Below are 141,600 nucleotides of genomic sequence, written 5' to 3'. Positions count from 1 at the left end.
GTTTCAAGAAGCTTTTGGAGCAAAGCCTTCAGGGAGGAGCCGGAAGCCCTGGTGGCTCTAACAAAACGGTGGAGGAAGAGGAGGAAGGTTGGCAGACTCGGCTTCCCAAGCGCCAACTGCAGTCCACCGTTCCTGTTGCGCTTCAAACACAACACCGTAGGTTGTTATGCATTGGTGATGTTACCTAGTTGGGTCATGAAACATCTTCAAGGAAACCACCAAGCTCAGAGGGCCAGGAACCCCCCTATAAGTAGTATTGCTATAGGGGGAAATGATGCTACCAGGATTGATTCTTCTCCCATTATAGACACCCAGAGAAAAGCCACATTTACACACAATTCACAAAGGAAACAAAAAAACTAATACATCCCTCCAGTTACCAATTCTCAGAGAAGCAGGGATTAACCCCAGACAAATAATCAAGGAGAAAACAATCCTCTTCTAATCAAGGAACAACCAAGGGAAACCCCCCCCCCCAACACACAGACATTCCCAAGGACACTGTCTGGGCAAGAAATTGTACATAAATAGAGACTAATCCCCCTTTCTTCTATTACTGATGATGTTACCTAGCTGGGTCACAAAACCTCCAGAAGAAAATTATCAAGCTCAGAGAGCATGAAAGACCTCACACTCCTCCTAGTAGTAATGATGTTACATGGTTGGGTCACGAAATGTCTGAAAGCTCAGAGAGCACAAAGGACTTCACCATCCTCGTACTTATGACCGTTGCTTCATTCCCCAGTCACATGATCCAAATTCGCATGACGCACTACACAACTATAGCAACTCAATCACCACGAGAATGAAGGGTGCCAAACCAGGCGCAAATCCACCCAACCACTGCCTCACTTAGCCACCAATGTTGGTCACAAGGCGAGGACTACCTGTTATTTACAGGTTATGTCTCCAGCACTTAATAATCTTGGCTTCCTTGTCTTCTTGTCAGAATCTGTGCCACCCCAGAACGACTCTCTCTCTCTCTCTCTCCTTTTCAAAACGCGCACTTCGATGATCAACGCCGACGGACGTCACTAACCTGGTTGAGGAGGGTGAGGTGGGGGCATCTGGTGAAGCATCATGGGATAAGGGGGAGGCTGCTGGTGAGATGACAAGGCTGTCCCCAGAGGATTCATGCCTGGACCACTGGTGTGCTGGTGCGATTGTTGTGCGTTCTGGCTCTGTTGTTGCTGCTGTTGTTGCTGCTGCTGTTCTAATTGTTGTCGGGCTCGGAGTTCGGCGTATTTCAGCTGCTCCATGTGGAAGTTTTGACGCTCGGTGAGCAGCTGCTGTCTCTGCTGCTCCAGCTAAGGGAAAAAAAATTGAGATGTAGGGAAAGAAAATCATATACCGATCAAAAGTCAAACCAATCGGTGTCATAAACCAATCAGTGGTTCAAAGCCCACCATAAAAACAACCACAGCATGTTTCCCCCCCACCAGCTCATAAGTCTCTCCCGGCCATTGCTTCAAATTCACGGCCATGAAAAAAGGAGGCCACGTGACTACAGGATATTGCCATCGTCATAAATATGAACCAGTTGCCAAGAGTCTGAATTTTGATCATGTAACCCTGGGGAATGCTGCAACGGTCGTATGGGTGAAAAATGGCCACAAGTATGTTTCTCTGGCGCCGTCGTAACTCCAAACGGTCACTATATGGACCATCGTAAGTCAAGGACTACCTGTATTTTGGGGAATGCTATGGTGGTTGCGTAAATGGGCCATCGTAAGTTCAAATGGTCACTCAGGGAAATGTTGTAAATTGAGGACTACAGGTATGTAATCTCTGTATCCAGAGCTGAGAGATTCTGAAGGCTAGATGGAGGTCTGGAGGATGGGTTTCAAACGCGTGGAGGATGATGGGTGTTTGTGTGTGTGCGTGTGTGTATGTGAGCAACGCCAGGCACCATCTTCGTGGGCGGTGGGAACCGGGTCGGATTGAGAAGACAGCCGCCTTCTCCAAAAATAATACAATTCGATTTTCTTTAAAGGGAAAGCTCGAACGAAACACTAGGTCAAAGTTTGAATACTTCTTTATTTGATATTTTTAATATTTTTTTTTCATTATTTCGTAGTAATCCAAAGGGATGGACATAAATAATACTCCTCCTTCCCCAACAACAACTCTGCGAGGTGGACTGAAAGGGAAGGACTACTGGCCCAAGGTCAGCCAACTGGCTTTCATGCCTAAAGCGGGATTAGAACTCACCGTCTTCTGGATATTGGCCCAAAGTCACCAGGCAGCTTTGATGCCTAAGGCAGGACTAGAACTCGCAGGCTCCTGGTTTCTAAAGTAACACTAGACCAAATCGAGCCACAATTTTTTTTTAAAAAAAAAACCCGCACATAATTAATGTTTGTGCCTGGCAAAGGGACCCACCGAAGAGAAGTGCAGAGGCATCAATGATCCCTTGGGATCCTCCCAACTTTCTCTCTTAATCGTAAAGGAAACAGGGAGGGTTTGCAAAGGGTTCCTAAATTCCGGTCACGCCTCGGTTTAAAAACTCTCCAAAAACGACCGACGACCAATGGAATTTCTCCACCTGTCAGCTTCCAATTCAAGTGGATGGTCCTTGAGGGAATCCTGTTCACACCTCCTATCCTATAGCGGGGTGTGTTGTTTGCACGCACGCGTGAACGAGGGAGGCGCCTCGGGGGGGGGGGGGGGGAATGAAAAGCAACTCACCCATGGTGGCTGTCGGCTCTGCAGTAATGCAGCCTGACACCTCTTTTGTGAGATTTTACACACAAGGCTGACTTAGATCTCTCTGGGCTAAAAGTGTTACATTGAACCTATTATGTATAAAATTGGGAGGCCAATTTGAACCACCAAGAAGAACAAAAACGAACATTTTTTTTGCAACCGGAAAGGTTTATTTTGCCAGGAAAATTGAGGGTCCCCACCCCCCCTTCATCCCCGAGAATCCATGCATTCCTAGGCTGCGGGGCGAGAACAGCTGCTTGCTGCAAGAGAGTAATTTTCTTGAAGGGAGGGGGGGAGAGAAGAGAGAGAATCAATGGAGAAGCTGCCTTTGCCCCTAGCAACCGTCTTTCCTTATCTGCCAATCAGCAGAGAGCAGGGGAGGGGGGGGAAGACTGGGGGTGGGTGGGTGGGAAACACAGCCGCCACACAAAAGCTATTCTGGGGAAGGAAATCAGGAAAACCCAGTGGATAAAGAGCAAAAAACATGCTGGGCTTCATGTGCTCCAACACGGGGGCGGGGGGGGGGGGAGATGCCCCATTTTAAGTGTTTTGCCTTCAGGGAAAAAAGGAGGGGCTAGAATCCCCCCCCCCCCGGGGAATCAAGGACCAGGAAAAGAACAATGATTAAACTTTCCGAGGAGGGGTCTGGAAAGGGGAGAAGTAAATTTGGGGGTCAGATGCCGAGGCGAGAAGGCTGATTGAATGGGGTGTGGGGTATCCGGAGGGACTCCACGGGTTGATGGTGGGCTGCCCGGGGACACTTCATGGATCGGCCATTCAGTGCCAGGAAAGACTTCATGGACCGGCCATGAGATGCAGAGACTGACCGTGAGGTGCCAGGAGGGACTCCACGGATTTACTGAGGGCTGCCCAGAAGGATTCTGTTTCCCAACCGGGAGGTAACCTGACAGACTCGGGATGTTGATCGTGGGGTGCCCAGAGGGACCACATGAATGGACTCCGGGGTGCCCAGAGGAAAGGACTACATGGAGGGTCCAGGACGTGGCCTTGGGGCAGCTTCCTTTGCCGGCCCCAAATGGGAAAAGAAGAAGCACGTGAATGGCGGAAAACCGGCATCCGTAGCAGGTTTCGCAGACTCTGGAGGCGGCGTGAAAAGAGGCAGCAGCCTAGAATTTTTACGTGGTCACAAGCAATCTACCTACTTCCAGCCTCCCTTGAATTCTGTTGACTCATATCTTAACTTCTGCTACTGCATTTTCCCGAAAATACGACCTCCTCCAAAAGTCCCAGCTTCATCTTTACCCATGAGCCCAATGTAAGCCCTAGCCCCCCCCAAAATAAACCCTAATCAAGAGCTCGCGCACTCCAGGGGGTGGGGCAAGGCACACAGGTAAAAATGAAGCTGTGTGTGTGTGTATGTGTGTGTGTGTAGCTGCTCTACTTATCCCGCCCACCCCGACATCTGCCTTGCCTTGCCGGCCCACTTCTGCCGCCCACTTGAACGTCTTCTGTTGTCAAAAGCCTTCAGGAAAAGTCTCTGCAGCTAAGAAACGGGCTCTGGATTGATGTGCACCATGTCACCTGGCCGGGTTTCGCCCCCAGAGGCCTCCTGGAAAGGCCCCAGAGGCTCCGTTGTCAGCTGCAGAGGGCTTTCTAGAAGGTCTCCGACAGTGAAATGGAGGCTGGGGGCGACGCACAAGAAGCGGGGCGGCTGTGCTGGGTAGGGCTGTTGGTGCCGCAAGATGAGTCAGTGGAAGACCCCCCCCCTGAAAATAAGACCTGGTGCCTTTTTTGCTGGGGATATGTATGTATTAGAGCCGAGGTGGCGCAGTGGTTAAATGCAGCACTGCAGGCCACTTCAGCTGACTGTTATCTGCAGTTCGGCTGTTCAAATCTCACCGGCTCAGGGTTGACTCAGCCTTCCATCCTTCCGAGGTGGGTAAAATGAGGACCCAGATTGTTGGGGGCAATATGCTGACTCTCTGTAAACCGCTTAGAGAGGGCTGAAAGCCCTATGAAGCGGTATATAAGTCTAACTGCTATTGCTATGTATGAATAAATGACTGGGTCTTATTTTCGGGGAAACAAGAGCTGCAGCAGGTACCAACTGTTAGCTGAGAAGACACCCCCCCCCCCCGCCCCCGGGTAGGCTTTGTAGCCATCCATCCCTTTAGGTGAAAGATTCCTGTGTAAAGGCTTTTTTGGCAATCAATCACTTTAATTGGAGCTGCATGTGTGCACCTGTCTTTGGCATCTGGGTAGCGCCCTCCATCTGGAGGAGGGTCTTCCCAATTTCTCCAGCAGGGGACCAGCGTTCCCTCCCCCACCCATTTTAGGGGTGGAAAATAGGTCTCTATTTATTGCAAGTCACGCAATGAAGTACCACCTGCCTGCCTTGGCAGATTGGGCTCAACCCTGGGGGAGCCTCTCTTGGGGTACCCTATTTTGGGGGTGGCTAAGGAGGGGGTGGGTGGGTGGGGCCCTAACCTTGGACCACCAACAGTGCAGCTGTTGCGGAGAAGGGGAAGACGTGTGCAAAAGCTGATTGCTGAGGCGGCCAAAGGAGCAGTAAGGAACATTTTAGTGACAGACTCATTACAACGGAAGAGCCAAATCAGTGGGCTGGGAGAAAGTCAGTGGCCACCTTAGAAATGGGGGCAATTTGGGGCAAGAAGTCTAATCTTTTTTTTTTCCTATAGGGCTTATTATTTTGGGGGAATCAAAGGAATTCCCTGAGGAAACTCGCAACCATAAACGCGAGGGAAAATAAACCGACAAATGAACAAATGAACAAGATCACAGCAATCAATCATTGTGCGTTGAAGTCAATAAAATAAAGAAAGCTGGGAGAAAAATCGGCAGCCCTCGACTTACAACTGCTCGTTTAGCGACCATTTGAAGTTACAAGGGCGAGAGAAAAGTGGCCTAGGACCGTTTCTCACACTTAATAATCATCTTAGCTGCCCTGAGTCCCCTTCGGGGGAAAAGGGCGGCATATAAATATAATAAAATGAAAATGAAATCTCCTTTTAACGATCCCACAATCCCTTGTGGGGTGGAGTCTGGGCAACTGAATGAAGCTGAGTGTGGGTTGGCCGGATGCCCTTCCTGTTGCCAATGCGGATTTATATTCATCAGACATAATCTCAAGGTGCCTCTACCTAGGATCAAATTCACAGCCTCCTGATTCTGAGTTGAGAGGTCCACACCTCTGGGCCACGCCACCACTCAATTTCTCACACTTAACGTCCGTTGCAAAACCTCCACGATCTCATGATTAATATTCAGAGGACTGTCGATTGGCTCGTATTTATGACGGTGGCAGTGTCTCAGGGTCAAGTGATTTCCTTTTGCGACCTTTCGAAGGGAAGCAAAGATACACTACACAACTGTATTACTAACAACTGTAGCAAAAACAGTCTTGAAATGGGACAGACCCCACTAGGCCACTGTCTCGTTTCGCAACACAAATTTGGGGCTCAATTGTGGTTGTAAATCAAGGCGTCCCTGTGTATCGGGGACATTTATCCCCCGGGGGAGGGCCTTATCTGTTGCAGCTCCGGCCCTCTGGAATGACCTCCCCGTTGAGATCCGGACCCTTACTACCCTCCTGGCCTTCTGTAAAGCTACTAAGTCCTGGCTGTTCCGGCAGGCCTGGGGCTGTTGAAGTATCCAGCCCCACTTTAATTGTGAATGTTGTTGTATTTTAAATTTTGTATTGTCTTATTTATCCCCCTTCCCTTTTTTATTGTAAGCCGCCCGGAGTCCTTCGGGAGTGGGCGGCATACAAAACTAATAAACTAAACTATTTACCGCCCAGAGTTATTTATAAAATCGATAAGGCGAGACATAAATGAATCAACAGTAGAGGAAGTAAATCTGGAGAAACTTTGAGCTGGCAGACAGCAGGTGAACAGAACTGAGTTTTAATCTTACCGCTTCCTTCTCTCGGTCCATGATGGTTTCCAGCTCTTCAAAATGACGAAGTTTGATCTCCAGTTTCTTCATCTGGGTTTCCACCAGGAGGGCCACCAGAGATTTGATCTTCCGTTCCTCCACGGCAGCCAGATGCTAAGGAAGAACAGAACTCAGTTTACCCGGAGGCCAAACCAGCAATGTGGGGTTTTTTTGTAGCTCTGGATAGGTATTTTATCCCTCAGTTATTTAAAATAGTTATGTATTATTATTATTTTGCATTATCTGATAAGCATCTCTGTCAGGTTTCTGCAATTCTCGCGGAATTTGCTTTCAACGAGAGGTAGATGATCCTGTGAATATTGCCGTGCGGTGCCTGAATTTTGAGAGGACCAACAGCACAGCTGGGGGATCTGCCTGGCAACCATTTAAGGCTGAGAGATATTTTTCCTCTTCTTCTTCTTCTTCTTCTTCTGTGGGATAAACGAAGGCCCCGTTACATCCTTCCTTGTCACTAAGATGAAGTAATCATCTCAAAGCGGCTTAATAACTAAATCTCAAAACTCTTATTAGCGGCTTTGAGACGATGCTTGCGACCACAAAGGGACGTATGAGATTTCCAAAAGGGGGAAATTATTTCATTTATTCGAACGATTCCGAAAACGGGATTTTGAAAGGCGAGCGATGTCTGGGGAAGGCTGGGCGGGATGGTTTTCCCCACCCAGGGTGAGATTAGAAAGGACGCGGAGCTGGAGTGATGGGTTTATGGGGGTTTAATTGGATGAAACCTGGATTGGATCTCAGATACAGAAGCAAAGCGTGCAGGAGGAATTAGCACGGGAAGCCCTCCACTTACAACGGTTGGCTTACTGACCGTTCAAAGTTAGAAACGGCACAGAAAAAAGTGAATTATGGCCGTTATTCAAACTTACGACTGTTGCAGCACCCCTGGGGTCAGGTGATCAAAATCCAGACCCTTGGCAACTGTCTTGTATCTATGACCGTTGCATTGTCCCAGGGGATCACGAGATCCCCTTTGATGACCTTCTGACAAGCAAAAGTCAATTGAGGGAGGAGCCAGATTTATTTGACCGCTGTGTTGCTAACGTAGCAACTGCAGTGATTCACTTAACCACTGTAGAAAGAAAGGTCGTAAACAGGAACAAAAATTCATTTTAAAAAATGTCTCGCTTAGCAACAGAAATGTTGGGCCTAGTTATGGCTGTAAGTCGAGGATTAGCACGTTTTCAGAAAAAAGCAAATAGGAGATGGATTGTTAAGACTTCGCCTTAGGGCAGACGTGTCCAAATTTGGGAACTTTTAAGACTTGTGGACTTCAACTCCCAGAATTCCTCAGTCAGCTGGCTGGGGAATTCTGGGTGTTAAAGTCCACAAGTCTTAAAAGTTCCCAAGTTTGGACACGTCTGCCTTAGGGCATCTATTGCTCTCTCTTCAGCAGCATTTTGCCTCCAGAGCGCGCAGTGGACACGTTTTGTCCATTTTAACCTCTTATCTGCATTATCCTCGATTTATGACCATTCACTTTGTGACCCGTAGTTAGAATGGCCCCGAAAAAAGGGACTTCTGACGCTTTCCACACTTACAACCACTGCAGCATCCCTGGGATCAGGTGATCAAAATTCAAATGCTTGGTACCTCACTCATATTTATGATGCTTGCAGCGTCCTGGATGTCATGTGATTTCCCTTTGGCGGCCTTCTGACAAGCGGAAGGGGACAAAGGGGAACCGTTGTTAAGTGAATTGTGTCCCATTTCATCAACTGTCTTGCGCCGGTTGTTCAGTGAATCACTGTGCTTTCTAGGTTAGTTGCATGACTATTACATGATTCAAGAATTCAAGAATCATGTAACAACCGTGTGACTAAAATGCGCTTGTGATTCACTTAACAACCGGGGCAACAAAGTTGGTAAAATGGGACAAAATTCACTTAACAGCCGTCTTGCTTAGGAAGGGAAATGTGGGGCTCAACTGTGGTCGTAAGACGAGGATTACTGTATGGGAAAGCCTGTTCTTGGAAGCTGTTTTGCCAGCAATGCAAATAACCGAAGGAAATTTAGCTCGGACAGAGTCAGTGGCGCTTTGATAAAAGCGCTTCACATGAGTGTATTCTTCACTTCTGGCCTTGCTTATATTTGTGTGCCGAAGAAAGGAAAATGTGTTGTGGACTTCTGGTGTGAAATGATCCTCCGGGACATCAGCAACCATCAGCGCCATTGCTAGGAGCAGAGCCCGAGGAGAAAGGAGCATGGATATCCTTGGCGGAAGGGATCTTCTGCTCATGAGCTCAGAAATGGCAGGAAAAGGAAGAATCGTCGGCACGCATTCAAAAAAAAAGAAGTTTCTCCTTCCATTTCTCGCAGGGGCTACACAATGGGCTCTTTTCAGACCCACCACACCCCCCCTTCCCAGTTAATTGGAGCTGGAATGCGTTAGCCTCCCTACACACACACACACGCACACAGAAAACTGTCAGCGGAGCTGCGAGGTAAAGAAAAGCTGGGCTCCCGAAAGAAATGAGCCCATCAAGGCCTCACGGAGCAGCTGCCAAACTTTCCAGAGGGGGTTCCGTCAGCCAGCCGACAATAGCGCACACACATTTCCCCTCCGCGCAGCTGAAGTCGAAGCGCACAAACGGAGCATTGGGAAGCGTGAAGAAACAGGAAGAGGACCGAAAAAAAACAACAACAACAACAGCAACGACACAAGTACAATCCCGGCACGTCACGACACAAAGCAGCGGAAACGCAGAGGCTGCGGAGGCCTTCCGCGGGACAAACCTTGGCTTTGGTGGCGGCTGAAGCCAGGGCGGCAGCTGCAGCCGTGGCGACGTTCCCTTCGGAGAGTTCGTGCTCAGAGCGCCGCTTCCCGCCACTGACTTCCTTCTCTTTGCCGACGTCGAAGTTCTCCTTGTTGTCATCGGCGTTCTTGTCGTCTGGAAAAAGGAACCCCCGGTTAGCCTCAGGTCACCCCCCCCAATTCCCACGACTATCTTGGGGCTTCCCAGTCTGGGATTTTAAGATTAGGCCGAAGAAAACCAGTCTCGTCCCAGTATGACCAGCAAGAGAGCTCTGCTCTGCTGTGGATCGCTAGCGAACCTCTCTATACAGGTAGCCCTCGACTTACAACAGTTCATTCAGTGACCGTTTGAAGTTGCAACGGCATTGAAAAAAGGAACTTTAGGACCGTTGCAGGTTCCCATGGTCATGTGATCAAAATTTGGGCACTTGGCAACTGGCCTGTACTTACGACTGTTGCAGTGTCTCCTGGTCACGTGACCCTCCTTTGCGACCTCCTGATTAAAACAATCAATGTGGTGGGGGGGAGGATTCACTTAACAACTGTGTTACTAGCTGAACTGCAGTGATTCATTTGCTAATTGTAGCAGGAAAGGTCGTAAAATTTTGGGGCAAAATTCATTTAACTGTTTTTTGCTCAGCAATGGAAATTTTGGGTTCAGTTGTGGTCATGAGTCGAGGACGGCCTGTATCTCACTTCCTTTCTACGACCCCAATTGAGCCCCAAATTTTATTTCCCTAACGTCCCCGACTTATGACCACAACTGAACCCAAAGTGACATTCCCTCCCCATTTTACGACCTTTCTTGCCAGCATCGTCAAGCGAACTACTTAGTAGCAATGGTTGTTAAGCAGGTATGGCTTCCCCACCAACTTTGCTCGTCGGATGGTTGACACAGCAACCGTCGTAAATGTGAGTCAGTTGCCAACTGTCTGAATTTTGACCACGGGGCCACGAGGATGCTAAAGTGGCCATTGACCAGAAATCACCTTTTTAAAACGTGCTGCTGTAACTTTGGTCACTAAACGAATTGCTGTATGTGAAGGGCAGGTCATCAATCCAGAGCAGGGTAGGTTACCCCTGAAATCTTCTTGGCTTTGCCCAATTCGTTTTTTTCAGATCCGGGCCATACTGACGGCTTAGCCATAAACAAAATAATATCCTCCCCCCGCCCCCACCGGTCTCTTCAACGTTTCAGACGGGAGATGAAAAGCGTCTGTAAGTGAAGCATGCAAGGTTTCCAAATCAAGATTTACTGCCTGGCGCTGTGAGGCTTCGTGAAACAAACGGCAGGAAATTTACGGCTGTATTCTATGTTAAGGGGAGGGTGGGGGGTGGGGGAAGTACGTCTGCTCAGGCCAAATTTATGGGGCATCGCTGGAAAAAATAGAGAAGACCTGCATGGCCTCTTGTGCGTGCGTGCGTGCGTGCGTGTGTGTGAGAGAGAGAGACCGCAAACACCCCCCCCCTCTACCTTGTTTCGAATCTTGAGACGCGTCGCTATCTTGTTCCTTTTCAACGATTCTCTCCTCATCTCCTTCTGTTAGCTTGTTTGCGTCTATTTCGTTCTCCCCTTTGCTCTCGACCTAAGACAGTTTAGAAGAGAAAAAGAAGGGATGATTAAATTCAAATTTAAAAAAAAAAATAAAGAGGAAAAAAAGAGAATCAAAGGGCTACAAGTTGTCACACAGCAGCCGAGTTTTAAGCGGAAGGGGGGAAAAAAAAGAGAAAGAACTTAAAAGCTCTCAGATCCCGATAGGGCTCCTTTAAGACCTGGCTAGAGGGGGCTTTATAAGAACAGAGTTGGAAGGGACCTTGGAGGTCATCTAGTCCAACCCCTTGCTCAAGCAGGAGATCCCCCCCAGACCGTTTCAGACAAACGGTTGCCTAATCTCTTCTTGAAAAACTTTTGTGATGGGAGCACCCAGAACTTCGAAAGGCAAGACGTTCCCTCCCCTTTTAGGGAGGGAAATAATATTTATCCTTCCTTCTGTTTAACAGCCGGTGTGAAGACAACGGGGGGGCGTTACTTAAGCAGAAAACAATACGGTTCCCTGAGAATATTAGTACTAACTGTTTGGGTGTGTCTGGAATGTTTGTCCCTGGTGCTCTGTGACCTTGGTTGTTTTCTTGCAGACATTTCACAACAGTACTAGGTAACATCATCAGTGCTAGGAGGAGTCAATCCCCACTGCCTTATAGCACTGATGACATTACCTAGTTGGGTTGTGAAATGTTTGCAAGATTTCAGATTCAGATTTCAGATTTAATTTATTTGTATGCCGCCCTTCTCCGGGAGGGACTCAGGGCAGCGAACAACTCAAAAGGGGAAAGGGGATACAAACACAATACATATAATTAAAATACACAAGAGTCATCCGGCCATACAAGTCGAGAGGGGAGGGGAACTCATCAACCCCAGGCCTGCCGGCACAGCCAGGTTTTGACGGCTTTCCGGAAGGCCTGGAGAGAGGTGAGGGTCCGAATCTCCGGGGGGAGTTCATTCCAAAGGGCCGGAGCTGCAACAGAGAAGGCCCTCCCCCGGGTGGTAGCCAGATGTCATTGGCTGGTAGACGGAACCCGGAGGAGGCCGACCCTGTGCGATCTTGGGAGGTAATTGGCAGAAGGCAGTCTCTCAAGCCAAGATCAGAGAGCACCAAGGGCCCCACAGACTTTTTCTTCTTCTTTTTCCTCCTCTACCTCCGTCCCTCCATCCTTTCCTTCCTTTATTCCCTCCTCCTCCTCCTTTCTACAACCCCCCCTTCCCTTCTAGCCTGATGATGTTCCTTAGTTGGGTCATGAAACGTCTGCAAGAAAACCACCCAGCTCAGACAGCGCTTCAACCCCGAGGCTCAGGTATCAATGAATTCTGCTAATTCAAATACACTCAATCTGGAAGGAGAATCATTAACAACAACAACCACAACAACAACCACAACAACAACCACAACAGGGACTCGATTGTGCCAGACCTTGACTTTCTCTGTCTGTGGGGCGTCTGCGTCCGTCTCCATCTTGTCCTCTTGGGCTCCATCTGAAAGACAGAAGATCCACCCTGAACAGCAAGAAGATCTGGAAGATCTCAAGTAGATCACCTTGGATGGACACTGGTGCCAATAAATCAAGGATGCAGAAAGGATCGGTGGAGCTAGTCCTCAAGTTACAACCAGAGTTGAGCCCAAAACGTATGTCAGGGAGTGAAACGTTGGCTAAGGGAGTTTGTGCCACTTTACGACTGTTCTTTTCACGCTCGTTAGGCGTGGAAGTAAGTTGTAAGACGGTCCTTAAGGGAACCTGGATTCCCCGTTGATTTTGCTGGTCGGAAGGTCGCAAAAGTGGATCACGCGACCTCAGGAGGCTGCAACTGTCATAAATATGAACCAGGTGCCGAGCATCTGAATTCGGAGCATGTGACTGCAATGGTCGTTAAGTGTGAAAAAAGTCCCTTTTTTCAGTGCCGTTGTGACTTTGGTCACTAAGTGAACCATTGTAAGTCAAGGACTATCTGTAATTTCATGAAGGAAAACAAGACTTGGTGCTTTAGCAACACACAGCCACAATGACGGGGAAACAGAATCCTTTGTTAATGCAAGTAGCCCTCAACGTACAACAACTGAGCCCCAAATTTTTTGCCATTAAGTGAGATGTTGAGTTTTGTCCCCTTTTATGACTTTTTCTCCCCACTGTTCTTAAGCAAATCACCACCGTTGTTCAGTTACTAACTTGGTTGTTAAGTGAATCTGGCTCCCCTGTTGACTTGGCTTGTCACAAAAAGGGATCACATGACCTTGGAATACAGCAGTGGTCATAAGTATGAAACAGTGGGCGAGCATCTGAAATTTAATCCTGTGACCATGGGGATGCTGCAACGGTCGTTAAGTGTGAAAAACAGTCCTAAGTCTCTATTTTCATTGTCGCCGTCACTCAGAATGGTCACTAAATGAACTGTTGTAAGTTGAGGACTGCCTGTTCAGGCAGGCCTCGACTTACGACTGTCATCAAGCCTGCTGCTAAGCGAGACAGCCATCCCCAAATCCTTTGTTTTCATCGCTTCGAACGCTCGCAAAATGAACCGTTGTTAAGTTTGAGGATTCTCTGTAATGTTACGAAGGAAAACGTGATGGAAAAATATAGTTAATAATATCTGCATTTATATTTGTAATTATTTTCCAGACTTGTTGGTCCGAAAGGCAGAATCCCAAGGTTAAAAAAATAGGGAGGAAAATAAAAAAGAGATTTAAGCGAATTAAATGCATTTTGTTCATTTTTATTCAACTGCCGTAAAATTATAACCATCTCCGCATGAGATTGTGAAATAATAGCCATAGCAACAGCAGTTAGACTTATATACCGCTTCATAGGGCTTTCAGCCCTCTCTAAGCGGTTTACAGAGTCAGCATATCGCCCTCACAGTCTGGGTCCTCATTTTACCCACCTCAGAAGGATGGAAGGCTGAGTCAACCTTTGAGCCGGTGAGATGGCAATAGCAATAGCAGTTAGACTTATATACCGCTTCATAGGGCTTTCAGCCCCTCTCTAAGCAGTTTACAGACTCAGCATATTGCCCCCACAGTCTGGGTCCTCATTTCATCCACCTCGGAAGGATGGAAGGCTGAGTCAACCTTTGAGCCGGTGAGATGGCAATAGCAATAGCAGTTAGACTTATATACCGCTTCATAGGGCTTTCAGCCCTCTCTAAGCAGTTTACAGAGTCAGCATATCGCCCCCAACAACAATCCGAGTCCTCATTTCACCCACCTCGGAAGGATGGAAGGCTGAGTCAACCTTTGAGCCGGTGAGATGGCAATAGCAATAGCAGTTAGACTTATATACCGCTTCATAGGGCTTTCAGCCCTCTCTAAGCGGTTTACAGAGTCAGCATATCGCCCCCAACAACAATCCGGGTCCTCATTTCATCCACCTCGGAAGGATGGAAGGCTGAGTCAACCTTGAGGCGGTGAGATTTGAACTGCCGAACTGCAGATAACAGTCAGTTGAAGTGGCCTGCAGTATTGCACCCTAACCACTGCGCCACCTCGGCTCTCTAAATTAATTAGGTGTATATCAAAATAAATTAATTGGGTATATAAAACTCTCTCAGTGATCAATGCGAATGACAATGATTAGCCGGTTGAGCAGGAACGGAAACGACTATAAGGATGTAAAATTGGGATCCGCTCACAAAAGGTGCCAGGATCCCTTTTCTTCCTTCTAGTCCCTGACTTACGATGGTTTGTTTCGTGACCGTTCAGCCGTGAAACAACCGACTTTGGATCGACTGTCGCACTTAACGACCGTCAGGGAATTCCCATGGTCAAGGGATCCAAAGTCAGACCCTTGGCAACCGACTCGTTATTTAGGTTGCAGCATCCCGGGGTCACATGATCTGCTGACAAGAACTGTGTGGCTGACGTCCCAAGTGCAGCAATTCACTTAACGACAGAGGTAAGGAAGGTGGTAAAACATTCCCACTGAGTGACAGAAATTTGGGGCTCAAAGGTGATGATCGTAAGTCGAGGACTAAAGATGTATGTTCATTCTCCTTAGATGCTTAATTGGAATTAGCATACAATAGTCCTCTCGAACAGCTGGTCCATAAAGAAAAATAAATCATAACCCTTAAACAGAGAACAGAGAGCAAAGAAGGAATTACCAATTCCTCTCTACACAACTGACAAAATATAAAATAATGTCCTGCTGGTTGATACCGGAAGGCATGTTAATATCCTGGCAAGACAAGAAAATAAGGATTGACACCGTAGAGAAAGTCCAGGAATTCTATGAACACTACACAGAGGGAGAATCAGACAGCAGAGAGGAGTTGGAAACCCACAGCCGAGAGGAGCAGCTGACGGAGGAAAAAGAACTAGGCCAAGATGCAAGAAAGAAGACCGATACAGAAGTCCAGGAAAGAGAAGGAGTGAGGACAAGAAACCAAATTGAAACAAAACCAAGTAGAGGAACGAAGGCGGCAAGCAAGTAACAGGATGGAGGAAGAAGTGAAATCGATATCAGTCAATATAAATGGACCAAATTCACCTATAAAAAGAAGACAAACAATTTCTAAGCTCCAAAAACAAAACATGGACATCACATGTCTACAGGAAGTTCATATTAAAAAAGGAAATGGTAGCATTTTGGAATCTCGAAAGTTAGGGAAATTACATCTGGCCCTGGCCGATAGAAAGAAAAGAGGAATTGCAGTATATATATATAAAGGACTGGCAAAAACCTAAACAGGTATACGCAGAGGAAGAGGGAAGAACATTATTAATTGAAGTATCAATAAAACAAAAAAAATAGAGTACTAACTGCAAACATATATGCACCAAACATGAACCAGAAAGAACACTACAGTAAACTACATAAGCAGAACTGGAACTGGACAACTTATATCTATTAGGGGACTCCAATGCGGTGGTAGATCCAAAGAAAGACTATAAAGGGGATAATTAAAAAAAATTATGAAAGGAGAACACTACCAAATGCATTCTTTGAAATGGCCCGAGAATTAAATCTAAAAGATGTCTGGAGAGAAATCAACCCACAGAAGAGTCAGCACACATTTTTTTCAAACCCAAATAATTCATGGTCCAGGATTGACATGGTGTGGATGGATCCAGAAATGGAGAAGGATGTAGAGGAGAGGAGGTAGAATTAACACCGAATATGTGGGCCGACTGTAACCCATTAGCAATCAAATGGAAAGGAGAAGCAAAAAGGAAGATGGACCGTGTATCAGAGGGTTGTGAAAGAAAAGAACTATGTACAGTATGTGGAAAAACAATTAGCGTTTTTCCTAAAGGAAAACTGGAACAAACAGAAAACCATTCAAAACCTATGGGACACAACCAAAGCCTGTGTGCGAGGCATTACGATAGCATATACAAGAAGAAGAAACAAAGATAAAAAGAAACGATATAGAGAGCTCCAGGAGAAACGGGGGAAATTAGAATACAAAACCCAGAAAGGACCTCAAAAAACCAAGAAGAAAAAGAAATAATTAAACACAGATTAAATTTAATTACACAAGAAGAAGTGGCCCAGAAAATTAGATCAAGTAGGCAAAATTATTTCAAAAATGCCAATAAACCGGGGAGATGGCTAGCCTATAAATTAAAAAGAGAAAAAGAAAATAAATTAATACAGCAACTAGAGCAGTGTTTCTCAACCTTGGCAACTTGAAGATGTCCGGACTTCAACTCCCAGAATTCCCCAGCTGGGGAATTCTGGGAGTTGAAGTCCGGACATCTTCAAGTTGCCAAGGTTGAGAAACACTGAACTAGAGGATGAAGAAGGGATGATACACCACTAAAAGGAAGGGGAAAAAAGTATAGCAGTAAAATACTTTCAAGCACCTTGTAGCTGAGAGGAAATAGAAGAGGAGGACATTAAAAGATACCTACAAAAGAGGAATCTTCCAACCTTATCGGAAACAACAAAATAAACACTAAATGAGAGAACAATGAGGCTACAATTAAAAAGGGCAATCCAAAAAGAAAAAAAAAAACAAAACCCCGGGCCCGGATGGAATTCCAGCAGAATTTTATAAAGAATTGCAAAAATCGTTAGAGAACATATTATTAGAAATGTATAATGTACAATTAAGTACTAGAAACTAAAAAATCGTTAGAGAACATATTATTAGAAATGTATAATGAAGTACTAGAACGAGCTAAGACACCAAAATCCTGGATGGAGGCACTAATAACATTGTTATTAGTGTCCCAAAGACAACACTGAGAAACAAAGGATCCAAAATTATAGGCCAATCTCGCTGCTAAATGCTGATTATAAAATATTTGTGACAATGGCGGAAAGAATTAAAAGTATACTAAACGGAATCATACACCCAGACCAAAATGGATTTTTACCCTACAGAACACATTAAAAAAAGCAATATACGAACGATAATGGACACATTAGAATACTATGAGATACATTCAGGAAAACAAACAGCATTGATATTTATTGATGCACAAAAAGCATTTGATAACCTGAATTGGGATTTCCTTATAAATCAATTAGCAGTAACGAACTTCGGAGAGAAATTTATCGGGATGATCAGAGCAATATATTCCAGTCAGAGGGCAAAAATAATACTAAATGGAGACGCAGGTTTCCAACCAAAGGGGTAACACATGGATGTCCTCTATCCCCGTTATTTATCCTCTCAATAGAGACATTGATGTTACAAATTAGACAGAACCAGGAGATAAAGGGATTGAAAATTAGAACACAGGAATACAAAGTGTAGGCCTTTGCGGGCGATCTAGCATTTATCATAGAGGAACCCCTAGACACTGGACTAATATTATTACAAGACATAAGCCAATTCAGTAAAGTGGCAGGGCTTAAAATAAAGAAAGAGAAAACTAAAATATTAACTAAGAATTTAACCAAAAGACAAAATGAAGAACCGGAGAAGAAACTGGGAATTTCGAGGGCCAGGAAAATCAAATATTTGGGAATATGGCTATCAGCAAAATGTATTACAATAAAACAGTGGTTCCCAAACTTGGCAACTTTAAGACTTGTGGACTTCAACTCCCAGAGTTCTCCAGCCAGAAGAGCTAGCTGGAGAATTCTGGGAGTTGAAGTCCACAAGTCTTAAAGTTGCCAAGTTTGGGAACCACTGCAATAAAAGAAGATAACTACAATAAATTGCTACGACAGATGCAAAAAGATTTGGATATTTGGACTAAACTACAGATATCACTAATTGGCAGAATCTCAACAATTACAATGAATGTTCTACCCAAACTACTTTATCTTTTCCAAACAATACCAATTAAATTAGAGAATTTTTTCCCCCCGATCAACTAAATAAAATGGTATCCAAATTTATCTGGTATGGGGGAAAAAACAACATATTAAATACAAACTTCCACAAGATAGTAGAAACAAAGGGGGCTTTGGCCTCCCAGATTGGGAGCTTTACTATCAGGTGGCACCCTGACATGGCTAAAGGACCGGATCCAATTAAAAAATAAAAGAATCCTAAAAGAAGGGCACGATCTCCAACTAGGCTGGCACAGCTTCCTCTGGGAGGGAAAGAATAAATTTCACTCCTACTTCCAGAGACACATAGTAAGGGATGCCCTGTTTAAGGTCTGGGGCAGAAAAAGAAAAAAAACACCATTACGTGAAAATCCCAATCTGGTTATCAATGATGGAGGCAATGACATCTCCAAATACTGTAGATCTCAGTAAAATGGTAAGCTATGCAGAACTCTTAGATGAAAAAGGAGAACTAAAATCAGCACAAGTTCTGAAATCACAAGGAATAAATATGGAATGGTGGCTCCATTTGCAAATTAAAACAAGATTTAAAAAAGATCGGGAACAATACGGAATACACGAAAAACAAACGGAATTAGATAAAAAAAAATTAGGAACGGGAGGAAAATGATTACTAGATTTAAGATATAAAGGAGACAATGATTAGCTGGGAAAGAAATTTTGGCCATAATATAGACTTAGAAAAATGAGATAAACTATGGGAAAGAAATTATAAATTTATGACGGCAGTAGCTTACAAAGAAAACCTCTATGAAATGTTTTATAGATGTCATTTGCCTCCAGCAAGATTGCCCAAAATGTACCCAAATTTATCCTCCAAATGTTGGAAATGCAGCCACAGGCCTGGAACATTCTACCATATGTGGTGGATGTGCCCCATCACAAGGACGTTCTGGTGCAAAATTCGGAAATGGTTGGAAGAAATTACAGAGCGAAAAATAGAACCCAAACCGAAGCATTCTTATTAGGACTACTAGACCAAAAAATGGACAAACAATCTCAATACACATACTCACTGCAGGCGGGATTGCTTTCGCACAAAACTGGGGGAAAAAATCAATACACCCGCAGATGAAACTATAATCAGAAAAATACTCAAATGCGCAGAAATGGACAAAATGACAATAGAACTAAAAGAAAGAGAAGAATCGGACTTCTATAAAGTATGGAATAAAATCTATAAGTAGCTAGAAATCAGAAGCCAAAATATAAAATATATGGCGATACAAATAATTAATATTATTATAAGTGTCAGTACTACTGTTGTTATATTATAGGACAAGGTCAAAGCAATGCAGAAGGGGGAACTATAAAAGCTAAGCCGATACAGAAGGCTGTAAAATTACTGTATATTGCTATGTACGTTTTGTGTTTTGTTCTTTCTTATTGTGTTTTCTTTTACTGTTTTTAAAGATTAAAACATTAAGTAAAAATTATTTATTAAAAAAAAAGTATACAGTAGTCCTCAATTTACGGCCACAAAAATTAGGTTACTAATTGAGAAAGTTGTAATGGGACTTTTACCCCTCCCTCCCCCATTTCCCAATCTTTCTTAACCTGTTTGTTCCCTTGCAGACATTTCATGACCCTCCTTGGTGACGTCATCAGTGCTATAGAAGGGACTGTATATAAACAGAGAGGAAACCCCTCACACTTCTAGCACTGATCAGGTTACCTAGTTGGGTCATGAAACGTTTGCAAGAATACAGTCTAGCTCACAGGGCACCAAAGATCCCTCCTCCTTATCTCCTTCTCTTCATTTTCTTTCTTTCTTTCCCTTCTTTTTCTTTGTTCCTTCCCTCCCTCCCTGCTTCCTCCCTTCTTTCCCTCCTGTCGTTCTTTCAATCCCTTCCTTTTCTCTTTCTTCCTTTTCCTTCCTTCCTCCATGCTTCCCTCCCTGTCCTCTCTCTCTCTCTTTCCTCCTTCCCTCCCTCCCTTCATGCTTCCTTTTCTTTCTCTCTTCCTTCTCTCGTCTTTCTCTTTCCCTCCTTTTGCTTTCTTACCTTTCCTTCCTTTCTTTTTTCTTTCTGTCTTCCTCCCCTCCTTTCTTTATTTTCTTTCTTGTTCTTATTAAAAATGAATTCCTTCCTTCCTTTCTCCCTCACTTCCTTCCTCTTTTGTTCTTCCCTTCTTCCCATCCTTTTTCTGTTCCTTCCTCCTCCTCTCTTTGTTCCTTCCTCTCCTTTACTTCCTCTATCCCTATTCTTCCTTCCTCCTTGCTTCTCCCCTTTCTTTCTTTCTTTCTTTCTTTCTCTTTCTTTCTTTCTTTCTCTCTTTTTCTTGGTTCCTGCGTTCCTTCCTTCCCTCCCTCCACTCTCTCTCTTTTGTTTTTAAGTCTCGGTTCAGACACATCCAGCATCTGGCCATCAATCCTCTCCCCACCCTCTAATCTCAAAAGTCTTAAATCTGATTGTGGTCTCACGCAAAGCCCCCCAAGGAAATCTCAGGGCCAGAAGGGAGTTGGCTTTCAAGACCCCCTAAAGACTCCAAGAGGAGTTTTTCAAAATAAACAGCAGGAATAAAAAAAGAGACTTATCACCATTTTTCACACTTACAACCTTCGGTGCATCCCTGTGATCAAATTTCAGGCCCTTGGCAGCCGACTTGTACTTATGACCATTGCTGTCTCCAAATGCCACACAATCCCCTTCTGGGGACCTTGTGACGAGCAAAGGCAATGGGTGGGCAAGCCAGTTTCACTTTAACTTATCAACTGCAGCGATTCACTTAATGACTGTGGGGAAGAAAGGTCGTCAAATGGGGAAACACAAATATCTCCCATAACAATGTAAATTTGGGGCTCATTGTGGTCATAAATCGAGGATGACCCCCCGCAGCCCTCAACGTATATAGGCAGTCCTTGACCGAACAACAGTTTGTTTAATGACAGCCACTGATCCGGAACGGTGTTAAGCCAGTATTGATGCCTTTTAATTTGAGCCCAGGTTCAGCACCTGCAGCTATGTTTCCCGGTGCCATTTGAAAGTACAACCAGCAGGGGTGCTGTTGTGTTTTTTTTCACAGCTCTCTCTCTCACGCGCACGACCATCCGTCCGTGCCTTCCGCTGTGACAAGGAAGAGGCAATGTTCCACCACTCCGTTGGCCACCCGCTAAACCAGGTGCAAACCCAACAACACGCTGGGTGCTTCTCTCGAAGTGCAACCCCTGCTGACCATCTGTTCGAGCGGACCAAGGCGCCCTCAGATTTTGCCCTGATTTAACTACTGAGGATGGCTAAATAGGGAGTCATCAAAGTTAATTGTCCTTTAAAAAAAAAAAAAAATCGGTATCAGCTCAGAGTTGAAAAAAAGGGTGAGAGGATAATAAATCGATGGACAGCGTGTAAAGGTTTAGTAACCGCGGGTGGGTGGGGGGGTGGGTTGCAGTACAGATTGAAGCATGAGAGCAACCTGTGTGATTGTGGGACGATTGGTGAGTTCTAGTCTTCTCTTAGGTAGGAAAGCCGGCTAGGTGACTTTGGGCCAATAACCAAGAGAAAGGGAGTTCTAGTTCCACCCTAGGTGTACAAAAGCCAGCTGATGACTCTGGGCCAATCACCAGGCGAATGTGAGTTCTAGTCCTGCCTTATGCACGAAGGCTGTTTGGGTGACTTTTGGCCAATCACCAGGAGAAAGGGAGTTCTAGCCCTGTCTTAGGCACGGAAGTCAGTTGGGTGACCCCTGGGCCAGTCTCTCCCTCAGCCCCACCCACCTCGCAGGGTTGTTGTTATGGGGGGGGAAATAGGAGCAGTAATGCGTATAAGGCATGTTTGACAACTTATCAAATAATAAAGGAGATTCCAAGAAATAGACGATGAAAACGGATCTCCCTCGCTCAGAGAATGAAGGATTCCTGCCCCACAGGCGTTCCAGAATGTTCGCCCGACCTTGTTCAAGGTTACGGCTTAGTGGCTGAGCCCTGCATGCACCCCGAGTGACAGCTGCCGGGGCCCCATCTGAGCTTGCAGGCTAAGAGGGCCTCCTGGGGTGTCGTAAAGCCACTGTCTTATGAGGTGTTGATCGGATCAACCGGAGAATGCGATGGAGAACATGGGAGTCGTGAATTTCCGTCGTTCCGTTAGTGACTTTGAACCATTGCTAAATGAATGGTCGTAAGTTGAGAACTACTTGGATTGTGACCCACACGGGAGTCACAAGAAAGGGAGAAACTGTGTCACGAGGATTTTTTTGTGACTTCAAATAGCCCCCAAATGCACAGTCATAAATTGAGGACTAGCCAAATTGTAGAAGGGGATAATGGAGTTGCGAAGTTTCAACCTTTGGTTTAGTGACTTTGAACAGTCCATAAATGAACAGTCGTAAGTCAAGGACCACCATTCTTTGTGAACCCAAAGATTCAAAAAGGGGAGAAACGGCGTCGCGAGCTTTCCGCCTTTCGCTTAGCGACTTCGAACCATCACCAAACTATCGTTAAGTAAACAACTGCCTGGATTGGAAACCACAGATTGTAAAAGGGGAGAAATTGCATAGCGAGGTTTCCGCCTTTCCCTTAGTGACTTCGAACGGTTGCTAAACAAATGGTCATAAGTCCAGGACTACTCAGATTGCAACCCCCAGATTGCAGAAGGAGAGAAACTATGTTGCAAGGTTTTTTAGAACTGTCACTAAATGTACCGTTATAAATCAAGGACTACCAAAATTGTACAAGGGGAGAAATTGCATCATGAGCTTTTTGCCTTTCGTTTAGTGACTTCGAAACGTCAGTAAACAAATTGTCGTAAGTCAGGGACCACCCTTCCTTGTGAACCCGAGGCTTCCAGGGAAGGGAGAGACGGCGATGAGCTTTCCGCCTTTCGTTCAGTGACTCCGAACCGTTGCCAAACGAACGGACGTTAACTCGAGAGCTCAACCGTCCACATTTGGGAAACGTACCCATTTTCTCTGGCTCGTCAGGGGCCGTTCCAGCGATGCAGCTACTCTCGAGCCCGTAAGTGGGGTCCACTTTCCCCGAAACCCGGGCGGCTTCTTGGACCTTCCTGATGTGGGCCTCCACCAGTTCCAGAGGGACTTCTTCTCGGACGCGGGAAAATTCCTCTGCGGGACAAAAAAAAAAAGAAACCCCTTGAAATATAGAATTGTGGAATTTGGAAGGGACCTCGGTGGTCTTCTAGTCCAACCCCGAAGACCCCTCTGATCAGTTGGGAGAAAATGGGTTGTCCATCAAAGAGCAGAAGACAAGAAGGTTGGGATCGCGAGGCCCTTATGCGGAGTTCAGCCCCTTCTGGAGTGTCTGGACTACTGTGACCCGTTGTCTGTGTGGTTACCCCTGGGGAGTATTCGGAAACAGGCTATTGCATGTAGAAGGCAGTGGGGTGGGTTGAGTGTGTATGTGAGGGTCCTTGAGGGTCTTCTGAGCTGGATTGTTTGCTTGTAGCCATTTCGTGACCAAATTAGGGAACTTTCTTTCCCCTCCTCCCCTCCATTCCTTTCCAGCCCTGATGATATTACCTAGTTGGTTCCTGAAAGGTCTGCTAGGAAGCCATCTAGCTTAGAGAGTACCAAGGACGCCACAGTTCTCCTCTCCCTTCCTCCCATCCTTCTTCCTCCTCTTCTTCCATTCCTTTCTAGTCCTGATGAAGTTACCTAGCTGGGCTGTGAAATGTCTGCAAGGAAACCACCCAGCTCAGAGACCCCCCTCCACCTGTTCAACCCCAAGAGACCAATCTTCTTTTTCTCTCGAGTTTTCATAAGTAGGGAACCTGGTTTACCTGTAAGCCAAGATAAAACCAAGTCCGTGCAGCGGGGGAAGGGGGAAAACCATACCTAAAGCTGCTTTGGCGGCTGCTGAAGCCACCCGAGGATCCACCACTGAGGCCAGGAAAGCCACGGTGCTCATAACCGGATTCCCGGATTGGCTGAATGGGACGGGCTGGTAGGCCAAGGGTCCGAGGGAGGAGTCCGAATTCTCCAGGTAAGGGTCTTCGATGGGGAGCCTGAGAAAATGGAGGATGCACTCGTCCTGGGTTCGACTCCCGACGTGCTCGGAGACTTTATTCCAATCATCCTTGTACATCTCCAACGCCTGCCGGAGAACGGAGGGTTTTTTAGGAGTGACAAACACACACAAATGACACACACCACAATCCCATCTATGAGCGCGTTTTCCCTCCTATACGGTTGTTCCTCGTCTTACAATCTCCATAAAGCCTAAAATTTCCACCACTAAGTGAGACATTTGTTCAACGAGCTTGGCCCCTCTTGTTTTGAAGCGAATTAAGGGATTCACACGGTCGTTAAGCGAAGCGGGTTCCCCCCTTGAATTTGCTGGTCAGGAGGTCGGGATCATGTGACCCCGGGACAAGGTAACCGTTGTAAAAGTGAGTTGGTTTTGCCAATTGCCTGAATTTTGATCGCGTGACCACGGGATGCCGCAAAGGTCGTTAAGTGTGAAAAACAGGTCTAAGTTACTTTTCTTTCAGGGATGTTGTAACTTTGAATGGTCATTAAGTGAACTGTTGTAAGTCGAGGACTAGCTGTACACACACACCAGTATCACATCAACACTCACATCTTCCTATATGGCTAGTCTTACGACTTACAACCTCAATTGAAGTTCTGTTGCTAAGTGTGCTTTCCCCCCCTTTACGACATTTCTTGCCACTGTTGCTAAGGGAATCGTTGCCATTGTTACGTTATCAACACGGTCATTAAGCAAACCTGGCTTCCCCACTGAGTTTGCTAATCAGGTCACAAAAAGGGGGATTGCGTGATCTCAGAGACACAGCGGCCGTCATAGATAAGAGTCTGTTGCCAAGCGTTTTGAATACTGATTGAGTTGACCGCAGGGGTGCCGCAACCGTCGTTAAGTGCGTAAGTAACTTTTTCCAGTGCCACAGTAACTTGGAAAGGTCGTTAAATGAATCACTGTAATTCGAGGACCGCCTGAATAGATGCTTTAAGGTGGATCAAGTCATTCAGATTGTCTTGGACTTTGATTATCGGATGAGAAATTGGGAGTTGTTGAATTTTAGTTCTGCCTTAGGGATCAAGCCAGCTGGGCGACTTTGGGCCAGCCACTCGTGCTCAGCCCTAGGAAGAAGGCAATGGCAAGCCTTGAAAAAAACTTCGGGGCCTTCCCTATGCATGAGGAGGAGGAGAGAGGGAGGAAAAGAGAGGGAGGAGAAGATGGGAGATTGAGGAAGGTGGGAAAAAGAGAAGAAGAGAAAGAGAAGAGAGGAGGAGGAGAAGGAGGAGACGAAGGGGGAAAGAGAGGAAATGGAGGAGGAGAATCGGAAGAAGAATGGACATGGAGGAGGAAGAAAGGAAGAGGAGGAAGAGGAAGAAAAAGCAAGAAGAGGAAGAGAAGGTGGAGGAAAAGGAGAAGAGGAAGAAGAGGGGAGGAAAAAGAGAAAAAGAGGAGGATGAGGAAGAAGGGATTGAGGAAGGAGAAGAGGAAGAAGGTGGAAAAGGAGGAGAAGGGAGAGAGGGAGAATGAGGGAGGAGGGAGCAGCAACAGCAGCGTTTTTGGAAGGAGCCAATGGGAAAGGACTGCTCTGCTGTTCCCTTGGCAACAGGAAGATTGTCTCCATGTGGTCCACCAAAGTTAAGCCTTGATTTGAGGATGCTCCTTCCTTCCTTCTTTGAATTCTGAGCCTTCCTCTCCTTCCACCCTGTCTGTTCCTTCCCTCCCAGCCCTGTTTTCCTTCCTTCCTTTCTCCTTCCCTCTTTCTTCCATCGCTCCTTCCTTTCCCCATTTTTCTCCATCCTTCCTTCTTTCTTTCATCGCTCCCTTTGCCATCTTTCCTTAGCCCCTTCCTTCCCTCCTCCTCCCTTTCCTTCCTCCTCCCTTTCTTCCCTTTCACCTTCCTTCTCCCTTCCCTTTCTTCCATCCTTCCCTCCTTTTTCCTTCCCTGTCTCTTCCTTCCCTCCCAGCACTCTTTTCTTTCCTTTCTCCTCCCCCCTTTCTTCCATCGCTCTTTCCCTTCCCCATTTTTCTCCATCCTTCCTTCTCTTTCATTGCTCCCTTTGCTATCCTTCCTTAGCTCCTTCCCTCTTTCTCCTTCCTTCCTTCTTCCTTTCTTCCCTTTCACCTTCCTTCTCCCTTCCCTTTCTTCCATCCTTCCCTCCTTTTTCCTTCCAATCTCCCCCCCTCTTTTCCTTCCTGCCTCTCTCTTTTCTTCCTTGCCTTTTTCTTCTTCCTTCCTCCTTCCCTTCTTTCTTCCTATTTCTCCTCCCTTTCCTTCTTCCTCCCTCTTTTCTTTCCTCCTTCCAAGCATTCTCCCACCTATTCTTCTCCTTCCTCCTGAGATCCGGCTTCGGCCGGAATAGCAACGAATGTAATCACTCAGCTGGAGCTGCCTCTCATCCACAAGTCAATCCGCATCCTTCCTCCCCACCCCCTTCTCCGCCACCCGCTAAATCATGAGGTCCGCCACCATTCACCATTCAATTTAATGGGAGAACGACAAAATATTGAATTTATTGGATTTTTTAGACAATCATTCTAGGAAAAAACTACAACGATCATGGAAATAGCAAGGGGGGGAAAAGACACACCCCACCAATGCCAGCAGGGCAAGCCAATCTTTATTCAGAGAACAAATCCAACACACCCTTTGACTGATGACATTACCTAGTTGGGTCATGAAACATCCGCAGGAAAAAACCCAAAATCAGAGAGCACCAAGGACCCCCTCCCCAGTCCTCCCCCCTTCTAGTACTCATGAAACATCTGGAAAACTACCCAGCTCAGAAAGCACAAAGGACCCACAATCCTCTTCCTCCTCTCCACAACTCCCCGCTCCCTTCTAGCCCTGATGATGTTCCCTAGTTGGGTCATGAAATGTCTGCAAGGAAACCACCAAACTCAAGAGAGCCCTCAGGACCTCACAGAAAGAAAAACCCAGATAAGCAGGGATTAACACTAGACAAACACAGCCCATCAAGACCAGCGAATCCTTACAATTCTTAATTTAGTTACCTGGTCGTTAAGTGAATCGGGCTTCCCCAAGTGGCTTTGCTGGTCAGAAGGTCGCAAAAGGGGATGACGTGACCACGGGACACTATGACTGTCATAAATATGAGTGTTTGAATTGTGATCATGTGACTGTGGGGATGTGGTCCTCAGTTCGAAAAACAATGCTAAGTGACTTTTTTTCAATGCCGTTGTTAACTTTGAACGGTCATCAACCGAACAGTTGTAATTCGAGGACTGCCTGCAGTCACATCTCTTCTTGCCCAAATCCTAATGACTGAGGTTTATATGTTTTAATTTTACCTCAAGCAGAAGCAGAGTCTCTTGTTCTGTCCATTCTCGGCCAGCGTTGGCGCTTTTGCTCTGGAAAGCGAAAATGAATAACAATTGATATATAATATATCTAATTTCTCTAATTTGTCTCCCTTTATTTATTTATCAGCACAAATACAACACAAATGTAATAAAGGCAACAGTAAAAATATTGGGTTTCTGTCGTGATGGTCTCTTGTGATGAGCCGATAGACAGAGAATGGAAGCAGTTAGCTTCCTCCCATATTTGGGCATACCAGGGGTTGTGACTCTAAATACATATATCTAATTTGTATATATAATCTAATCTCTCTCTCTCCCTATCTACAAACCCCATCACTCTCTCTCTCCCTCTCTTTCATGTCTATCTATCCATCTGTCTGTCATGTATATATGTCTGTATGTATGTATCCACCCACCCACTATCTATCTCTCCCTCTATGTGTGTGTATTTTTGTTTGTGTGTGTGAATCATCCATCCAATTTAGAGATTGCTCATCTCCCTCTCCGAGCGATTCTGAGTTCCTAGCAGCATGGGGGTAAGTACTTCCTTATTTAACAGATGGCAATTGAACACATTAGCCAGTTCAGACTGCAGATTATCCCCTGAGATAATCTGTTCCTCCACTTCAGCAACTTCCAGTGGCAGAAAGTTCCGCCTGCTGGTTGGGGAATCCCAGCAATCGAAGACACAATCTAAAAATTTTGGTGAGATCTAGGAACTATCCCTGAAGGGGGAAGTAAAGGGGGCGGGGGGGTGGGGAGAAACATCATGCCTTGCCTTGGCTAAAGTTTTCTTGGAGTAGATGTCCGTCCGGAGGCCAAAATTCTGCAGATCGGTGGGTTTTTCTTTGTTTTTCTCCGGGAAGTTCAGCATTTGTTGGGAAGCTGGAATCTAAGATAAAAAATAAAAAAGGCAGAATAATGAGGAGGGGTGGGGGGGAAGAGAATTTGAACACCTTAAGGAGGAGGCCAAAGCAACTCTCAATAAGCAAAATCAAGTTTTATTTTCTGAAAAGATGCAGATAGAATGTGCCACACGTCACAAGTGTGTATCACTACTGCTGGGACTCGTCAGTGCTCCAAAAGAACTTTCTCACTTCCTCATACAACAATATTTTTTCCGCAACACAAATACCAATTATAAGTGAGGGATCATATCTACGTTAGGAAGAGGAGCTAAATGACTGTTGACTTACCTGAACGGACCTACTAGGTGCGCTGCGAGGGGAATCCAAGCATGGGTTAACTTTGTCCATTAGCCTAGAGACTGAGTTACGGAATTGTTGACCATGCCTCCTCTGACTGGATAGTTCATACAAAGGCTCAGCCGAACCAAGAGGTGATACAATTGTCACGGAAGGCGGTGGCCAATGAGGGAAGTAAATCGATCCAATGTCAATAGTCAAGAGGCAGGTAGCTATAGTAGTGAAACGAAGTTTTACGTCAATGCCCGGACCAGCGGAAACCGAGGGTGGGTTTGGATTCCCCTCGCAGCGCACATAGAAGGAACGTTCAGGTAAGTCAACGGCCGTTCTCCTGTGCGCTGCTTGGGGAATCCAAGCATGGGACACGCCAAAGCAATGAGCGTCAAGAGCGGAAGCTAGGCTGGTCAGGGGCCCCAGGTGGTGAGAGCACCCTCTGCAAGACTCGCCGCCCGAAGGAGGCTTCTGCCGAGGCATACATGTCCACTTTATAATGTCTGATAAAGGGCGACAGCGGTGACCAGATCGCCGCCCTTCAAATGTCCTCCATTGAGGCCTGCGTTGCCCAGGCCGCTGTGGTAGCAGTACTCCTGGTGGAATGGGGAGTGATGCGTCTGGGAACCGGCCGGGATTGTCGTAGGCCAGGGCGATGCCCACTTTTAACCAGCGGACAATGGTATGTGAAGATACCTTCTGTCCCATGGATGATGGCTGAAAAGACACAAACAGTGCCTCCAATCTTCTGAACGCCACAGTGCGTTGTACATAGAGGCGAAGCGTCCTGCGAACGTCAAGGTGATGCCATCAACGTTCCTGTGGATGTGAAAGATGTGGGCAGAAGTCCAGGAGAATGAGCTCCTGTGACCTGTGGAACAAAGTGTTAATTTTGGAAGGAAAGCCGGGTCCAACCGCATGACTGTTCGGATGAAAGATACAGAGGTCCGCGCGGACCGACAGTGCCGCCAGTTCTGACACCCTCCTGGCCGATGTAATGGCCACCAAGAAAACAGTTTTCAGGGTCAGCAATCTGAGACTGATCATGCAGATGGCCTCGAATGAAGCAGTCGTGAGGGCTTTAAGTACCAGGGACAAGTCCCAGGTAGGGTAGCGATGCACTACCGGCGGCCTGAGATTTGTAGCACCCTTCAGGAACGAGCGGATCCTTGGGTGCTATGTCAGGGAACAGCCTTGCCTGCCGCCAACCACCGTTGATAAGGCCGCGACTTGGCGGTGGAAAGTGTTGGCGTCAGACCCTTGTCAAAGCCCATCTGCAAAAATTCCAATATCTGTGGTACTGACGTCTTGATTGAGTCAGTGCTGACTGTCCGACACCAACTGCAGAAGGCCTGCCAGGTGGCCTTGTAGATACGAGTCGTGGACAGGCGTCACGCCGACTGAATCGTCTCAATGACCTTATCCGAAAAACATTGTTGAATGAAGATAGCCCGCTCACATGCCATGCAGCTAATTGCAGCAGTTGAGGGTTCGGGTGAACAAAAAACCCCTGGGAGTTGTGGATCCGATTGTCCGGGATTCTCCAAAGTCATGAGACGGACAGATGGATGAGGTCGGCATACCATGGGCAACGCAATCACATTGGCGCGATCAGAAGAACCTCTGCCTGTTCCACTACAACTTTCTGAATGACAAGCGGAATTATTGGTAGAGGTGGGAAGGCGTAAAGAAGGCCCTCTGGCCACGCACTGCGGAGCGCGTCAGTGCCCTTGGTGTCCGTTAGCTGGTGTAAAACCTCGGCAGCTGAGAGTTGTGAGACTGCGCAAAGAGGTCACTTCGGGCTGGCCAAATCTGTGAGAGAGTTCCTGGAATAGAGCAGGATGGAGGCGCCACTCCGCCTGGTCCACAGTAGTTCTGCTCAGCCAATCTGCTTGCGTGTTGGCTGTGCCCGATATGTGCTCTGCTTGGATTGACAGCAACCAGCCCTCTGCCCAGTGGTGGAGTCTCTCCACTTCTATCATCAGGGACTTGGACCGCGTGCCTCCCTGGCAGTTGACATGAGCCTTGGAGGCCACGTTGTCGGTGAGAATTAGTACATGGTTGTTCATCACCAAGTTCTGGAATTCGTGGAGGACTAGGCAGATGGCTCGCAGCTCTAGCCAGTTGATGCTGTTCCTTAATTCCCGGTCTGTCCAGCGACCCTGTGCGACTTGATCCAAGGTGTGGGCTCCCCATCCGAAGAGGCTCGCATCCGTCGTCACCACGATGCAGTCTGGCTCCTTGAAGAGGCATCCCCTGAGTAGCTTGGAAGATGTCCACCACCTGAGACAGTAACATCTTGGGTGGTAGATGGACTCTGATTTGTGAGTGACTGGTATGGGCTCTCTGGAAGAGGAGCAAAAACCATTGGAGTGGCCGAGCATGGAACCACGCCCAGGGAACAATGTCTATACAGGAAATCATTTTTCCGAGTAGTTGGGAAAGACCTGCCAGCGGCAAGGTTCTCTGTGACATCACGTGACTCACCAGGTTGTGCAGGCTTTGTCGGCTCTCCTGAGGCAAGGACACCTCACACCTTTCCGAGTTGATGACGGTCCCGAGGTGCAAGATGGACGAGGTTGGCTGCAGGTGGCTCTTTGGAAAGTTCAGGATGAGTGACGCTGAAGGGTGTCGATCGTGCACTGCATGTCTTGAATGGCCTGGTTCTGGGATGACGATAGGACCAGGATGTCGTCCAGGTAACAATTGACTCTTATGGATATTGACCAAAGAGAGGCGGCTATGATCGCCAGCAGCTTCGTGAAAGTTCGTGGGGCCGACGAGAGGCCGAGTGGTAGAGCTTGGTATTGCAGGTTGCGGCCTGCAAATTGGAACCTCAGAAACCTCCGATGTGCCGGATGTTATTGGCATGTGGAAGTACGCCTCCTTGATGTCGACAGAGGTCAGCAGGTTTCCTTGGCGTATGCAGGATAGGATGCTTTTGAGTGATTGCATCTTGAATCTGATATTTTAGGTAAAGGTTGAGCAGTTTCAAGTCTAGAATGGCTTGCCATCCTCCCGAGTTCTTGGGGACTGGGAATAGGATAGAGTAGAATCCTAGTTGCTCCTGCTCCTTTGGTACTTCTATGGCGTTGATAGAGAGAAGATGCTGGATTTTGGTGTCCATCAGATACCTCTTTACCTGACACCTGGGCATGGGGCACCTGATGAAACGCCTTGGGGGAATAGAAAGAAATTCTAGAGTGAGGCCCAGCCTCATGGTTTGGAGGACCCAGGCGTCTTGAGGTGGTCTCTGACCATTGGTGAGCGAAGACTGTTAAGCGCCCACCAATAGGCCCCACCTCGCACAAGTCACCGGTATCTACGAAAGGTTTGGCTGGTGGCGCCATGAAATGGCCGTTGGCCCTGAAGGTGATTTTGGGTCTGCTAGCAGCCCCTATCCCTGGCACTGGAGCGGTCCTGGTTCTGATCCTGTGGCTGCATGTAGGGCCTATTATACTGGGGAATGTAGGGAATGGTATTGTACCCGGAGTCCCCAGCACGAAAGGACTGCCGCCTATTGTAAGGTTGCTGCCTCCTGTCCCTGCGTCTGTTGGTGGACGGGAGCACTTTGCGCTTGTCCCTTGTCTCAATTAAGATAGGATCAAGCGCAGCACCAAACAAGGGCTCACCCTTGAAGGGGGTAAATGCAAGGCGCCGAAGGTCTGCCTGCCAATGGTGAAACCAAAGGAGATGGTGGGACACCATATTGGATGCTACCGCTCGAGACGCGAACTTGGCTGCGTTGAGGGTAGCATCAGAGGAGAATTCCAACGCCGCCACCAGTTTGTTGACATCCTGGTGGAGGGGCATATCATCAGGGGCAAGCCTGCCCTGTAACTGCCTAAGCTAGTCCAACAAGGCCCTGTTAAAGAAAGAGGCCGCTGTGGCTGCCCGCAAGGCTCAGCCTGCAGCCTGATGGGTCTTGCAGATGACCAATTCGGCCTTAGTCCTCTGCTTTAAGGCCCTCCAAAATTTCAGGCGGAATAAAGGCTGGGGAAGCCAAGGTCGCCACTGGTGGGTATACCGTGGGGAACTGGAGGATGCTGTCCAGCTCTGGCGTGGAAGGATAAAGCTTCCTGTCCCCGATGCTAGGAGGAGGAACAGCAGTTGGTTGCGTCCATTGTTTTTGGACGTCAAGGAACAGCTTCGGAAAGGGAATGACCTCCTGTTCCCGCACCTGTTCCGCAAACAGACGCTCCGTAGAATCAAGGCCTACCGCTGTACTAGCCTGAGTGGTAGCGCCCCCCCCCCCCCCATGTTGGTAGTGGCCTTTGCCTTATACAAGATGGACTTGAACAACACTGGGCGAAACAACCCGGAAGAGGTAGGTTTGTCTTGTGGCAGGCTCTCGTCATCGGAAAATTCTATGTCAGCCACTTCTCCCTCTTCACCGAGAACAGAATCCTCGCTATATACCAAGGGGAGGGGTGACGGAGAGTCTGCCTGGGGGGTGGGCAAGTCCTTGGTTAAGGCTGTCGGCCTGGAAAATCGGGCCCTGTGATGCAATTCTGCATCAACGCCCTGTGATATGGCAGCCGAGATCATTTGATGAAGCTCAGGGGGAAAGCCTAACTCAGGTCCTTCTACAGTTCTGAGTCCTGCAGCCGTAGGTGTAAAGGTAGCTGTGGGCCTAGCGTGGAACGGCTTCAGAAAGGCCGGGGGGAGATTGGGCCTCTAATTCCCCCTCCTCGGATGCCATCCCCTGAGTTCAGAAGACCAACTATGGGTCCCAGTCAGGCCTAAGGAAGAAACGGGGGAAGAACCTTGGGCGACTAGTGTGGGAGGCGACCTACTTGTGGCCAACGGTGGGTTTGGCCAAAGGCTTGGCCCTGTCCTTGCGCTTAGCGGCCCTATCCGGCACCACAGAAGAGGCGCGAACTCTCTGGCTAGGGGCCCTGGTGGTGGTCCTGACTGCCCTGGCACTGGCCTTCGTAGTGTTGTGGGGGAGCGGGGAAGAATTAGAAGCCCCAGCACTGTCCCCGAAGATGGAATGATCCGCCATTTGAAACCCGGGATGGACTGAAAAGATCAACCTCACGGTCAAATATAGAGAATGCGCTGCTATGAATAGCGAGGCTGTCTCTGGCTGCTGACTCGAGCTACTGCATATGCCGACAGAACACAACGAAAAAGCTGTTGCAATCAGGTGTGAAACGCAAGACACGCCCCTTCCGGCCGCTCTTCGGCACGCAGCTAAACAGCTCCCAAAATGGCGACTGCCATCAAGACTGGCGCGAAATTCAAATCGGCGGTCCCAACGGTCACTGTTCCGCCGAATTCTTCCCACAATCCGGGATCGCAGCACCTACCCAGCGGCAGTAAAGGCAGAAATAAATGCAGCGCAGCAGCGCAAGGCAGCAAAACCTCCGAGGGACAGACCGCGCTAGCATGAGTCGCGCCCTCCCTGACCGGTGCAAGAGTGGCGAACCGACTCCCAACAGTGGACAACAGCGAACAGAGAGTGGCAAACCTACTCTCAAGCGCACGTGAAGGTGAGTCAGGCGTTTATTGAACCTTCCACGGCGAAAATTTTCCCCGCCCCCTAGAGCCTTAGGGAAACTGCCAGACATGCCGAAAGGACGCGAGGCTGACAGCGAACTGTCGCCCTCCAGAGACAGTCAGGCATAGAATTGCACTTCGTTGCTTATAACCAGTAATCAATTAAGGCATGAGGAACCTGAAGAATGAGATAATTTGTCTCATAGTCGTAGAGCAAATTGTTTTACGTCTCTTTAGGCTGGACTTAGTTAAAAAACTGAACTATCCAGTCAGAGGAGGCATGGTCAACAATTACGTAACTCAGTCTCTAGGCTAATGGACAAAGTTAACCCATGCTTGGATTCCCCAAGCAGCGCACAGGAGAACATTGAAATTACCATAAGAAATTTGAAAAGAAGAAAGGATGCTAGCTAAGAAGTTAGCAAAACGGTTCTCAACAGTGGCGGCCTGAAGATATGTGGAGCTCAACTCCCAGAATTCCCCAGGCAGCATTTTGGGAAGTTCTGATCTATTTCTCTCTCTCCATCCATCCGTTGTTACTCCACTTTGATCACTTGAAGACAACTCCCTAGTTGACCATGGTCTCTGGTGGCCCAGTCCACCAGACCTCTTCAGTCAAATGGTTGCCGAGCTTGAGAATGGCTGAACCCAACAATGTCTCCGAGATATGTTCTCCAAAGGTCGTTTCCAAGGTTCCTATCGTCGCCTCCCCACAACCATCACCCAGACGTGAACTCAGGGTTGGGAAGACCCTCTCAGCTGGGTCTGAGGAACCTCCTTGTAGCACAAATCTTCCCCACGGATGCGAGATATGAAACCAGGTTGACAGGAACCCATCCCGCCATGAAGGACGCCATGGGAGGCCAGGGGACCCACCAGAAGAAGGTTACCTGAGCAGTCCGCAGGTGGAGCGGCATGAGTCCCGAAGGGGTGTCCGCCAGCACATTGAAGTGGGGGGTGGGCGGGGGTCCCATGGCCATGGGTCGACTTTCCGGATCCACTTGGTAATTGATCAGCCCCCACTGCTCCAGAAAGGCGTGGACCCTACAAGGACAGGGGGGTGGGGATGGGTGAAAAGGGGGTGAGAAGACTTGTGGATGACCAATGCAAGGAGAAAGCGAGCTCAAGTTACCCCGTGGGTGGAGTGGGGCTGTTCATGGACCCCTGAGCTGGTTGATGGGCAAGCTCTTCTCAACCTGGGCTCCTTCCTGATGGATGGGCTTCAACCATCCAGGGTCCCTCAGTAAATATGGCCACTGTTGAGAAAGAGCTGTCCATCTGTACAGAGGCTGCCTTGCACTAGCTGTGGTGGAAGGTGGTCTGAATTCCCAAAAGGGAGGGGCCGCATTCCGGAGGAAGTAGATCATGAGAAGGCTTGCGGGGGCTGGTCAAGCTATCAATTATATGCCCAAAGGCAGATCGTCCTGTGAGATACGACCATCCCATGTCTTCTGTTAAGCGGGGTGGGATGGAAGGGGGAGATTGCGGCGCTCCTCCGGTTGATTGGGAGGAGGAAGGGCTGGGGGGCTGTGACCCCAAATGGGGTTATAAGTAGCTCTGTGTGTGAGAGTGTGTGTTTGTAGGTCTATTGTATCTTCAAACAGCCGTTAAGTCTTATCTTGAAGGCTACCTAAACTTCGATGTCACTTGGTCCTCTGGAATGCGGCCCGCTCCCTTCTGGGAATCCAGACTACAATCCACTCCAGTAGCCCAGTTTAATTCCTGTGAATCCCAGAAATGTTCTCCAGACGACGAATGGGGACCCCAGCACAGAATACATTGTTGGCTTTCCAAGCATCACCCCAAGTTTTTTCGGGGTCCCGTTTCTCCCCTCCCCCTTTCCCAGGCAGGACTGGGGTGATAATTCAGATTTTTCTGTTTTGTAGGCCCTCCGTAAATGATTACCTCATGACTGCACAAACGTCGCCGGTCAAGTTTCTTCGGCAGGCCGTGCTGGTCAAATATTCTTGAGGGTTCAAGCGGTAGGTGTCGATCATGAAATTGCGGTACGCTAAGTATCTGGGAAATACAAGCGACAATTAGACCACAAATGAAGATAAGCTGGTGGGTTGAGAGTCTACCTGTATGTTAGAGGGTTGGCTAAGACGCTAAGCTTGTCAATCAGAAAGGTCGACAGTTTGCCAGTACGAATCCCTAGCGCCGCATAACGGAATGAGCTCGTACTTGTCCAGCTTCTGCCAACCTAGCAATTGGTGTTCTCTGAGTCTGGGGACTTTCTTACAGACATTTCATGACCCAACTAGGGAACATCATCAGTGATAGAAGGGAGAGAGGAGGAGGAGGAAAGGATGGTGGGGTACTCGGTGGTCTCTGAACTCGGTGGCTTTTTTGCAGACATTTCTTGATCTAACTAGGGAACATCATCAGGGCTAGAAGGGAGTGGAGTTCGTGGAGAGGAGGAAGAGCCAGAAGGAATGTGGGGTCCTTGAGGCTCTCTGAGCTTGGGGGTTTTCTTGCAGACGTTTCATGACCCAGTACGGAACGTCATCAGAAAGGAGGAAGGGAAGGAAGAGAAGAAAACTGGGGGGAGGGGCTTGGTGCTCTCTGAATTTGGCAGAATTCTTTTGCAGAAATTTCATGACGAAACAAGGTAACGTCATCAGTGCTGAAAGGGAGGGGGGTTGTGGAGGGGAGGAAAAGGAGGCCTGTGGGAGAGTGGGGGTCCTTGGTGCACTCTGAATTTAGCAGCATTTCTTTTACAGACGTCTCATGACCCAACTAGTTAACCTCATCAATGCTGAAGGAAGGGGGAATTGTAGGAAGGAGGAGGAAGGCGATTATGGAGTCCTTGGTGGTCTCCTGAGCGTGGTGCTTTTCTTGTGGATGTATCATGACCCAACTAGGGAATGTCATCAGTACTACAGGTGTACACCCCACTCCTAGCTGAGGACGTTTTGTACTTTGGTCAAGAAAGGTCCTCCAAGAAAGAAAACCACCAAGCCCACAGCCCAGAGAGAGGGAGAGAGAGAGAGGGAGAGAGAGAGAGAGAGGGAGAGAAAGAGAGAGAGGGAAGGAGAGGAAGAGAGAGAGAGAGGGAGGGAGGGGAAGGGAGGGAGAGAGAGAGAGAGAGGGAGGGAGGGAGGGAGGGAGAGAGAGAGACCTCCCTCCTCCCTCCTCTGTTTCTCTAACTTACATTTCCGGAGTCTTGGATTTGTTTTTCCCATTGAAGAATTCGGGAAGCGCCCGGCGTTCGATGACATGGATGCTAGGAGAAGAAAGGAAAAAGAGCTGCCGTTCGGTTTTGCCTTCGCATCTGAACGGCGAGGCACCAACCCAGCCTGGCCAACTCCTGGCTAGGTCTGTGAATAAGCCCCGGCTCAACTTTTGTTCAATGCTAGCGTGCTGCGTAAGCCATGATCACGGACATTGGGACAGCAGGAGAGAGTCCGAAGCCAACAACTGACTGATTAAGCCAACTAGCTGCTGGATTTCATCGCTCTCTATATAAAGGCTTCTTCATGCTGTTAATTAAAACAATTATAGATTTGACCCACAAATAAGAAATATAATCTGTTTTCTTGCAGACATTTCTTGACCTGGCTAGGTGACATCATCAGGGCTGGAAGGGACTTTATATAAAAAGTGAACGAAGCCCTCCGCCCTTCTAGCAATAATGACGTTCCCTAGTTGGTCATGAAACGTCTGCAAGAATGCCACCCAGCTCAGAGACCACTGAGGACACACAGAGTCCTCTCCTTCTCTCTCCCCTCACTCCTCCTCCTCCTCTTCCTCGCCACCTCTTCCTCCCTCCAACCCCACTAAGGCTTGGGGTAAATTCAGGGGTGGTTGGGGTGGTGTTGCTTCCCTTCTCCCCTATGGCGAAATTTACCAATTGTAGTCGAACCAGGAGGCATAGCTGGGAATGATGATGTGGTTGGTCTGTTCAGTGACGTTGTCTTCTCCGGTGTCGAGGGACCGTCCCTGGTCCCCTTTGTTGGGATCTTCGTCCTCCTGTCAGCAGGAAAGAGAATGTTACGCTGGCAAGGAAGGAACATCTAGAGTGACCGACGGAAAAAATGGAGCCCCGATATTGGCATAATTGGCAATCATCTTCCATCTCCCTCTTTTTCTTCTTCTTCCTCCCTCTTCTCTTCCTCCCTTGGTCCTCTTCCCTCTCTCCGCTAACTCCGCCTCCCTCCTCCCCCTCCCCCTTTTCTCCTTCTCCTTTCTCCCTTCTTCTCATTTTCTCCCATTTCTTCCTCCCTTCCCCTTCTTCACTTTTCTCCTTCTCCCCTTTTTCATTTTTTCTCCTCCTCCTCCTCCTGAGCTGTATGGTTTTGAACCCCTGTTCTTAAGGAAAGTAATGGACATCAGTAGAGTTGCCAAAGAAATAAATATCACGTGTAAAGGGGAGGCTGAATGTAGAGGAGATGATGGGATGGTTTGCTCTCAGTGTCTTCTCTGATTAGTTACTACCAAGATCTTTTTGGCTAAAAGAGAAGATTTGTGGCTCAGAATTGAATTGTGGGCTTCTTGGAGTTTATTTGCAACTCAAATGAAATCTACTTTGTTTGCAATCTTTTATCCAAGATTGAGTACAGGAGCCTGAGGTCCAGCTCCTGTGTTTGCAACAAACAAACAATTTTTTAAAAATATTATTCCCCCCCCTTCCAAGAAAATTGCCTACCTTTGCTCCGGCCGTCATTGTCTCTTCGTCTTGTTCATCTGCAAGACAAGAACACAACAGGAGGCGGTTTGTGTCACTTACACAACTTCGCCATTGTATTACGACACAGAAACTTGCGCCATATGGGAGCGCCGCCATCTCTGGGACCCTCCCTTCTGCAGGAAATCCTCGACTTACGACTACAACGCAGCCCAGTATTTCCATTGCTAAGCGAGATAGCGGTTAAGCGAAGTTTGTCCTGTTTGACGACTTCACTAGCCAATGTTGTTAAGTGAATCCCTGCTGCTAGTCATGCAGTCGTTAAATGAATCTGGTTTCCTGCTTGTGGGAAGGTCGCAAAAGGGGATCACGCAACCGTGATCAGGACCACCGTAAATACGAGTTACGGTTTAATTTTGATCGCGAGGCCAAGGAACGCTGCGATGGTCTTTAAGGGTGAAAAATTGCTGTTTAGGGCCGTTGTAGTATTGAATGGTAGCTAAACAATAGGAAGCTGAAAATAGGAAGCCAAAATAAAGTTGGTCTCACCAAGATCCGCGACGGTGCCTCCTTTGACCGGGGTGTTTTCGCTGTCCTTCTTCGGATTGACTGCAAAAATGATAATACCAAATTATTAATTTTCAAATGATATTTATTTTAATTTTATACATTCATAAATAGAAGTCGGTTGTCAAGGGTCTCAATTGTGATTATGTGACTGTGATGGTAGTAAGTGTGAAAAAGGGTCCGAATTACTTTTTTAATTTCGAAGGGTCACTACATGAACCTGGATTTGCAAATAGAGAGGGGGTGGTGGTGGTTCCTAGTAACTTGGCAAGTTGAACTTCAAGTCCCAGAATTCCCCAGCCAGGCATACTAGACCAACAACCAAGCAGTGAACAAATACTCAGCTCACAGAAGTACCAAGGAGAGAGAGAGAGAGAGAGAAACACATCCCACCCCTTCCCTTCTAGCACTGATGAGGTTCCCTAGTTGGGTCAAAAAAAGTCTGCAAGGAAGCCCTCCTGCTCAGAGAACACCCCCCCGGTCCTTCCTCCTCCTCCTCCTCCTCCTCCTTTTCCCTGTAAGCTCCTCTCCCTTCTAGCACTGATGAGGTTCTCTAGCTGGGTCGTCTGCAAGAAAGCCACCCAGCTCAGAGAGCACCCAGGGCCCCTCAGTCCTTTTCTTCTTCCTCTTTCCTGAAATCCCCCCCCTCCCTTATCGACTGAAGATTGTTCCCTAGTTGGGTCATAAAACAGAACAAAAAGGGCCCAGAGGGAGAAACCAATTTGCTTCTCCGGCCAAGCTTCTATTTCGCAATCCTCCCCCCCCCCAACCATTGTGCTATCCAACCTTTCCCATTTTCAAACAAAAAATAGCATTTCTGTGCCAAAAATACTCTATTTTATACACACGCACAGTACACATGGTTGTATAGCCTCCAGTAACCTTCAGATTTTGAAGAATTGGTTGCAGAATATGTACACAGTATGTGTCACTTAAAAACGGCAGCAAGAAAAGTCGCCAACTGTCTTAATCAATGTCTCGCTTAGCGAACTTCTGAGAAGCAGGAAGTCGGATTTACAATACAATACAATAGCAGAGTTGGAAGGGACCTTGGAGGTCTTCTAGTCCAACCCCCTGCCTAGGCAAGAAACCCTATACCGTTTCAGACAAATGGCTATCCAACATCTATCCAACGACTTCCAGTGTTGGGGCATTCACAACTTCTGGAGGCAACTTCTGTTCCACTGATTAATTGTTCTCTGTCAGGAAATTTCTCCTCAGTTCTAGGTTGCTTCCCTCCTTGATTAGTTTCCACCCATTGCTTCTTGTTCTACCCTCAGGTGCCTTGGAAAATAGCTTGACTCCCTCTTCTTTGGGGCAACCTCTGAAATATTGGGAGACTGCTATCATGTTTTCTCTGGTCCTTCTTTCTATTAAACTAGACATAACCAGTTCCTGCAACCGTTCTTCATGTTTTAGCCTCCAGTCCCCTAATCCTCTTTGTTGCTCTTCTCTGCACTTTCTAGAGTCTCCACATCTTTTCTACATCGTGGTGACCAAAACTGAATGCCGTATTCCAAGTGTGGCCTCACCAAGGCATTATAAAGTGGTGTTAACCCTTCACGTGATCTTGATTCTATCCCTGTTTATGTAGCCTAGAACTGTGTTGGCTTTTGTGGCAGCTGCTGCACACGGCTGGCTTCTATTTAAACGGTTGTCCACCTTTGTCCTTCCGAGGTGGGTAAAATGAGGACCCGGATTGTTGTTGGGGGCAATATGCTGACTCTGTAAACCGCTTAGAGAGGGCTGAAAGCCCTATGAAGCGGTATATAAGTCTAATTGCTATTGCTATTGCTAGGACTCCAAGATCCTGCTCACAGCTACTACTATTGAGGAAGGTACCATCTATGCTGTACCTGTGCATTTCGTTTTTCTTGCCTCAATGTAGAACCTTAATTTTCACCATTGAATTTCATTTTATTAGATAGCGCCCAATGTTCCAGTTTGTCAAGATCCTTCTGTATCTTGAGCCTGTCTTCTGGAGTGTTGGCTATTCCTGCCAGCTTGGTGTCATCTGAAAATTTGATGAGTTCCCCATTTATCCCCTCATCCAAATCATTGATGAAGATGTTGAAGAGTCCTGGGCCCAAAACAGAGCCTTGGGGTCCCCCACTGCATACCTCCCTCCATGAAGATGCAGTTCCATTGAGGACTACACGTTGAGTGCGGTTGGTCAGCCAGTTACGAATCCATCTGGTGGTGATGCTGTCCAACCCACGTTCTTCTACTTTATCTAGTAGTAGGTTATGGTCTACCTTATCAAATACCTTACCTAAGTCCAAGTAAATTATATTGGTGGCATTCCTCTGGTCCACTAATTTTGTCACCTTGTCAAAGAACGCAATAAGATTAGTCTGGCATGATCTATTTTTGACAAACCCATGTTGGCTTTTGGCTATTGCTTTGATTACTTCTAGGTGTTCGCTAATTCATTGCTTGATTATCTTTTCCAGGATCTTCCCTGGTATTGAGGTCAGGTTGATAGGTCTATAATTTCCTGGATCTATTTTTTTTTACCTTTTTTGAAGATGGGAACTACATCAGCTCTTTTCTAGTCCTCTGGCAGTTCCCCGGGGCTCCAGGATCTCTGAAAGATATAGTTCAGTGGTTCTGAGATCTCGTCTGCCAGTTCCTTCAGAACCCTGGGGTGTAATCCGTCCGGTCCTTGTGATTTGAACTCATGTAGGGTAGACAGGTGCTCACATACCATTTTCTTCCCCATTTCAACTTGTGTTCCTAATCTGATTTTTGTGGTGCTGTTTTTGGTAGATTGGACTGTTTTTTCCCTTTGTGTAAAGACAGATGCAAAAAATGAATTAAATAGTTCTGCTTTCTCCCTGTTGCTTGTCACCTTCTTGCCATTTTCTCCCAGCAATGGACCAACTGTTTCCTTAACTTTTTTCTTGCTTTTAACATGTTGGAAGAAGCTTTTTTGGTTATTTTTTACTTTTGTGGCAAGCCTTTCTTCATTGTGGGCCTTAGCTTTCCTCACTTCATCTTTACAGGCTCGGGCTATTTGCTGATATTCTGCCTTAGTTATGTCCCCCTCTTTCCACTTGTTATACTTATCTTTTTCGTCTTTCAATTTGTCAGAGAGTTCTTTATGCAGCCATGCTGGTTTCTTTTGGGAGCTGTTATTTTTCTTCTTCACTGGTATTGTGCTAGACTGGGCTTTTATAATCTCGTTTTTCAAAATTTCTCAAGCTTCTTGAGTTGTTTTCCCTTTGAGGATTCTCATCCATGGAATCCTTCCCAAGCTCTCTCTCTAAATTTATTGAAATTAGCTCTCTTAAAATCCAAGACTCTAGTTTGACTTTGTTCTACTACTTGTGTTTGCATAATGTTGAATTCCAACATTGCACGGTCACTTGCCCCCAGGGTTCCTATGGCTTCAACACCTTCTATCATTTCCTCTCTGTTAGTGAGAATTAAGTCCAATATGGCTGATCCCCTTGTTCCCTTCTCTACCTTTTGGAAACAAAGTTGTCTGCAAGGTTTGTTAGGAACCTGTTTGCTGTGGCCCAGAAGGAGCCGTTGGAGCTGCCGATGGACTCCGATAGGGAGGAACCCTATGAGTCGGCTATGGAGGACCCTGGGCAGGGACCAGGGAGACTCCGAGCAGGGACCAGGGAGGCTGGTTGGCCACCAGGAGGCGCCTGAGGCATGGAGCAGTGGTGAAGATCAAAGTGACTTTGTCCCTGACGGCCAACAGAGAAGGGTGGAGAAACGGAGGCAGCAGTTAGGGAGACAAACTCATAAGAGATAATCAAGCTCAGTTGGTTGTGGCTTGGCTCCTCCCAAGAGAGTATATAAGAAGAGACTTTGGGAGGAGCCCTTTTGCAGGACACAACCGTTCATAACAAGCTGGAGAAGCTCTTGTTTGTATTCTATCTCTTTCTGTGGGAGTCTGAGTTGCTGCCAACATCTTGCCAGTGAGTCGTGTTGGGCTTCCAGCCAACAGGATTGTAATTGCTGTAAATAAAGAGTGGCAAACTACTAAGCCTATGTCGGTGTTAATCACCGGACGAAGGGGGTGTGTGTGTGTCAGAACATTGTTGGATCTTCCACTTGGTGCAGAGTTTGTTTCCCAGTTGATGTCAGGGTAGTTAAAATCCCCCACTACTATTGTGGTGTGCTTCCTACATACCTTAGTTAGCTGACTAGCAAAAAGTTCATCTACTTCCTCTGCTTGGTTGGGTGGCCTGTAGTATAGACCTATGGCAGTGGTTCCCAAACTTGGCAACTTTAAGACTTGTGGACTTCAACTCCCAGAATTCTCCAGCCAGCAGTCCACAAGTCTTAAAGTTGCCAAGTTTGGGAACCACTGACCTATGGCAATGTCATTCCCCCCCCCCAACCTTTAATATTGACCCAAATGCATTCAAGGGGTTCCACCACAAAACCGTGCTCGACTAAACCGCGCAGCTGACGTCATCAACAGGGCGACCACAGCGCGGAGACAGAAGCACGCTGTAAACCCTAAACCTAAAATTAATCCCTAAACCTAACCCCCCTAAACCTAAACCTAACCCTTAATCCAACCCTAAACCTAATCCTAACCCTTAACCTAATCCTAACCCTTAACCTAACCCTAAACCTAACCCTTAACCTAATCCTAAACCTAACCCTAAACCTAACCCTTACCTTAAGTTGAATCGGCTTGCTTTCAAAGCGCTAATTAAAGCGCCCTTCTTTCTCCGCGCTCTCTGTTGTCGCCCTGTTGATGACGTCAGCGACGCGGTTTAATCGGGAGCGGCTTAGTCGAGCGCGGTTTTGACGGGTCACGCATTCAAGGTAGTTTGCTTATCAAGATTGATTTGCTTAATGACCAAGCTCTCCACTTGACAACTGCAGCAATTACAACGGTGGCAAGGGAATTTGTCGAAGGGGACAAAACTTTCCCACGCCAAGGTCTCGCTTAGCAACATGAACGTTTGGGGCTCTGCAGTTGTACGACGAGAACTACTCGGAAAAATAAGTCTAGAAGGTTATTTAAAATAAAGAAATAAATAAAAGGTTTGGAGAGACAAGGGTTCAAATTCGGAACGTGCCTAGAAAACAGGACGTTCAATGAAGAACGAATACAATTACAGGTAGTCCTCCACTTACGACCATTCATTTAGCAACCGTTCAAAGGCAGAACAGCAGCGTAAAAAGTGACTTATAACCATTTCCCACACTTACGATCTGTTGCAGCATCTCCACAGAACTTACATTCAGCGACTGGCTCATATTTATGACAGGGTCACAGAATCACCTTTTTTTGGCCTTCTGACAAGCAAAGCCGGATTCACTTAGCAACTGGGTTGCTAATTTAAGGATGATAGGGATTCGCTTAATGGTAGCAGCAAGAACGGTCGTAAATTGTAGCAAAACTGTCTTTTTAACAAATATTTTCCTTACCAATAGAAATTCGGCACTGAATTATGGTCGTACGTTGAGGACTATGTGTATTCACTTAAGGCAGACCTTCCTTTGTTGCTCACAATTGGGGTCGTATGTCGAGGACTACCTGTATTGTTGCTCACAATTGCGGTCATAAACTGAAGACTACTTGCAGAAGGGTTTCAATTTCATCTCCCATGGAGGACTAGCTCAATTCCAGCCAGTCCCTGACTTACGATGACAATCGGTACCAGAATTATCAGGCGGTCGTTAAGTGAATCACAGCCAACTTTACAATCTTTCAGGACACGGTTAAGGGAATCGCAACGGCCGTTCAGCGAGTCACACATTGGCCGAGCGATTTCATGGGCTTCATGGGTGAAACGCCAAAGGGGACGATGCAACTGTCACTAATACGAGCCGTTGGCCCAGACCCTGAATTTTGATCGTGGGGACATCAGATATGACAAAAAGGGACCTACGTTGCCAACATCTTGCTCAGCGATGGGAATTTTGGTCTTTAAGTCGAGGACTGCCCGTCTGGAGAAACCCCAGATGACGGTTTCGAAAACGGGGAAAATTTCCGGGGGGGCAAGAAACAACATGGCGGACAAAACGGGGGAAGACAGCTGCGTGGGTTGTGTTGAGGGGCTTGTGTGTTGTGACGCACCGTTTTTGGGAAGGGCCACCTCCTCAACGTTCGGCACAGGGGTGGGGTCCTCCATGTCCTTGGTCAGATCGTCCTGCTCCTCCTCTTCTTTCTGACCGCGTCGCTTCCCGTAGAGGCTGGCTTGTCTGGAAGGGGAGTGGGGTGGGTGGTGGGGTAGACAAAAGAAAGGACCACCCTTGACTGACCATTTTCTGCACAGGGAGTGGACTCTGGGTTAGGTTATTTTTTGTCCCCCACCTCCCGGTAGGGCTTCAGTTCCTCAGTTGGTATGTTGGGAAACCTCTTTCTCTCTCTTCATCCATCCATCTATCCATGCATCCAAAGATGCCTCCCTCTATCCACCCTCCCATCCATCCATCCTCTGCAGTCTAGCCAACTGGAACATGGATAGACTTCCATTTCCAGAGTTCCTCAGCCAGTATGTTGAAAAGTAGTATATCTCTCTCCATTTCTCCATCCATCCATCCATCCATCCATCCATCCTTTTCAGCCAACTGGAACACAGACTTCAGTTCCTCAGCCAGCATGTTGAAAAATAGTATATCTCTCTCCATTTCTCCATCCATCCATCCATCCATCCATTTCAGCCAACTGGAAGACAGACTTCAGTTCCTCAGCCAGCATGTTGAAAAATAGTATATCTCTCTCCATTTCTCCATCCATCCACCCATCTCTTCATCTCTCCATCCACCCATCCACCCAGGTGTTTCTCAACCACGGCCACCTGGAAGATGGCTGGACTTCAACGTAAGATAGAAAGATGATAAATGAGCAACAGATAACGAGTCACAGACAGCTACAGGTAAGACAGCTCATCAGATTGACAGATGACAGACAGATGTCTTGATGAATGGTCTCTTTCTGACTGACCAGCCGAGACTGGAGGGAACGAGAGCACCGTTCTCTGCGTGATTGGGGATGGATCCATCTTGTGAGGTGGCGGGTCCTCTCCTTCCTCCTCTTGGTCATGTTAACCACAAACTCACTGCTACTTCATCAGTAATTCATTCATTCCTTCCATCCATCCATCCATCCATCCTTCCACCTATCTACCTATCCATCCATCCATCCATCCATCCACCTATCTACCTATCCACATCCATATCCATCCATCCATCCATCTGCCCATCCATCCTTCCACCTATCTACCTATCCACATCCATATCCATCTATCCATCCATCCATCCATCCACCTATCTACCTATCCACATCCATATCCATCCATCCATTCATCCACCTATCTACCTATCCACATCCATATCCATCTATCCATCCATCCATCTGCCCATCCATCCTTCCACCTATCTACCTATCCACATCCATCCATCCATCCACCCATCCATCCATCCAAGGACCCTACCCCTTCTTGCCAACTTTCTTCCTGGATTCCACCGGGGTGGGAGGTGGTGGGGGCGAAGGAGAGGCCTTCCTCTTCCGGGTTCCGGTAGCTGCCTTTCTATCTCGTCGTTCGGGGCTACGGACCGGCTGTTGAAAGAAGAGAGCGATGGTCCAACAAGGGGAACTAAAAAAGGGTTAAGGTCCAGCCATTTGTCTAAGATGGTCCTGTTTGAGTAGAGGGGTAGAACAGAAGACCTCCAAGGTACCTTCCAGTTTCTCTTCTCTTCCTTTCCTCCTCTTTTTTTCTTTGCTTCCCCTGTCCCACTCCCAATCGTCTTTTCTCTCTTCCCTTTTCCCCCTTCCCCCTTTTCTTTCCTACCTCTTTCCTTCCTATTCTTCCCTTCATTATCTCCTTCCTTCCTTTCCGTTTCCTCTCCTTCCTTCCTCTCTTCTCTCTCCTTTCTCTTCCCTTTTTTCCTTTCTTCTCTCCTCTCCCCTCCACATTCTCTTCCCTTCTTCTTCTCTTCCCCTTTTTAACCTCTTCCTCCCTCCCCCCCTCTTCTCCTCTTCCCTCCTCCTCCCGTCTTCTCTCTCTTCCCTTCTTTGTCTCTTCCCTTCCCCCTGTTTAACGTCTCTCCTCTTCCTTCCATCCCACCAAGCGTCACCTCTATCCCAAGAGACCAAAAGCGTCACCTCTTCATTTCTCAGGTAAATCCGTTGCCGAAAGCTGACTGGCTTCTTGTTCTCATCCACCTCGTAGTCTTCTTCGTTCATCCATTCGTTGAAAACGTCCATGTCCAGGATCCATCGGGCGTAGACCTAGCCAAATAATCAGAATTGTCAGAAACATCTTTAAAGACAAGCAGTTCTTGACATGACCGCCATCAAGCCCAAAATTGTTGCGGCTATGTGAGAAATTCGCAAAGGGAGTTTTAACCTGATTTTAGGATTTTTCCTGCCAAGTGAAATGCTTCAGTTGTTAAGTGGGGAACACGGTTGTTAAGTGAATCTAGCTTTCCCAGTTGACTTGGCTGGTCAGGAAGTTGCAAAAAGGGATCACGTGACCCAGGGATGCTGCCACCGTCGTAAATGGCCACAGCTTCCAGCCCCCTCATCAAGCTTGACAACTTTTTTCTCATTTTGTGTGTGTAAAAACCTACGCCAAATTTCTCCTCCCCGAGAATTCTTAACACCTCAGGCGGAAAGTCGCTTAGAAAACTGCAGATTTCACAGCCAACGCCCACCGAGAAGAGAGACGCACCTTCCAGGGCTTTTCAGGAATGGGAGGCTCTTCGATCTCCGCTTCGACTTCGCTCGCATGGACCCAGGTGTCGTAGCTGAAAGGTTAAAAAATAAATAGGAAAGAGGTGGGTGGATTGGATAGGCTGGTCAGGCAGGATGAAGCGCAAGAGACCATGTGAAACAACATCTATCTACTATCTACCCACCCATCCATTCTTCTAGTATCTATGTATATTCCATCTACTATCTATAGAGTATCTCCACCCATCATCTTATTCATCCATCCTGTATCTACCTATGTATTTATCTGCCTCCATGTCTATCTATCCATCCAGTGTCCATCCATACATCTAATATCTATCTCTTGCCATGGATGTTAAGTGAATCACTGCGACTGTTAAGTCACATGGCTGTTCAGCAAATCTCTCCGCAAAAGGGGAATCACATGACCCCCGGGGACACTGCAACCGTCATAAACACGAGTCAGTGGCCAAGGCCCTGAATTTTGATCGCGGGGACACAGCAACAGTCGCTGGGTGTCAAGAAGGGTCGTAAGTCACTGTTTTCAGTGTCATTACAACTTTGAACGGTCACTAAATGAAATGTCATAAATCGAGGGCCACCTTTATTATAATGCTGGATTGCCAAGGCCATGTGGATTACCTGTCTGGGTAATAACCCCAATGCACCAGAACTTGCTTGTCTTTTCTCATCACGGGTCTCAGCCAGTCATCTGCCAGGAAGAGAAATAAAATGACATCAGTCTATCTATCTATCTATCTATCTATCTATCTATCTATCTATCTATCTATCTATCTATTCATTCATTCATTCATTCATTCCGTGCGGCGTGACAGAGTCTGGCATTCCTGCATAAAGTCACAAAACCAGCAGAGATATGTATATCAAAATATAAGACACCATTTTCAAGAGGCAACTGGACTTTCTTACGTTTTTTTTTTTTTTTTTTTTTTAATGAAGAGGTTTCGCTTCTCATCCTGGAAGCTTCTTCAGTTTGGAATCATGAAATGAAATGTTACTCAGAAGGGAGGAAACCTTTCCGGATGAGAAGCGAAAACTTTTCAAGGATAAAAACCAAGGAAGTCCAGTTGCCTTTGGAAAGAAAGCACCTTTGGGACACCCGAAAACCTGGATGAGTGAGAATCTCCAAAGACCTGTAGTGCCATGATGGCAAACCCTGTGGCATGCAGAGCTCTCTCTGTGGGTACATGAGCCGTCACCCCAGCTCAGCTGCACTGCACCTGCCTCCCACTGGCCATATTTTTGGGTCTCTACCACATATGTGCAGAGGGCAGGGCGCATGTGAGAGGCACACACTGCGCGCACAGGGTGGTGGTTTTGCATGCATGTGCAAGGGTCACACGCATGAGAGATGGTGGGGATTGTGGAGGGGCAGTCCCCGCTACCTGTTTTTGCTCCTAGGAGGCTGCAGGGAGGCCTACTAGGCCCAAAATAGGGTGCAGGGCGGTGGTGTTCGCACGTATGCACAGAGGGGCTCATAGAGTTGTGTGTGCCTGCACAGGGGGACGGGTCATGCACACATTGCAAGGAGCCGAGGTGGCGCAGTGGTTAGAGTGCAGCACTGCAGATTGCAGTTCTGCAGTTCGGCTGTTCTAATCTCACCGGCTCAGGGTTGACTCAGCCTTCCATCCTTCCGAGGTGGGTAAAATGAGGACCCGGATTGTTGTTGGGGGCAATATGCTGACTCTGTAAACCGCTTAGAGAGGGCTGGAAGCCCTATGAAGCGGTAGATAAGTCTAACTGCTATTGCTTTTGGCACATGAGGACAAAAAAGTTTGGCCATGACTGTTATAGTGAATGTCCTCGTGGTCTCCTGGGAAGTGCAGATGGAGGTGGAGCCTTCTTAGCTGCAGGATGTTTTCTGCTCTGTGTCCAAGTACAGGCCCCACCCCCACTTGCGCTAGGACACAAGTAAATTTGCAAGTGGTCTCCATGGTGCTTTGAAAGAATGCAAGGATTTATATCCCCCCTGTTCCCCACCATCCAGTCACAGCTGAAGAAGCCTCTCGGAGGAGAAGCGAAACGCCTTCAAAGGAATGGGAGAAAGCCCAGTTGCCTCTTGAAAAAAGCACCTGTGGGACTTCCTGACAAGTGAGGACAACTAACCAGTGGAACAGCTTGCCTGCCTTCAAACGTTGTGGGTGCTCCATCACTGGAGGATTTTAAGAAGAGTTTGGAGTTGGAGTTTATTCAATTTGTAGGCCGCCCTATTCCCCGAAGGGACTCAGGGCGGCTGAACAAAGCCAAGGGAGGGAAAATTACAAAAAGTAACACAAAGACAATCAGACAATACGAACAATTTAAAAGCACAACAGACACAGCAAATTCGAGTAGGGGGGGGGGGGGACTCAACCCCAGGCTTGCTGGGACAGCCAGGTCTTCACGGCCATCCAGAAAGTGGACAACCATTTGTCTGAAATGGCATAGGTGTTCCCTGCTCGAGCAAGGGGTTGGACTAGAAGACCTCCGAGGTCCCTTCCAGTTCTGTGATTCTGCCTTCCAGATGAGAAACCAGATATGAAAGGATTCGGAAGACGGGGAAAGAGGGAGAAATTTTCCAGAGTGTCTGGGGAAATGCTGCCCTCCAGTGGAGGCCAGCTGTAAAAACTCTGGAGAACGTTTATTTATTAAATCGATTAAATCGATTTGCAGGATCTGCCAAGAAACGTCACCTCTGCGGTCTTTGCATTCAAGCCACAACAATAAAATATGCCATTTTTTTAAGGCCCTGGAGGCAAACACCACTTATATTTTAAATGCTAGTTTAATCGAATATCATAAAGTTGCGTCGAACCTTCATCCAGTGAGGTAGGAATAGGGTATATATGATGTGTGGCTTTCGACTTGTCGTCTGTGATGGTCCCCTAAGGGAAAAAAAAAGCAGAGAGGGGAGTAGCATCTAAGCTTCCTGGGTTTTCTTGCAAACGTTTCACAAACCAACTAGAGAACGTCATCATTGCCAGAAGGGAGGAGGGTGTATGGAGAGGAGGAAGGAGAGAAGGAAGGTGCTCTCTGATCAGGGTGGTTTATCTAGATAACTAGATAACACCATCAATGCTAGAAGGGAGGGGGATTTGTTGAGAGGAGGAGGAGAAAAAAAGACCGTGGGGTCCTCGGTGGTCTTATGAGCTTGGTGGTTTTCTTGCAGACATTTTGTGAGCCAAGTAGGTAGTACCATCAGTGCAAGGAGGGGGGGGGATTTGCAGGGAGGAGGAGGAAGAGGAGGAGGAAAAAGACAAGGTCGTCCTTGGTGCTGAGTTTGGTGGCTTTCTTTCAGACGTTTCATGACCCAAACTAGGGAATGTCATCAGTGCTAGAAGGGAGGGGGATTTGTGGGGAGGGGGAGAAGGAGGCTGATTATGGAATTCTTGGTGCTCTGAGCTTGGTGGCTTCTGCACAGGTGTTTCATTACCTAACTAGTTAACACCATCAGTGCTAGAAGGGGGGGGGGAGGAAGTTGCTGTCTCTTTCTACGCGGTCCCTTCTAACACTGAAGGCGTTACCTAGTCGAGTCATGAAACGTCTCCAACCGAGGACCTAACTCCCGGTCTGCCGTTTTGAGCAGCCGAGGGGCAGTTTTAAGACCTCATTATCTCATTTTCTAAATTTGTTCACTACTCCAAGAGACAACGCTCGTGCGGAGCCAGTGTTTTCCAAACCCATTACCTGATGGCGCTTGACAATGTCTTTGAGCTTGTTAGCCACTTTCAGCTCGATGTCCGGAATGAGGTAGATGCTTGGTCTGCTTAGACAGTTATTCTGAAGAAAAGAAAAGAAAAAGAATAATGGAGGAATTAAAGGATATTTTTTTGATCCCAGAGAAAAAACAAATTAACAGGATAAAAAAATAAATACTGCATTCAAATAATAACCCATTATTCCTATCATAAAGAATACAGATTCAATAATTCAACAAGACACTCTAGGGAAACTGCATGTCTTTCAGCATGTTTCTAACTGGCCAGGATGCTTGCTACTTAATCAAGAGATGTGTTTGTGTGTGTGTGTGTGTGTGTGTGTGTGTATGTATATGTATATACATATATATGTACACATATATATATATGTATATGTATGTGTGTGTGTGTATATATATATATACATACATACATACACACACACACACACACACACACATATATATAATGTGTTGTATTTGAGCTGATAAATAAATAAAGGGAGACTAGTATAGATCTATTTCAAGCTATTTAGCTCTCATCAGCTAGCCATCCCCTTACTGGGATTCGAACCGGCTAGCTGATGAGAGCTAAATAGCTTGAAATAGATCTATACTAGTCTCCCTTTATTTATTTATCAGCACAAATACAACACAAATGTAACAAAAAGGCAACAGTAAAAATATTGGGTTTCTGTCTGGTCTCTTGTGACAAGCCGATGGACAGAGAATGGAAGCAGTGAACTTCCTCCCATATTTGGGCATACCAGGGGTTGTGACACTAAATACATACATACATACATACATACATACGTACGTACGTACGTACGTACACATACATACGTATACATACATACATACTTAAGAGATTGACAAAGAATCAACCTTTAGGGGAAAATCTAGGAAGAGATTTTTTTTTTCTTTCTTAGAGTACTTCACAGATGGTTGGTTCATTTGCATTTTATCCAGCCTTGTATAATAAATATGTTTATTATATTTATTGAGAGAGGCTCAAATCCCTCTTCGGATCCTTCAGAAGCACTTCGAAAGCCATTTCCACAATCCAAAATAACATTATTAGCCTTGCCTGCACTAATGTTTTTTCGATGTTCATAAACATTTCCACGTTTCGGTCCATCCGTGAAGGGTTTTGCAAGTCGAATCTCCTCCTGCACAGAAGAATAAAGATTTGGGGGCTATTTATCCCCATTCCGGACAAGTAGAAACACAATTTTCAGGTTGATCTTGACTTACGACCACCAACGGACCACCCCATTGCTAAACGAGACCCAATGAAGTGAGCTCCGCCCCATTTTTATGACTTTTCTGGCCATATTTATCAAAGGATAAATGGCTGCAGTCATTACATTAAGAAGCCAGTTATTAAGTGAATCTGACCCCCAAAGGGGGTCGTGTAAGCCAGCACCTTTGCCACTTGCCCCCCCCCCCCCGGGACATGGCAACAGTCATAAACATGAGTCAGTTGCCAAATGGTTGAATTTAGATCCCGTGATCATGGGGATGCTGCAACAGTCGTAAGTGTGAATATCGGTCATAAGTCGCATTCTGAAAACAGTCATAAATCACATCTTTTGATGGCGCTGTAACTCCAAACAGTCATTAAATGAACTGCTGTAAGTTGAGCACTACGTATGTTATCAGTCAGGATGGCAATAAAGGCAATTCTTTTCACCCTGTAGGTAGTTTTTAACTTACGGACAACACCGGGAGCAGAATTTCCATCGCTAAGCAAGGCTCAGTGAGCCTCGATCAATTTGATAAACCTTATTTTTGCTCCAGCTGTTAAGCAATCACGGCAGTCATTAAGTGAATCATGAGGTTGTTAAGCGAATTGGGCTTCCCCGTGGACATTGCTCGTCGGGAGGTCACAATCAAGAGACCCCGGGAAAGCGAAACATTCGTAAATACAAGTGAATTGCCAATTGATCACGCATGCACGGCTGTAAGTATGAGGACCAGCTCTTTTTTTTCAGCACCATTGGAGGTTCGGTGCTAAAGGAATGGTCATTAAGTCGAGAACTAGTTGCGGGGATAGCAAACTCACCATCCTTGCTCGTTCTTGTACTTGTAAGCGGCACCGAGGATGTAACACAACGTCCCTCCAGCTTTGAAATCCAGGAAGCACTTGGCCTGAAAGACAAAACCGCAACAAGGGAGAGTTGCGGGTTCCCCCTCCGGACAAATCTGAAACACGCAACCAGTCGCACAAATCTCACACCGCACGAGGAGAAACGATCGGCCAACCGCTTGCAGATTTTGCAAGCAAACTTCAGAAGCCGCTGGGTTAAAAGAATCCTTGCAGCTTACGGGGCACTGGAGGCGCCTTCCCCCACCGCAACTTAGTTGTGTCGCCGGGTAAGCACAAAGGCACAACAAACCGAAGTCCTGTTTTAAGGACCGGCCAGGATTCCTAGGGCGAGGCGGTTTGAGTCAGGGGGAAGAGCCTGGACGGCAGGCAGATCCAAGCCCTTAAATCAAACATGTCCTTTCTTCTTTCCTTTCTTGCTTGTTTTCTTTCTTTACTCTCTCTCCTTCCTCATTCTCCCTTTGCTCTTTCTTTCTTTTTCCCTTCTTCTATCATTTTGCTTGCTTTTATCTTCCCTTTCCTTGTTTTTAACTTCCCCTTTCCTTTTCTCCTTTCCTTTCTTCCCTTCCCTTCTTTTTTTATTGGTTTCCTTCCCTTCCCAATTTTCCTTTCTTTATTTTGTCCTTCCCTAACCTTCCTTTTCCCCCCTTTCCTTTCCTTTTCTGTCCTTTCCTTTTTTCCCTTGTTTTGTCCTTTCCTATCTTTTCCTTCCCTTCCATTTCCTTCCCTCCCTCCCTCTCTCTTTCTCCCCATTGTCCATCCCTTTCTTTTTCTCCTTTCTTCAATCTGATTTGCAGTTCTGCAATTCTAGAACAGCCTGAAAGGGAAATTTTTCAAACGAAACTCTATCTGAAGTTGCACAAAGAACGGCTTGAGCCCCACTTGACAAAGACAAAACACGTTGCACAGAAAGTTTCATAAGGACTTATGAAACCAGATTTAACACCAGAAAAGCATCCTTCGCTCCCAGCACATTTCCCAACCTGACACCCAGATGCATCAGAACCCAACTCCCAGAATTCCAAGCAAGTTCGCCACACTGATCGGCAATTGAGAGTCAGATAGGACAAGTGGCAAAGGGGCTGGCTTAGAAACTAGGAGACAGTGAGTTCTAGACCTGCCTTAGGCATGTCGTATGGGTGACTGTTGGTATCCATCCGTGTGTGTGTGTGTGTGTGTGTGTGTGTGTGTGCGTGTGTGTGCAGGGCGGGTTTTGCCTGCCTGAAACACACCCACCCACCCACACAGGGATGGAGAAACATCGTACCAGGAACATCTTTCCGGCCTAAACGGTCAGGACTCATTATGCAGCCCCTCATGAACTATGTGAGCCAGCTACTCCCACACCTGCCCCTTCTCCCCCCTATGCCATGCAGCTTGTAACTTTCGATTCCCCGTCTCCCCTCCCTCTGCTAGGTTGTAACTTTCTATTCCCCCTTCCCCCCCCCTTGCCATGATGTGATTTTCTATTGGTTTATTTGTAGAATGCTGTGAACTTTTCATTAGTTTACTTGTACCATGTGTGATTATATATGCCTTCTGATACGCTTCTTTTGATGACGCTGTAACTAACTTTTCTAATAAAAGAGAATCTTCGATGTTCATTTGAAGTTCGCTCATCCCGAGGATTTCTGCCTGGTGTTTTCCTTTCAATTCGGCCAAGGACACATGAGCGGGCCCTCCAGTGTGGCAACAACGCCGCAGGTGACTTTGGGCCAATCACCAGGAGACAGTGAGTTCTAGTTCTCTTTTTAGCATAAAAACCAGCGGGTGACTTTGGGCCAATCACCAGGAGACAGTGAGTTCTAGTCCCCCGCTTAGGCATGAACACAATGGCAAACCTTTGGCATCTCCCGTTCTGCCCACAAAGAGTATCACTGGAGACCCACACTGGGGAAATCCTCAATACTGACCGGAAACTTGGTAAAGGCAGGATTGGCCACATGTTTTCCGAAGGCATCTTCCTGGAACTGCAGCAATTGGGAAACCAGCCCAGCCAGGGTTTTATTGGTCGGTGCATCGGCCTGGACATACTGTGGAACAAAGAGACACACACACACACTCTTGTGGTTGTTAATTTTCCATCTATAACCGCATCGGCTGCAACACGAGAGCACAATAGGCCTCTCTTTGTTTTAATCCTGGCTCTGCCGGTGAGGAGGAGCCGTTGCAGGTGGAAGTCAGGTAGCAAGAGAGATACAGGCTGTCCCCTGAGTTACAACCACTCGTGTAGAGCAAAAGGTACAAAAAGCAGCCAAAGGTTTCTTAAGAGTGAGGAAAATTTCTGTGGCTAAGCCAGACAGTTAAGGGAGGGTTGTCCCGTTTTACGACCCCCCCTTCCTGCAGTTGTCAAGTGTATCGCCCCAGTCATCAAGCTAGTTACATTGTTGTTAAATGAATCCGGTGTTCCCATGGGCTTTGCTCATCAGGCGGTCGCAAAAGGGGGACAAGAGCCAAGGTGGCGCAGTGGTTAAATGCAGCACTGCAGGCTACTGCTAGATCAGCAGGTCAGCGGTTCAAATCTCACCGGCTCAGGGTTGACTCAGCCTTCCATCCTTCCGAGGTGGGTAAAATGAGGACCCAGATTGTTGGGGGCAATATGCTGACTCTCTGTAAACCGCTTAGAGAGGCCTGAAAGGCCTATGAAGCGGTATATAAGTCTACTGCTATCACTTGATCCCGGGATACTGAAACCGTTGTAAATACGAGTCGGTTGCCAAGCACCCCAATTTTGATCACATGACCGTATGGGGGATGCTGCAAGGGTTAAGTGTGAAAAAACGGTCATAAGAGACTTTTTTCAGTGCTGTTATAAGTTTGAACGGTCACTACACAAACTGTTGTAAGTCAAGGACTACTTTCTTAAGCTCCACCAGGGGACCCGATCAGCAACTTTAGTGTAGGGTTGTCAGGAATTCTATAGGGTCTCCTGCTCGAGTAGGGGCTTGGACTAGAAGACCTCCAAGATCCTCTGCAGCTCTGTTATGTAGACCCACAAAGTAGCTCTCCCCCCCCCACCCCCACCCCTCTTAGCTGTTTAATACCGGGTGAATAATGAATAAATGATCTACGGCTGCATATTCATTTCTGGTTTTTTTTCCAGGTTTTTTTTTACCTGCCAAACTCTCTCACCCAAAGAAAGAGGAATCTCCTATTTTTCAGAACAGAACAAGGCGGTTGGAAGGGACCTTGGAGGTCTTCTAGCCTTGCTCAAGCAGGAAAACCACGAGCATTTCTGATAAATGGCTGCCCAGTCTTTTTTTTTAAAGCCTCCAGTGATGGAGCATCGACAATTATATCCAGAATAGTATATGACCTCCTACTTGAGCAAGGAGTTGGACTAGATGACCAACAAGGTCCTTTTCAATTCTGCATTTCTGTCAGATCCTCTTCATTAATTAATTAGGAAAGAAAGACCACGAGACTCCATGTGTGGAAATCAAGTGTACTTCTACTAATTAAGAATGATTAAAGGCGAAGGGTAGCGAAATCTGATTAATTAGGCGCGAAAGCAATTGATATATAGAATAGCCCATTCCCCACCCCTTGGCATCATAGTCTCAGTCCAATCATAAGTCTTCCAAGTGTCAGGTGTGAGATAACTTCAAAAGGCATCACAAAGATGGAATGTCGATGCCGTTAGTCCTGGCGGGAAACACCCACGCATGCATAGTCCAATCAGTCGGTGAACTCCAGAACCTTCCTCCAGCACAATGAGTAACCCCTCCCAAATACCATGCCCTCCCTCCCCGTTTCATGGCAGCTGAAGCGATAGCAAAGCAGAAGCTGACAATTTCTGTAAGAGTCTGTTGCTTGAGCAGGGGGCTGGACTAGATGACCTCCAAAGTCCCTTCCAACTCTGTCATTCTATGATTCTGTTAGGGTTTCGTGTTTGAGCAGAGGCTTGAACCAAAAGACCTCCAAGATTACTTCCAACTCCGTATTTCTCTAAGGGTCTCCTGCTTGAGCTGGGGGTTGGACTAGATGACCTCCAAGGGAACCTTCCAACTCCGTATTTCTTTAAGGGTCTCCTGCCTTAGCAGAGAGTTGGACTGTACAACTCTAGGGCAGGTTTGTTGTTCACAATTTAAGATTTTATCGGCTTTTCTAATTGTTGTAATCTGCTTGGCGGCTACTGAACTAATTGGCAGCTTCTTAAAAAAAAAAAAAGGGAGATCAAATCCAGCCCTGCAGGCCATTGTGTGTGGCCAAGTTTCATTCGTACACAACAGCACGCTGCACAATAGATGAACAACAGATGAAACATTACCAGGCTGGCAGGCACAGGGCGTGTCGGTCAGGGTTTCAAGTCACAGATCTGGGGGAGGGACAGCTGCACTTCCAGCTGCTCTTCCCTGCTAAACCTTCCGAGGGGCTGTTGCGTTTAGGGTCGACACCTGCCAGCCCACTGCCATGAGGTCAGTAAGGTGTGATTGTGACAGTACAGGCTTTATAAAAGATGAGGGAACTGATCCTATTTGCAGATGACATGGAATACTTAAAAAGACTTCAGTAAGGCATTCGACAAGAGTAGACCACAATGTACTTCTTGGTAAACTGGGAAAATGTGAGATAGACAGCATCACCACAGAGGGAGTTGTAACTGGCTGACAAACTGTATTCAACAAGTAATCCTTAGGGGCAGTGTTTCTCAACCTTGTCAACTTGAAGATGTCTGGACTTCAACTCCCAGAATTCCCCAGCCAGCGAATGCTGGCTGGGGAATTCTGGGAGTTGAAGTCCAGACATCTTCAAGTTGACAAGGTTGAGAAATACTGCCTTAGGGATATTACATCTTCAATGAGGGAAGTAAGGAGTGGGGTACCACAAGGTAAGTGTTAGGCCCAGGACTCTTGAACATCTTTATAAATGACTTAAGATGAGGAGATAGAAAGGGAACTCATCAAAATTTACAATCGACACTACTGGCAGGAATAGTCAACATCCCAGAAGACAAACTTGGGACCCAAAATATCTGGACAGACTCGAACCCTAGGCCCTATCCAACAATATGGAGAAAAGCAAGGTTTTACATCTAGGAAGCCGGCTCAAAAACGGTAACCGCAAGAGGTGCCTTTGCGTCCTAATGGGCGATTGCTTTAAACATGAGCCAGCCACGTGCGCCAAAAGCTGAAAAAGCTAAATAACGACCCTTGCTCGTCAAAACAGAGGCACAGAATCAAAATCACGCGAAGTGTTAGCACTGTTAACTCGCATTGGTTTGGGACCCTGACAAGGACATCGGTTAAGGGGTTAAGTGAGTTTTGCCCCATTTCATGAACTTTCTTTCCACGGTTGTTGGCTGAATCGCTGCAGTTGTGAAGTTGTCAAGTGAACCTGGCTTCCCCAATGACTTTGCTCATCGGAAAGCCACCAAAAGGGAATCGTGTGACTCTAGGACAGTCTGCGAATCTCCTGCGACACAGGAGTCGGTTGCCAAGCATCTGAATTTTGATCAGGTCACACGGGGATGCTATTACGGCTGCAAGTGTGAAAACTGGTCACAGGTCCCTTTTATTTCTGGTGCCGTTGTAACTTGGGAGCTTTGCTAAACAAAAGGTTGCAAGTCAAGAGAAAACTTGAATTCTGATTGCAAAGAGATGACCAGAGCTGCCTCAGTTCCCTGCTGCGCACGTATGTAAACGCTCTATCGTGGGTGCACAACTTCATGCCTGTTCATGCACCAAAGAAACCAACAGGTTTGACCTGCCTTACAACCTCTGCGGCTCACCTGACATTCTGGGTTTCAGAAAAAGGTAGAGAGGCTGCGCCACCGCGTAGCTTAATGACTACACGTGGGAAAAGCTAGCTGGGAAAAATTCAACACAGGGGAGGAGGAGTTGCAAAAAGCTTGTGGCATTGGGTGTGATGCAGCTACCCCGCAAGGGGTTAGAACAGACTATTAGCGATGTCGCAGCGATCAGGGTAACCAACTAATCGTGGCATGGGGGGAAGAGTTTTTAAGCTCGGAGTTGAAATTCAGGGGCCCTTGGTGCTCTCTGAGCTGGGTGGCTTCCTTGCAGGCGTTTTGTGATCCAACTAAGGAACAGAATCAGTGCTACAAGGGAAAATGGGGTGCGGAGAGGAGGAAGACTCTCCAAGCTTAGTGGTATCCTTGCAGACATCTTGTTAGTAGGTATCTAGGTGACGTCGTCATCAGTGCTAACATTGGTGTTGGTAGAAGGCAAAGGGAAATATATGTTGTTTTGGAGGGGGATAAAGGCACAATTGGAATATATTGTATATCTTTTAGTTGTTATAGAAGAAGAAATATAAGGGTGGAAAAAATGGTCTCCGGGGTGTGGGGGTGCACTATAATATTTGGGGTTTTTTTTGCCTTCTTCTTTTCTCTTTCTTTTTTTGTGTTCACTATGTTTGTATTATTTGTACTTAAAAAATTTAAATAAAGTTTAAAAAAAAACAGTTCTAACATTGGGTTCATTCATGTTTCTGTGGATAATGAAATTCTTCAAGAAAAACACCAAGGCCAGAGAGCATCAAGACCTCTCAGTCCTCCTCCTCCCTTCTAGCACTGATGAAGTTTCCTAGTTAGGTCATGAAACATCTGCAAGAAAACCACCAAACTCAGAGAGCTTTTCTTCTTCCTCCCCATCCCCTCCCTCCCCCTTCCTCGACTCCACAACCAACCAACCCCCTCCCTTCCAGTACCAATGACATTCCCCAGTTGGGTTACAAGACGTCTGCAAAAAAACCACCCAGTTCAGAGAGCACCAAGGAACCCAGAGTTCTCCTCTTCCTCCCACTCCCTTCGCTCCCTTCTAGCACTAATGCTGTTCCCTAATTGAGTCACAAAATGTCTGCAAGAAACCACCCAGCTAAAAAGAACACCAATGACCCTTTTTGTTAGTTGTGAAGTTGTGTCCGACCCATCACGACCCCATGGACAACATTCCTCCAGGCCTTCCTGTCCTCTACCATCCTTTGGAGTTCATTTAAGCTCACGCCAACTACTTTGGTGATTCCATCCAGCCACCTCATTCTCTGTCGTCCCTTTCTTCTTCTTTTGCCCCCTCAATCTTTCCCACCTATCAGCCTCTGCTTTGCTGCTGCTTCGGCTGCCATTGAAACGGGGAGGGAGGGCATGGTATTTGGGAGGGGAATCATGATGTGCTGGAGGAATGTTCTAGAAGCTGTTCTGACCATCTCATTGCGCATGTGGAGGAAGGGAGTTTCCCCGCCAAGGTTAACTGTCCAGCATTCCAACCTGATGAGGTTTTTTGAAGATATCTCCCACCTGACAGATGGGTGAATTATAATTGGGCTATGGACTGGGGTGCCAAAGGGAGGGGATTGAACTATACATGATATTCTTTGCTTTCGCACCCAATTAACCAGACTCAGCTTAGCTACTATTCGTTTGCAATTAGTAAAAGTACACTTAATTTCAAACAAATGGAGTTGAGTGGTTTTTTTCCTGATTATTAAATGAAGCAGCACCTGAAAATAAGCTGAGTCTGTCCAGCATTCCACCCTGATGATGTTTTTAGGCTCTTCTCCAGGGAGTCCTTCCTTCTCATTGACCCTACAGAAGACCCCAATGACCATACAGAAAGAGAAACTCGGATAAACAGGGATTAACCCCAGAGAAACAATCAAGTGGACAACAATACTGCAATCAAGGAAAACCCACATTCCCACCACCACCAATGCCAGGGCAAGCAATTATATAGAGACCAAACCCCCACCCCCATCCTAGTGGGATCATGAGACATTTACAAACAAACCACCAAGCTCCAAGAGCACCAAGGACAAAGAAAGAGAAATCCAGATAAGCATGGATTTACACCAGTCAAACCATCAGGGAGAAAGCAATCAAGGAACTCACAAGGGAGAAAACCAGGCTCCCTCTAGCACTGCCAAGACAAGCAACTGTATATAAACAGAGACCAACCCCCCCAACATTTCATTTAGTAACGGCTCAAAGTTATGACGGCATTGAAAAATGTGACTTATGACCCTTTTTCACAGTGACGAACTTTGCAGCGTCCCCACGATCAAAATTCAGACGTATGGCAACTGGTTCATATTTATGACAGTTGCAGTGTCACGTGATCCCTTTTGCGACCTCACAATGCGCAGTCAATGGAGAAGCCAGATTCCCTTAACCACCCAAGACTGCAGGGATTCGATTAGCATGTTGTAAAATCGGGCAAAATTCCCCAAGCAAGTCTTGCTTAGGGACAGAAATTTGGGGCTCAACTGTGGTCGTAGGTCAAGGACTAATTGTATTCAGGGGGGTTGGGGAGATCTCAGGTTCCTAAAGAATTGAGAATTAAATCCAGTCTTCAAGGGCCCCAAAGAAAGCAAGTGTAGCTAGGAGGAGACAGGAAGAAAAGTAACAATGCAACACAGCTCCCCGTGCAGAAAAGCTCACAACTGGTTGCATAAATGACATTTCCCCAATCCAAGTGGTGCATCCCTAGGTTCAACTGGCCCCATAATCCACAGCCACCCCTCTCCCCCACAGACCAGAGGGCAGGAGGGTTAAGAAGACCTTAAGACATTATTGCTTTTGGTGGGACAACGATAATGACCCTCTCTAGATTTAAATACAGGGGGGGGAGACCCGTGCCCAGGTCCAGCTAGACCCATAATCCACAGCAATCCACACAATCCCACAGAGCAGGAAGGCAAAGACATTATGAATGGGGAGAGAAGGATGACCCTTCACCTAGGATTAAATATGGGGGGAAGAGGAATGACCCTGGGTCCAGCTGGCCCCATAATCCACAGCCACCCCACTCTCCCAAACAGCAGGGGGGTAAAGACATTATGACTTGGGGGAGGGGAGAATGAGTTTGCAAGTTTGCAAATTTAATAACATTTATATGCCGCCCAATGTAGGACTCCGAATCCCGAATGACCCCCATCTAAGGCTAAATATGGGGGGAGGTCCTGTTCCAGGTCCAGTTGGACTCATAATCCACAGCCACCCCTCTCTCCCAGACCCAAAAGGGCAGGAAGATGAAGACATTATGACGTGTGTGTGTGTGTTGGGGGGGAGAATGACCCTATCTCTGGCTAAAATAGGGAAAGGGGGCTGTCCCCGGGCACAGCTGGCCCCATCATCCACAACACCCTGCCCCCCTCACACCGTGGATGATGGGACCACCCGCTCTGATGAAAGAGGCCCTAACCTAATCCCAGGGAAGCCCTGAGGGGAGGGATATGTGAGGAGGAAGAGGGAGGGGGGATGCAGGAGGGGGGTCGAGGGGAGGCGGGGTCAGAGGTCAAGGGTCAGAGGCCTCCCATTCTTTGTTTTTTCCCCTCAGGAATGAGAGGCCTCATTATTATTTTTCCTTTCCTTCCTATTTTTTCCTCAGAAATGATAGGCCTCCTATTTTCTTTCTTTTTCTCATGGGAAATGAGGGGCCTCCTCTTCTTTTCTCTTCCTTTTTTACCTCAGGAACGAGAGAGGCCCTCCTATTCTTTCTTTCTTCTCCCTTTCATCTCCTTTTCTCCCCAACCCCGCCTCACCTTCTTGTAATGCTTAGCCAGCCAAACCCGGGCGGCTTCCAACTGCGAAGCCGTGTCGGCGCTTTCCCAGAATTTCCCGGCGGGGCCTCCGTCTTTCCGGCGGGAAAGCGACAAAGGGCCGGCGGAAGAAAACGACGACGACGACGAGGACGAAGAAGCCGAACCGGGCCCGCTGCCTCCGACGACGGTTCCAGGCCCCGACACGGGACTCGAGGCCGCCGTTACCGAGGCCGAGGCCGCCGCCATTGTCCTGCCGGGCCTACCGCGCCGTCGCCGCCGCCGTCGCCGGGGCCCCGCGCCGCCCACTTTCCTCGCTCCGCGCATGCGCGGCCGAGGAGGCGCCGCGGCGGCTACTGAGGCTGTTCGCTCGCCGTCGCTCTCTCTCTTTCTCTCCCTCTCTCTCGCTCGCTCTTTCCGCGCACGCGCCGCCTCAACGCCGAGCTCGCGACTGCTCCTCGGCCGGGGTTGCCTCAGGCCGAGGGGGAGGATCGGTGGAGCGCATGCGCCGACTGCCTAAAGGCACGCCTTCCAGCCGCGAAAGCGCCTGCGCCGTACTCGCCGCCGTTGAGTTGTGCGCACGCGCGCTTTCCCCTCTTCACCCCTCCCCCCACGTTTGGATGGACAACCGGCCCGGCCGAATGGACAAGGGCCTTTCCCCCACACACACCTTTTGCGCAAGCGCGGATTTAGGGGAGTGGACCGCGCCTGCGTGAACCGGGGAGAGATGGAGACGTCCGAGACCCCTGAAAGAGGGTCGGGGAGGGGCGAGGGGTCTGGCCTCGCCCACTCAGACCCAGTCGCGCCACGTGGAGGACGCAGGCTGGACTTCCATGATCGGCTGGCCCATGGGAGTAATACAGTAATCAAGATACCCTGGCAAGGCACGCAGCGCCTCCTGGTGGTTCCTCTCTGCACGTGTGAAAGGGCTTGTATCATGCGTGTTGCTTTGATGTGTACAACCTCGGAACCTGATCAAGTAGCCAGAGAGAGGTTTCCCTTTTTTTTTAAATGTGGCTGGTTTTAAAATTACAGGTAGTCCTCAACTTGTGACCGTAATTGAACCCAAACTTTCTTGTCGCTATGTGAGACACTTGGGGAGTTTCATACATTTTACTGCCTTTCTTGTCACCATCGTTAAGGTAATCACTACAGTGATGAAATTAGTCTCCTGGTTGTTAAGGGAATCAGGCTTCTCGCCAAAGGGGATCACATAACCTCACGACTGTCATAAATATGAGACAGTTGGGAAGCATCTGAATTTGGATCATGTAAGCCTGGGGATACTGCAATGGTCGTAAGTGTGAAAAAGGGTTGTAAGTCCCTCCTTTTGGTGCCGTTCAGAGATTGGTCACTAAATGAACTGTTGTAAGTCGAAGACTAGCCGCAGGGAGCCCTTTTGTGAGGGAGGTAGAGCATAGGCTGGGAAACGTTTGGTAAATAAATTACTATGACAGTTGCTGCTAAATACAGGTAGTGCTCGACTTATGACAATTGAGCCCACGTTCTTTGTTGCTAAGTGCAACATTTGGTCAGGGAACTCTGCTCCATTTTACAACTTTTTGTGCTGCTGTTGTTCAGTGAACCATTTCAGTTCTTCAGTTGACCATGGGGATGTCGTGTGAAAAGCGGTCATAATTCCTGTTTTTCAGTGCCTTTGTAACTTTGAACGGTCACTAAATGTCGAGGTATTTAAATGTTAGAAGTAGTCGAGGACTACTTCTAATCACAGTCCATGAAGATTTTTAGTCATGCAGGTCGTGGTTGTCCCGAAAGCTGCTTTTTCAAGAGGAAACGGATCTTTCATGACTTTTTTTTCCTTGAAGAGGTTTTGCTTCTCATCCCAGAAGCTTCCTCTGTTCTAACAGTTCAGTTCTTCACTCAGAAGCTTCTCAGATGAGATGCAAAACCTCTTCAAGGAAAAAAAAAAAACCCAAATACTTGACTGAATGGTGGGAAAATCAAAGGATTTATATTCCCTGCAGACAAGCTGGTCATTTACATTCTTTTTAAAGAGATGTTGAGGACACTTGGAGGCTTGTGGGTATCCTTGGGGGTCCCACAGCGCAAATGAGTGTGGTGCTTTATTGGAACCGCTGAAAGGGTTGTGTTGTAGGTTAGAGATGTTGTGGTATCTCCCCCCACCCCCGCCCCTGGAGACAGGACTGTTCAATTTTGACAAAGATGGCCTCTCGGACCCCCCCCCTCTTGCAAACCTGCCCAAAACGTAGAACCGTAAATCAGGATAGAGCTGGAAGGGACCTTGGAGGTCATCTAATGCAAGGCCCTGCTCAAGCAGGAGAACCTCTACCTTTCCGGCAACAGTTGTCCAACCTCTTCTAGAAATCCTCCAGTGATGGAGCACCCACAACTTCTGGAGGCAAGTCCTTCCACTGATTCATTGTTCCAACAACTGATTGAGAACTTCAATGGAGGATCTCCCTTTGATCCTTCTTCTTCCCAATTAAACTTATCTAAACCTCCATGCATATTGGCCCCTCCTCCTTGGGAATCCAGACCACATCCCACCACATCTAGATAAAACCCAGGGAAACCTCCCTACGGATGGATGGTCCTCAACTCCCAGCCATCTCAACAGTGGCCATATTGACTGAGGAACTGGTAGGCAGGCATTCAGCTCGGTGGTGCAGGGTTTTCATAACCACCATTTGCTGCTCCAGTCGGTGGTGACAATCAAAATGTAAATATTGAGTTTCCAGGCTATAACACAGCTCCTTAGTTCCAAGAAGGCTCCACCCCCTTGCGGGCTACTCTGGTGACCCTAAAGACACAGAAAAAAAACCTCAAAATGGCCTCAACGGCTCTCTAAAAGAAATACAAATGACCAGCTGACTGTAAGGAGTATCAATTGTTTCCCCTCTCATCCCAGGAGCTTCCTTCAGTTCTCACTGAAGAACCAGAACTGAAGTAGTTTCTGGATGATAGATATCCATAGATATTTTTAAAATATCTTAAAAATGAAAAATGATGTTTAAAAAATATTTGCAAGCAACACACAGAGCCCAATAATCACTTTGGAGCCTGTGTTATTCTTCCGGTCAGGTTCCTTTTATTGATTACATTAGCATTTCCGTACAACTGCATAGCATCGACTGCTTTTCTGAATAGAAAAGTCTAGAAAGCGTCAGTTGCAATCATGATTGATCATTTTTTGTTTTTTCCCCCTCCAAGATCAGGGAGAAATCATGATTCAGAGTTAGGAAAAACCGCCGATTCCAGAACAGGTTTTGCGTTCAGAAAACCGTGGATTCCAGAATGGCGTAGATCAAAATGATAAATTGTGAGAAATTTATCGCCCTTCCCTGCAGACCCTTCCTTCGCAACCCCCACCCCAATAACCAGCGGCTCCGGGGACAAAGCCCATCGTCCACTAATCAATCTCCCCAATCACTCCACACGTCCCTCCTGCTTTTGAGGTTCCGATCAACGGCATCCGTTCCCTCTTGGTGTGTGTTGCGGCCTCTTTGTTTCCCCCTTTTTGGGTGGGGGTGGCCTCCCGCAGCCCCTAACCTTCCTTCCTGTGTGGTGCTCCAGATCCTCCCGCCTACCGATGGGCTTCTCCAGGTCACCCCCTCCTCCCACCCCACAGAGGCTTGGCGAATGGCCCTGCCGACCCTTTTTCGCCAGTCGTGGGGAACTCCTAGTCCAAAGATGGACCTCCGCTTTGCGCCCGACTTTCCCGGCGCCTGGCTCGCCAGCCGAGCTCGGTGATGCCTCTCTAGAGTGTGGGTGCAACTCTCCCGACGTCTTCTCTCCGGGGCCCGAGAGGTCATCTATTGTTCAGTGTGGACGCGACAAAGCAACGAGGCTCGGCCTGGCGCTGCCGATCATTGTCCTCGGGAGGCGCCTGACGCTTGGCCGGAAGCGCCTCTCTCGGATGAGAGAGGCCGGCGGCGTTGATGTGGTTAGTCCTCAAGGCTTCGTCCCACTGCTGGCCAAAGGTTTTGTGGCAGGAATCATGGAGCGCCCGGTACTCGGTGTCGGAAAGTGGGAAGGTGCGGGGTTCCCAAGGCGGGACGTTCTGGAGAGGAGAGGAGGAACACCAGGGTTAGTGTGAGAGAAGGAAAATTCAGCAAAGAAAGACCCACACTGACACTTCTCGACTTATGATTGGGTTACTTAGTGACCATTTGAAGTTACGACATACCTTTGCGGGAATACAGGTAGTCATTAACATCTAATTATTTGTTCGGTGACCATTCAAATTTACAATAGCACTTTAAAAAGTGATAACCATTTTTCACACTTAAGATTGTTGCAGTGTCCTAGGGTCACACGATTAAAATTCAGGTGCTTGGCAGCGAATGTTAGTGTCCCGGGGTCATGCGATTCCCCTTCTGCCAAGCAAAGTCAATAGGGAAGAACTTTAACAGCCCTGCTATTAAGTCAACGACTGCGGTGATTCGCTTAACAACTATTGTGGCTGATAGGCACAACTGAGCCAAAAATAAAGGTTGCTAGGTGAAACAGTTACTCCAAGTGAATTTTGACCCGTTGCTTTTTCTCGCAACGTTTAGTGAATCGCCGCCATTGTGAGGTCAGCCACACAGTTGTTAAGCGAATAATCGTTCTTCCCTGTTGATTTTATTTGTCAGAAGGTCGCAAAAGGGTATCCCGGGACTCTGAATCTCTCATAGCTGAGTTACCAAGTGGCTAAATTTTGTTCACTTGACCATGGGGATGTTGCAAAGGTCATAAGTGTAAAAACGGTCATAAGTTCCATTTTTCAGTACTGTTTAGACTTTTGAATGCTCAGTAAGCAAACTGTAAGCCGAGGACTACCTACCAATTTTCAGTGCTTCCTGCTAGCTTCCTCTATGCAATCATTGGGGAAGCCAGCAGGAAGCCGAGGTTACATGAGCTTGTTGCTTCATGATAGCAATCGGAACTGCCAGAATTGCTGTCATTAAGTTACAACACTGTGCTTTGCAACCCCATCTCTCATTGACTGAAATTTTGCTCTCAGTTACTGTCCTAAGCCGAGGACTGCTTCCAATTACTGTCATAACCTAAGGACGGTGCATTATTAATGGAATAGCCAAGCTCTCTGAACCAAATCTCACCTGGATCTCGTCTGTATTGAAGGAAGAGTCTTCACTGAAAGAATTCCCTCCTCGGCCTCTTAACACCAGGGACGTTGGGACGTTGAAAGGGTCCGGGCTGAGTGATGCAGTGGGAGAGTTGGCACCCTGAGGGTAGTGAAGACTATTCGGCACACTGTCCTGACAGCCGGGAGGAGGCACCCAGCGCCCGTCAGCTTTATGGGAGGAGCTCCTGGGAGGAGAAGGAACAGAGAATCCCATCAAGCAGGAAGCCTAACTTAGCAGGGTCTCAAAAGAGGTCCTGGGATGGTAGAGGGAGCTGGGGGGGGGGGGGGGAGTTGTCTTATTCCTTCCACCCCAATGACAGAAAAGGGTGTCCATTGACAGGTGTACCTCCAAAAGGAGATCAGAGATGGGAGACATGTTTTGGGGCATGGGAGAAACACTGGGAAAAGAGAAACACTCCAAAGTGTGCCAGGCCCAACCAGAGACTTCAGAGAACATCCTGGAACAAATGATCCCTTGCATTTGTGTGTGTGTGTGTGTGTGTGTGTGTGTGTGTGTGTGTGTGAGTGTGTGTGTGTGTGAGAGTGTGTGTGTGTGTGTGTGTGTGTGTGTGAGAGAGAGAGAGAGAGAGAGAGAGAGAGAGAGAGGGGGGGGGTTGGGCAACAGTTTTGGAAAGTTGGTGACTTTTCTAAGCCCCACCCCCTTTCAGGAATTTGATTTAGACATTACAAAATCATTTATTTCTATAATTTAGATGCCACATGATTCTAAACACTGGGCGTCTTGTTTTCAGCACCCTTGAGGCTTCTTCCTGCTGCATTATTATCCCTAAAGCAGGATTTCCAGCCCTGCAGCAATTAGTTTGTCTATTCATCCAATTCATACATTCCACTCTGCATCGATATTGTATCTGTCCATCCATCAATTCATCTATATCTATCCTCTCCCTCCCTCCAGCTATTACTTTATCATCTATCATGTACCTATGTATGTATCCATCCATCCAATCTGTATAATCCATTCATCTCTCTCCATGCATTCATCCATCCATCCATCATCTCTAGCTATCATCTTATCTACCCTTCCATTCATATTATCTGTCATCTTAGCCATCCATTCATCCTCTTTAGCTATCATCTTATCTACTTATCCATCCATCCGTCTCTATATATTCATCCATCCAATCTGTATTATCTATCTGTCCGTCTCCATCCAACTCTCTAGCTATCATCTTAACTATCACTTATTTACCGATCTATCCATCCCTCTTTGTATCCATCCATCCATCCCATCTCTCTAGCTATCATCTTGTCTATCCATCCATCCATTTCTATCCATTCATATAATCTCTCTAGCTATCATCTACCTGTCCATCTATGCATCATCTGTTTACCACTCTACCTCTTTTATCTGTCCATTCATCCATCCAGTTCTCTAGCTATCATCTTATCTATCTCTCCATCCATCCATCCATCCATCCCTCTATCCATCCATATAATCTCTAGCTATCATTTACCTATCCATCTCTATCTACCTCTTTTATCTATCTATCCATTATCTGTCTCTCCTTTCCTCCTTCTATGAATCTGATTAATCAACTTGTAATCTCAGTATATCTAGGAATTCCCCAAGAGCTACCCACCATGCTAATGCCGAGGCTGATAGGGCAGAGAAAATATGAGGCAAGTTGAGTTTGGTCTTCAACCTGTGATCTGAGCAACTCATCTCTCTGCATGGAAAGAGACTCTCTGGAGGGGCAGCCAAGAGCCTGTGGGAACAAATACCTGTTTCGTCTCTGGGAGGATGTTCCGGTCCAGGAATCCCAGCGGACCCGTTCCAGCTCTTCAAATTTTTGGTGATAGTTCAGATATGTTTCATCCGAAGTGTCTTCCAGCTAGAACAAAAAAAAAGGACAAAAGGTCTCCAATCTAGTTCAGAAATGGTGTCGGGGCAGTGGGACACGAGGAAAAGAACGACAAAGAGGAGAAGGATTGCGGGTGGTCTGAGCTGGGTTGTTTTCTTGCAGACGTTTCATCACCTAACAGCATCAGTGCGAGAAGGGAGAGGAGTGGAGGAGGAGGAGGCAGACATCGAGAAGGAAGAAAATGACTGTTAGGTCCTTGGTGCTCTGAGCTTGAATGTTTTCTAGCAGACGTTTGATTAACCAACTAAGTAATGTCATCAGTGTTAGAAAGGAGGGGGTTTATGGAGAGAAGTAGGAGAAAAAGGACTGTGGGGTCCTTGGTGCTCTCTAAGCTGGGTGATTTTCTTATGGACGTTTCATGACCCAAGTAGGGAACTGCTGAAAGGCAGGAATGTTTGTAAAGAGCAGGAAGAGGAAAGGTGGTGGAGGAAGAAGGACGGGTGTCTTTAGTGCTTTCTGAGTTGGGTTTTAGTCTTGCAGATGGTTCATGATCCAATTAGGAAACATCATCAATGCTAGAAGGGAGGGGGGATTGAGGAGAGGAGAAGAGGAGAAGAAGAAAAGGGATTGTGGGGTCCTTGGTGCTCTGTGAGTCAGGGTTTTATCTTGCAGATGTCTCATGACCCAACTAGGTAACCGTGTTTTCCCGAAAATAAGACAGGGTCTTATTTTCTTTTGACCCACAAATATTGCTTGGGCCTTATTATTGGGGGGGGGGCTTATTGGTTTGGGGTTGCCGGGTGGCTGCTCTCTTGCGAATGGGCGCCTGAAAAGCCGGGACAAGCATTAGGGGCAAACAGCTGTGTTGTGCTGTCGCAGCAATGCAACAAAGCTGCCATGAGGTGACCATGCTCGTGAGCAGCCGCCCGGCAACCCCCCCTTTCCAGCCGGGCAGAGCGCCACTCACTGACCCAGTAATATCCCAAAGGCCATGCTCCGAGCATAACCGGCTTCCAAACTCCGGAGATCCACTGCAGAGTCTTCCGGCAGCGGCCGCTCTGGGACTACGCTCTATGGTTGTGGGCTGGCTGTGGGCAGACTCTCCCACCCAAAGGCGTCAAGGAACGTGAGTGCCTTTGCCCCCCCCCTTCCCCGGCTCCTGTGGCTTTGCGCCTTCGGGATATCGCTAGGTTGGTGAGTGGTGCTCTGCCTGGCTGGGGAGGAGAGGTGTTGTCCAGGGGGCTTATTATTGGGGGAGGGCGTATATTTTTGCCCACAGGAAAAATATGGCATGGTCTTATTATCATGTTGTAATTTCAGGAAAACACGGTAACATCATGAGTGCTAAAAGGAAATGGGGTTTGCAAATAACGGGAGGAAGAGGAGGAAGAAGAAGAAAAAGAGGAGGAGGAAGGACTGGGGTATCTTTGCTGCTCTTTGAGCCGGGCCATTTCCTTGCAGACATTTCACGACCCAACTAGGGAACATCATCAGTGCTAGAACAGAGGAGGAACAGGAGGAAAATGAAAATGAAAAAGAAAAGGAAGAGGTGGAGGAAGAAGAAGGGAGGAAGAAGAAAGGAGGAGGACTGGGGTGGGGGTGGGTCCTTAGTGCTCTCTCAGCCAGGCTGTTTCTTTGCAGATATTTCACAACCCAACTAGGGAACACCATCAGGCCCTTCCATCTTGCCCATCATACCAGCCAGTGTTACGATCTGGAGGCAGCACACACACCCACACCCACACCCACCTTCTTCCACTCCTGAATCCACAACACCCATGTAACCCTTGCCCGATTGTGGCTGCAGTCATGCAACGTGTACACAGACACAAAAACACACAGCCCGCCACAACCACAGTGGGCCACCTGGGGGCGCCCTCCCTCTTACCTCCGACTCCGCTTCCTCCAAGATCACCAACCCTTTGGGGTCCACCGTTCTCCAGCTAAAGGGAGAAAAACAGAGGCGATTGACTGATTTGCACGGAGTCCTCGACTTACAAGACTTCGCTTAGTGACCATTCAAAGTTATGACAGGCCTTGGGGGGAAAAAGGGGACCCGGGACGCGTTTTTCATGGTTGCGATGCTTGCAATGACCCTCGGGGAACACGATCAAGATTCAGATGCTTGGCAAGAGAGTCGGATTTATGATGGTCGCGGGGTCCTGTGATCCCCTTTGGCGACCTTCTGACAAGCAGAGTCAAGGGGGAAACAGGATCCGCTTAATGACCGTGTGACTGACTTAAGCACTACGGGGGTTCACTTAAAAGTGGCAAAGGAGGTTGCAAAATGGCCCAAAACTCACTTAAGGACTGCTTCCCTAAACCGTGACTCACTCAACAACCGCAGGGATTCACTTAACAACAGTGGTAAGGAAGGTCCTAAAATGGGGAGAGGCTCACTTAAGGAATGCTTCAATTAACAACTGTGTGACTCACACAAATGCAGGGATTCACTTAACAACGGTGGCAAGGGATACCCTAAAATGGGGTAAAACTCACTTAAGGAATGGTTCTCTTAACCGCGTGACTCACTTAACAACTGCAGATTCCCTTAATGATGGTAGCAGGAAAATTTGTAAAATGGGGTAAAACTCACTTAAGGAATGGTTCACTTAATAACCATGAGACTCACTTAACAACCACAGCGCTTCACTTAACGATGGTGGCAAGTAAGGTCCTACCATGGGGCAAAACACATTGAAAAATGCTTCACTTAACAACCGTGTAGGTCACTTAATAATGGCAGATTCACTTAACGACAGTGGCAAGAAAGGTCACAAAAAGGAGCAAACCTGACAACCAATGCTTCTCTTAATTGTGTTACTCACTTAGCAACTGCAGTGACTCACTTAACTATGGTGGCAAGTAAGGTCATAAAATAGGGCAAAACAAACACTTCACAACCATGTGACTCACTCAATAACCACAATGATTTCCTTAAAGACGGTGGCAAGGAAGATCCTAAAATGGGGCAACACTCATTGAAAAATGCTTCACTTAACAACCATGTTACTCACTTAGCAATCACAGCAATTCCCTTAACGATTATGGCAGGAAGAGTCATAAAATGGGGCCAAACTCACTCCTGCAACGCTTCCACTTCACAACCGAGCGTCTCCCTTAACAACCGTCTTTCTCAGCAACAGAAAGTTTGGGCCATAATTGCGGCCGCGAAGTCGAGGACTCCCCAGTAATGAAACAACTTCCCCAATTAAATTCCAATTATTCTTCAATTAAAATTCCAGATTCCGGATTCGTCGGGAAACAGATTTGAGCATTCTCAAAAAAAGGAACTCACCTGGGGGTTAAAATCTCTTTATATTGCAGTTTTTCCACCCGGGTGGCGGCGGCCATGGACATCGGAATGACGATGTTGTTGATATCATAGGAAGTTTCCACTTTTTTCTTCTTGGCAGGCTGCTGGGCGTGGGGTGCGGGGGCAGGGAAAAAAACACAACACACAATTGGTGAAACAAACAAAGCAACAAAAGACAACACCGGGGTGAACATTGACACTTGGTAGGAGCGAGGGGGGTTATACCTGATTCCTGAAAAGGTCTTTTGGGGGATTTTGATGGGATGGAGCAAAGCCTCACTCTTGGTCACCCTGGGGGGCTTCCCTATTACACAAGGGGATCTATGTAGCTCAGGGATGAACTAGTGTTCTGAGGGGGGGGGGCGGTTGTTGTAACCTCATCACTGCGAGGAGGAGGAGGAGGAGGAGGAGGAGGAGGAGGAGGAGGAGGAGGAGGAGGAGGAGGAGGAGGAGGAGGAAAAAAAGAACTGGGGAGTTCCATGGTGTTCCCTGAGCTGGGTGGTTTCCTTGCAGACATCTCATGACCCAGCTAGAGAGCACCATCAGTGCTATAGGAGGAAGAGGAAGAAGACAAGATCAGCAGGAGGAGGAGACAATAGATGGAGGAAGAGGTGAAAAAGAGGAGTAGGAGGAAGGATTATAGGATCTTTGGTGCTCATTGAGATTGGTGATTTTCTTGCAGATGCTTTGTTCCCAACTAGGGAACGTCATTAGTGGTAGGAGGGAAAGGAGGAGGGGGAAGATGACAAAGAGTAGTAGTAGGAGAGAACGGATGAGGAGGAAAAGAAAAGGAAGAGGGAGAGGAGAACGACAACCATGGGGTTCTTGGACCTCCCTCCAAGGGTTTCCTTTCAGATGTTTCATGACCCACTAGAGAATGTCATCAGTGCTGGAAGAGAGGGATCTGCACTCTCCATTTCCACATGTCCCCTTCCGGCTCACTTACCAATGCGGAGCTGCTGCTGGCTGTTGCGGGATGAGGAGGCACATGATTGGCGTGCAATATGGGAGGGTTTTCGAGGCACAGAGGCGGCACCTGGAGCGAAGCGCCCAGTTTGTTGGGTGAGGGACGCGGGGCGCAGAGGCTGAAGCCAGCCAATCCTTTCAACAAAGCACCTGGGAAAAAAGGGAATGGGATAGATGACAATCAAATCCATCGTATGGAAGGGTGATTCGACTGCGGGTTTGGGGTCTGCCATAGGCCACGTTCTCTGCCAACCAATAACCGACCCAGGTTTTTTGGCCCCGCTAAAATCTTTTCTGATCATTTGCGGGATGACGTCCACCTTCTAAGTTGCCCTCGACTTACGATCTTTTTCTAAATGTTCGAAGTTGCGACGGCCCTGAAGCAAGGGACTTAGGACTGTTTTTTAAATTTACGACTTTTACGATCGTGAGATCAAAATGCACACACTGGGCAACTGACTTGTATTTATGACAGGGTTATGCGATCTCCTTTCCCGACCTTAAGCCGAACAGAAGTCAATGGGGAAGCCGGATTCACTTAACGACTGTCTGACTAACTTAACACTGCAGCGATTTCATGACCGTACGGCCAGACAGGTTGTAAAACAGGCGGGTTTTTTTAACAAATGTCTCAGCGAGCCAGAGAAATTGGGGCTCCAGTCAAAGGGAAAGTCAGATTCGCTTAACGACTATGTTACTCATTGAACAACAGCTGGGATTCACTTAACGACAAGGGCAGGAACGTTTGTCAAATTTATTTTAATGTCTCCCTCTGCCACAGAAATGTCAGCGGTCATACATTGAGGACTGCCCCATATTCCAAAGCAGGTGACGATGAAAACTGAGACTATACAAAGGAAGGAATACTACAGTATCTGGAAAAGTCAGATTTGCCAAAAATAGCAGAGGAAGTAAAAGTTATGCTCTATGAGGAAATAAAAATATCAGAGATAATTGAGGCCATACAAAGACAAAATAATAATAAAGCAGCAGGGCCAGATGGATTGCCAGTGGAAACATATAAAGAATTCCAGGATATGTTTGTTCCAACGCTGATGGGAGATTTATAATGCTGTGTTGAAAGAGGCAAAGACATCGCTATCATGGATGGAGGCTAACATTGTCTTATTACCTAAGGAGGACTCAGATCAAATGTCTATACAAAACTACAGACTAATTTCATTGCTAAATGCAGATCATAAGATTTTTGCTCTGATAGTTGCAGAACGATTGAAAAAAATTCCTCACATTGTTTATCCACACAGATCAAAATGGATTCCTTCCCAGAAGACAAATAAAAAACAGTATGAAAACTATGCTGGACATTCTCGAACATTATGAAGTGCATAATGAAAAACAGGTTGCATTACTTTTTCTCAATGCCTAAAAGGCATTTGACAATGTGAACTGGGAATTTTTACATCAACAATTGGAACACATGGAATTTGGGGATAAGTTTATAAACACGATCAGAGCAATATATACAAATAAAAAAGGCAAAGTAATAATTAATGGTGAATTAATGCAAAGTATAGCAATACAGAAAGGTACAAGACAAGGTTGCCCTCTATCCCTGCTGGTGTTCATATTAACCCTAAAAGTTCTAGTTAGGAATGTGCATAAAGAGGAACAGATAAAGGGACTATAAATTAAAAAAGAACAATTTAAGTTACAGGCTTTCGCAGACTATTTAATTTTTGTGTTAGAGGAACCTTTAAAGTCTGGTATGAAACTTATTGAGGAATCGACAGAGTATGGGAAAGTAGCAGGCTTAAAGGTAAATATGACAAAGACTAAAATGTTAGTTAAAAATATTGACATCCAAATTGAAAGAGGAGTTAATGAAGAAATTGGGTATTCAAATTGTCAAAACAATGAAATATCTAAGTATACATTTATCAGCGAGGTGTGTGTCCATCAAAGAACACAACTATATTAATTTGATCAATAAAACTAAATAAGACTTAGAAAGGTAGAAAAACCTACAATTGTCCCTGATGGGTAGGATCACAGTCACAAAGATAAATGTACTATCAAAATTTCTTTTTCTGTTTCAGAACATTCCCATTAAATTAAAAAAAGTTTTTTTAAAGATTTTAAATCAATTTCTAAATTCATGAGCCGAGGTGGCGCAGTGGTTAGGGTGCAGTACTGCAGCCACTTCAACTGACTGCTAGTTCTGCAGTTCGGCGGTTCAAATCTCACCGGCTCAGGGTTGACTCAGCCTTCCTCCTTCCAAGGTGGGTAAAATGAGGACCCAGATTGTGGGGGCAATATGCCGGCTCTGTAAACCACTTAGAGAGGGCTGAAAGCCCTATGAAGCGGTATATAAGTCTTATTGCTATTGCTATATGGCAGGGGGGAAAACCAAGAATAAATAACTCAAAGCTATGCAAGATACTAAGGAAAAAGGAGGATTTGGCGTACCGGATTGGGAACTTTATTATACTGTCAAAGAAACTATGGTCACATGGGCAATTTTTTTTGGTTATAATGTAGATTTGGCTAAATGGGAAAAACTTTGGATACTTAATCGGAAACTAACAATGGCCACGGCTTATAAAGAAAATCTGTATAAGATGTTCTACAAATGGGATCTTCCCCCAGCACGGCTCTCTAAAATGTTTAAAAATGTGGCCCCAAATTATTGGAAGTGCAAAAAAACACCAGACACTTTTAATCATATGTGGACATGGAATGAGGCAAAAAGATACTGGAAAATGAATCATGGTTGGAACAAATGGTAGATCAAATTTTGTCCAACCAGAAAATTTTCTCCTAGGCATAATACCGGGGGGGTATAAGAAAGATGCGCTTTTATCTAATTATACATGTACTAACTGTGGCACGTATAACTTATGCGCAGTATTGGAAAAAAGGAAATAAATCACCAGAGTTAGATATACTTAGAAAAATTTTGGCCTATGCAGAAGCAGATAGGCCCACCCTTGAAATAAAAAATAAAGGGGAATCGGAATATTTTGAAGTCTGGAACAGATTCTATTATTGGTATAAGACAAGGTGACAAGACTGGAACAAACTGTAAATAATGTGATTGGATAGAAGGATGGATAATGTATTAAGTAGGCTAAGAGCTATTGGATGAGATTATCTGTATATAAAGTGACTGTATGGTCACTTCAACTTCACAAGGCTGCACTGTTTAAAATGTAAAAACAATAAATATATATATGAAAAAAAAATCATATTACTTTACCTGGAGCAGAAAGCGATGGGGAACCGACATTGTTGGTTAAGTCTTTCAAGCTGGCATGGGGTGGCTTCTGAAAGTTGGGTTTGGGGGTCCGCCAATGGTCTTCTCGCAGCAAGGCCTCGAAGTGTAAATGCAGAGGGTTGCCTGTTTAAAAAGGGGACAATAAATAAATAAATAAATAAATAAATAAATGGCATTTGAACCCTACAAAAGTGGAGACAAAGGTCAAGGGATTAGTCCTCTGTGAGTAATGGGTTGACAGCTTAGGTTCCTTATGCTGCACGTCTCATAATCTGGCGGAGATCTCTTGTTTTTCGCCCCGTGTATGTAAACGTTGGAAAGAAGGCCGTGGTGTTCCTCCAGGTCATAAGTATGCATGTATGTGAGTATATGCACAATGGTTATAATGACTGAATGCAAGGAAATATTTTAATGTATGCTGATTAATACACATTTAAAGTGACAGTAAATATTTGATTCTATTCCACTCCATTCCATTCTTATTCTCAATCCTATTCTATTCATTTCTATTCTAATTCCATTCCACTATTCTATTCTAATCTCTATTCCATTCTGAATTCTATTCCATTCCATTCTGAATTCTATTGTATTCCATATTCTATATACTCTTCTCTTTTCTATTCCATTCCACTCAGTTCTGCATTCCATTCTGTTTTCTAATCTGCATTCTGTTCCATTCTATATTCTGTGCTGTATTCTATTGCCGTGATGGCGAACCTAGGGCACACGTGTCACAGGTGGCACGCAGAGCCATATTTGGCGGCACGCCAGTTGTCAGCATGTTTCGCTCCTCCGGAGGGCCAAGGGAGGCCATTTTTGCCCCCCCCCAGGCCTCAGGAAAGCCTCTGGAGGGGGTGCGCGTGCATCCGTGGGGGTGTCACGCACGCATACGCAGGTGGGTGGGGAGATTGAGTGGGCATGCAGACGCAATTTTGGCATGCCGTAAGAAAAAGGTTTGCCATCTCTGTCCTATTCCGTTCTGCTAGCAAGTGACTCGTATTTATGATGGTGGCAGGGTCCCTGGGGGACATGCAATCCCCTTCCACGCCTTACCAACAAGCAAAGTCAGTGTCACTTAATGACCATGTGACCAACTTAAGAACTGCTGGAATTCATAAGGCTTGGCAACTGACTCACATTTATGACCGGGTCCCCAGGGTCACACGATCACCTTCCGTAACCTTCCAATGAGCACAGTCCATGGGGAAAGCCCGATTCACATTAACAACCATATTGCTAACTAAACAACTGCTGCAATACACAACACTTGGCAACTGACTCACATTTATGACAGTTGCAGGGTCCCAAGACAAGTGATCCCCTTTTGTGACTGGCAAGGTCAACAGGGAAAGCACAATTCACTGTTCCTAACTTAATAACCGTTGGGATACGCGTGGCTTGGCAACTGACTTGTATTTATGACGGTCACAGTGTCCCGATCTCACATGATCCCCTTTTGCGACCAGCGAAGTCCATGTGGAAAGCCCGATGCCCTCAACGACCGTCTTGCTAACTTAACCACGGCTGGGATGCCCTAAATGACGGGGGCAAGAACGGTCATAAAAGGAGGCAAACCTCCCTTCATCTCTGTCTCGCTTAGCAATGGAAACGCTTGACTCCACTGCGGTAGTAAGGCAAGGGAACAAGCCTGTATTTTGTGTCTGCAAACAGAACGGATTGGGGGGGGGGGGGAGTGAAGGAGGCCAGAGTGTAATTTCAGAGGAGGGGGGGAGGAGGAGTTGCAGGCGGTGTCTAGTTACTCACCATGTGGGAAAGAGAGGATGGGGTGGAAGCCGGAGTCCAGCAGAGCGATCCGTTCCTCCAAGGACATGGCCTCCGGGTCGAGGGCCGGCAGCGAGGCCTTGAAGTCGCACAAAATGCAGGAGTTGGGCTGCTCACAGGTGCACTTCAGGCTGAGAGGCTTCGGTGGCTGCAGGGAAAGAGAGGACTCAGCGATAACGACATCGTCAACAATGTCAATAATCTGAACAGCTCTTAGGTCCCCTGGGCCTAGGACCTGAAAGTGGGGTTTCATCACTGGAGGCTTCGTAGAAAACTGACAAGCGGTTGTCTGAAATGGCTGAGGGTCTCCCACTAGAGCTGGGGGTTTGGACTACAGGACCTCTCAGGTCCCTTCTGACTCTGTCGTTCTGTGATTCTGTAAGGGTCTCCTCTCGAGCAGGGGGTTCGACTAGAAGACCTCCAAGGTGCCTTCTGACTCTGTTATACAGAGGAAAAGGAAGGGAAGGAGGAAGACTGTGGGGTCCTTGGTGCTCTTTGAGCTTGGTGGTTTTCTTGCAGATGTTTCATGACCCAGCTAGGGAACATCATCAGTGATGGGACGAGGAGGAGGATTGAGGAGGGTCCTTGGTGCTGTCTGAGCTTGCTGGTTTTCTTTTAGATGTTTCACAAACCAATTAGGGAACAGCAGGAGGGCTACAAGAAAGGGGAGTTTGGAGAGAGCATGCGAGCGAGACGGACAGACAGAGAGAGAGGAGGGGGAGGAATACCGGGTTCTTCATGCTCTCTGAGCTGGGTGGGTTTTTTTTTTTATAGGACTGAAACTAGGCAACATCATCATCATCACTAACACTGATGATGTTCTCTAGCTGGGTCATGAAACGTCTCCAAGAAAATCACCCAGCCCAGAGACAAACAGTCAACCCCATCTGAAATGTCTACATCGACTTCACCTTCAGCCTTACCTTTCGGTTCAGGTGAGCGATGGAGTTGATTCTCACCAGCCGGCGCTTCTTGTACCTGCAGATGGGACGGATCCGGGCCGCCACGCAGCTGTTGTCCAGGGCCGAGGCCATGCCGGGCAGGCTGTGGTTTGCTGGTGTGGGCTTCTTGAGGTGCCGGTCGGCAGTCGGGCCTTCTGCAGAGCTGCCACTGGTGGCACAGGAGCTCAAGCTGCGAGGGTCAAAGAGAAGAAACGGTCCCGCTGGAGAAATATTCCAGACACAACGGGGATGTTGTTGTGTAGGAAGGAATGACAATCTTCCTGCACAGAATCCTTGCAAAAGTAATCAGCAGGAAGTGAGTAGCGCAACTATAAGGGGTCCTTGAGTTATGACCGTTCAAAGATGCGACGTGTCCCCATGTCGTTGTGTGACTGCATTGCCCCCCCCCCCCATCATCAGCCTTTGTATACATTTTATTGGAAAGTAGATCTTGGTTTCTTACAGTCAGTGACAAATGTACCAGGGAACATCACTGCTACGTAGCAAGAAAGAAGAATAAAAGAAAGAACGAAAGAACGGATGAAAGAAAGAGGGGGAGGAGGGGGAGGAAGAAAAGAAGAAAGAAAAGGAAATGAAGGGAGTGGGAAAGAAAGAGAAAATAAAATAAAATAAAATAAATAAATAAATAAATAAATAAATAAATAAGAAAGAAAGAAAGAAAGAAAGAAAGAAAGAAAGAAAGAAAGAAAGAAAGAAAGAAGGTAATATGGAGTTTCTCCTGGATTCATGACCACAGGTGGCGGTCGTGGCCTTTGCGCAACTGCAGGTTGTGTGCCAGTTATGCCCTTTTCTGGACAAACAATCCCTACTCACGGTCCCTCATGCCCTCGTCACTTCCCGTCTTGATTATTGCAACATGCTCTACGTGGGGCTGCCCTTGAAGAGCATCCAGAAGCTCCAGGTTGTGCAAAATGCAGCAGCCTGCATGGTTTTGTGCAGAGCCCAGTATGCACCTGTCACCTCTCCTGAGGGAGCTGCATTGGTTGCCAATTTGCTTCCAGGTGCAATTCAAGGGGCTGGTTGCCACCTTTAAAGCCCTTCATGGCTTGGGACAAAGTGATCTGAGGGACCGTCTCTTGCCGGTCATATCTACCCAACCCATCAGAGTGGGGAGGCAGGGAGCGCTGTGGGTCCCATCCCCAAGGGAGATACACCTGGTGGGACCCAGAAGAAGGGCCATCTCCTTGGTGGCCCCCCACGCTCTGGAACATCATCCCCCCCCCAGAGATTAGAACGGCCCCCACTCTAATACTCTTCTGGAAGGTGCTGAAGACCTGGTCCTGCCAGCAGGCGTGGGGAACCCAGAGCGGGAGGGAGCCCATTAAATGGCTTGTGCGGTCTGCTAGCATCTTATTCTATATGACACCTTGAGTCGCCATGGGTGAATAGGCGGATAGATACATAGATAGATAGACAGACTGACAGACAGATAGAAGAGGGGGGGAGGCCGGGAGAGAGGAAGGAAGAAAAGGAAGAGGAAGCAAGGGAGAGAGGGAGAGAGAGAAATAAAGAAAGAAATAAAGAAAGAAAGAAAGAAAGAGGGAGGGAGGGAGGGAGGGGAGAGGCAAGGAGGAAGGAAGAATAGGGATAGAGGAAGTAAAGAAGGAGAGGAAGGAACAAAGAAAAAGGATGGGAAGGAGGGAAGAACAAAAGAGGAAAGAAGTGAGGGAGAAAGGAAGGAAGGAATTCATTTTTAAAAAGAACCAGTGTGCTCTGAGTACAAAATGACAATAAAGCTTAACCCATCCCATCCTAGCTTTTGATTCCAGAAAGCAGGAGAAGCGAACAAGCAAAGACACCAGATGCTATTCAAAGCACCAGAGCAAAACAATCTCCAAGAAGGAAAATCCCAGAAAATAGAGCAAACTTTTAATGTGGATGAGAATGAGCCGGAGGAACAAGTTGACAATCTGGCAAATAAATAACCCTCATGTTTTATTTCAATGGGTTGATTCCGGGAGGAAAAAAATATTTTCAATAAGGGGGAAGAGATTAAAATCAGCAACCACTAGGCCTGTCAGCTGAATGCCGAGGAATGCTTGGAAGATTCCAAAGAAAAGGATCAAAATATAAATAACCTTGAAAAAGGGATGGCAACCAACAATGATCTGTGTTATAAATGTTATCAAATTAAATCTTCTAGGATGACTACGGTATCACAATACTCTCTTCCTTATAAATTTTACCAACTTAAATCTTGTAGGATAATTACCACAAAGATCTGTTCATTATAAATTTTATCAACTGAAATCTTATGGGATAACCCACCAGTTGCTAATTCCGTTGACTTGATGGGGGGATGGGCAAGCTTTGGGGGGCTCCGGAGACCCGTTGATGGGGGTGCAGGAAGGATTTTGACAGACCAGGTTCCTTAAAGATTGGGCGAGGTGAGAATTCTAAAAGAGAAAAATGCAATTTTATTTTATTTTTGTTTTGAAAACAAGTTTTATTTCCCAGCAATGCAAAAGCCAGAGGAGAGTAAGAATCAAAACAAATTAAATTCAATGAATAAAAGATTAAAACCATTAAAATGAAAGGAACGACTGAAACTTTTAATCGGAAATCCACTCCTCTTAAAGCATGATGGCTGGGGAATTATGGGAGTTGGTCGTCCCCTCTTAAAGCTTGCTGATGGGGAGATTCTTGGGAGTTGAACCCACCCCTCTTTTAACATGGCCATGATCTAAGATCATCTCTTTCTTTTCACCTGCTTGATGAAAGAAATAAGGACTTTGACAATGCAACTTTTCCAATATTCCCCTTCAGGAACAATCATTGCTCCTTGTCACCGGATGCATCCGCTAGAATACAAACCTGTTTTTCAGCATTTTGGAGGAGATAAGAAGGGATGCAAGGCGATATTCCACCGGGCACCTTCAGGTGGGGAGAGGAGGGAGGCAGTGCTGGGGTTTTCCTGGAATTCATCACCCCTGCAGGGGGGGCCAGGCGGCTCGGCGGCTTCAGCCCATCTTCCTGCTGGAGGCTGCCCAGAATAACTGGGCCCTGAGGAGGGGGTGGGGGAAACCCTTGTATTTAGAAGCTCTTGTTAAGGGTAGAAGAATAGATGGTGGATACTCGGACAAAAACAACAAAATGGGGCATTTGTCCTGCCGGAGGTAGGATGATGCGATGCTCATAATTCTGGAGATTACTTCAAAGCTTTACTGATTCTAGATACTGATTTCATGATGGAAATACTTTCTGGGAGGCTCAGGGATCTGCTCTGTCCCTGCTTTGATATAGCCAGTTTGGCCTAAGGTGGGACTAGAACCCACCGTCACCTGGTGATTGGCCCAAAGTCACTCAATTAGGTTTCATCCCTAACCTAAGATGGTACTAGAATTCACCATCTCCTGGTGATTGGTCCTAAGTCACCCAACTAGCGTGCTTTAAGAGTGTCATAAGTGTGATACACCGTCCAAAGGTTGCAAAAAAGAATCCTGTGACCATGGTTTACTTCAATCATCGTAAGTTTTTAATAATAAATAAATAAAGTATGAACCAGTTGCCAGGGCTCTGAAATTAATTACATGCTACAAATGTGGTAAGTGTGAAAAAGTAGTCTTTCTCCAGAACTGTCACCCAAGGAACGGTTGTAAGTCAACATGTTTGTGATAAATACAACCTTTACAAAACTTTCCCTCAAGTCTAGTTGGAGATAAGAGATTCCCCAGCCTTTGATCTTTCCCCGGTTGCAAATCACAGCCTGTTTTATTAGCCTCAAGTCAATAAAATATTCATTTTTACTTTCACCAACGTCAAAGATAAACCTTGGAGGCTCTGTTCCTAGGAACAAACGCCAGCTCCGAGAACACACATGCACACATGCCGGGGTGGGGGTGGGGGTGTGTGCTGTGAATTTCAGTGAACATGACCTGGATCACACAACTTAGAAAGACACTGGTATGATGCCCGGAGCCTGCAAAGCCTCAAAAACTACTTAATTCTGTTTAGCCTGGGCAAATGCAGACAAGGAAAGAGAAAGATAAATAAAATTTAAAAAAAGAAATAACTCTAAGCCACCATCTTTGATGTGAAGTAATAAATAATTGGTATAAAATAAAACCACTTTTATTATTTGGACTGAATAAATGGCACAGGTCTTAAGAGAATTCATTGGCATACTGACAAAATGTTTTCTCTTTTATGTTTTAACTTTTAACAGTGAATAGTGTATTCTACTTGGGTATTCCAGTGGATTGTGGCAGTACATTTATAGCGGTTGACAAAATAATTGGGGGGGGGGGAGAGAAACCCATCCACATTAAATAGAAATAATAAATTAGGGCTCCTTGGTGCTTTCTGAGCTTGGTGGTTTTCTTGCAGACATTTCATGACCCAACTAGGGAACACCATCAGGTCTAGAAGGGACTTTATGTACAGAGAGCAAACCTCACACTTCTCTTGCACTGATGATGGGATGTAGGCTTTGCCCCAATTTTACAACCTTTCTGAGTGAACCCCGGCAATTCTGAAGTCAATTGTATGGTTATTCAGTGAACCTGGCTTCAAGTCGCCCCAAAGGGGAATCCTCTGACCCCAGGACAGTCATAAATATGAGCCAGTACACATTTTGAGCACAGTGACTCTGGAAGGAGGGGGGCAGGAAATGCTGCGGCGGTTCATAAAAGCCATCCCAGGTCCTGGTTTTTTTCAAGTGCCATGATAAAGTTCTGAACAGTCAGTATCACTAAATGAACTGCTTTTCGAGGCACCCATATGAAAATGCTTCTGGAAAGGAAGGAAGTTGGCCTTACCTTGTTGGCACGGAGCTGCTTGTAAACATCGGTCTGCTGCCTTATCCGATACTCCAGGTCCAACACTTGAGCTTGTAGCCATGTCCAGCGACAGATGATGGCCGCTCTCTCAATCGCCCACTGGCGCTGTGCCAGCCGGCGCCTAAAAGGAGAAGCATTGACACACAAGCATTAGTGTTCTTCACTCAGCTTGGTGCACCAGAGACACAAGGATTGAAATATATACATCTATTCGTACACAGGTCTACCCAAAAGCCAAATCCTAGGTTTCTCTGAAGGGAACTTAGGAAACTTTGGTTAAGCCTTTCTCGTCTTCGTCATTTAACAACTCAGTTTCATATTTCAGATTTTCTCCGGAAGGTCATTTGGCAAGCTTTCAAGGTCTGGCCACCAAAACAGCCAAGCTTAGAGAACACCCAGGACTCCTCCTCTTCTCACAAACCTCTTCTGGCACTGAAGACATTATCTAGTTGGCTCCTGAAACATCTGCAAGAAAACCACCCAGCTCAGACATCACCCAGGACCCCACCACATTCCTCCTCCTCTCCACAATCCTACCTCCCTTGTAGCACTGATGATCCTACCCAGTTGGGTTATGAAATGTCTGCAAGAAAATCACCCAGCTCAGAGAGCACCAAGAAGCCCACTGTTCAGATCACCTTTCAAGTTCAGATAGTCCACACTTAATCACCATCGGACGTTTGGGTGACACTAAACAAACCCTAAGTTTAACCATTGTTCACACAACCGTTATGGAATCCCCATGGTCACACGGTCAAAATTCAGGCGCTGGTCTAAAGATAACTTGTGTCTAACTCTACAGCATGGTATTCATCTCGGTTTCTTGGGGAAAGAAGCCAGGATTGTCTGAAGACGCTTCTATGGTCATCTAGCCCACGTGGCTCTAGATAACATGACTTATATACCATGTTGGCCATGGAACAGTGTTACCTTTCCACCGAAGTGTAACCTGTTTATCTACTAGTCTTTTGTAGGGTGGGGGACTACTGATTTATCATTTTATTATTTTCTTTTATTATTTTTATATGACATTTTTATATTCAAATAAGCTGCCTTGAGACCCCAGGGGCAATTTTTCCAAGTTTTCTAAAATAAAGAAAAATGTTCATGCTTTTGAACTGCTAAGTGGGCAAGAGCTGGAGCCAGGGATGGGAGCTCACCCCTTTGTGGAGAGCTCGGGTTTCAAACCGCCAATCTTCCAAGTACCTTGTCAACTGGCATGTCTTTATGATGATCGAAGCATCCCACTTAGTAACTGGCATGTAATATGGGTAGTCCCTGACTTACAACAGTTCAAGTTACAACGGCATGGAAAAGGAGACTTACAATTGTTGCTCACACGATCCTAACCAGAGATCAAAATTCAGACGCTTGGCCACCAACTCATATTTACAACGCTTACAGTATCCAGGGGTCATGTGATGTGATCATGTGACAAGCAAAGGCAAGGGGGTGGGGGGGGAAATCAGTTACACTCAACAAACATGCGACTCATTTACCAATTGCAGTGATTCACTTAATAACCATGTCAAAGAAAGTTGTAAAATGGGGCAAAAACCCCTTCACACGCTTCACTTGGCAACAGAACATTTTGGCGCTCAATTCTGGTCATAAGTTGAGGACATCTGTAACATCTCACTGAAGGCTGTTCTTTGCCACTTCAGGTTGCAGGAACAGACACACAAACACACATACATGGTCTGTAATCAGGATTGCAGCATCCCAGGGTCACATGATCCCCTTTTGCGACCCTCTGAGAAGCAAAGTCAATGGGGGTGGAGTTAAGCCAGATTCACTTAATGACCGTGCAACTAATTAAACTACGGGGATTCATTGAGCAATTGGCAAGAAAGGTACTCACAAAATAATGCTCTCCCTTAGCCATGGAAGTTTTGAGTTCAATTGCAGTCGTAAGTCGAGGACTTCATATAATTCAGTCCCAGTATTGCCACCATGGTCAAGCCGTGGTCACTGTGCAGGGCAATGAAAATAGCAAAAGATGGAGGGGAGAGACAGATGGGCCGGGCTGTTCAAGAGGAGAAGACCCTTCACCTGTTAGAGGAGTTGAGCAGGAATGGCATGGATTGAGATGGGTCCTCACTTAACCACCAGTGTGATTCAGTTACTAACGGCAACAGGGACTGCCGGGCTTGGTGTCACTAAGCAATGTAACCCTTTACTTGAATTTAAGTGGTAGTGAGAAGAACGAATCAGCTTCAAAGAATGGCAAAACACTGAACCCGTAAATGTGTAAGAAAAGGGATCTGGGTTCGAGGGGAGGCGGTACGACTCTCTTCCGAGGTAGTCCTCAAGTTGAAACACTTCATTTAGTGATTGTTCAAAGTTCCCACGGCACAGAAAGAAGGGACTCACGACCTTTTCTCGCACTTGTGTCCTCACGCTCATGTGTTCCAAATTCAAGATGTTTGGCCACCAACTTGTACATATGAGAGTCGTGGCGTTCCCAGGCTCATGGGATTCCCCCTTTTGCGACACGCTTAAAAAAGTCAATGGGGAAGCTGGATGTGCTTCACACAACCACACAGCCAACCGATTTGCTTAATGACAGGTACAAGGAAGTTTGCCACATGGACCAAAACTCACTCAGCACCAGAAACTTGCCCCTCAAATGGGGTCCTAAGTCGAGGATTATCTGTAATTTCTCTCTCACACACACACATACGCTCTGAAGCCAGATTCTAGTGGCATGCTGGGAAAAACACTCCCTCACCCAGATAGTCCTCGGCTTATGACCACAATTCAACCCGACATTGCTGTGGTGGAGCAAGAGAGTTTGGTCAGCCTTTTCCCATCTTACAATCTTTCTTTGCTCCAGTCATTAAGCGAACCAGGCATTGATTTTGCAGGTCGGAAGGTCGCAAAAGGGGACAATGACTTTGACTCAGGGGTTCTGAGCTAGGATTTTTTTTCTTGCAGATGTTTCAAGACCCAACTGGGGAACATCATCAGAGCTAGAACGGAGGGGGGTTGTGGAGAGGAGGAAGAGGAGAAAAGGAAGAAGAGAAGGAGGAAGAGGAGGTAGACTGCAGATTCTTGGTGCTCTCTGAGCCGGTTTTTTGTCTTGCAGAAGTTTCATGACCCAACTAGGCAGAGGTGGTATTCAGCAGGTTCTGACCAGTTCTGGAGAACCAGTAGCAGAAAATTTGAGTAGTTCGGAGAACCGGTTTTACAGTATCCTTCCCCTGCCACGCCCACCAAGCCACACCCACAATGCTATGGTATGCCCACCAAGCCATGCCCACAGAACTGATAGTAAAAAAAATTTGAATCCCACCACTGCCACTAGATAACATCATTAGTGCTAGAAGGGTTGGGGCTTGCAATGAACAGGAGGAAGAAGAGGAGGAAGCACTGTGGGGTCCTTGGTGCCTCGTGAGCCAGGTTTGTGTCTTGCAGATGCCTCATGTCCCAACTAGGGAATGTCATCAGTGCTGGGCTAAGGGGAACGCAACTCCTTCCCTTTCACACCTCTACAGCATCTGAATCCCAGTTTCCAACCCTCACAACCCTACCCCACTCTCAGGCGAGTCTTGTTGCCCCTCCCTCCCAAAAAGACCCCCCCTTCCCCTGTCTAGGAAACAGGGCCACCTGTCGGTTTCTTTGGCAAAAGAAGTCCAAGCGAGGGGATTGGGCAGGCAGAGGTCTCAGAGCAAGGCAGAAATTCAACCGAAAGAGTTCAAACTCAGAGAGAGGCAGCCTGTCCTGGGAGTGGCCTGGACTCCGCCCAACCCTGACAAGACCCTGGCCCCATGTTAGGCTGCAATGACACATGTACACACCCAGGTCAGGCTGAATTCACATGTGAATATCCATTCACACAAGTATACACCCAGGTTGCTTTAACATATGTGGATCCAGCTCAGGCCCTATTCCCACATGCACACAACAGGTGAGGGTCCATTCACGTATGCAGCAAACCGAAACGCCATTCACACATGTGCAACCCATGTCAGGCTCCATTCACACATGTACTCCCACGATTAGCTCCATTACCATGGCTATAAAACCCGATCAGGCTGCATTTACACATGAACTGAAGCTCCATTTACACAACCATGTCAGGCCCCATTCCCACATGCACATACCAAGTCCTGCTCCATTCACACATGCACAGATCCAAGTCAGGCCCCATTCATACATGTATACACTCAGGTCAGGCTCCATTCACATGTATAAAACCCAAATGAAGCTCCTTTCACATTTGTACACACCCAGGTTAAGCTCCATGTACATGTGTAAAACCCCATTTACATGCATAAACCCATGTCAGGCTCCATTCACACCTGTACACAAAGATCATCTACACGTTACACCCCTATTCACATGTATTCATCCATCTCAGGTTCAATTGCCATGTTTACACAACCTGATCAGGCTGCATTCACACATGTCCACGCCTAGAAGTCAGGCTGCATTGACATGTATTACACCATCATACCGGGGCAACCTTTCTCTGACAAGACAATCGCCCTATTCTGGCCCTTCCTCGGGGCCTCGGACTCTTAGTGTCTGAGGTGTTCCTGAGCGAGGAGCCCGACAAAGAGAACAGAGTAATTCAGGCTCCATTCACACCTGTACATACCCATGTCAAGCTCCACTGACACATGTATACACAGGTCAGGCTCTACCTACACGTTACATCCCCATTCACATGTGTACACCTATCTCAGACGCCACTCACAAAACAAAACAATATCAGGCTCCATGCATACGAATACACCCATGTCAGGTTCCATTCACATGTGTAAACATGCTTATCAGTCTTCATCCACATATGCACACCGATGTCAGGCTCCATCCACACGTGTACACCCAGAGGTCAGGCTCCATTGGCACATATCGACACCCATTTGAGGCTTCATTCACTTGTGGCTCCATCTACACTTGTATACAAACCCATTTCAGGCTCCATTCACGCACATTCATCTATATTAGTCTCCATCCATACGTGTACACACCCAAAACTCACACATGTACACCCAGGATGTCAGGCTCCTTTCACATGTCTACACACCCATATCAGGCCATTCACATGTGTACATTGATCTAAGTCCCCATTCACACCTGTACACGTCACACTTCCATTCACATGTGCACATCCATCTCAGACTTCATTCACATATCTACACCCAGAAGTCAGGCTCCATTCACAGATCTATCTATACACCCATCTCAGTCTACATTCACACATACAAATCAATATCAGGCTCCATTCACACATTTACATGCAGATCAGGGTCCAATTTAAAGTCTTAAACACACACACTCCCCATTCTACAGGTGTTACACCCCCTCCAGGCCCGTGGAAACCATCCTCCCCTCCCCCAAGACCAGCCCTGAGGACTCACCCCACCCCGGCGTTGCATCGGAGTCCGGGGCCCGGCTCGGGGCCCTCGCTGTCTGAGGAAGAGGGGGACGACGAGGAGGAGGAGGACGAGGAGTTCCCGAAGGAGGAGCCAGACGAAGAAGAGGACGAGGACGAGGAGGAAGACGAGGAGGAGGAGGAGGAAGAAGAGGCGTCCGAGGCGCTCTCCGTGGCGTCCGAGTCGCAGCCCCGCTGGGCCGCCCGGAGCCGGGCTTGAGCCTCGGCCGCCAGCCGCCTCAGCTCGGCCCCGCCGCCGCTCCGACCAGGCCGCGCCCGGCTTCGGCCCACCAAGCCGTTCAGCTGCTGACGGACATGCCGTTCCACCTGCTGGCCTTGCAGAGCCCGGAGCCGACGGCAAAGGCTCCGAGCCCGGGTCCAAAGGACGGCTTGGCGGGTTCGGGAAGAAGCCCGGCGACGACGAAAAGTCGCCTCAGCCGCCTCAGCGGCCGCCATTACTGGCGCCAAAAAAAAAAAAAATTACCTCAGGGCGGGCCGGGACTCTCCATTGCTGGCGCGCGCGCGGGACAATGCCAGGCAGGCCCCGCGCCCGACCACGCATGCGCCGCGGGGCCCAAACCAGCCCGCCCTAGCCCGAGTTCGGACGACGAAGAGGAAGGGGGAAAAAAAAAAACGCCCCACCGCCGCGCGTGCGTCGACGAAGGGGGAAAAAAAAAACCCCAAAAGAGACGCCGCCCTGCGCGTGCGCGATGGGAACTTTAAGTAAGAAGGGCAGAGTCGGTGCCTTCGTCGCCTAAAGTTGCGCAAGTGCGGAGAAAGGTGCCCTGACTTTCTTACGACGCCTTAAAAGGGCCGGGGGGGGGGGGAAGTAGGCGCTTTGGTTGGCACTTCTACGCATGTGCGGCAGGTGGTGCCCGCAGTTTTTAAAGCACCCTTCGTTCGCACTTCTGCGCATGTGCGGTGAAAGATGCCCAGTGTTTCTTAAACCTTCGGAAAAGGCAGGGCGGGGTTCACAACTTCAAACGCCCATGTGCGGCGGAAGGTTACGTTTCTTTCGCACTTGTGCGCATGTGCAGCTGAAAATGCCCGGAGGTTTTGGGTTTTTTTTTAAAGTTCTGAAAGTGGCCAAGATTTAGGAATGCAGGTAGTCCTCAACTTACGACCACAACTGAGCCCGAAACTGATGCTGTTAAGTGAAAACATTGACTAAGGGAGGTTGTCCCATTTTACAACATCTCTCCCTGCAGTCCTTTAAGTGAATGCTTGCAGGGGTTAAAATAAGGTACTATGTCACTAAGTGAATCGGGCCTTCCCCATCGACCTAGCTTGCCAGAAGGCCGCCAAAGAGGATCACGCAAACCCTGGGACTGTGCGACCGTTGTAAATGTGAGTCACTTGCCTAGCGTCTGAATTTGGGTCGCGTGACCAAGGAGATGCTGGGATGGTCGTTAAGTGTGAAAAAAATCCTTTATAAGGGCTGTCATAATTTGGAAGTTTCAGTAAATGAACTGTTGTACATCGAGGAGTACCTGTGCAGGTAGTTCGCTTAGCGACCGTTCCAAGTTACAATGGCATATGCAAAAAGGGACTTAGGACTGTTTTTCACACTTACAACCATTGTGATCGGAACTCAGACATTTGGCAACTGACTCATATCCGAGGATCGCATGATCCCCTTGGGGGACCTTCTGACCAACAAGCATCTAGATTCACTTAATGACCATCTTACTGGAACAACTGCAAGGACTCACTTAACGACGGTGGCAAGAAAGTTCACCACCCAGGCAACACGCATTTTAACACACATCTCTCTTAGCAGCGGAAATTTTCCCGTTGAGGACACCCGTCTTCCAAATCAGGCGCTGACAATTGAAATTTAGATGTTTGGCAATTAGTTCTGATCCTATTAGAAACAGGTCGTCCTCGAATTACAACGGTTCGTTTAGCGACCATTCCAAGTGATGACGGCCCTAAACAAAAGGGACTTGGGACTGTTTTTCGCACTTACGACCATTGCAGCAAAGTCGATCGGAGTCACCCGGTTCACTTAACGACCATGTGTAGCTAACTTAACCACTACAGGGATTCCCTTCACAGCCACGGCCAGAAAGGTTGTAAAATGGGAGGGGGGGGGGCAAATGGACGAAAACAAATAGCAATAGAAATATCAGGCTCCGCCGACCTTTCACCTCGGTATCAGCCGACCCACTTAATGTCACTGCGCCCCCGATCCCCCCCCCCCCCATGGAAAGAGCATGGAAGGATGACGGATGGATCCCCGGGTTGAAAGGGACGTTCAACAGGTGTGGGGCAGTTTCGGGGTTCCTTATCGAAGGTGCAAAGAACAAAAGCTGGCATGAAAAACAGGAAGGGTGACATGGACATTGGAGTCCCAGTGGACGATCCTGAAATCTGGCCACGTGTGGCGGTGGCTGAAAAAGCTTAACACGATCCTTGGCTTTCTAAACAGAGGCATAAAGTCAAAACCACAGGAAGGTTTAGCTCCGCTTTGTACAGCCTTAGTAAGGGCCACACCTGGAATGCTGCATCCCGTGATGTGGTCACCACGTTACAAAAAAAGACGTGGAAACTTTGGGAAAAGTGCCAGCAAGAGCAATTAAGAAGATTAAGAGGCCCGGAGACCAAAACATACAAATAACGGAATCTAGAAAAAAGGAGGAGGAGGGGGGGGGACATGAGAGCACCATTCCAGTATTTGGGGGGCTGCCCCAAAGAAGAGCCAACTTATTTTCCAAAGCACCAGAAGGCACAACAGATGGAAATGTACCAAAGAGAGGAGTGAAGTGAAGGAGAAACTTCCTAACAGTAGGACAGTTAACCAGTGGAACTGCTTGGTACTAGAAATCGTGGATGCTCCGACACTGGAGGTTTTAAGACAAGACTGGACAGCCACTTGTTTGAAGTGGTCTAAGGTCTCCTGCTTGAACAGGGGGTTGGACTAGAAGATCTCTGAGGACCCTTCCAGTTCTAGTCTGATTATTATTAAGAGTAGGCTCTTTGGGGTGTCCCACCATAGGGGAAAGGACTCGGGGCCTAACTCCGGAGAAGAAAACTGCCAGGGGCATATACACAGTGACAAGGGCTCCTCGGAGGAAGGGGCCCACTGGATTGGAGAGGGGGGGTGACTTTGGACCAGTCTCTCTTCTCTCTCTCTCTCTCTGCCCAACCCACCTCATAGGGCCGTTGTGATGGGGAAAACAGGAGAAGGAAGGGCTGTTGGAGATTTGCGTTGACTTGAGTTGCTTTGAATGATTTCTAAAAATAATAATGGAATTATTCCATTCTAATAATGGAATTTGTACGGGCATACATAGTTACCAGTAAGTAGATAAGTAGGTGGGTGGGTGGTGGATGGATGGATGGATGAAGAGAGAGGGGCGGGGTAGATATGGATTCAGATGGATAATATAGATGATAGAGAGATAGATTCAGATGGTATTCAGTTCGGATGAACTGGTAGTGTGGGCTGCGGAAGGCTCTGCCCACCCTCCCCAATGTAATGTACGACCTTCAGAAGGAGGGCACGCTCACACTGGCAAACCAGTAGGGAAGGTAAGTTAATTCCCACCACTGCTGTAGATATATATTTAGATGATAATTACAGATTCATAGGTAATATAGATGATATATAGACAGATACATAGGATAAATGATATAGATAGGTGGGATATATATATATACATACATACATACATACATATATACATACATACACACACACACACACACACACACACACACAGCTGATAAGGGAGGAGAACCTTGTGGCTTAGCGGCTAACACAACTGCCTAATATGTAATACAGCACAGGTTCTAATCCCAGTAAGTGTATGGCTAGCTGATGAGAGCTAAATAGCTTGAAATAGATCTACACTAGTCTCCCTTTATTTATCAGCACAAATGCAACACACACACACACACACACACACACATATAAATATTTAAAGTCACAACCCCTGGTGTGCCCAAATATGGGAGGAAGATCACTACTTCCATTCTCTGTCCATCGGCTCGTCACAAGAGACCATCCAGACAGAAACCCAATATTTTTACTGTTCCCTTTTTGTTATTTATCAGCACAAATACAACACATATATTATAAATATATATCGATTCAGATATAGATAGATAATATAAATTATAGATAGATGATATAAATTCATAGATAGATATAGATGATAGATCTATTCATATACACATACATACATACATACATACAAGGAGGGAGGGAGGGAGGGAGGGAGGGGGGTTCCTACCGGTTTGGCAGAGTAGGTAGTAACTCGGCCTGTCACGTCCCCAAACTGGTTCTCTCGGCGCCACCATCTTGTTTTGCATAGCACGCATCAAATGTGTGCGTGCACAGCACACCCCTGAGGAAACCGGCAGTAGCAGCAGCCGGTATCCACCCCTGGTATTTTCCAGGGGTGGGATTCAAGATGTTTTAACACCGGTTCTGTGGGCCTGGTGTGCGTGGCTTGGTGGGCATAGCCAGGGAAGGATACTGCAAAATCTCCATTTCCTCCCGATCAGCTGGGACTCAGGAGGCAGGGAATAGATGGGGACTGGGGCAGCCAGAGGTGGCATTTATGGGTTCTCCGAACTACTCAAAATTTCCGCTACTGGTTCTCCAGAACTGGTCAGAACCTACTGAATGCCACCTCTGGTATATTCATAAGACAGATAGAGATGATAAATGATAGATAGATAGATGATATATAATAGATAGATAGATAGATAGATAGATAGATAGATAGATAGATAGATAGATAGATATAGATTCATAGATAAAAAGGTAAAGGTTCCCCTCACACATATGTACTAGTCGTTCCCGACTCTAGGGGACATTTCCGTTTCAAAGACTGAAGAAGACATCTCCATGGTCATGTGGCTGGCATGACTCAACGCCAAAGGAGGCACAGAACGCTATTACCTTCCCTTCCCACCAAAGGTGATTCCTATTTTTTTCTACTTGCATTTTTTACATGCTTTTGAACTGCTAGGTTGGCAGAAGCTGGGACAAATAACGGGAGCTCACTCCATTACACGGCGCTAGTGATTCGAATCGCCGATCTTTCTGACGACAAGCACAGCGTCTTAGCCACTGAGCCACCATGTCCCTAGATTCATAGATAGAGATAAACAGACAGATACCAGTAGATAGATAACACCCACACACATATGAATGTATATATGTATGTACATATATGCATACATACATACATGTACGCGCACACACACATGTAAAATAAAATAATATTTTGTCTCCAAGGCCAACTATCCAACAAGCCTCTTACCTTCATCTTCAACTCCTCCTTCCTGGACTTGATCAAAAAACCCCAGCAGATCATTTTCAAGCAAGATGTCTTTGCACCCTCAACCTGGAATAAGAGAATTCACAAATAAGGGCAGATTTCAAGCCAAAATTCCCACATTAAAAACATATCGGGATCAAAATTAACACAGGCATTAATGTACAGAGGTGGTTCACAACTTTGGGTTCTTTCGGATGGGGGGATTACAGCTCCCGGAGTCTCTGAAGCCTGGGAATTCTGGGAATTGGAGTTCAACCGTCAGAAATGGCCAGACCTGAGAAATACAGGTAATCTTCGATTTACAACAGCAACTGTGCTCCATGTTTCTGTTGTTAAGTGAAACATTTCTTCTGCTGGATGCCATTATTTGCCTTGCATTGTGAAATTAGTACTATGGTTGTTAAGTGAGTCGGGCTTCCTACTTATCCAAAGGTTGCAAAAAGAGGATCAGCTGACGTTGGGATGCTGCAATTGTGATCCTGTGAGTAAGCGTGATGCTGCAAGGGTCATTAAGTGTGAAAATATGGCCGGTCACTATGAAAAAAAATGGACGTTGTGTAAAAAACAGGAATTAAGTGCGGAAAGTGGTTAAATATGAAAGACGGTCAAGTGTGGAAAATAGTTAAGTGTAAAAAAATTAATGTGAAGTGTGGAAAAATTATGGTAAAGTGTGAAAAAAGGGTGAAACATTAGTGTTGAAAATAGTTAAGTGTGAAAAAGTGTAAAATGGTCATTAAGTGTGAAAACTGTCTCAGAGTGGAAAAAATGGTCCTTAAGTGTGAAAAATGGCCACTAAGTGTGAAAAATGGTACTTAAGTCTGAAAAGGGGGGCCTGGGGTCCTTGTTTCAAGGCCGCTGGGTCTTCGGACCGTCACTCAACGAACAGCCGTAAGTCGAGGACTACCTGTGGAATCTGACGGGCTGAAAGGTCACCATAAAACGAAACAAAATATCCCCCTTCTCCCTCCTGCCCCGCCCTGCCCGACCCTCATGCAAGGCCAAGGACAAGGCAGTAATCCGGAGCTCGACCTAACGGACTTCAGCCTGACCAGCCGCACCTCAACGGCGAAGCCTCGCTCGACTTACCGGCCGCCGGTGGCTCCGCCTTCCTGTCCCCGCCCCCTTGGCGCGGCTCCGCCCTCTGCCGGCGTGCTCCGTCGCCTAGCAGCGATCGGCCACGCCCACCCCTTCGTTCCCGGTCGGACGCCGACGACGCGAGGGACGCCGGGAATTGTAGTCCTGACGTCTTGTAAGACGGGCAGGCGCAAAGCAGCGTCCTGTTGTTCGGTGACGTCATCAGGCGGCTCCCAGACGGCCTGGAATCGTAGTCTTGGCGTCCTTTGAATGGAAGTGGGGAGGGGGGGGGGGAAAGAGCCTGCTCCGCCATCACGGCGACGCTCACGGCCGCCGCTTGGCATGCCGGGAGTCGTAGTCCTGGCGTCCTTTGAATGGAAGAGAGGGGAAAAAAGGAGCGCGCCAGCCCTGCGCTCCTAGCGGCGCACCGTCCATACGCCGACGTTAACGCGCGCCTCGCTGCCCGCTGGGAGTTGTAGTCCTGGCGTCTTTTGAATGCAAGGGGGGGAAACGGAGCGCCGCCCTAACCCCAAAGTCAATGTTCTCCGCGAGGCATGCGCGTCTTATGAGGAGAAAGCAGGGCCTTCCCATTCGTTTCCCTCCCTTCGGGAGTGTGAAGGCGCGCCGCGAAGCATTCCGGGAATTGTAGTCATGACGATCGTAGTTCTCGGCATCCTATATAAGGGGTGGGATAAAGAGCAGCCCGCCGCCTCTTACGCCGACGTCAACGCGCGTCGCGAGGCATGTCGGGAGTCGTAGTCCCGGCGTCCTTGGAGTGGCGGGGGGGCGGGGGAAGGAAAGCAGCGCACCGGCCGGCCAGAGACTGTCCTCCGGCGCGCCGCCTCCGCTCGCCCGGCGCCTCGCTCGCTGCAGAGCCCGCGGTGGGAAAGGAGGTCGGTGGGCCTCGTTTCGGGCCTGAGGGAGGGCTAGGCCGCAGACGCCGCCATTGTGGCTTGGGAGGGGGGGGGGTCCGTCTGCGCGGGAGGGGGCGGGATGGGAGGGGGAGGCCGGGCCTGGGTCTTTCCTGGGCGGGGGGCGAGGTAGGAGGATTGTGGGGCCCTCAAATTCCCCTCCTTAAAGGGGTGGCGGGGGTTGTCTAATATTGGCGGGGGGGGGCTGGCTGGATGATGAATAAGGTCTTATTTTGGGGAGGGGGCTTTCCGTTCTTTCTAGGGGGGGGGGCTTTGCAGGCAGAGGAAGGGGCTCTGTTCTGGGGGAGGGGCTGATATTGGGTGGGTCTGCTGGATGATGAAAGGGTGCCATGAATTGATTTGGGGAGGGGGGCGGGCGGAGGGGCTGCTGAAACGGGGGAGCTGCGTTTGCAGAAGGCGGGTTGGGGCGGGGTTGCATTTGGGGAAGGGGGGCTGAGGAGGGGGGGCTGTCTGGAAGATGAAGGGGTCCCATGAATTGTTTGGTGGGAGGGGGAGGACCTCTGGCTTGTCTTCTTTTGTGGGAGGGGGATGCTATTCTTTTTTGGAGGGGGTTGATATTGGATACGGGGCTCGCTGAAAGAGGAACGGGTTCCATAACCCATGTTTTGGGCCAGACCCCCCCCCCCCCTGGCCCCTTGAGGTTGCTATTAAGGGGGATTTGGGTTTGAAGAAGAGGGAGGTGGGGGTGCATTTGGGAATTGGTTGGGGGGGGCTGAGGACAAAGTGTATCTAGTGGGGCTGATATGGGGGGGGGCTTGCTAGAATATGAAAAGACCCCATAACTGATTTGGAAGGGGAGGTTTGCACTCTGCACCTGCTGGGATCTGCATTTAGGGGTAATTGGTTCAGTTTGGTATGTCTTAAGCCCTGATGACCGTTCCCTAGTTGGCTTGTGAGAGGTCTACCAGAAAATGAGCCCAGAAATCACCCAGGACCCCCCACCCTTCCACCCTGAGCTTCTTCTGTTAATTGAAATTCTGTGCTGTGGTCTTTGAACTTGGTGGGGGGGGGGGTGCAGACGTCTCATGACCCAACTAGATAGCATCATCAGGGTTCAAAGAGACTGGAGGTTGTGGAGAGGAAGAGGGGAAAAGGATGGTGGAATCCTTGGTGCTCTCTGAACTTCCTGGTTTTCTTGCAAACTTTTCTTGACCCAGCTATGTAATATCATCGGTGATTAAAGAGTGGAGGGAGGGGGAGGAGGCTTGTGAGAGTTTGATACTCTGCTTGAAGGCGTTTCTTGACCCCACTTGGGAACCTCTTCAGTGCTAGAGAGGACTGTTTATAAACAGAGGAAAAACCCTCTCTTTTGTATCAATGATAACGTTACCTAGTTGGGTCATGAAACGTCTGCAAGGAAACCATCACATTCAAAGAGCACCAAGGAGGCCATGGTCCTCATCTCCTTCCCCTTCTTACCTTCTCCTTCTTCTCTTGCTCCTCATTCTTCTCTTCCTCCTCTTCCTTCATCTCTTCCTTCTCACCTCCTCCTCCACCATATTTCTCTTCCTCCTCCTACTTTCTGTGCCTTCTCCTCCTCTTCCTCCTCCTCTTCCTCTTCCTTATCCCCTGCCTCCTCTTTCTTCTCCATCTTCTCCCCCTCCTCTTCCTCCCCACCCTCCTCCTGCTCAAACCGCTCTCCCTTCCAACCCTGAAGCCGTTCCCTAGTTGGGTCACAAAACGTCTACCTGAAAACCTCTCAAGTGCGAAGAGCCCCCAAGGATTCCACGTAGGCCATTAGCAGAGTATCAGTTTACACACACAAACACACCAACCGGGTTGAGAGAAAAGTTCCCACCGAGTTTTAAGTTTTCAGAAATATGCGAGGGATACCATTTCTAATCGCGCACAAGGGATTGGCGAAAGCCAAGCGCTTGTCAAAATCCAAGCTAGCAAGGAAAGCCGAACAACCTCTTGACAACAGAAGCTCAGCATGGTCGTTATCCCAGTGCTGAAATATTGCCGAATTTATTCCAGCACGTTCTATCTATCTATCTATCTATCTATCTATCTATCTATCTATCTATCTATCTATCTATCTATCTATCTACCTACCTACCTACCTACCTACCTACCTACCTACCTACCTACCTACCTACCTACCTACCTACCAAACGGCCGGAGTCCTTTGGGATTGGGCGGCCTATAAATTTATTAAATACTAAATACTATCTATCTATCAATCAATCTATCTATCTATATCTACCTACCTACCTACCAAACAGCCGGAGTCCTTCGGGATTGGGCGGCCTATAAATTTATTAAATACTAAATACTATCTATCTATCTATCTATCTATCTATCTATCTATCTATCTATCTATCTATCTATGCAATTATAATCTCTCATCTGTATCTATCCATCCACCTAGCTATCATTATCTGTCTAGCCGTATCTAATCTATTATCTTTCTAACTGTACATCTGTCCATCCATCCACTAACACATACGTGTGTGTGTGTGTGTGCGCATTTTCTGTCATCTGGGATTTTTAATCTGGGTTTGACGACTGTTATAAACACAATTTGCAGTTCTCTTCTTCTCCGGGGTAAAATGATGGGATGCCTTGGGATCCCACCTCAGGCACGACTCCTGCCTCAGTTTCCTGCATGGAAGGTGTTTGCTGCAGGAATCTGAATGATGCCTCGAGTTTTGGAGAACCTTCCCTCTCTCTCCTCTCCCCACCCCTCTTTCTCTACCCTCCCCTGTCTTCCTCCTGCTCTCTCCTTTCCCCCCCTCTCTCTCCTCTGTATATATAAGTTGAGACATTGGAAAAACTGCAGAGAAGAGCAATTAAGAGGATGAAAGGCCTGGAGTCCAAAACATAGCTGCAGAAACGTAGTATGCCCAAGCTATAGTAAAGAAGGAGTAGGGGGGGCATAATAGCATTCCAGAATTTGAGGGGCTGCCACATAGAAGATGGGGTCCACCTGTTCTCCAAAGGCAAGATGGGAAACAATGGTTGGAAGTAAGGAGAAACTTCCTAATAGTGATGAAAATTCACCGGTGGAACAGTTTCCCACCAGAGGTTTTGATGGTTCCATCAGGAGACACTTACAGAATCACAGAGTTGGAAGGGATCCTAGAGGTCTTCTAGTCCAACCCACGGTTCAAGCAGGAGACCCCCCTTGAGAATAATAGATTTGGAAGAGTCCCTGGAAATCATTTCCTGCTCGAGCAGGAGACCCTTACAGAATCAGAATGATAGAGTTGAAAGGGACGCCCGAGGTCATCTAGTCCAACCCCCTTGTGAAGCAGGAAACCGTTACACCCTTGCAGACAAATGGCTGTCCAATCTCTTTTTTAAAAAACTTCCAGCAATGGAAGCCCTTATAACTTCCGGTGGCAAGCAGTTCCACTGGTGAATCATCCTCCCTCTTAGGAAATTCCTCCTTAATTGCAGCTTGCTTCTCTTCTCGATTAGTTTCCATCCGTTGTTCCTTGTCCCGCCCGCAGGTGCTTTGGAGAATAAGTGGATCCCCCTCTTCAGGGCAGCCCCACAAATACCGGAAGGATTTTTTAAAAAAAATTTATTTTATTTTATCAATTTCATATATACATTCACAATTATATGATCTCATAACTGTTATTAATAATATGTATTTATAACAATTTTTCCCTACTGTTGACAATATACTTGAAGATTGTTTTTTTATCATCCCATAGATCTATCTTATCTTACAACGGTCCTACTTCTTCTTCTTCCCTCCCTCCCTCCCTCTTTCCTTCCCTCGTTTCTTCTCTCCTACTCCCCTTCCTTCCCTCCCTCCTTCCCCTTCCCTCCTTCTCTCCTTCCCTCCTTCCTTCCTTCCTTCCCTCCTTCCTTCCTTCCCTCCTTTCTTTTCTCCTTCTCTCCTTCCTTTCCCTCTTCCTTTCCTCCTTCCTTCCCCCTTCCTTCTCTCCTTCCTTCCCTCCTTTCTTTTCTCCTTCTCTCCTTCCTTTCCCCCTTCCTTTCCTCCTTCCTTCCCCCCTTCCTTCTCTCCTACATTCCCTCCTTCCTTCCCTCCTTTCTTCTCTTTCTCTCCTTCCTTCCCTCCTTCGTTCCCTCCTTTCTTCTCTCCTTCTCTCCTTCCTTCCCTCCTTCCTTCCCTCCTTCTCCCCTCTCTCCTTCCTTCCTTCCCTCCTTTCTTTTCTCCTTCTCTCCTTCCTTCCCCCTTCCTTTCCTCCTTCCTTCCCCCCTTCCTTCTCTCCTACATTCCCTCCTTCCTTCCCTCCTTTCTTCTCTCCTTCTCTCCTTCCTTCCCTCCTACCGGAAGGATTTTATCACGTCCTTCTTTTCTCCAGACTGGCCAAACCCAAATCCTGCGACCGTTCTTCGTATGTTTTAATCTCTGGTCCTTTAATCCAGTGGTCTCCAACCTTGGTAACTTTAAGACTTGTGGACTTCAACTCCCAGAGTTCCTCAGCCAGCTTTGAAGTCCACAAGTCTTAAAGTTACCAAGGTTGGAGACCATTGCTTTAAATCCTCTTAGTTGCTCTTCTCCACACTTTTCCCAAAGTCTCAACCTCTTGGCAACCGCAACTGGCTGCAGTAATCCAGGTGAGGCCTTAACTAAAGGTTTACAAAGCGGTACTACTCCTTCCCTTGACCTCAGTTGTACCCTTCTGTGAAATGGGCCCGCATGTGGCGTAGGGCTTTTTAAGATTCATCATCATTTGACCCCATAATCCCTTGCGGGATGGAGTCCAGGCAACCCGGATGGAGCTAGCAGAGTGTTTACTGGCCGGATGCCCTTCCTTTCGCCCATGCGGAATAATATTCCGCAGATTATGTTCTAAACGGGCCCAGAGAGAGAAATATCTCCCTAGGATTGAATTCATATTGTGAGGCGAGAGCGCCACCTCTAGGCCACCCCAACCACTTGAGTAGGTAAAGATTTATTCTTGCTGAATTTATCCTGGATTTGACCCGTTTTACGACCTGGCTGTCATCCCCCCCCCCGTTATTAAATGAATCACCCAGTGGTTAAGTTCGGCCCGTGTTTGTTAAGCGAATTGGGCTTTCCTTGGACTGTGCTTTATCGGAAGGTCACGAAAGGAGGATCACCTGACCCCCGTGACCCGCCACAACCATCGTAAATACAAGTCAGTCGCAATTTTGACCACAGGGACAGTGCAGCGGGCAACAGCCTGACCAAGGGCCCTAGGTTCCTTTTCCCACAGTCGCTAAATGGACAGTTGTAAATCGAGGACTTCCTGTACACTCCCCTCAGCTCTAGGTTTTTTTCACTTCGAATGGTCACTAAACGGATTGTCGTAAATCGAGGACAACCACCAGTGTATGCATGGGCCCTTGGATATCCTCTCTCACTCTTTCTTGATTTTAAAACCTTTCTTGGAGAATTGTGGCACAATAGTCCTGCTTTCCGGAACGTATTTGACTGACTGACTGAAAATTTATCTCCTTTCCTTCCCTCCCCACCCAGGAACTGGATCATTTCGGTCTGCCAGAGATGTTCTCCCTGAATTCATGTAGAAGAGGTAAGAGTTCGTTCGAGCCAGAAGCGTGTAAAAATCCTTAGAATAGAAGGGACCTCGGAGGTCTTCCAGTCCAACCCCCTGCTCAAGCTGGAGATCTTAGCAATAGCAATAGCAGTTAGACTTATATACCGCTTCATAGGGCTTTCAGCCCTCTCTAAGTGGTTTACAGAGTCAGCATATCGCCCCCAACAACAATCCGGGTCCTCATTTTACCTACCTCGGAAGGATGGAAGGCTGAGTCAACCCTGAGCCGGTGAGATTAGAACCACTGAACTGCTGAACTAGCAGTCAGCTGAAGTGGCCTGCAGTACTGCACTCTACCCACTGTGCCACCTGGGCTCTTGAATCTTACAGAATCATGGAATAATAACAGAGTTGGAAGGGACCTCAGTGGTCATCTAGTCCAACCCCCTGCTCAAGCAGGAGACCTATACCATTTCACACAAGTGCCTGTCCAATCTCTTCTTAAAAGCCTCCACTGATGGATTACTCAATGGCAAGTCGTTCTGGTGGCAAGTCGTTCCATTGGCTAATGGCAAGTTTTGGGAATTTTTGACGTCCCTGACGCCAATCCTAAACGGAAAGCGATTGGAATGCTTCAGGGTCAAGATTGAGATTTTCACATGCTGTTTAGTGGGTTGGATTGCAACTCCCATTGTTCCTAGTTAGCCTTCTCAGAATTGCAGACTGGCAGATCTGAAGCTCAACCCATCGATTTGTATTGCCTTAGGACAGAGGTCCCCAAACTTGACAACTTTAAGGCTTGTGGACTTCAACTCCCAGAATTCTCCAGTTGGCTGGAGAATTCTGGGAGTTGAAGTCCACAAGCCTTAAAGTTGTCAAGTTTGGGGACCTCTGCCTTAGAATGAGGTTTCCCAACGTTTAAGACTTCAACTCCCAGAATTCCCCAGCCAGACAATGACTGCCCGGTCCTTGATGATTTCGGACCTTGGGATTTTTCTTGCAGACGTCTCATGACCCTACTAGGGAATGTCATCAGTAATGCGAAGGAAGGAATATAGATAGATAGTGGGGTCCTTGGTGCTCTCTGAACTGGGTGGGTTTTCTTGCAGACGTCTCATGACCCATCTAGGCTACAACATCCTCCCTTCTGGGCCTAATGAGGTTCCCCAGCGTTAAAGGGCTCCCTGCATTGAGGTATTGCGGCTCTTGCGGCGGCGCTGAAAAGCCTGTCCGACTGGAGCCGCGAGGGGGCACCCTTCCCTTCGTCTCCTTCCTCGCGGACGCTCTGGCCATATTCTCACTTCCCCTGGAGTTCCTCACTTTGCCGTGCGCCGCGGGGGGGCGCTGGTCTCTCGTCGCAGACTCTCTGGCCGAGCTCTCCCTTCTCCCGTCTAATTTGAGCTCTGCCTGGCGCCGCGCTAGGGCGCTCCCTCTCATCTCCCCCGCTGTCGATTCTGGCCGCTTTCCTCCCTGCACTCCGGAGCCGCTCCCTCTCATCGCTATCGCCCGTTGCGGACGCTCTAGCTGCTCTCTCTCTCTCTCTCTCTTTCGCCTGCCATTCGGCCTGGCGGCGCGCGGGGGCGCTCCCTCTCCTTCGCGGGCCCTCTAGCCGAGCCCCGCCTATCGTAGCCGCTTCCTGTCATCAACCCGTCCGCGGACGTTCTGCCGGCGTTTCGTCTCCCCCCTCTTCCGTCCTGCGCTCCGCCTGGCACCGCTTGGGGGCGCTCCCTCTCACCTCCGCCGCGGACGCTCCGGCCGCGCTTTCCCTGCCCGCCGGAGCGTCTTCCTCTCGTCTCCTTCCTCGCGCGACGCTCTGGCCTCCCTCTCGCTGCCCCGGCTCCTTCGTTCTCCGCATGGCGGTCCCTTGCCGGCTCTTGCGGGGGCTCCTGCGCGGCGGAGGCTTCACGGGAGCCCCCGGCCTGGTGGGCCCTTGGCGGTCCCGCTGCTACACCCGCGTGGCCGGGCCGGAGGAAGCGGAGGAAGGGATCCGGGAAGCAGAGATGGGCCGGGAGGGCGAGGAAGGCGCCAGCCTCCGGATCTGCCCCCCGAAGCTGCCCCGGGGTAAGTGGGGAAGGGTCCCCAGGGAGGGGGGAGGTATCCCCGGGGTAAGTGATGGGGGGTCTCGTTCTCTCCCTTTGGGGGCCAGGATCGAGGGGGGCTCTGTGCCCAGAGAGTCTGGGGAAAGAGGGGGCGGTAGGTGTGGGGAGGGGGGGTCCCAAGCAGCCCCTTTCGGCTGAGTTGGGGGGATTTTTACCGCCATTAATGGGTTGTGGGGCTCTAAGGCCTGCTGGGAACTGTCCCCCCCCCCCCCCCGCCCACCTCAGCTGTGTGGCCTTCAGCACTTTGGCCATTGACCTTGCACAGCCATTGGGGAGACTGTGATCTTCCAATCCCCCTCCCTTCCAGCACTGATGATGTTCCCTAGTTGGGTCAAGAGACGTCTGCAAGGAAACAACCCAGCTCAGAGAGCACCAAGGACCTCACAATCCCTCCCCTTCCTCCTCTTCTTCGTCTTCTTCATTTTCTTCTTCCTCTCTAGAAACTCCCCTCCCTTCTAGCACTGAGGGTGTTCCCTAGTGGGGTCATGAGACGTCTGCAACAAAGCACCGAAGCGCAGAGAGAAACAAAGACCCCAGAGTCCTCCCTCCTAGCACTGATGATGTTCCCTAGTTGGGTCATGAGACGTCTACAAGGAAACCCAGCTCAGAGAGCACCAAGGACCCCACAATCCCTCCTCCTCCTCTTCTTCTTCATTTTCTTCTTCCTCCTCCTCCTCTAGAAACTCCCCTCCCTCCTAGCACTGATGATGTTCCCTAGTTGGGGTCATGAGACGTCTGCAAGGAAACAACCCAGCTCAGAAAACATCAAGCACCCCCACAGTCCTTCCTTCCTTCCTTCCCTACTCACTTCTCCCCTTCCTCCTCCTCTCCTCCAAAAACTCCATTCTTCCACCACTGAGCATGTTACCTAGCTAGATCATGAAATGTCTGCAAGAAAGCCCCCCAGCTCGGAGATTATTAAGACTCCACAGTCCCCCATCCTCCTTCCCACCTTTTCTTCCTCTTCACAAACCCCCACTCCTTCTAGCCCTGATGACGTTCCCTAGTTGGGTCCCAAAACTTCTGCAAGGAAAACACACACACACACACCAACCTTGCTTAACAAAGGACATCCTGGGCTTCTGCAGCCGGTTTCCACTTCTGGACCGCTGGAAGATCGCGTTGCCAAGCGGAGGAAAAAACTACCCCATTGCGGTACATTTCCGATCGACGGGTTGTCAGGTTCCATTCACAACCTCCTTGTCCTGTTTTTACGGCAGAAACCAGAGATTTGCTGAAGGAATTCCCGCAGCCGAAAAACCTTCTCAACAGCGTCATCGGACGAGCCCTCGGTATCTCCCATGCCAGAGACAAATTAATCTACATCCATTCCAACGGGCCGCGAAAAAAGGTATGTTTTTTTTTAAAAAAAATTCAATTTGACTTTCCTTTTTTTCCTTTAAAAAAAAGGAAATTTAACCAAGGTGCAAAGCCCTGGTTAGATTTCCTATCTGCAGAAACCCAAGAATCCAGGTAGTCCTTAACTTATGATGGTTCACTTTGTGACCAAAGTTAGAGGCACAGGGAAAATAAATTAAAATTCTTGTCAGTTTTTGAGACTTCGATGTTCCTGCGGTCGAGGAATCGAAATTCCGATGCTTGGCAACCAACTCGTCTTTACGACCATCAGAGCATCCCGGGGTGGGGTGGGGGGGAAATCCTGTGATCCCCATTTCACAACCTCCTGATGAGTAAAGGCGCCGGGTGTGTGGGGGGGAAGCCAGATTCACTTTCACAACCTTGTTTCAAAGAGGAAGACGCCAATTGAGACAGCAATTTATTTTGTTGAATCAGAAATTTGTTTGGTGAGTCTTTTTACGACTTTCCTGGCCACCTTTGTTAAATGGCAAAAGGTCGTTAAGTGAATCTGGTTTTCCCCTTTGCTTGTCAGAAGGTTGCAAAACGGGGATGTGTTGATCCTAGGACGTTACAGCCGTCGTGCATATCAGTCGGTTGTCGAGCATCCGAATGCAAATCACGTGACATGGAAACAGTTGTGTTAATCCCTTTTTTTCCAGGGACATAACTTGGAATAGTCACTAAATGAACTGTTGTAAGTTGAGTACTATGTGTATTGACAGTGATTCAATTAACAATCGTGGCAAGAAAGGGCTTAAAATGGGATAAGGCTCTTTTAACACGGATTAACGACTGCAGTGTGCAGCCCCCATTAAAGTCATAAGCCAAGGATGAACTGCTTTGAGTGCTTTCTGTAACGACTTAATGACCGCAATGGGGAGACTCCCATGATGGTCATAAATCAAGGATGGACAAGTTTGCTTGGCCGCTTTCTGTCGTGAATTAATGACAAGTGGGGAGGACTAAAAGTAGTTTCCTTAACAATTTTCCATCACGACTTAACGACTGCAATTGGGGAGCATTCATTGTTGTCCTAAGACAGTCTCTCTCAACCTTGATGACTTTTAAGTCCTGTGGACTTCAACTCCCAGAATCCCCTCAGCCAGCTGGGCTTGAAGTGGGCAGGACTTAAAAGTCGCCAAGGTTGAGAAACACTGTCCTAAGTGGAGGATGGACGGATACTTTTGCTCGACCGCTTTTCTCTGACGACTTAACGACTGCAATGTGGCGCTTCCGTTATGGTTGTAACTCAACAATGTACGGTTTCCGGTGCCCCGCTTAGCGACTGCAATGGGGAGGTTCCGTCGCGGTCGTAAGCGGAGGGCAAATGATTCAGGCCTGGCTCTTCCTCTCCCCCCCCAGAAAGTCACGCTGCTCATCAAGTGGCCCAAAAATGTGGAAGTGGAAGGCTATGGGACCAAGAAGATTGACGCGGAGAGACAGGCGGCCGCCGCCGCTTGCCAGCTCTTCAAGGTGGGAATTTCGGGGTGGGTTTTGCACCCACACCCCTTCTAGGAGGGGGGTCAAGGTCTTTCCTTTTAGCGGCACTCGAAGGTCGCGGGAACAATTAACAACGGGAAGGATCCCAATGGGCCACCGTTGTGTGGTTTCATTTCCTCGCGGACGTCTCATGACCCAGTTAGGGAACATCATCCCTGTTAGGAGGAGGAGGAGACTGTTGTTTGTTTAGGAAACGCCTGCAAGGAAACCACAGTCCTCCTCCTCCTCCTCTCAATCCTTCCTCCTTTCTAACACTGATGGTGTTTCCTAGTTGGGTCATGAGACGTCTGCAAGGAAGCTGCCAAGTTAAGAGAGCACTAAGGACCCCACAGTCCTTCCTCCTCCTTCTTCCTCCTCTTCCTCCTGCAAGCCTCCCTCCCTTGTAATACTGATGATGTTCCGTAGTTGGATCATGAGATGTCTGCAAAAAAATCACCAAGCAGAGAACATCATCATCGATCATCGTCCCTCCTCCTCATCTTTCTCCTCCTCCCCGCAAACTCCTTCTCCCTTCTAGCACTGATGTTGCTCCCTAGTTGGGTCACGAAACGTCTGCAAGAAAACCACCAAACTCAAAGAGAACCCAGGACCTAGAAGCTTATGTCCACCTAGCTTGTCCTCTGTTGTGCCGTCCAAAGTAATTTCTTTCATTCCTCCCTCTTTCTTTCCCTCCTTTCTTTCTCTCCCTCCTTCCTTCCTTTCTTTCTTTCTCTCCCTTTCCTTCTCCCTCTTCCTTTCTCCCCCCTTTTTTCCTTCCCTCCTTTCTTTCTTTCTCTCTCTCTCTCCCTCTTCCTTTCTCCTCCCTTTCTCCTTCCCTCCCTCCTTTCTCTCTCCCCCTCTTCCCTCTCCCTCTTCCTTTCTCCCCACTTTCTCCTTTCCTCCCTCTTTTCTCTCCCTCTTTTCTCTCCCTCCATCTTCCTTCCCCCCTTTCTTTCTTTCTTTCTCTCCCTCCTTCCCTCCCTTCTTTCTCTCCCTCCTTCCCTCCTTTCTTTCTCTCCCACCCTTTTCTTCTCCTTCTTTCTTTCTCCCCCTTTCTCCTTCCCTCCCTCCTTTGTTTCTCTCCCTCCATCTTTCTTTCTTTCTCTCCCTCTCTTTCCTTCTCCCTCTTCCTTTCTTCCCCCTTTCTCCTTCCCTCCCTCCTTTCTTTCTCTCCCTCCATCTTCCCTACTTTCTTTCTCTCACCCCCTCTCCCTCTTCCTTTCTCCCACCTTTCTTTCTCTCCCTCCTTTCTCTCTTCCTCTTCCTTTCTCTCCCCTTTTCCCTTCTTTCCCTCCCTCTTTCTTCTGCCTCCCCCACTCCAGGGATGGGGGCTGCTGGGACCCCGAAACGAGCTCTTCGACGCCGCCAAGTACCGGATTCTGGCCGAGCAGCTGGGCTGCGCCGAGAAGAAGTGGTTTGCCGAAAGCCACTGGCGCTCCAAATCCGGCCCTTCCCTGGCCGACCTCTCGACCTGCTGGCGACGGATGGAGCCCGAAGACCCTGTGCAGCCCCTGGAGCACAGCCCCCTCCCCAAGCCCCTCCGAAGTGAAGAGCTGGAGGAGGGGGAGCTGGAGGAAGGGGAGCTGGAGGAGGGGGAGCTGGAAGAAGACGGCATCGACCTGCACAACGGCCTCTCCATGGGGCGGCCAGGTGCTCAGACCCCACCCAGGGACCTCAGGTAACGGCCTCGGTGCTCTCCGCCTGTCCGTTGAGTTTCTGCCTCTTGTCACCCAACCTCCTTGCCGTCACCCGACAAATGCGCGAACGACAAAAGCGCGGCGCTAAAACCGCGATGTCAAAAGCGCGCCGACAACAGCGCGCCGACAGAAGCGCGATTTAAGTTAAGGTTAGGGTTAGGTTTAGGGTTTGGTTTAGGGTTTAGGGTTACAGCGCGCTGTTGTCGGCGCGCTTCAGCGCTCATTCGTCGGCGCGGTTTTGTTGGCGTAATTTTGTCACCACGGTTTAGTCAGGCGCGGTTTTGTCGTTCGCGCATTTGTGGTGGAACCCCTCCTTGCTGGGTGCAACCTCTGAGCAGGCTCAAGTTTGGGGTTCCTTCACCTGGAAACGCCCGTCAGAAAAGATTTCTGGGAGTTGGAGTCCTCTCCTCTTAAAGCATAGCCAACTGGGGGATTCTGGGAGTTGGAGTCCTCCCCTCCTAAAGTATCCCGGCTGGGGATTCTGGGAGCGGAAGTCCTTCCCTCTGAAACCTTACAAACCCGGGTGAATTCTGGGAGTTGAAGTCGCACCTGCTTAAACCTTCGATCCCGAGAAGCCAACAACCTCCCTGCAAGGCAGCCTTAATCCCCCCCCCCCCCCCCCCCGGGGAACATTCTAGAACACCCGGCAACTCCTGCTGGACAATTGTGATGCAACATGAGCAGGCCTGACCCTGCTTGGAGAGGACGATGGGCCTGATTGGGAAGGGGCTGGATGATAGTCCATTGTCCCCCACGCCTCTCAAATGTGGGTCGCTCAGCGAGGACTGTTGATCCTCCGTTTGTGGGTTGAAGGAAGAACCAGAATGGGGGTTGGAGAGAAGGAAGGAGTTGTGGGGTTTTTGCGGGGTGGCACAGGAGGAAGGTCTTCGGTTGGGTGGTGGGCACAGCCTCATGGGCCTCCAGACCTCAACCTTCCGTCATAGAGCCAGTCCTTGACTTACGGCCCAGTCGACCTCATTTACCTCCCTGTCGGTAAATGAGACGGGTGAGTGGTGCCACCTTCTCCTTCGCCGAGTGAATCCCCGCGGTTGTTAAGTGAGTCATACAGTTGTCAAATGAATGGTCGCAACGGGGGATCATGTGTCTCTAGGAAGGTGCACAACCGTCATAAATACGAGTCAGTGCCAAACGTTGGAGTTTCGATCATGTGACCAGAGGGGTCACCGTCATACGTGTGAAAATTGGTCATTTCACTTTTTCCACTGTGAAAAATGGTGATAAGTCATTTTCTTAGTGTGAATAATGGTTCTAAGTCACTTTTCAATGAAAATCAACTCTGAGTAACTATACTAACTTCTTGTAGTTGACTTGTGAGTAGGATGCGAGGATTTTAATAGAGGTAGTCCTTGACTTACAACCATTCATTGAGGGCCCTGAAACAAGTTGTCTTGGACTTTTTTCCCCACACTTACGACCGTTGCAGGGTCTCACGTGATCAAAATCCACACACTTGGCTGCTGACTCACAATCACGACAGTTATAGCATCCTGGGGTCCCCATGATCCCCTCTTGAGACCTTCTGACGGGCCAAGACAATGGGGAACTCAGATGCGCTTAACGACTGTGTTCCTAACTTAACAACCGTGGTGATTCGCTTAACGACTGCAGCGTGAAAGGGCGTAAAACGGGGCAAAAGTCACTCAGCAGGCATTTTGCAGCTTGGAGCTCAATTGTGGTCGTAGATTGAGGACTTGCAGCCCATTGTAACTTTGAACGGCCTTTAAACCGTCGATTGTTAAGCGAGGACTACCTCTCATGTCGAGCCCTGGTTGAAATGGGGCTAGTCCTCGCCTTAACGACCACTGCCGAGCTCCAACTCTCCACGGCTCAGGGCGAAAAATCCAGTCTCAAGTCCCTTTTCTCAGCCCCCGATGGTCGCTAAATGAACAGTTGTAAGTCGAGGACTCCCTGCGCGCTCCCAGTAATAAAACAGGTGACGGCAGCAAACGGAGTGCAGACCAACCAAACACACAAAGACACACACAACCTTTTCTTTCCCCGCGCAGGGACGCGCTCCTCGATGGAAATGACCGACGACAACACCGCCCTGCGCGCCCTGACTCAGTTTCCCTGCCGAAAAACCTCCTTGCCCAGGTCATCCAGATCGCCACCCTCGTCTTCCACCGTCAAGGTGAGTCGCGACTTTATGAGCGGGATGTTCGTGTGCTTCGGGGGGGGGGCGTGGTTTCCGGGCAAACCGGAGGATGCAAACCTGGCTTGTCGCTTCCACAGGAGTACATGCAGTTCCGCACCGTCGGCACCAAAACCAAGATCTGCAACTGACCTTGCGCTGGCCCTGCCCTTTGACCTTCGCGGCCAAGGGGCGTCGCAAAGTGGAGGCGGAGAACAGGCTGCCGCCTTGGCCTGTCAGAAGTTCAAGGTGAGCCTCCCGCCAACCAGATGGAGAAGATACTATAGAGGCAGTGTTTCTCACCGTGGGGACTTTAAGTCCTGTGGACTTCAACTCCCAGAATTCCCCAGCTGGCTGGGGAATTCTGGGAGTTGAAGTCCACAGGACTTAAAGTCCCCACGGTTGAGAAACACTGCTAGAGAGTATTACAGAATTGTACATTACGAAATGTTACAGAATTGCTGAATGTTGCAGAATTACACGCTACCGAATTACCAAATAGTAATGAATTTTAACGAATTACCAAATATTACACAGTATCAGAATATCGCGGAACGATACATAGCATTACGGAATCGCCAAATATTTCCCTGATTTCTGGGGACTCCCGTATCCCCCTCCTTCCCTCCCTCCCATCCAGAGTCTCGGTTTGGTCGACAAGACAACACCCGCTGAGCCATGCCATGTACAACATGACGTCCTTGCGGGAGCTGGGGGAGAACCAGAGGAAGCCCTGCCACATCAAAGTCCCCGAAGCCACGCTGCGCAAGATCGAGAACTACTTGAACCACGTAAGTCGGGCTGAGGTCCCCAGCAGATGGTGAGAGGGACGCGATTGCAGGGAGTCCTTGTTTGGCGACCACATAGCCACCCGACATTTCCGCCAGGGGGCTACCTTTGCGAAGGGAGTTTCATCCCGTTTTACGGCAGTTTACCCCACAGCGATTAGCCGCTGCGGTTGTGAAGTTAGCCGCGCGGCGTTAAGCGGATCCGTCTTCCCCTTGGTCGCCAAAGGGGATCCCACAATCCCCTTTGGATGCTGCGACCTTCGTAAATATGAGCCCAAGGCCTGAATTTGATCACGTGAACACGGAGATGCTGCAACGGTCATAAATGTGAAACACACAGTCACAGCTTTCAGTGCCGTTGTAACTTGGGACGGTCCCTCATTGAACTGTTGCACATCCAGATGGATGGACGGATGGAGAGAGATGATAGAGAAAGATGATAGAGAAAGATAGAAAGAATAGCAGATAGGTATGGATGGATTAGAGAGAGAAAGATAGGAAGACAGAATAGATAGATAGATAGATAGATAGATAGATAGATAGATAGATAGATAGATAGATAGATAGATAGATTATATATATATTATATATATACACATACATATATACATATATACATATACATCATATACATATACATCATATACATATACAAATACAACATATACATATACAACGTATACATATACATATGCATATACATATACATATACATATACATATACATATATATATATATATATATATATATATATATATATATATATATGATGGACAGACAGACAGATGTGGATGGATGGATGGATGATAGCTTGTGTATACATATACAAATCACCTGACGGGGGATATAACGATGGTTGTAAGTGTGAAAAACTAGCTGTTTCAGGGCAGTTGTAACTTCAAACAGCCACTAAACAAATGGTCGTAAGTCGAGGGTCCCTTTATTCAGGATGGAACAACCCCATCCTCTCTACCAGGCTGATAGCTCACCCGGGTGCCTTGCCATATTGCAATACGAAACCCCCTCCTCTTTTTCTCCTCAGTATCCTGTTGACTCCCGGGACTCTCGACCGCCCCGCCTGACGGACGACGTGATGAACCTGAGCAAGGAGAGTGGCGGTGCCCTGAGCGATGCCATCACGGGCAAAACCTACATCCCCCTCTCCGAATCGGAAGAGGTCCGTCTCAGCCAGAACCCTCCTGGCGCTCTGGAAACGGCGGGGGAAACCTGTGGCAGGACAGCCACTCGCTCCCCGTGGACTCCCACAAGGAGCCATCCTCTCGGCTGTGGAGCAGCACCCGGTGGTGGTGATCGCCGGAGATACTGGCTGCGGGAAAAACCACCCGTATCCCCCAGTTGCTGCTGGAACACTTCATCCTGGAAGGGCGTGGTGCCCAGTGCAATGTGGTGGTCACTCAGCCCCGTCGGATCAGCGCCATTTCCGTGGCTCAGCGCGTGGCCCAAGAGCTGGGCCCCAGCCTGCGGCGGAACGTCGGGTACCAGGTGCGGCTGGAGAGCAAGCCGCCATCCCGCGGGGGCGCCTTGCTCTTCTGCACCGTGGCATCCTGTTGCGGAAACTGCAAGGCAACCCCCGGCTGGAAGGGGTCAGCCACGTGATCGTGGACGAGGTCCACGAGCGGGACGTGAACACCGACTTCCTGCTCATCCTCCTGAAGGGGATTCAGAAGCAGAACCGGCAGCTGCGCCTGGTCCTGATGAGCGCCACGGGGGACAACCAGCGTTCTCGCAGTATTTCGGGGACTGTCCCGTAGTCAAAGTGCCGGGTTTCATGTATCCGTCAAGGAATACTACCTGGAGGACATTATGTCCATGGTCGGCCGGCATCGTCACTACGAGATCAAGGTGGGCTCTGGAGCGATCAAAGGGGCAGGCAGGAGACGGTGGGGACACCACTCGGAAATGGGCAATCGAGAGGTCGATGTGGTTGCGTGGACGGACGGATGGATGGTTAATAGGCAGAGAGAGAAAAAGAGAGAGAGAAATAAGACAGGGAGAAAAATAAATACGGATGGTTGTATAGGTAAATAATAGATGAACCGATACAGATAGAGAGAGAGAGAGATGGGTAAGTAGATAATGGATAAATAGGAATAGAGATTAAAATACTTAGGGTAGATAATTAATCGACAGGGATAGAGAGTTACAAATAAAGACAGAAAAATACATACAAATAGATGGATGATAGTTGTAAATACATGTATATGGCTATCCGTGTCTAGCTTAGCGACATAAATATTGGAGTCAATTTTGGTTGTAAGTCGAGGACTGCCTGTCCCATCTCTCTCCCACCCCCCAGCAATCGGATGATGAATGCATCGTGGACCTTGAGCTGATCGCCGATCTCGTCCTTCAGATCAATGCCCACGGCGAACCAGGTGGGTGGGCCCGCTCCGTCCCCCTGTCACTCAGCCATGGTGGGGGTCTCCAGAGAAGAGGGGGGGCTGCTTGGTTGACACCTAGGACGCTGGCAGCAACCCGTATCAACCACCAGCACCAGTCAGCGATACTTGTGATAGATTTTTTAAGTGTTCAGTTAACTGAATTTCATGTTTAATGAGTAAAAAGAGATGATAATTCATGCTTAATGAATAAAGTATATATAGTAATAAAAATAGCAATAAAGGAGAATATTTGTAGTTAGGGATTTAGATGAGGATCCTGGTGCTTTCTCAGCTTGGCCATTTTCTGGCGGATGTTTCATGACCTGACTGTGTAAGATCATCAGGGGCAGAAGGGTGTGGGATTTGTGTAGATGAGGAAGAGGAGGAAGGACTGTGGGGTCCTTGGTGCTCTCTGAGCTGGGTGGTTTTTCTTGCAGACGTTTCATGACCCAACTAGGGAACATCATCCGTGCTAGAAGGAGAGGGGGGATTGTGTAGAAGTGGTGGAGGTGGAGGAGGGCAATGACTGTGAGGTCGTTGGGGCCCTCTGAGCTTGGTGGTTTCCTTTCAGACCACCTCCTGGTGGCAAGGAGTTCCACTGGTTAATTTGTCTCCTGCCTTCGGATGCTTTGGGGAAGAGGTGGAAAAAAACCCCTCCCTCTTCTTTGGGGCAGCCCCTCAAATATGGGAAGATTGCTTTCATGTTACTCCCTAATTCTTCCTTTCGTGAAACTGGAGGTGCCGTGTCCTCTCTTCACAGGTGGCATCCTCTGCTTCCTTCCGGGCTGGCAGGAGATTAAAGGGGTCCAGCAGCGTCTTTTGGAAATCCTGGGGTCTCACAACAGCCGCTACCTTATCTTACCAGGTGAAAAAGAGGCTAGCCCCCCACCCTCCGTTGCTTTCCGGGGTGGGCCTGCAGCCGAGGCCAACGAAAATGTTGCGGCCGTATCTGGCGTGTGCTATTAACTATAAAGACAGGGTTGGTCCGGGTGAACGATGCGCCCGAGGCGGATGGTTGTGTTCATCTTCCTCCTCCTACCCCCCACCCCCATATTTTTTTTAGTTCATTCCAATATCCCAATGATGGACCAGCAGAGCATCTTCCCCCGGCCTCCCCCCGGCGTGCGGAAAATCGTCCTGGCCACCAACATTGCCGAGACCTCCATCACCATCAACGACATCGTGCACGTGGTTGACAGCGGGACCCACAAGGAGGAGCGCTACGATCTGAAAACCAAGGTTGGCTCTGTGAACCGTGTTTGGGGGGGGGGGGGCTCTTCCTCAAAGAGAGGGTGGGCTATCCTCCCCCCCTTCCCATGATTAAATCGGTAGGCGCTGGCAGACACACACGTGTGCGGTCCCTGCGGGTTCCCCGGGATCAAGGTTAGGGTTAAGGTTATGCATTAGGGCTAGAGTTAGGTTTAAAGTGAGGTCTAGGCTAGGGTTACGGATTAGGGTTAGGGTAGGATTAGGGCTAGGGTTATTGCTAGGGTTAAGTTTAAGTTTAGATTTAAGGGTAGGGGTAGGGTTATTCCTAGGGTAAGGTTTAAGGTTAGGGTTAGGATTCCTTCTTAAAACTCCTAATGTTGGAGGCACCCACTTCTTATGTCAAGCAATTCACTTGTTTGTCTTCCCCGTCAGGAAGTTTCTCCTTCGCTCCCCCTTTGTTTTTCTCCCCACGACGAGTTTCCCTCCGTCTTCCCCACTTCCCAGGTTTCGTGCTTGGAGACCGTCTGGGTGTCAAAATCGAACGTCATCCAGCGACGAGGGCGTGCCGGGCGCTGCCAGTCCGGTTTCGCCTACCACCTCTCCCTCGCAGCCGCCTGGACCGCATGCCTACCTACCAAGTGCCGGAAATTCTGCGCACAGCCTCTGGAGAACCTGGTGGTGCAAACCAAGATCCACCAGCCAGAGAAGACGGTTAGATTTCGGGCCAATCCTTGTCTGTCGTTTTCCCCTGTTTCCGGTCATGGTCGCGAGTGAGCCGAGATCTTTGAATGTGCGAGAGGGCACAGGGGAGAGTTCCTAGAGGAGGCTTTCTGATGTTTTAGACTCGCTTAGGACAGAGGTACCCTACTAGCGTCCAAACCCCTTGCCCAAACAGGAGACCCTTACGGAATGACAAGAGTTGGAAGAGACCTTGGAGGTCATCTAGTCCAACCCAATGCTCGAGCAGGAGACCCCTACAGAATCACAACCGCTGAAAGGAATCCTAGAGGCCATCTAGTCCAACCCCCTGCTTAAGCAGGAGACCCTTTACGGAATGGCAGAATCAAAGACTTGAAGGGTACCTTGGAGGTCATGTAGTCTGACCCACCCACCCCACACACCCCCGCTCACCCAGCTTACTCTTAGGGATGATACAATCACACAGTTGTAGTGGACCTCAGAGGTCATCTAGTTCATTGCCTTGCTCCAGCAGGAGATCCTTACGGAATCATAAAATGACAGAACTGGAGGGGACCTTGGAGGTCATCTAATCTGACCCCATGCTCAAGCCCGAGACCCTTAAAGAATAACAGTTGGAAGGGACCTTGGAGGGTCTACTAGTCCAACCCCCTGCTCGAGCAGTAGACCTTCACAGAATGACAAAAGGAGGGTACCTCAGAGGTCATCTAGTCCAAACCCCTCCTCAAACAGGAGACCCTTAGAAGTTAGAGAATAAGATAGTTGGAAAGAGACTTTGGAAGTCATCTAGTCTGGCCCCCTGCTCAGGCAGGAGACCCTTACAGAATCACAGTTACAAAGGATCTTGGAGGTCATCTAGTCCAACCCCCTACCCCCGTTCAAGCCCGGTAGACCCTTACCCAATCCTGGAATAGCATCCAGCTATGGGGATCTCCCATCACTGGAGCCTCTTAAGAAGAGACCGGACGGCCACTGGTCCAGAAGGCCCTACGGTCCTCCTGTGCGGACAGCGGGTCAGACTAGAGGACCTCCAGGGACCCCTCTCCGTTCCCATTTCGATTGAATTGCGTTTGCTTTCTCCCTGCAGGCTGTCGAGTTCCTCTCCAAAGCCCGGACAGCCCCGACATCAAAGCGGTGGACGAGGCCGTCATCCTCCTGCAGGAGATCGGTGAGTTTCCGGGGGAGACAAGAGGCGGCGTCGGCGATTCCCGTTCCCACCTCTCGGCCTGCTCACCCCCCACTTCCCTCTTCCCCAGGAGTGCTGGACTCCCGAGAGGCCCTGACCACGCTGGGCAAGCGCCTGGCCCGATCTCCACCGACCCCCGCTGGCCAAGCCATCGTGCTGGCCTCCATCTACCGCTGCATCCAGCCCCTCCTGCTCATCGTCTCCTGCCTGACCCGCGACCCCTTTAGCAGCAGCATGCAGAACCGAACGGAGGTGGACAAGGTGAGGGAGGCCCCCCGCCCGGGGTGAGGGGGTGGGGGCTTTCTCCTAGAGCAAGGGGTTGGACTAGATGACCTCGAGGTCCCTTCCCACTCTGTTGTTCCGTAAGGGTCTCCTGCTGGAGGCAGGGGGCTGGACTACATGACCTCCCAGGTCCCTTCCATCTCTGTCATTCAATGATTCTGTAAGGGTCTCCTGGTCAAGCAGGGGTTGGTTGGACTAGATGATCTCCCAGGTCCCTTCCAACTGTGATTCTGAAAGGGTCTCCTGCTCGAGCAGGGGCTGGACTACATGACCTCCCAGGTCCCTTCCATCTCTTGTCATTCAATGATTCTGAAAGGGTCTCCTGCTTGAGCGGCGGGCGGGACTACATGACCTCCCAGGTCCCTTCCATCCCTTGTCATTCAATGATTCTGAAGGGTCTCTGCTTGAGCGGCGGGCGGGACTACATGACCTCCCAGGTCCCTTCCATCCCTTGTCATTCAATGATTCTGAAAGGGTCTCCTGCTTGAGCGGCGGGCGGGACTAGATGGCCCCCGGAGGTCCCTTCCGACTCCGTGAATCCTCTCGTTCTTTGCGACGGTTGCTCCGTAGGCCAAGGCCGTGCTGAGTCGCGAGAGCGGCAGCGATCACTTGGCCTTTGTGCGGGCCGTGGCGGGCTGGGAGGACATCCTGCGGCGCCGAGACAGCCGCGCTCGTGACGACTATCTGCAGGATTACTCGCTCTACGCCCCCAGTTTGCGCTTCATCAATGGTGAGCGGCTGACTTTTTCGAGCGCGATTGACCCCTCCATTTCCTAATTCTCATTTTCTTGTTTTAGCGCTGGCAACAGCCCTTAGATTTATACACCTCAGTGCTTTTTCAGCCTTTCTAAGAGTTTTAGAGAATCAGCATGTCACCCCTTCTCCCCCAACCACCTGGGTCCTTGTTTTGCAACCGTGGAAGGACGCAAGGTTGAATTCACCTTCAGCTCCTGCAGATGGGAGCTGTAATATTTGCGTTCTAAGCACTGTGGTCCCATGGCTCACTCTCCAGGGAAGGAAGGAAAGATGGAGGGAGGGAGGAAATGGATGTCGGAGAGAGGAAGGAGAGGAAAAAGGGAAGGGAACAAAGGAAGAAGAATGTGTGGTTAGGAAAAAAAGGAAAAGGAGAGGAAAGGAGGGACGATGAGGGAGAAAGGAGATGGATGGGGAAAGAGTAGATGGGTGAAAGGAAGGAAGGAGGTGGGGAGTTGGGAAGAAAGGAAAGAAGGATACAAAAAGGAAGGAGGGAGGAATTATGGGGAAGGGTGGATGGAAGGATGGAAGGAAGGAGGTGAGGAGTTAGGAAAGAAAGGAAAGAAGGATACAAAAGGAAGGAGGGAGGATTATGGGGAAGGGTGGATGGAAGGAAGGAGAGGTGGGGAGTTAGGAAGAAAGGAAAGAAGGATACAAAAGGAGGGAGAGGGAGGAATTATGGGAAGGGTGGATGGAAGGAAGGAGATGGCGAGTTAGGAAGAAAGGAAAAGAGGGGGAGAGGAAGGAAGGAGATGGATGGGTCCTCATTCTGCCAATCTTGGGAGGACGGAGTGCTGTTGTAACTTCAAATGGCCACCAAAGAAATGGACAAACCCTCGTTGGCCACTGGCATGGATTTACGATCTGCCCTCTGGGGCATTCTGGGAGTTGAAGTCCTCCGGTCTTTTAAAAGTTTGGAGACTCCCTTGCTGGACGGATGTTTCCTTCCTCCGGGTCTTTACTCCTCTGTGGTTTTCTCCTCCCCCTCCCCTCCCCCCCCCAGGCCTGGTGAAGCAGTTTTCCGAGAACCTCTACGAGGCCTACCTAGTGCCGACTCCCTCGGACTGCCTCCTGCCCTCGTCCGTCTGCAACCAGCACAGCGAGGAGGAGGAACTGGTGAAGGGAGTTCTGATGGCCGGCCTGTACCCCAACCTCATCCAGGTGAGAGAGAGAGGGAGGTTTGCTTGCAGATTTTTCGTGATCCAACTAGGGGACATCATCAGTCCTAGAAGGGAAAGAAGTTGTTGGTGGAGGAGGAGGAACAGACAGTGGGGTCTGTGGTCCTCTCTGAGCTTGTTGGTTTCCTTGCAGACGTTTCATACCCATGTTGGCTACAACATCAGTGCCAGAAGGATGTGGGGGGTTGCTCTTATTTTTCTGTCCTAGAGGTGGGCATCATGAGTGGGGTCTTTTCTGCGGAGGGTCCTTGTGGAATCTCATCTCTAGCTCTACTCCAGATTCCACCTCGGGAGGGGGGGGGGCTCAGTGGCTTTGGCTAACGGGGGCCTTTGTTGAGAAACAGGGAGTCTTCCTCTTTTCCATCGAGGTTCTTGCAAAGCATGGGTTACCGCAGTGATGGCTAACCTTTTTGCCATCACGTGCTAAAAGCGCACGCGGGCATGCCCACACCCATAATTCTATGCGTGTGACACCCCAAATAGACCTGTTTTTCGCCCTCCCCAGGATCCAGAGGCTTTCTAGGATCTTCTGGGGCGAAAATGGGCTCCCCCCGCCCAGAGGGCCTCCCTCAAGAGGGCGAAAAAACAGCTGAAAACGAAGGCCAACACCTTCTTACCCTAACAAATGGCTCTGTGTGCCACGGGTTTCGCCGCCATCATGGGGCTACGGAGTCCTGTGTGGGAGGACCTTCCGATGCGTTGGAAAAGCCCCTAATAGAAATGTTCCCTTTTCTTCCAGGTCCGGCAAGGGAAGGTGACCAGACAGGGCAGTTCAAACCGAACAGCTACACGTACCGGACCAAGGCAGGGACCGTCCTGTTACATAAATCGACGATCAACAGGTAGGCGAGTCGGTCCCTCCTGGGACGCCAAACAGTTGGACAGATGAGCACAAACCAGAGGTGAGACACTCCTCTCCTTGTCCCCCTCAGGGAGTCCTCCAAGCTGTATAGCCTTGGCTGACCTACTTCATGGCAGTCAAATCTAATGGCGGTGTCTTCGTGCGTGACTCCTCGCAGGTGCATCCGCTCGCCGTGCTGCTGATGACCGATACGGACGTCTATGTGCGGGGTGAGAAATTGGAAATCCTCCCATACAGAGTTATTCCTCAACATACGACCATAATTGAGCCCCAGATTTCCATTGATAAGTGAGATGTTAAGAGACTTTGCCCCGTTTTTACAACTTTCCTTGACACGGTGGTTAAATGAATCACCACAGATGTTAAGTTAGTAACAGCATCATTAAGTAAATCTGGCTGCTGTGTAGACTATGTTTGTTAGAACAGGGTGTCCAAAGTCGTAGGCCAGATACGTCATTGGCTGGCCACGCCCACCCAGTTTAGCGAAGGGGGAAAGTTGCGATACAACATGTGACGATGCCGTGACGATACAAATTTGACATCCCTGTGTTAGACAGTCACAAAAAGAGATCATGTAATCCTGGGACACTGCAACTGTCATAAATACAGTCTGTTGCCAGGCGTTGGAATTTTGATCACATGTCCACAAGAATGCTTCAATGGTTGTAAGTGTTGGAATCAACCATAAGTAACTTTTTCAGTGTAGTCGTAAGTTCAAGCGGCTACTAATTGAATTGTTTTAAGTCGATATATCGCATATAATTGGATTTTTTAAAAACACATAAATTAATATATGAAGATTATCATCCTTAAGTGTACCCTCTCTTCACCTCTCTTTGTTCATTTTCCCCAAGACGACGGCTGGCGTGCCACCATCTCCCTGGTGGACAGCGACCTGCTGGTGCTGGAAGGTGATTCGTACACCATACGGCTGCTCCGCGACTTCCGGTGGCCCTCTCCCGGATGGTGGAAACCTGTCTCTGTTACGAGATGGCGGCCATTCCCAGCGACCTCCACCAACAACACAGCCAGCTCTTGGATATCCTGGTGGACCTGCTGAAAGGCCCTTCCGCCAACTTCGCGCCTAGGATATGGCCCCGAGGACTTGTAATTTGTACAAAGATGTTGAGATATGTTTATTTAAATAAAGTTCTATTTATCCCTTGTGACACCTCTCGCTTCCCAGAGCCGGCCCGACTGTGGTTGGTGTCGGCCCGCCATGGTGGGAGACAGCACCCTGTATCTTCCTCCAAGCTGTAGGCGAAGCATGATGGTCGCACGCCTGAAGACAGTGTGGGTCGGATGGTCTTGGCTCACCCCCTGGGCTCGTGCGGTCCTGACCGTACGGGGTTCACGCACAAGGTCGGATTTTATCCGCTCCGTTGAGAACGGGCTGGCTGGCGGCCCATTCCAGGCGCTTGGGATGACGACGTGAGACGAACCAATGTCCGGATTCAAGAACACTGGATAGGGTTAGGCTACTTTTGGAAGACTTTCGTGCTGTAGTTTTTCAGGGGGGCTTCGTCCTGTGCTCCCTGAATCACCGCTCATGTGCAGGCGGGAGACCCCGTTCTTACTAGGATTATCCGAGCAGGGGAAACTCAAGAGGCATCGCCGCACATGGAGTCATAACTAGGTTTCTGGAACTTGTTATGTTTCTCGTTGAGTAGGATCAGTTCAGTGGCCTAGGAGCCTCCTTTCCCCCCCAAAATAGAGGTGAGAGGCTACCTAACATTCTCGTTAGCCCATCCTCTTGCATGCCAGCTCTCAGCTTCCACTTGGCGAGTCTGCCAGGAATATGACCCAGGGGAACGGCGCTTGTATCTCGCCGCATGGGAATAGCATCTGTGCCCTGTGTTGTAGATGCATGGATTGAGGGCAGCAGCGGCCAATTAAAGGACTACCTCAATGTCTTCTTGTGAGGACCCCCTTAATGAGAGAGGCGGGGTTTCTCCGTTCAAGCCGGGATGGTGGCATCTACGGGAGCAAATGGGACGACTAGTTTCGTTGCAGACGAGGCTGTTTCTGACGACTTAACCTCTCGTCGGTCTACAGCAGGGATGTCAAACTCGATTTCCTTGAGGGCCGCAGAAGGGTTTTGTTTGACTTCGGGAGTGGGGGGGGGGTGGCCAGCTCCACATCGCAGGCTCTGTTTTCTGGCGCGGTGGTCTCCTGCAGCTCTGCAGCCAGCCAAAATGAAGCTGGGGAAGGCGCGTGGCCTGCCCGAGCTCCGTTTTCACTAACAGAGGGTGCAGGAGGCCACCGCGGTCAAAAACAGCACGGTAGGGTCACGCAGAGGGGTACTTTGGGCCGATCCTTCACTGTTTCCAGGGCAGCGGTGCAGGCCAGATCTAAGCACCCTGCGGGCTTGGAGTTTAACACACCCCTTGTCTATAAACAGCCTCGTTCTCTCGTCCGGAACAAGCCGCCCCAGTCGCTCTCGTAGACGCCACCATCCCGGTTTGGGTGCTTAACCATGATTTCCGTGCAAGAAAGATGGAGGCAGCTTTGCCCACATTGGGTGGGAGAAGGTGTAGATTGTGACACTGCCCCTCTTCTGAAATGGGGCAATCGCCAAATTTCGGACGTGAATCGGCGACTTTTTTCGGGAGAGCGCAAGTTGGCTATTTCCCCTGAGACTTCCTTGAGTGCCCCGAGGGCTGCTGGGAATATCCTCGAAACGTACCTGTGACTCGATGCTCGCATAGGCCATTGGTTGTTACTTGTCCTGCAACCTTTTTACAATCTAGATGAAAGTTAATAAATGGGGATAAAATCAACATTTTATGGCTCTTGTGTTGGGTGTGTCTGTGTCGTTTGTATGCTTTTTATTTTTTGTCTTTTCTAACAAGAAACTCATCCCCTTTTTCTTCTCCTTCCCCAAATGGTGGAGAAGATGCAAAATACCCCGAGATTTTAGGAGTTTTCTTGAGAAACGGCTGGTACAAGTAGTCCTTGTTTTACAACTTAACAATCACGATTTATGACCACGGACAAAATTTCCTTATTAAGTTCCAATTCCACCCGGTTTTACCATCATTTTAACTACCATTTTATTGTGGACGTTGAGCAAATTGCCGCAGTCATTAAGCCGATCATGTTGTTAACCAAAGCAGTGCAGTTGTTAAATGAATCTGGCTTGCCAAGGGACATTTTTCTGCCAATTGTCTACACAAAATGTCACAACATAAATGCCAAAAATCCATGCAACGTAATTGCAAAAACCCACACAAGTCACAGAAAATCCAAATAACGTGCCAAAAATCCATTAAATGTTACAACATAAATGCCAAAAATCCGCACACAATATCACAACGTAAATGACAAAAATCTACACAAAACATCCACATAAACCCAAAAAATGCACGAAAGGTCACAACATAAATGCCAAAAACGACACAAAACATCACAACATAGATGTCAATCCACACAATACAGCACCTAAAATGCCAAAAATCTCACAAAACGTCACCACGTAAAATACCAGCTTGTTGCCCAGTGTGTAAATTGTGATCTCTGAGGTCGTGTTTGTGAGTCACTTAGGCTGTTCTAATTTTGCGTCATCGAAAAATGGTCGTTAGGCCGAGGACGGCTATATATTTCAAATTGGAGTTGAATCATCCGTCAAGAATTTCTAAACATTGTCAGCCTCGCTTTGAGAAGAGGGAGACACAAACAGACTCACAAATCCAGGTGGGCCTTGATTTAACCACCGCAATTCGGCCCCCAATTTCCATCATTTAGCGAAATGTTTCCGAAGTGACTTTTGCCTCATTTGACGACCTTTCCGGCCACTGTTGTTAAGTGAATCTCCGCATTATCCAGTTAGTCATGCTGTTGTTAAGCGAATCAGTGGACATGTGCTCGTTGCAAATGGGAATGCCTCACCCTGCAACGTTGCAACTGTCATAAGTACGAATCGACAGCCGAGTGTCTGAATGTCGATCACGTATGAATAACGTTTTACAGGGACGCCGTAACTCTGAACAGTCACTAAACGAATAGATGTAAGTTTACAACTGCCTGTACTCTGGAAGATACGTTATTTGGGAATATAAATTTTAAATGAAGGTAGGAGATTCATGCCAGCCAGTTGGATTAGGGCAAAAAAGTCAAGATGGCGCTGAAAACGCATACCCCACGCACGGACAGGCCGCTGGTTGTCATGTTGTGTAGGACAAGGTGACTTCTGAATGTTGCCTCCTCGAGTGTCCTTTTTCCAGCCACAATTCAGGGGTGGGGGGAAAGCTATCGAAATGAGAGAATTTCATGTTTCAACTTAACTTTTAAGTTTGAAAATGTAAGGTAGACTTCTCCTGCACCATCCACTCCAATCTTGGACTGAGGGCTTCTGTGACAGATGGACACAGGAGATAAAATGAGGAGGTTTTCCAACCGGTCAGTTTGAATTTCCGGGAAATTTGCATCAGGAGATTCTCAAAATCGATTGGCGAAAGAATAAACATTTATTATGAAATCTGATTTGTGCCAGCAAAAGAAAGCAGAGGAAGAATTGGAGGAATGTAAGAGTAGAGAGAGAGGAAAGGGAAGAAGGGGGAAGGGTAGAGGAGAGGAAGGGGAGGAGAGAAGGAAAGGAGAGGAGGAAGGAAGGAAGAAAGAGAAGAAGGGGGAAGGAAGGAGGGAAGGAAGAGGGAGGGAAGGAAGGAGAGAGAAGAAGGAAGGAAGGAAAAGGGAGGGAAGGAAGGAGAGAAGAAAGGAGGGAAGGAAGGAGGGAATGAAAGGAGAGAAGGAAGGGGGAAGGGAGGAGGAAAGGAAGGAGAGAGGAAGGAGAGAAGGAGAGAAGAAAGGAGGGAGGGAAGGGGGAAGGAGGGAAGGAAGGAGGGAAGGAGAGGAAGGAAGGGAGAAGGAAGGAGGGAAGGAAGGAAGAAGAATAGGATTGTTGTAAATAAGATGGGTTTACGGATGGTAAGAAAGCAATTTCAGGTATATTGTCAACTGTAGGGGAGAAAATTGTTACAAATACATATTATTAATAACAGTTATGAGATCATATAATTGAATGTATATATGAGAAATAAAAATTAAAATATGAGAAAAAAAAGAAATTTCTTTATTACATTCACCCGGCTGTTATTATAGGTGGTTCTTGACTTAATGGCTACAATCGAGACCAAAATTGTCGTCGTTTAGCGAGACAGGTGGGAGGCGAGTTTTTGTATGTTTTAAGCCAAAAAGAATTTCTTTTGTTACATTCACACCACCACTATTACAGATGGTCCTCGATTTAACAACCATGACTGATCCCAAACTTGCTGTTGTTAAGCGAGACAGGAGAGAAGAGAATTTTCCCCCCTTTTTACAAGGTTCTTTTCCACAGTCGTTAAGTGAAATTCAGCGTTGGTTAAGGAGGGGCATGGTCCTGAAGTGAATTTGGCCTCCCTGTTGACTGTCAGACCCACAGAATGCTACAACTGTCATAATTATGTCAATTGCCAAGAGTCTCCCAGCCAAGAGGGGAGGACTTCCACTCCCAGAATCCCCCATCCAGGTTACTTTAAGAAGAACCGAGGTGGCGCAGTGGTTATAGTGCAGTACTGCAGGCCACTTCAGCTGACTGCAGTTCTGCAGTTCGGCGGTTCAAATCTCACCAGGGTCAGGGTTGACTCAGCCTTCCATCCTTCCGAGGTGGGTAAAATGAGAACCCGGATTGTTGTTGGGGCAATATGCTGACTCTCTGTAAACCGCTTAGAGAGGGCTGAAAGCCCCATGAAGCGGTATATATCTAATTAATAAATCAATAAAATAAATAATAAGAGGGAGGACTTCCACCCCAGAATCCCCCATCCAGCCTGCATGCTTTAAGAGGGGAGGACTACAACTCCCTGGAGTCTGCGTGGCAGAAGCCCACTCTCTTCAAACTACATTTCCCAGGATGCTCTGCTTCAATGAAAAGGAGGGTGGTGTCAGTCTGGGAGCAAAACCCGGGGAACCGGGCAAGAGCGCATGCTCCGAGGGGCATTGCCTTTTCCTCTCCTCCTCCTCCTCCTCCTCCTCCTCCCCTCCTCCTCCTCCTCCTCCTCCTCCTCCTCTTTTCTTTCTCTTCTTCTTTTTATTCCTCCTCCTCTTTTTCTTCTTCTTCTTCTTCCTCCTCCTCCTCCTCCTCCTCCTCTTTTTCTTTCCCTTCTTCTTTTTATTCCTCCTCCTCTTTTCTTCTTCCTTCTCCTCCCTCCTCCTCCTCTCCTCCTCCTCCTCCAGGGGCTTTCATCTCAGTAGGAATTCCTGGCAAGGTTGCCTCTGAGCATATGCAGAGGGACCCACCGCCTCCATTCCCGGAGCTGACTGTAAAAGCCGCCCCCTCCCACCCCAGCTTCGGACCAGCAAACCTCGAGTGAAGGATCCTTTGGGGGAGGGGAGGTGGGGGGGGCTCCCTTTCAAGGGAAGAGGAGGGGTTTTTGGGGGTCTCACCTTTGAGACTTTTGGGAGCTTCCACACTGCAGACCCTCCTCCTAATACTTTGTGGACTAGACTTGGAAAGGAAGGGTTGGAGGGGGAAGCAGAGGACTTGGGAGGGGGGTCCAATTTAGGGGAGGGGAGACCCTATTGAAAAGCTGACCCTCTGGATACCACCAGATTTTTTGGGGGAGGAGGGGGACTTCAATTCACTGCTGTTTTCATTTCAACGGTTCTTCCAGTTTAGAGGGAGAAACGGCCCCTCCTCTTTTCAAGTGGGAGGGATTCGAACTCGCCACTCTCTCCCGAGAAATGGAAAGGGGGTCTCTGACAATGGGGAAAGCCTGCTGTGAGGATGCATGCAAGAGAGGTGATGGTGGAGGGGGCTGGGGCAGGCAGGCCCCCTCCCCAAATCTTTTGTTTGGGGGAAGGGCAGAAGGGATTTGCACTGGCTACCTGGAAGGCGTGGATTAGCTTCCATTGGACTTCAATTTACTATTGTCCTTGTCGTCTGACCGCAATGGCGCCCCAACATTCCGTCGTTAAACGAGACCTTTGTTAAGGGAGCATCACCCATTTCACAGCTTTCTCCGTCTCCCATTTGGGAACTGAATGGCTGCAGTTGTTTACGTCAGTCCACCTGGTCGTTAAGTGAATCCGGCTTCCCCGTTGACACCTCGGAATGTCGTTAAAAAAGGGGATCACATGACCCGGGACACTACGACCGTCATGAAGATGACTCGGTTGTCAATCGTCTGGACTTAAATCACATGACCGCGGTGGTCGTAAGTGTGAAAAATTGTTTAGTCCTCGACTTAGGACAGTTTATTTAGCGACCGTCCAAAGTTCCGACAGCACTGAAAATAAGGGAACCGTTTTTCACACTCTCACAGGTGATCAAAATTCAGACAGTTGTCAACTGATTAGTACTTATGGCAGTTCATTTAATGACCAAAGTTATAATTGGACAAAGGGAATTTTGGCTGTTTCCCACACTTAGGCCATTCCACATCTCATCGTCACTTGATCCAAATTCAGAAGTATGTCGACTGATTCATACTTATGACGGTCGAGGTGCCCAGTGGTCACATGAACCTCTATTGCAATCTTCTGTCCAACGTCAACGGGGAAGCTGGGTTAATTTAGCGACCATCTGACTCACTTAACAAATGCAATTATTCATTTAACAACAGTGTAAATAAAAGTAAGTCATATCATAAAATGCATCACCTTTAGCAAGGTAAATTAAGGGCTCAATTGTGATCGTAACTCGGGGACCCGCCGTATTACCATTTGCAGCATCCCGTGATCGTCATTTACGACCTCACAAGCCGGCTTCCGACAGACACAATGAATGTGGGAAGGCAGATTTGTTTAATGATCATATGATTCACTTAACAACCGTTGTGATTTGTTTAACAACCAAAGGAAAAAAGGGGACAAATCAGGCCTGACTCACTTAGCAGCCACCATACTTAGCAGTGGGAATTTTGCTTTCAATTGTGGTTTAACTCGAGGACTACCTGAGATGGAGAAATGGAAGAATTTCATTGGATGGGACACCTTTCGTAACCTTGGCAACATAAAAGATATCTGGACTTCAATTCCCAGAATTGCCCAACCGGCCTTTTTGACTGTGGAATTCTGGGAGTTGAAGTCCAGACATCGTAAAATTGCCAAGGCCGAGAAACACTGATCTATACAAATAGTCCTTGACTTATGACCCTTTTTACCACCGTTGTCATTTCAATTCAATTATTAGATTTATAGGCCGCCCATTTGAATCACCCCAGGGTTTAGCAACACGTGAAGTGGCTTCCCCATTGACTTTGCTGGCCAGAAATTCGCAAAATGGCATCATGTAACCCCGGGACACTGCGACCGTCATAAGTTCGTTGACAAGCGTCTGAATTTCATCACATGGAGATGTTACAACTCTTTGTAAGATGTGGGGCAAGAGGCCCCTGGAGTCGACAAGCCTTGTTACAAATTGGATTGAAATGTGGAAAGACTATGAGAGACAATTCAATTCGTTCTCATGAACTACTGGAGGAGGAGCTAGGCCGCTGTGGGAACCATGGATTACTCTCCCTGCTGGGAGGAGGAGGAGGAGGAGGAGGAGGCGGAAGAGAAAACAGAGAGACAGGAAGAGAAAGAGAGGATGTCGTGCAGGCGCTTAAGCTGAGAGGAATTGAAGAATACGTGGAACATCATCCTTGCAGAAGAAATAAGGTTGCCCTGTCCCCCACACATTCTAGACCAGGGACTAACCTCGATTGGCAGATCGACAAAGTTTATCGTGTTAACTCTTGGGTGGCAAAGCAGAAGCAGCTTCCTTGAGACATCGTTAGGAAAGGCTTTTGACTATACAGGTCGTCCTCACTTATTGACTTCTTGTTCAGCAACCATTCGAAGTTATAGCATGCTCCACAGAAGACTTAGGAAGTTGTGTCTGTCGCAGTGTCCCCACAGTCACAGGATCATGAATGGGGCACTTGGCAACCGGCACACCGTTACAAGGCTCACAGCTTCCCACAGTCACATCATCACCACTTGCGATCTTCACTGCCAGCTTCCCATAAGTCAAGTCAATGAGGAAACCAGCCCTCTCCCCCCCCCCCCCGATGTGGTCCTTAATGTGCACAGCATTTGTTAACAACCACAACCTGAACTGTCATCGAACACTGAAGATTGCATTTAATTTCGTTGTACAAGGTGCAATGGCGATAAAGTAAACCAAACTTAAAAACTTTCTTAAGTGTGAAAAACGGTCAGAATGTTGGTTCCCCTCCCTCCGCACCATTGTAACTTTGAAAGGTCGCTAAATGAAACTACTGTAAGTCAAGCACTACCTGTAATAATCATAACAATCCATTCCCCCAAATTTGGAAGAAAGTCAACAAGGTTTGAAGAGACGGCATTGGATCCTTTCCTTATCTGGAAAAAATACATTCTGTGCCGCAGATGCTGGCAATTTGGAATTGTGGGTTGTTCAATCACAACAGCAATCCGGCCACTCGGTTGTGCCATCCTAGGATGTTAGTGTTCTGGACAGCCGAGGGGGGGATGTTGTCATATAACTCCTTGTGTAGTGTGGCGGTCACTCATGGCCCAGTGCATAACAGGGCATGCACAGCCACGCTGAACCACACAGGAAAAAACAAGTCCCAAAAGATAAACATCCTGACCAGGATTTGACCATATATAGACAGAACTTCCCTGAGCAGTAGATTAGCAATTGTAGTTTGACAGGCTGTCTTAAATCACATGCTGATTGCTCCTCCTGCCTTTGTCCTATCTCAATAAAAGGGGCTCCCAGACCCCAATCTGGGTCGCCTCATCCCGAGAAAGATCGTGTCCGTGTCTTTTCTCAACATTGGCCTCATGAGCGAACCACGGGTACGTCACGGGGGGGGGGGGAGAAATCTGGGGTGCGGTCCCTCTTTGTGCAATACACAAATCTCATTCTAAGGCCCTGCGGCCTCGTGTTCTTTCGTAGGTGACCTTTGAGGATGTGGTTGTGTACTTTACGGCAGCTGAGTGAGCACACCTGGCCGACTGGCAGCGGGACCTTTACCAAGCCGTGATGGTGGACACTTACAATGGTGCGTCGCTGGATAAGGATTACTCCCTCCTCACCCCAGGGTCTAAAATTTCTGTTCCGGGTCGTTGTCGACATACTATCGCAATAGAGCCCAAATTTCTGTTGTTACACATTTCAATTAATTTTGAAGTGAGTTTTGTTCCACTTTACGACCTCTTTTCCCCATTGTTAAATGAATTCCCTTTCGCTGTTAATCATTCAGACCTCCTTGCTTATCAACGGAAATTCTGTTTCAAATTGGGGCGATAGGGTGAGGATCAGCTGTAGATAAAGAAATGGGAGAACACCATTGATATACGGAGATAGTCCTTGACTTAAGACCACAATTGAGCCCAACGTTTCTGTTGCTAAGCAAGACATTTGTGACGTGAATTTGGTTGTCCCATTTTACGACCTATCTTGCCACAGTTGTTAGGACAATCGCTGCAGTTTTTAAATTAGTGACAAGTCGTTAATTGAATCTGGCTTCCCCATTGACTTTGCTAGTCAAAAGGTCGCAAAAGGAGGATCCCGTGACCCCCCCAAGACAAAGCAACGCTGATAACTATGATTCACTTGCAAATGTCTCAATTTAGAACACGTGGCAATGGGCTGCAAGGGTCATAAATGTGAAAACTGGCCGTCAGGCACTTTTCCTAGTGTCACTGACCTTTGAACAGCCATTAAAAGAACTGTTGTAAGTCAAGGGTGACCTGTAGGTGTTGTAGGCCTCAGTGAACTCTAGCGTGGCACTCAAAATGTCACAGCGTGGCACCTTCCATACATGTGTCATAGGTTTGCCATAATTTGACCAGGGATTTAGGCTAATCCACAGCCGTAGGGACCCGCAGCCACTGAGACCCAGGCTCCTCCCCCCAAATGCACGTGCGTCTAAAATTGATCAGGAGTGGTCACTTAGCAGGTGGGATCTTTGGTTATTGGAGGAGCCTCCTGATCCCGGATTCAATTGCTTGTCCACCTCCCTCTCCTTTTTCTTCTTTTTGGGGCTACAGGATACGAAGGTTAGGAGTACACCAGCTTTCCTAGAATTGGGTTCTCATCCCAAACGGTGGATGCTGGGGATCGCAGGGATGACTTGATGGCGGGTTTGTCTTTTTCCTCCCAGCAGGAGATGGGATCCCGATGGCCGAAGATAAGGAGGGGGAGGAGAGGCTGATCCGGCAGTGCTTGCCCCAGGGCAAGAGGAGGGGAAAGACCCCACAGCTGCGAGCGGAGACGCCAGAGGGACAGACTAGATCCACAGCGTCCAAATCTAACACTGGGTGTCTCCCATGGATGACGCCCAAGACAAACTCACCGAAGTGCCCCGAGTGTGATAAGACCTTCCTCACAAATGTGGCCATGACCATCCACATCCGGATGCATACTGGGGAGTGCCCTTCGAGTGCCACCTCTGCCCCAAGGCCTTTCCCACCCAGAGCGACCTTAGGCGTCACCTCAAAACCCATCTACGCAGGAAGGACCCTCCCGGCCTGGGTTTCCTCCCTAAAGCCATGGAATTTCTCACTGCCAAGCTGCAGTTGCTGCACCACATGGGATGACTTTGGGTCCGAAGAAGCCGTACGGCTGTGCGCAGTGTGGGAAGAGCTTTAATCGGCAGCAGGACCTGCGCAAGCATTGAGCGACGCACTTGACGCAGCGGCTGTTCCCCTGTTCGGTTTGCAGGCACGGCTTCCGGCTCAAACAGACCCTGTTGTCCCACCTGAAGGTCCATGATGGGGAATGGCCCTTCTCCTGCACGCAGTGTGGGAAGTGTTTCAGACAAAGGCAACACGTCAGGACTCACAGGCGGGTGCACACGGGGGAGAAGGCCTTCGGTGCACCGCCTGTGGCAAGCGGTACGCCCAGAAGCAGCCACTGATCAATCACCTGCGGCTGCACACTGGGGTGACCAGACCACGCTGACCATCCACCACCGGATACACACGGGCGAAAGCCCCTTCCGTTGCCTGCTGTGCGAGAACACCTGCAGCACCTCAAGAGCCACCAGCATCTGTTCACGGAGACCAACAGTGAAACACTAGCCCCCGGGAAGATGCGTGAGATGCAGGAGAAGCCGTATCAGTGCCCTGAATGTGAGAAGAACTTCCGAGATGAAAACATCATGCAGGCTCACCTCTGGACCCACGAGGACAGGAAGGGTCTCGGGTACGGCAGCCCAAGTCCAACGCTTCCCACCCAGCCCAAAATGACCCCAGTGGACTCTGGGCTTGTTGACAAAGCGGCAGGAGCAAACCAGAATCCCCCCCGACTCTTGTCCCAGGGAGACCCTTTGTGTGCACTGACTGTGGCAGGACATTTATGCAGGCCAAATATCTCACCTTGCATTGGAAGAGCCATTGATGGGGCCTCTGCATGGGATGAGACAAGAGTTCGAAAGCACAGACGGGACCTTTTGGGGCCACCACCTCTGATATGCGCTGGACGGACAGCAGCTTGCAGAAGGGGGCTGGCGGAAGGGTCTAACTGGCAGGAACGTTGGCACAATTTGAAGGTGGACGGCACAAGTGCCTTTCTTGCTCTTCCACCTTTCCATGGCCAGAGGACGTGGCGAAGAACTTCGTTTTAAGACCGAGTTCCCCAAACCTTCCCACATTGTGAACTGGCTGGAGTGGGGGGGGGGGCAGAGGGGATGGCCCATCAGCCTGTTTGCCACCAGGAGATGCCTGAGCCCATCACTGCTCTGGCTCTGGGGTCCCATCGCCATTGAGGAGGTGAATCCTGACCATGAAAGGCCATCGAGACTGGGAATGCTAGACAGTCCATCTCTCTCCTCGATTTGTCCCTTTCAGGAAACACTTCTTGACTCCGAAGCTGCATGGACTCTGACTCCCAGGATTCCATACTGTATGGGGAATTCTAGGAGTCAAAGTCCACGCATCTTTAAGGGGCAACAGTGGAGAAACCGTGATTTTAACTCAGATATCAAAGCTTCACTGGTGCATCAGGTTAGAGTAGTGGGTGGCCTAGAGGTGGAGTTCTCGCCTCACAATCAGGAGTTGTGAGTTTGATCCTGATAATTCTCTGGGCAGAATGAGAATATATCTGCAGCAAAACCCAGCATTGGCGACAGGAAGGGCATCCGACAGTAAATATGCATCTTCATTCAGTTGCCCCAACTCCACCCCACAAGGGATTACGGGTCATTAAATGATGAACCACTGATGCATTGGTAGAGAAATGGCGATGGAGTCCTGCCCCAGGACAGGGGTCACTAGATGACCTTTGAGTTCCTTCCACCTCTTCGGGTTCCCCATTGTGTCCTTGGTGCCAGGTGTGAATAAGCACAGAATTTGCAACGGGAATCTATTTTTCAGGGTCTCATAATGTTCTATCAGCTGCTTTTGGTGTAAAAAAAGATTTATTTGTTTTGGCCACAATCTAATGAATATTGTTTGTTTAAAATAAATCTGCATATATGAATAATAGTCGGAGTTTTGTAAGTGCTCTCAAACAATGTTTCTCAACCTTGGTAACTTTTAAGATGGGTGGACTTCAACTCCCAGAATTCTCTACACAGCCGTGCTGGCTGGGGAATTCTGGAAATTGAAGTCCATCTTGCCTTCAAAGTTTCCAAGGTTGAGAAACGTTGTCTAGACTCTAGAATGTTGTTGAGTTGGGGGTTGCAAACACCGTTATAACACACATAAAGCAAATTACAAAAGTCTGCTTGATATTAAAAAGAAAAAAAGTTTGGAATTCGGAGACAATAAATTTTTGTTAACTTCTGTTCTAATTTTTTGCCGATTTGCCTTCAGTTTAAAAAAGAAAAAAAAAACAGCTTGTCACCCATTGAACATTATAATGCAGTTAGTCCTTGACGTAACAACCACAATTGAGCTGCAGATTTTTGCCGCTCAGCGAGACGGTTGCAAAAAGGTTTGTCTTCCTTGCCACCGTTGTTAAGTGAATCACCACATTTGTTAAGGGAATCAGACAGTTGTGCATAAATGCACAGATGATGAATGGATGTAGATAGGTGATGATTGGATGGATAGATGGAGGGATAATTGGATGGACGGATGGATAGGTAAAAGAGAAATTGATGGAGGAACAGATGGAAGGAGGGATGGATAGATTATGGAATGAATAGATAATAGGTACATAATAGATACATATAATGTACATGGTGGATAGTTCGATGGTTAGATAAATAGATGATATATAGTTTATATAGAAGAGATAGATGATAGGATAGAGAAGGAGGTAGATAGGCAGTATGAGAGAGAGATAAGTGATAGGAGCACACAAAGGGGAGATGGAAGGAGGGATGAATTGGGGGAATGGATGGATGGATCAACAGGTAGATAATGATGGATGAATAGAGAGATGAGATAGAAGAGAGGGAGACTGAGAGAGAAATAAGACAAGACAGTCAAAGGAGGGATGGAAGGAGGGATAAATTGAATGGATGGATCAACTGCAATTTAGTAGGGAGATGGATAGAGACACACATGATAAATATCGGTAAGTATGTAGGTATAGCTAGACAGACAGAAGACAGACAAAGATGGAAGGAGGGATGAATTGGATGGATGGACATGATAGAAATAAGAAAGATAGAAACACAAAGGAAGAAGGATGGATGGGTCAATAGTAGATTAGTTGAGATAATGGATGGATAGAGAGGCAGACAAATAAAAATTTGTGTTGTGGCTGTGAAGAGAACGACGCAAACCTGAGTGTGCCAATGAAGTCGTGCAATTATCACTGTGATGCAGAATGGGGCTGCCCTTGTGTCTATCTGTGCAAAAGCAACACACCGACATACATACACGTCCACATCCACTACAGAAATCAGTCTTTGAACACTTTATTGGCATCCAGTCAGAAGAACCATTTCCATCTGTAAAGTCAGAGTCCTCCAGGCGCCCAGGCCGAGAGGGCCCAGGGGCTCCAAGCCTCTACACCCCTGCCTCTTATTCTCCAAAAGCAGGGGAGTTCTGGGAAATTCCAAAGCTTTTCCCTCTCAGCGCCGCTGTTGCCCTAATGTAGCTTCTGGGCTTCATCCAGCGGTCTTCTCCAAGGAGAGCTCTTCCACGGGGTGGTGCTGGACAAGGAGGGCTTCAGACGGAACACTACCCCAAGGCTGAGGTTCCGCAGACGCTCCCCAGAGAAGAGCGACGGCTTCAGGTGCTGCATCCTGGCACTAAGCGACCTCCGTCACGCCGATTTGCTGTGCGGTGTCGTCCTAAGTCTGGTCACTGTGTCCTTCAGGACGTTAGAAGAAGACCTTCCGTTCAGGCCCTCTGACCCCTAACATCCCTTTTCCCCAACTGGTAAGCCTTAAGTCCCCCCAACATCGTCGATCATGGCACCCCTTCTCTTCAGGGGTACGTCGCCTGTATAGGCTGAAGGACCGATGTCACATCTTTGATGTACGGTGCCCGTACAAGTCAGGAAGAGGCCTTGAGCCCCTTGTACGAGGGGTGCAGAGGTCGCCCTTCGCATTTGTCGCAGGGGAGTGACTCGCATATGTATGTGTGGGTGTGCCCCTTCCCGGGAATCCCCAGGCCTTTCAGCTATCCACACATTTCTACATTCTCAAATCTGCTGTTAACCACTATTGGCCAGGGGCCGTGGTCTAGAAACCACAATTGGATACACAGAACAAAATCACCTTGGTGGGTAAACAGAAGCCAGGATGGGTCGAAAGGAAGGCCCCAGCTGTCCACCGCCACCTCCTTAGATTCTCTGCAAGAAGGTGGGTGGGCAGTTAAGTCCAGAAATCATTGTTCTCCCCCTCGTTTCTTGCTAGAAACCTGCTACTCTGCAGTTGTTCTCTGCAGGGTGTTAACTCTCAGGAGGAAAACGGCAGGATCTCACTTCATACTACATGCCAAAAACTACGTGGTGGAGACTCTACAGGATGTCCAGAAACCCCCAAAAGCACACGCCTTGGGGGATTCCTGGACACCCGTTTCAGGATCCAGAGTGCTCCGTGGGTTCGAGGTCTACTTTGGGAGTCAGTCTTGGCAGGGTTTGCCCCTGACTAACTGCATGTCGGACAGAGCCAGGACATGGATCAGGTCCTCCAGCTGGTATAGAACGTCTGGAAGGTGTTGGGCGACACCGAGTGGCACTCCAAGTAGCGCCGCAGCTTCGCCAAGCTGTCCACGACGTCGGTCTTGGAGGGACAGGCGAAGAGGGCCGATTCCTCCTTCTCCTCTTCGCCTTCTGCTCTCGCCAAGACGGGCTCTTGGGGTTGAGGGGCCTCCTTTGCTGCTTCCGCACTCTCCTGGTCTCCAAAACACTCCAGCCCTTCGTCCATCAGCAAACTGTTCAAACTGGTCTTGATCCTTGCAGCCCAAGGCTTGGACCACTTCCAACGGAGGGGTCAGCAGGCGGGGATTTGCGCTAAAGCCAGCCGCTTTGAAAGAATTCGCTATAGTTTGAGGACACACCTCCGACCAGGCTTGTACCAACAGGTGGAAGGCATCCAGAAGGGTGAGGAACCTGGACACTTTGCTGGTGGAGCTGGAGACTTTGCCGTTGTCCTTGACCATGAGATGGGTCAACATTCTTCTCGGTAGTGGCACTTAAAATTCTGGACGACCCCTTGCTCCAGAGGAGGCAGCCAGGTGAGGTGAGGAGGCATGAAGACCATCTGGACGTTGGAGAGCTCGGCGTAGGGATGGACGCTGCACTGTGTGACGAAGAGCGCCACCCGCCTCTCCTGCTGCTTCATCTCCTCGTTGAACTTCTGAAGCCACTCGGAAAAGATGGCGGGGGTCATCCAGGCCCTACTGTTCGTCTTGTAGGTTGCAGAAGACAATCCCCGAAGCCCACCAAACGGCCGTGCAGCCTTGCCCACGATCAACACATCCTTTTTATCCGAGCCATCCATGTTGGCGCAGAGCAAGACGGTCAGCTGGTCGTGGGCTTCACTGCCTCTCCGGCCGCCAGATCTTCGGGGGTCGCTCTAAAGAGCACCCCCGTCTCTCCGCAAGCGTAGACATTGGGAAGGTCGTAGTGGCTGAGGATACAGGGCAGTGTGGTACTTTCCCAGCGACTCTCGTCTTCATCGTCCTCTTCTTCCAGAAGTTCCCGGCTCCATTTCTCCGGGAGGGGCCTCCGGGGACAATTTTTGGCTTGGCCAGGGAGCTGTTCGGCCACTGGAGGGGGGTCTCCAAACCTGGTTCCCCTCCTGCGAAGGTGACTTTCTCTTGCCAAAGTTTCCCTCAGTGGAGAATTGGTGTCCACAACTTCGTTCAAACCACTGCAAGAACGCTCGGTCGCCAACGGCGGGACTTTTGTCTTCAAGCTTCCGTTTCCGACACGGGTTGGCGTTTTTCCCCCATTCGGTCAGGATGCGTTCTTTGTTCTTGATGATACGGCAAATTTGGGGCTGGGATACCCCGAATCGCTTGGCCAGTTCACTCTGCGAGACCTTGGGCCCTTCGAGCATCTCCAGAACACGGACTTTCTCCTGCAGAGACAGTTCCTTACGCTCTTTGCGTTGAACCACAGCTTCGCCGGGCAGGGATGGCCCCTTCCTCCGGCTCCCGGAAGGGGTGAAGGGGTGCCCTGCGGCACAAGCGCCCTGCCCTGACAGCGCCATGTGCTCCATGAAGCTCCGCCCGCAGTCGCCACAGATGTAGGAATTCTGCCCGGTGTGCTTGGATTGGTGAATTTCCAGCTCAGATTTCAGGCCGAAGCTTTTGCCGCATTCCAGGCACCAGTGGGCAGAGCTCCGCCAGTTTGGGTCTGTACCCCCGAACTATAGGACTCGCTTGGTAGTCCACCAATAGGATCTCCTCACTGGCAGCCCCGGAACCCAGAAGGAATGGGCTCGGTGCTTGCTCGATTTCTGCTCGACCGGGTGGAGTCCGTTGTTAGCACAATGCGTGGCCGGTTGGCAGCTTCCAGCTGGTTAAGATGTATCTCCAGCCCGTCGTCTTCTCCTCCTCCCTCCTGCTTAATGATTTCGGCTGCCAGCTCTCTTCTGGGGAAGCAAAGCAGAAGAAAGTGAACTTCCTGTCCTTCTGAGAGTGGGTGAGGGGCAGAGCCTGAGGGTGTTACCCTACTATGGTCATGAAACGTCTGCATGGAAGCCACCAAGCTCAGAGAGGACCCCACTGACGTCCCTCCCTCTCCCTCCCTCTCTCCTCTCTCTCTGCAAACTGCCCTCCTAGCACTGATGATGTTCCCTAGTTGGGTCATGAAATGTCCTGAAAAAAAACACCCAGCTGAGAGAACATCAAGGACCCCACAGTCCTCCTCCTCTTCCTTCATACTCCTCCTCCTCTTCTTCTTCTTCCACCTCCTCCTCCTCCTCCTCGCTTCACCCCCCGCCACTTCTAACACTGATGATGTTACCTACAGTAGTTGTGTTATCAAACATTTGCAAGAACACCACCCAGCTCAGAGAGCACCAGGGACCCCACAATCCTCCCTCCTCTCCACGACCTTCCCTTCCTTTTAACACTGATGCTGTTACCTAGCTGGGTCACGGAAATGTCTGCAGGGAAGCCCACAGCTCAGAGAACCCCAAAGTTCAAACCTTAGCTGCAAATCTTCTCTTTTCTCTCCACCATAGTCTGAACAATTTTTGTGAAGCAACAACAACAACAACAACAAAAGAAGACATTTGAAGAGTCAAATCAGCTCGGAGACCCACCAACTGCTTGGTAATCGCAGTCTCTGGGTCCTGTTCCATCTCCTTCATCATCCTCACTGTCTCGTCGGAAGAATTGCAAGGTCTTCTAGGGCAGATGCTGGGACTCCTCAAGACGCCGGACAGATCTGTGGGGAACGGAAGGAGGACACCCGCAACTTTGGTCCACACAAACTGGCAGAAGGAACACGTCACACCAGTTGCATCCCCGAATGCCTCTCTTACCAGTAGGCCTTGCCTTACGACCTCCCATCGCAGCCCACAATTTCGGTCGTTCCACGAGGCATTCATTTCATGAATTTTTGGTCTCGTGTTATGACCACTGTCATTAAAGCGAATCGCTGCAGCTGTTTAGTGAGTAACACGGAGGGGATGCAAATCTGGCTTCTCCTTCAAAGGGGATTCTCTCTCTCCTCTCTCTCTATCTCTTCCTCTCTCCTCTCTCTCTTCTCTCTCTCACACACACACACACCCACACACACACACACACACACAACCAGGAAGGCCGCGACATCATAACTATGACTTGGTCGCCGAGAGTCTGAATTTGAATCAGTGACTGTGGAGGATGCCACAACAGTCGCAAGAGTGAAAAATGGTAGTAAGTACCCTTTTCCCCCCAAGCCGGTTATAACTACTAAGCAAAACCGTCGTAAGTCCAGACTGCCTGTATTTATTTATTAGTTTGTCACGTTGAGGGACCGCCCCACCTCATTGAGCAATTCTGGGCAATGCACAAATAGACAAAACCACACACACAAAATTATGCCTGTGAGCCTCTGCTTATAATTATTCATTTAGCGACCATTCAAAATTCAGGGGAAACCGAGGAGGAAAAGGCTTAGAACGGACTGCAACTTCCAGATTTCCCAGACAGGCATGGAATTCTGGGAGTTGGAGTCTATCCCTCTTAAAACATGCCTTGAACGTCCAGAATAGCAGAGCTGGAAGGGGTCTTTAGAGCAGTGTTTTTTCAACCTTGGCAACTTGAAGATGTCCGGACTTCAACTCCCAGAATTCCCCAGCCAGCATTCGCTGGCTGGGGAATTCTGGGAGTTGAAGTCCGGACATCTTCAAGTTGCCAAGGTTGAAAAACACTGCTTTAGAGATCTTCTAGTCCAACCCCTGCTCAACCAGGAGGCCCTTTTGGGTTTCCAGGCAGACAGCTGTTCCATCCCTGTTGGAGCTGTTGGAGCTGCCTCAGTTTCCCGAGCCAAGCCCTTCCACTTCCCCCTCCCCATCCCTGGGCTGGATGCCAGGATGTGGGAGGGTGGGGGGGGAGCAGGAAGGCACTCTGCACATGCTCCGTCCTTCTCCCCAACGGGGTTTCTCAGCTGCATATAATCCCTGATGTTTTCCCCCAGGTGGATGCAATGAGACCTCACCTGAGCTTCTAAACCCAGTCTCTGTGGCTGGGGATGAGG

General features: G+C 48.3%; 4 protein-coding genes across 6 annotated transcripts in view; 1 reads left to right on the top strand and 3 right to left on the bottom strand.

The window, feature by feature from the left end:
• The window catches only part of SMARCC1 (SWI/SNF related, matrix associated, actin dependent regulator of chromatin subfamily c member 1), a gene marked incomplete at its 3' end in the record, with an annotated part of 66,307 nt that extends 2,528 nt beyond the window's left edge, over positions 1-63,779 (bottom strand). The window contains exons 1-26 of the mRNA XM_032238164.1: positions 63,303-63,779; positions 55,718-55,837; positions 53,763-53,848; positions 52,785-52,866; positions 51,688-51,780; positions 50,816-50,885; positions 48,643-48,712; positions 47,999-48,074; positions 47,431-47,556; positions 46,760-46,884; positions 45,400-45,524; positions 39,327-39,386; positions 38,799-38,836; positions 38,001-38,122; positions 37,305-37,376; positions 36,056-36,169; positions 35,041-35,194; positions 28,231-28,344; positions 27,441-27,500; positions 23,987-24,245; positions 23,096-23,257; positions 12,373-12,434; positions 10,875-10,986; positions 9,382-9,536; positions 6,604-6,738; positions 1,040-1,307 (exon numbers count right to left, since the gene is read on the bottom strand). Of these exons, the coding sequence (XP_032094055.1) occupies positions 1,040-1,307; positions 6,604-6,738; positions 9,382-9,536; positions 10,875-10,986; positions 12,373-12,434; positions 23,096-23,257; positions 23,987-24,245; positions 27,441-27,500; positions 28,231-28,344; positions 35,041-35,194; positions 36,056-36,169; positions 37,305-37,376; positions 38,001-38,122; positions 38,799-38,836; positions 39,327-39,386; positions 45,400-45,524; positions 46,760-46,884; positions 47,431-47,556; positions 47,999-48,074; positions 48,643-48,712; positions 50,816-50,885; positions 51,688-51,780; positions 52,785-52,866; positions 53,763-53,848; positions 55,718-55,837; positions 63,303-63,626 (3,184 nt within the window). The remainder of the gene's footprint in view (positions 1-1,039; positions 1,308-6,603; positions 6,739-9,381; positions 9,537-10,874; positions 10,987-12,372; positions 12,435-23,095; positions 23,258-23,986; positions 24,246-27,440; positions 27,501-28,230; positions 28,345-35,040; positions 35,195-36,055; positions 36,170-37,304; positions 37,377-38,000; positions 38,123-38,798; positions 38,837-39,326; positions 39,387-45,399; positions 45,525-46,759; positions 46,885-47,430; positions 47,557-47,998; positions 48,075-48,642; positions 48,713-50,815; positions 50,886-51,687; positions 51,781-52,784; positions 52,867-53,762; positions 53,849-55,717; positions 55,838-63,302) is intronic.
• A 2,568-nt stretch (positions 63,780-66,347) lies between these two features.
• Positions 66,348-91,462, bottom strand: LOC116522535 (KAT8 regulatory NSL complex subunit 1-like). Of its 3 annotated transcripts, none has more exons than XM_032237483.1 (13): positions 90,641-91,462; positions 85,251-85,392; positions 83,308-83,496; positions 82,762-82,889; positions 80,455-80,662; positions 79,514-79,679; positions 77,732-77,872; positions 74,495-74,664; positions 73,531-73,652; positions 72,121-72,175; positions 70,153-70,262; positions 68,384-68,594; positions 66,348-67,341 (listed from the first exon to the last, which is right to left on the bottom strand). In XM_032237483.1, the coding sequence occupies exons 1-13, from the start codon at positions 91,108-91,110 to the stop codon at positions 67,090-67,092; spliced, it is 2,364 nt and encodes a 787-aa protein (XP_032093374.1). In that variant the 5' UTR covers positions 91,111-91,462; the 3' UTR covers positions 66,348-67,089. The 3 variants fall into 3 exon arrangements, with proteins under 3 accessions (XP_032093374.1, XP_032093375.1, XP_032093376.1); XM_032237484.1 differs by having other exon boundaries at positions 73,531-73,649; positions 90,641-91,461; XM_032237485.1 differs by lacking the exon at positions 83,308-83,496.
• A 13,344-nt stretch (positions 91,463-104,806) lies between these two features.
• Positions 104,807-124,324, top strand: DHX30 (DExH-box helicase 30). Its single transcript, XM_032237404.1, is given in 38 exon segments — positions 104,807-105,459; positions 106,718-106,848; positions 108,219-108,329; positions 109,658-110,013; positions 110,870-110,880; positions 112,060-112,122; positions 112,125-112,165; positions 112,167-112,184; positions 112,286-112,328; positions 112,331-112,399; positions 112,402-112,433; positions 112,825-112,844; positions 112,846-112,975; positions 114,016-114,168; positions 114,170-114,193; positions 114,195-114,243; positions 114,246-114,304; positions 114,306-114,528; positions 114,531-114,710; positions 114,713-114,769; positions 114,772-114,836; positions 115,291-115,369; positions 116,136-116,240; positions 116,439-116,614; positions 117,089-117,182; positions 117,185-117,243; positions 117,245-117,295; positions 118,371-118,392; positions 118,395-118,451; positions 118,540-118,730; positions 119,322-119,481; positions 120,508-120,665; positions 121,422-121,449; positions 121,452-121,524; positions 121,615-121,634; positions 121,637-121,753; positions 122,399-122,491; positions 122,494-124,324. Coding segments are annotated over 38 exon segments (3,837 nt in total). The 5' UTR covers positions 104,807-105,251; the 3' UTR covers positions 122,805-124,324.
• A 12,032-nt stretch (positions 124,325-136,356) lies between these two features.
• Positions 136,357-140,230, bottom strand: LOC116520570 (tigger transposable element-derived protein 3-like). The gene is given in 6 exon segments (XM_032234820.1): positions 136,357-137,834; positions 137,836-138,088; positions 138,091-138,454; positions 138,457-138,663; positions 138,695-139,279; positions 140,180-140,230. Coding segments are annotated over 6 exon segments (1,710 nt in total). The 3' UTR covers positions 136,357-137,584.
• Between the last annotated feature and the right edge of the window lie 1,370 nt (positions 140,231-141,600).

This window comes from Thamnophis elegans, chromosome Z, assembly GCF_009769535.1.
Source record: "Thamnophis elegans isolate rThaEle1 chromosome Z, rThaEle1.pri, whole genome shotgun sequence".
NCBI lineage: Eukaryota > Metazoa > Chordata > Lepidosauria > Squamata > Colubridae > Thamnophis > Thamnophis elegans.
The sequence above is the reverse complement of the archived record's forward strand: the minus strand, read 5'-3'. Positions and strand labels throughout refer to the sequence as shown.

Coding starts and splice junctions, on each gene's coding strand:
- LOC116522535 (XM_032237483.1), bottom strand. CDS start 91,110: ATGGCGGCCGCTGAGGCGGCTGAGGCGACTTTTCGTCGTCGCCGGGCT. Junction 74,665..77,731: donor CCCATCGCTTTCTGCTCCAG/GTAAAGTAATAT, acceptor CTTTTTTCCCAG/GTGCTTTGTTGAAAGGATTG. Junction 73,653..74,494: donor CCAGCAGCAGCTCCGCATTG/GTAAGTGAGCCG, acceptor CCCCACGCCCAG/CAGCCTGCCAAGAAGAAAAA.